The sequence below is a fragment of the Artemia sp. Qi Xiang Cuo genome, chromosome 20 (genome assembly GCF_049724085.1).
Source record: "Artemia sp. Qi Xiang Cuo chromosome 20, ASM4972408v1, whole genome shotgun sequence".
NCBI lineage: Eukaryota > Metazoa > Arthropoda > Branchiopoda > Anostraca > Artemiidae > Artemia > Artemia sp. Qi Xiang Cuo.
In genome coordinates this window covers 41,498,714-41,638,369 of record NC_142813.1, presented here as the reverse complement: position 1 = coordinate 41,638,369, position 139,656 = coordinate 41,498,714, and the positions used below count along the sequence as shown (strand labels likewise).

The 139,656-nt window shown below is 35.2% G+C and overlaps 2 protein-coding genes across 4 annotated transcripts; both read left to right on the top strand.

The window, feature by feature from the left end:
* The first annotated feature begins 20,641 nt into the window (after nucleotides 1-20,641).
* On the top strand, nucleotides 20,642-20,947 carry LOC148940215 (uncharacterized). Its single transcript, XM_089106097.1, has one exon. It carries the CDS (start codon nucleotides 20,642-20,644, stop codon nucleotides 20,945-20,947), a length of 306 nt encoding a protein of 101 aa, XP_088962223.1.
* Nucleotides 20,948-35,534: 14,587 nt separating this feature from the next.
* On the top strand, nucleotides 35,535-101,923 carry LOC148940214 (KICSTOR complex protein kaptin-like). 3 transcript variants are annotated; one of them, XM_089106184.1, is made up of 8 exons: nucleotides 35,535-35,646; nucleotides 39,389-39,562; nucleotides 68,729-68,898; nucleotides 71,691-71,869; nucleotides 73,552-73,639; nucleotides 85,886-86,021; nucleotides 90,358-90,516; nucleotides 100,581-101,921. In XM_089106184.1, the coding sequence occupies exons 1-8, from the start codon at nucleotides 35,605-35,607 to the stop codon at nucleotides 100,650-100,652; spliced, it is 1,020 nt and encodes a 339-aa protein (XP_088962310.1). In that variant the 5' UTR covers nucleotides 35,535-35,604; the 3' UTR covers nucleotides 100,653-101,921. The 3 variants fall into 3 exon arrangements, with proteins under 3 accessions (XP_088962310.1, XP_088962307.1, XP_088962309.1); XM_089106181.1 differs by having other exon boundaries at nucleotides 35,536-35,906; XM_089106183.1 differs by lacking the exon at nucleotides 90,358-90,516 and having other exon boundaries at nucleotides 35,536-35,906; nucleotides 100,581-101,923.
* The last annotated feature ends 37,733 nt before the right edge of the window (nucleotides 101,924-139,656 follow it).

Sequence of the window (139,656 nt, the reverse complement as noted above, 5' to 3'; positions counted from 1 at the left end):
ATAGCCTGCCTGCAGAAGAAGAAGAATTGGACCAACTCAATTTTGCGACTAAGTTTCTGGATCAACAAAACGAATCATTTCAACAGCAGCAACTTTATAAGAAATTTAAAATAAATCTTCTTGTGAAATTTTATCGCATTTAATCAGCAGGTGTACCGAACCAATCCTGCTCAATTCATCCTCAGGGCTATACTGTGGTGTTTCTCCTCCCAATAGTATAGTGCAGACGGTTTGATATCATTCTATATCCCTTCTTGTTTTAGTTTAAAGCTTTTTCCAATAGGCAATGATTAGAAGTCCTCCAAAAAAAAGTCCCCCCAGATCCCACCTCAAATGCCAATGAAAGTGATACCCATCTTGGCTGGTAAAGCACACTATCTCAAAGTTCAAATGATAGCTCCAATTCTGAGAATAGGACAATGATAAGTGTAGGGGCTAATGTCACCATAAATGATGATAATGGGTTTCAAGAGGTCCTTTCCAGAAGCTCTAAAAAAAGGACAAAAATCTCCCCAATAAAAAGCACTTCCCCACTACCTGCCCAGGATCCTCCCTCCAATAATTTACCTTCAAATTACTCCTACTACCCCCTTTGAAATAAAAAAGATTACTGCAATAAGGGTTGCAATTTTCAAATCGATAAAATCAATGTTCTCTGTTAATATTAACCATGATGGATCTCTGCTAATAGCTGTCCAAGATCAGAAATCAGCAGACGCAATAATTAACCTAAAATCCCTTCTGAATACCCCAATTAATGCATCTAAATGGAACCCAAAACAATTACATATTAATACCCATTATGACAATGATAATGAAAAAGCTAAGCTATTTGCAACTCTTTTTGTTAATAAGCTAACATCAAATAATCAAAGTAAAATGTCCCCAATTCCTATGAACCCAAGTTACCAACCACGCCCAGGATCCGAGTATATAAGTAGTCCATTTTCAATCCAGGAAATAAATAATGCAATACATCATATTAGGACCAAAACCAGCGGCAGCTATGACAATATACACCCTACATGGATAAAGAATCTCCTCCCTTCATGCAAACAAGAACTGCTAAATTGTTTTAATCATGCTTGGGCATCTTCTAAGTTTCCCAATATATGGAAGTGTTTGTCCCTACTATCAATCCTAAAGAAAAATAAACCCAAAGAGAACCCTGAGTCCTATAGGCCCATAATGATTACTCCTGTGATGGGGAAAATAATGGAGGAAATGATCTATCACAGACTCCTCTGGTTTGTTGAAAAAAACAATATGATCCCTCACACCCAAACTGGATTCAGAAAACACCACTCCTCAACAGATGCTTTCATTTTGCTAACAAATGCAATAAATGAATCATTCTCAAAAAATAATGTCCTAGTTGCAGCTTTCCTAGATTTTGAAGGGGCATATGACAATGTGAACCACCAAATACTTTTAAACAAACTTGCAAACCCTGGAGTACCCCCCAAGCTAGTATCCTTTATAAAATCCTTCATAGAAGTGCGAAGTTACATTGTTTGTGTTGGTTCAGCCTCTTCACCCCAAAAGACAACAACCAAAGGCCTACCTCAGGGAGCAGTCCTCAGTTGCCTCCTGTTTACCCTATATCTCTGGGACATGAACCTAGCCCACACGAATCTACAATATGCTGACGATCTGGTGCTATGGTCATCTGGCAACACCTTTGAGATAGCACAGTCAAATCTGCAAAAGCCACTTTTCCACTTCGAAAAATTCTCTCTACATTCAGATTTGCCCATTGCACCTACCAAGTCAAAAATAATCAAATTTCACCGGAAGCGAAACCACGTTAATTCAAAAATAACTCTAAATAAAACAACTATTCCAAAATATAATCATATTAATTACCTAGGTCTCATGCTTGACCAAAAACTTAATTTCCACCTCCACATTTCAAACACAATAAAAAAATGCTATAGAAAAACAAATATACTAAAAAGACTTCTTTCCACACCCGGTGGCTGTCAAGATATAACCTTATTCCAGTTTTACAAATCACAAATAAGACCCCGCATTGACTATGGGCTCATTGTCTATGGAGCATGTGCAAAGACCCAGATGCAAAAAAATTAAAGAGCACAAAATGTTAAAATATATCTCATATTTGGTCTTATGAAACCCACAAGCATCCACTTTCTGCTTATGGAAAGGAAATTAACGACAATAAGATTAAGATATAGCTTTCTCTTGACAAAACATCGTACAAAAATTGAATCAAATAGCTCACACACCCTACATAATTGGTTAAGAAATCCAGCCATGTATAGAGGCATTGCAGATGATTATGCCAACATTCAGAAGAAGTTCTACGTACCAGCAGAGTCTGTTGCACCCACTTTCCCCCAGTCCTCTCCATGGACTTGGTCAAATCCCATAATAAATACTGATTTATCAAAGTGGACTAAAGATTTAACCCCCATCGCTTTTGTCCAGAATTAATTTGCTGAACTTAATACAATTACCTATAAAAATCACTTCCAAATATTTGTTGATGGGGCAAAAATGAATGAGAAGGTAGCAAGTGGTGCTTTCCTTCCTCACCTGAAAATTGCAATGGGCGAGAGATTATATAATAATTTATCTATAATGTCTGCTGAGTTAAATGCCATAATCATGGCATTAGAACACATTAAGGAAAACCAACCTTTGATTGCAAATTCTAATAGTATTATTGTATATTCCGACTCTTTATCCAGCCTTGAGTTGCTGGCCTCAGCTCCTCAGCATAAGTTGGACATTGACACTTATCATTGTCTTAGTATTATAGATAATCCTGCTTGAAACGGCATAAGAGCGTATTTAATGTATTGTATGTGTCATTTTGTCGTGAGCAGTAATCATCAGGTTGATGATATGGCAAAAAATAGTGTGTACACTTGCAAGCCAAAAGGGAGACCAATCCCGATTAGAGATATTTACCGTTTGAGGCTCTTATATATTAATTTTATTAAGATTAATCCTATACTTTCCCCCTTTCCCAATAAATATCTTTCTAAAATTTATCATAGAATTCGTTCTGGAACAAATGGACTAAATTTCCTTGCATTCTCATATAAGTTTTCTAATTCAAGTGGTTCAATTCCCCTGTCCCCTCTTTGCAGGCATTGTAATATGAATAATGAAACAATTGACCATAGCATATTTGAATGTAATATGCTGACGTCTGCACAATATAGCTTGCTTTGCAAACTGTTAAAATGCTTCAAACACCACAAAATATCACTATCAGCCAAGAGCCTAGCCAACTATACCTACACACAGAGCATAGAAATCGACATCTATCAACTCATAATTGAAATCCTAGAGTCGAAAGGTCTACTGAAAGATATCTGAAAATATTTAATAATCATGAGGCAATGGAGCCAGTAGCTCTGTAGTCTACAGAGTGACGCAAAAGGGTAAGGGCTAAATAGTATCACTGAAAAAAAGCCTACCCTCTGTCAAATAGAAGAGAGAAGAGAGTTTGCTTGAAAGATGCAAATGCCAGATAACAGCAACCTTATAAGAAAATCGAAATATATTTTCTTGTGATTATTATCTCTTCTAATCAGCAGTTGTACTAAACCAATTCTGCTCAAGTCATCCTCAGGGCTATACTGTGGTGTTTATCCTCCCCATAGTATAGTGCAGACGGTGTGATATCATCTATTTTCCCTTCTTGTTTTAGTTTTGTGTTTAAAGCTTTTTCCAATAGGCAATGATTAGATGTCCTCCAAAAAAAAAGTCCCCCAGATCCCAAATCAAATTCCAGTGAAAGTGTCATAGTGAAAGATACCCATCCTGGCTGGTCAAGCACCCTATCTCAAAGTTCTAATGATAGCTCCAATTCGGAGAATATGACAATGATAAGTGTAGGGGCTAATGTAACCATAATCGATGATAATGGGTTTCAAGAGGTCCTCTCTAGAAGTTCTAAAAAAAGGACAAAAATCTCCCCAATTAAAAGCATTTCCGTTCTCCCTGCCCAAGATCCTCCCTCCAAAAACTTAGGAATTTACCTTAAAATTACTCCCACTACCCCCTTTGAAATAAAAATGATCACTGCAATAAGAGTTGCAATTTTTAAATTGCTAAAATCAATGTTCTCTCTTAACATTAACCGTGATGGATCTCTGCTAATAGCTGTAGAAGATCAGAAATCAGCAGATACAATTATTAACCTTAAATCCCTTCTGAATACCCCAATTATTGCATCTAATTGGAACCCAAAACAATCACCAACAAAAATAGTAGTTTATAATGTTCCCCCAGAGATATCTACTCAGGAGTTAAAAGAAGGCCTTTCAGATAGAGCTGGAAACACAATCCCAGTTGAGGATGTTACCCAACTTGGAAAACCCAACTCTAATGGCCTAAAAACTAGTAGATCCTTCTTATTCACACTGAAGGATAAAATTGATATCCCAGAAAAATTATTCCTATTTGGGCAAATCAAACCACACAAGGAATACAAACCTAAGCCTATTCAGTGTCAGAAGTGTTTCAAATTGGGACACACAAACAAATGCAATGAAATTCTCCAAGAGTGTAGTAATTGTAAATCTTTCCATCCTAAAGAGCTGACAACTTGCAACAACACTCAGCCTACATGCATCAATTGCAAAGGCCCACATGAATCTACAAATAAATCATTATGCCCTGCATACAAGAAAAGAGCTCTAAAACTCCAAATATCAACAGAGAAGGCCATCCCATACCCCTTTGCAGCAATGGAAGCAAATGCTGCCCAACAATACCAAATAAAGCCTGTAATGAAACCCACCAAAACCCCCAAGTCAAATGCCCCCAATGCATCAAGCACCCCAAATAAAACACCACCTTCTAAGCCCCCTAGCTCAAATCCCTATCAGAAGGAATCACCAAGCCAACAAGCCTCCCTGTCCGGTGAGATGAGGCCAGCCTGGCCCTCCCTCCCAAGAAGAAACAAACCAGAAAAACTACCAGGAATCAATCCCTTAACCAACAAACAGGATGCACTACCAAAAATGCAATCCCCAAATATATGCTTATTCATTCTAAACTGTAATGCAGTTCAGGCCATGAACATACATCAACTAAATAAAACAAAAATTATTGCAGAATTGGCAAAAATATACATCCCAGATGATATGCTCATTCAAGCAAAAAAAGATATTGCTTTACTCTTAACAAAGCTGAACATTGATACACAGTCATATGAAGAATAAATCAAAAACACAACATTTATCAATACTCTAATGGAATGTAAGATCACTCACAGAAAATAAGCTAAATGAACTAATATCATTTATTAATAATAATTCAATTAATATTGCTTGCCTCCAGGAAACTCATTTAACCCAAAATCAACAAATTAAGTCTCTGGGATATACTATCCTGAGAAAGGATACATCTTCAGAGAGAAAAGGAGGTGGTGTAGCTTTATTAGTTAATAATAATATAAAATTTTGTGGCATCAATTTTCCAGATTTTGAAAATGATGTTGATGTAATTGGTATAAGTGTTTGGCTGAATAATTTAAAAACCTACATAATAAGCTTTTATAACCCTAATGGCCAAACTACAGATGCCAAACTAGGAGGGACGAACATTTCCATATATTGGGGAACTTAGAAGATGCCCAAGCGTGATTATAACAATTTAGCAGTTCTTGTTTGTATGAAGGGGTGAGATTCTTTATCCATGTAGGGTGTATATTGTCATAGCTGCCGCTGGTTTTGGTCCTAATATGATGTATTGCATTATTTATTTCCTGGATTGAAAATGGACTACTTATATACTCGGATCCTGGGCGTGGTTGGTAACTTGGGTTCATAGGAATTGGGGACAGTTTGCTTTGATTATTTGATGTTAGCTTATTAACAAAAAGAGTTGCAAATAGCTTAGCTTTTTCATTATCATTGTCATAATGGGTATTAATATGTAATTGTTTTTAATGCCCAAGCGTGATTATAACAATTTAGCAGTTCTTGTTTGTATGAAGGGGTGAGATTCTTTATCCATGTAGGGTGTATATTGTCATAGCTGCCGCTGGTTTTGGTCCTAATATGATGTATTGCATTATTCATTTCCTGGGTTGAAAATGGACTAGTTATATTCTCGGATCCTGGGCGTGGTTGGTAACTTGGGTTCATAGGAATTGGGGACATTTTGCTTCGATTATTTGATGTTAGCTTATTAACAAAAAGAGTTGCAAATAGCTTAGCTTTTTCATTATCATTGTCATAATGGGTATTATTATGTATAAGCTCATACTGGAGTGGGTTGGGGGAAATCTTTTTCCCACAGATGTGGCTTATGACTTTATGTATGATTGGCTCATGTGTCTCTCTGGAGAGATTATTTCAAAATTATTCCAGTAATTATGTTTAGCATCTATTATAGTCCTTTTTAGATTAGATTCTGCTTGTAATTTTTTAAAATTTGTAGTAGGTGATGGTTTTTTTATGAATTCTGTCCTAGCTGCCTTTTTTATTCTCCATTTATTTTGGCACTCATTTGTCCACCAGGCTTTAGGAATGTGTTTAGGGTAGGTTTTCTTAGGTGTTGTTCTGGGGATAACATGATTAGCTGTATTTATTAGTAAAGATGTCAATACTTCAGCATGTGTGTCAACTATTGTGTTTGAAATGTATGAATTTTGGGTGAAACTTGTGATTTCATCATTTAGCTTATTTTGGAACATAGACCAATTTGCTTTAGTGTTTATATATTTGGAGGTATGTGGTAGAGTTTCAGCAGGTTCATTTAGGGAGCAAACTACAGGAAAGTGGTCATTACATAGACTATCAATTTTATTTATATAAATTTTATTCAAAATATTTAATGACACAATTTGTAGGTCAATTGTGGCGAATCTGTCACTTTTGGCGTTGAAATAAGTATTCAGGTTTGGAGGGGAAGCAACAGCTAATTCATTATTATTTGAGGTCATATACTCAATCAATTTACCAGCGTTATTTGCTGGTTTATTTCCCCGCAAAAGGCTGTGTGCATTGAAATCTCCACAAATAATGATATTTTTTAACATATTATAATTATTTATATGATTAAAGAAATCTATGGCATCTGTAGTTCGGCCATTAGGGTTATAAAATCTTATTATGTAGGTTTTTATATTATTAAGCCAAACGCTGATACCAATTGAATCCACATCATTAGCAAAATCTGGAAAATTGATACCACAGAATTTTATATTATTTTTAACTAATAGAGCTACACCACCTCCTTTTCCCTCTGATGATCTATTCTCTCTCAGGATAGTATATCCCAGAGACTTAATTTGTTGATTTTGGGTTAAATGAGTTTCCTCATTTAGCTTCAAAAGTTCATTTAGCTTATTTTCTGTGAGTGATCTTATGTTCCACTGGAGTATTGACATGTGTTGTGTTGTTGATTTATTTTTCATGTGACTGTGTATCAATGTTCAGCTTTGTTAAAAGTAAAGCAAGAACTTTTTTTGCTTGAATGAGCATATCATCGGGGATGTAGATTTTTGCCAATTCTGCAATGATTTTTGTTTTCTGTAGTTGATGTATGTTCATGGCCTGAACTGCATTACTGTTTAGAATGAATAAGCACGTATTTGGGGATTGCATGTTTGGTTGTGCATCCTGTTTGTCAGTCAAGGAAATAATTCCTGGTAGTGTTTCTGGTTTGTTTCTTCTTGGGAGGGGGGGCCAGGCTGACCTCATCTCACCAGACAAGGAGGCTTGTTGACTTGGTGATTCCTTCTGATAGGGATGTGAGCTAGGGGGCTTAGAAGATGGTGTTTTATACGGGGTACTGGATGCATTGGGGGTGTTTGACTTGGGGTTTTTGGTTGGTTTCATTACGGGCTTTATTTGGTATTGTTGGGCAGCATTTGCTTCCATTGCTTCAAAGGGGTATGGGTTGTTTTTCTCAATTACTATTTGGAGTGTTAGAGCTCTTTTTTACCTACAGGGCACAGTGAATTATTTCTAGAATTAACTGAGCGTGTGCAGTCGATACATGTAGGTTGAGTGTTGTTGCAACCTGCCAATTCACTGGAATGGAAGGCTTTACAATCACTACACCATAGGAAAGTTTCCTTTCATTTGTGTGCTGTGTGTCCCATTTTGTGACCCTAATGATACTGTATTGGCTTCGGTCTGTATTCCCTGTGTGTTTTGATTTGCCCAAATAGGAATAACTTTTCCGGGTTACTAATTTTTTCCTTCAGTGTGAATAAGAAGTATCTACTAGTTTTTACGCCATTAGAGTTAGGTTTGCCAAGTTGGGTAACATCTTCAACTGGGATTGAGTTGCCAGCCCTATCTGAGAGCCCTTCTTTTAACTCCTGAATGGATATCTCTGGGGGAATATTATAAACTACTATTTTTGTTGGTGATTGTTTTGGGTTCCATTTAGATGCATTAATTGGGTTATTCAGAAGGGATTTTAGGTTGATTATTCTGTCTGCTGATTTCTGATCTTGGACAGCTATTAACAGAGATCCATCACAGTTAATATTAAGAGAGAACATTGATTTTATCAATTTGAAAATTGCAACTCTTATTGCAGTAATCTTTTTTATTTCAAAGGGGGTAGTAGGAGTAATTTTAAGGTAAATTCCTAAGCTTTTGGAGGGAGGATCTTGGACAGGGAGAGGGGAAATGCTTTTGATTGGGGAGATTTTTTTTCTTTTTTAAAGCTTCTAGAAAGGACCTCTTGAAACCCATTATCACCATTTGTGGTGACACTAGCCCCTACACTTATCATTGCCCTATTCTCAGAATTGGAGCTATCATTTGAACTTTGAGATAGTGTGCTTTACCAGCCAAGATGGGTATCACTTTCACTGGCATTTGAGGTGGGATCTGGGGGGACTTTTTTTTGGAGGACTTCTAATCATTGCCTATTGGAAAAAGCTTTAAACTAAAACAAGAAGGGATATAGAATGATATCAAACCGTCTGCACTATACTATGGGGAGGAGAAACACCACAGTATAGCCCTGAGGATGAATTGAGCAGGATTGGTTCGGTACACCTGCTGATTAAATGCGATAAAATTTCACAAGAAGATTTATTTTAAATTTCTTATAAAGTTGCTGCTGTTGAAATGATTCGTTTTGTTGATCCAGAAACTTAGTCGCAAAATTGAGTTGGTCCAATTCTTCTTCTTCTGCAGGCGGGCTATTCAGTCAATACTATTCAGCCCTTTTCGTTTTGCTTCACTCTGTGGGCTAAACAGAGCTACTGGCTTGGTTGCCTGTTATTTATTAGATATCCTCAGATATCTTTCAGTAAATCTTTTGACTCAAGGAGTTCGAATTTAAAACGATAGATATCAACTTATGTGCTCTGTGTGCAGGTATAGTCTGTTATGCTCTTGGCTGATACTGAGATTTTGTGGTGATTGAATCACTTGAACATTTTACAATGCTATACTGTAAATGCTATAGCTCGATTATTGAAACGTCATCATATTATAGTTAAATAGGCAATTGTCAATCTTTTTATTATTCATAGTAAATTAACTGAACAGAGTGTACACGGGAACTGAAAGATTTGAACTCGGGACCTGATAAGAGAATTCCAGAAAATTTAGCCCGTTTGGTACAGAACGAATTCTATGATAAATTTTAGAAAAATCCATCTTGAGATAGGAAGAGAGTCTGGGATTATTATAATTAAACCTAGTATCTGATAGTCTCCATCGATAAAGATTTGTAAGGGGTATTTTCCTACATCGTTTATTTGCTCTAGACCTATATAGCAGTTCTACAACAGATGCCTGGTATGTAACTATTCGACCAGAGTTTATATAACAATTATTTATTAACTTTAGCAAAAATAAAGTTTAACTGTACTCACTAATACTAATAACATTATCATATCCTATATCCAACTGATAATGATGGGCTGAATACAGCACCTAAAGGCTTGACACGTAGACAGAAAAAACAATAATATTATGTTAAGTGCGTTTTTTTGGGACAGGTGTTATAAAGCCTTGTTTCCAACAACTTGGGAATTTACCAAATTTTGTGATGTGGTTGAAAATATTTGACAAAGTATCAGCAATTTTGTCTGAAAAGGCTTTAATTAAGTCAACTGGGATGTCCAAAGGACAAGTACTTGATTTTCTTAGCTTTAGGATTGTATTTATAACATCAGAGGGAGAAATAAAGGTGAAGGAGGTATTGGGAGGAAAAGTTGGACTTGAGCCAGTAAAAGGGGGGAAACTTTGAACTATGGAAGCAAGGTACAAGTTCAAATCGTTGGCAGTCTTATTAGGGGGTTCAGATGAAAATTAACTTCAGAAGGACTTTTTCCGCATATGTCTAGTTTTTCTGTACCATTGCTTGGGCTTGTTAGAATATAGATCTTTGACTTTACTGTTATAACAATCAGAAGCTGCTTTTCTTAATTTTTTTCTTTAGGAACTTCCTTAGACTATTAGCAAAGTGAATAAATTATTTCAAGAGAAGTGAATGATTATGATTACCTTTATGAAGAAATGTCATCTGAATTTTTTGCTATTGAGCTAGATCTAAATCTTTTGAAAGTGTTAGGTTTTGCCCTATATAGGCCACCAAGTTTGGCTGCTAAAAAATTTGTAGAAAAGTTTGAGAACTTAGCTTGTGGTGACCCAAAGAAAATGTAAATTAATGATGTTGGGTGACTTTAATATTGATATTAGTAATGTACATAGGGATGTGAATTAATGCTTTTGAATAATGTTGCCACTGACTTTGTAACAATTCGTATGTCCATGGGTTTGCTTCCAACATGCCAGATCCCAACAAGAATCTCAGAGTCATCAGCATTGTTAATTGACAATATGTTTTACAAATTTCGAGACACTGGGTTGTAACATTATAGTTGAAGACACTTCTGACCATTTTATGGTCTGGTGCAACCTTCAAACAGCCCCCCTAAACCCTCTTCTTTGAGGTCAAGAAGACTGGATGCTGCTCCAATTGATAAACTGAAAAGCTTACTGTCCCAATTCAACCGGTCTCCCTGCTTAGAATGTGATGATGTGGACAAAGCTACTGAGTACTTTGTCAGCCAGTTCAAAGTAGTACTCAAAATAGTAGTTTGAAATAGTAATCAGGCCAAATTTCGGCAGTACAGAAATTGTCTGACAAAGCTACTGCAACAAGCAAAGCAGTCATACTATCTTCATGAATTTTAAAATGCTGAAGAGTCCCAAAAAAGACTTGGTTGATTATTAATGAATGCCTTGGGAAAAAGAAAATGAAAAACCTTCCAGAAGAGATATTATCACCAAAAGACAAGAATATTGTTAAAGGAAAGCAAAATGTTCTTAGTGTCCTAAACGACTACTACTACTACTACTACTACTACTATTACTACTAACAACTCACCACATCACCAAGCCGCCTGAGGCCAACACAGCTACACATGCTCCTCCTCCATCCCAATATATTCAAAGCCTCCCTTTTTAAACCCTAGACGGATAATGCCTGATGTTACAGAATTTTTGGTTCATGTTATCAACTTATGTTTTTCAAGTGGATGTTTCCCAACTTCCTTAAAATCTGCACATGTTTTAGCCCTGAATAAGGGTGATGATGTGAAAGATCCAACAAACTACAGGCCAATCTCAATCCTATCTCCATTTGCAAAAGTAATTGAACAATGTCTTTACAGCCACATAGTGAAGTTTTTTGATAAGAGGTGATCTTTTAATGACCTTCAATTTGGGTTTAGGAAGGGTCATAGCTCTGAACATGCAATTCTGACACTCACACAGTTTTCACACAACACTTTGCATAAAAAAAAAATTCTGGCTACTGTCTTTATAGATATAAAAAAAGCATTTGATAATATTTGTCATGCAATTTTGCTTTGTAAACTGGAAAATTATTGTATACACGGACCTGCAAATTCTCTGATTAAATCATATTTAACTGGGCACAGTCAGTTTGTGGATGGTGGAAATGCTACCACTTCACTACTTGGTATCACTGGTCAAGTTGGCATTCCTCAAGGGTCCATACTTGGACCTCTACTCTTTCCTATTTATGTTAATGACATCAACAGGGCACTGGAAAATCTCAGGCTAAATTTGCTGACAATACAGCTTGCATAGTGTGCAGTGCTGATGAAATGTCATTTAACAAGAATATGCTGGCAGCTTTTGAGAGGATAGAAACTTGGTTTAGTGCAAATAAATTATCTGTTAATATGTCAAAAACCAAGTTCATGATTTTCTTTTGTACTGACCAGTCATTACCTGAACTTAGTAGACTACCCATTGATGAATCTAGTTATTTAGAGCGTGTATCTACTATGAGATATTTAGGTGTGCTAGTTGATCAGAATATGAGTTGGAAGGAATGTTGGAATATTGCGGCATTTGAAATTTATTCTACCTTTTCATGCAATGAGATTGGTATATTTCACCCTAGTCCATACCTTGCTCTTTATGCTAAAGTTTTATTTAGTACTTTCAAAAGAGCTATCTGTTCTAATTAAATGGCCTTTGTGATTCAAACAAAATTTGAACTTTATCATAAAGAGCAAGGGGGTGAACCCCCTCAAATACATAATAATTTCTGTTTGTTTTAAGTTTTAATGTTGCTCCTTACTTTCAGTTGAAAACTTGTTTTTTTTTTTTTTATTCACAGAACAGGGCAACAGGGCTGCAAGGAGAAAATAAAACTAGTGACTTGAACCAACTTTCATTCCATATAGCAGCATCAATTCAAGTCCACATTTAAGCTACAGCTTGAAAAGAGGAATTGCACCCTCCACATTTAACTGAGTTAGAAAACACCCTTCATCTGCATTCAGGACAGAATAGCCTAATCTTTGTCTAACCATTTTGTAAATAAAAAGGTTAATAAACAAATTATAGTCTAGTATGTCACAAGGTGTTAACAGGTAGAATGCTAGACAAAGACTGGTTTTCATAGTTGTCTTAAGTACTAATGTGGCACCATAAAAACAAGTTTTAGCCATGGTACAAAGTGGTTGCACTTGTATCCAGAATGTAGTTATGTCTGACATATAACTAATCATACAAATTAGGACATCAGATGAGGGAATAAATTTATGGACAAAATTTTGTCCACTGTCCTAACATTCCCTTGCAAAAAAAAAAATCCCAAGGCTTAGGAAATGAACCAAATTAAGTAGTTTTAAGCAGGAAAATAATAATAACAAATGGGCTGATATACTCAATATACTTAAGTAAAATATAAAGTAGGATAATACCAATAACATATAAAGCCTATAGGCCACTCATTATACTTTTAATAGATTGTTGCTGATAGTTGTGCAAAACTACATTTCTATTCTAACTATAATAACAGCTAAAAAGTAATAAAATTTTATTTCTTATTCAGCCTCATTTGCACCATATGAATGTAGGACATTATTAATAAACTAGCTTTCCCAAAAATTGGATGACTCTTTGCAAAAACATAGGTACCATACTAAGTCTTGTTTTGATGCATAAACTGAGCTTGTGATTTGGTTTAAGGATTATAACTAGTGGCATTGATAATACAGTAAAATTGGAAGTACTACACAAAAAAGCTTTCAAATACTGCTTGTATACATATTTCTCCACATCACTGCCTGATCAGGTTTTTTTTAGTTGTAAGTTATTTTTCCTTTTTTTGTTTGTTTATTTTTTGTTTTTCTCTCTTTTGTCAATCCATGTTTTTTAGTATTGTAAAGAGTGAGTAAAAATTAAACAATAGTAACAGTAAAGATAGCTTGAGTCTATATTTCTATGTCTCAGACATAACAACATTCTGGATACAAGTGCAAACACTTTTTAACATGGCTAGGCCTAAAACATTGTCTAAAACTTTGTTTTGGACAATAGCTGGACAAATTAAAGCAGAATCTAATTTCTACTTTGCTGCACCACTTTTATGTTTGCCTCATTCAGTTCTTTCAAAAATAATATGCATTTTTCATTCTGACATGTATCACTCTTGATTCAACCTGCATAGCCAGAAGTTAAATTAATGCTGACAAAATTAAGAAATAGAAAAACACATGGAAAATATATAGGCCTAATTCAGGTTATACACATGTATATTAGAGGGTTGGGGTAAAAAATAGTGGAAGTAACTTCAAAATGTGTCAACTAGGCCTAGGGTAGAACACCCAGTAGTCGGACACTTTAATCACTTTGAAAACTTTTTGACATTTAAACTACTCTAATTACTGTATTATATCACATAGAAACTTAATTTTTGTACCATTAAAATCCCTTTCTTCAAGGATTTGTGAACAAGTAGGTTATTAATTCAAATAGTTTCGCTTGTACAGCGCCGCCTATTTTTGAATTTACTAAAAAGTGACAAATCTGATAAAAGTCGGGACATAGGAACGGCTCATTGTAAATAGTTATGACGCAATATTGCTTATTTCCGTCCAGCGATCTGCCTATTGTCGGCCAGTAGCAACGAAACTGGTTTTCGCACAGCTGTTGCTATACGCTGCAATCTCGGCCGAGGTAATTTCAAAATAGCTTCTGGTTGTAAAATCACCATTTCGCAAATGAAACATTAAATTTTTAAACGTTTCTTACAAATTTGTTATTTAATAAATTTTATTTTCCGAGAAGATGATTATTCAGATTGGATTATTGAGGAACGGTATTATCCGTGTTATTCACTGAGGGCAGGTGGAGATCAAGGATTCTTTTGGTGGGGGGGGGGGGCAAAATAGGTTGATCGAATAAAAAAATTTAGAAGTGTAAAATAGATTGATCTGATAAACTTGCATCAGGAGTAATTTTAATTAACGAAAAATTATTTTTAATTAACAGCCTAAATCAGGTTGGGTTTTGGTAAAATTTACGGAGATCGCATCCCCCCCCCCAACCAAGTGAGTCTTGGGACGCCCCTGTGTACAGGGTAGATTGATATATTATTCAATAATAAATATTTTTCAGAAGTATCAAAACCACTTACAAGAACTAAATTCTGATTCTACAAAAAAAATATATCAAAGAAACAAGAAATGTATTGAAGATTCTCAAAAACTTTAATATATACCCCTCCCCGTTTTATAGCTAGTTTTGACCAAGATAATGTTTGGTGCCAACAATTCCTTAAAGCAATATTCCTATCACTCTGTTGTGTCAACTTTTAATTTGCTACTTCCAAAATAGACAAATGCTGTCAACTGCTTGAACCCGCTTAGTTAATTACAAAATCTTGAATGAAATTTTAGTCAATGTAGTTGAGAATCTAAAAAAAAACCATCTTTCTTGTGTCGTCTCTTTGTGCGTGTTGTCTCGGACAAAACTTGGTTTTAAATCAGTTTGAGAAGAAAAAGGAGCACGGAGTGTTTATAATTTCTAACGTTGAATTGATAGTGCTGTTCTAAAATCTAAGTAATCCGCCATAAGTGACGTTTGATTGAACCTAACGAAATATAACAAAATAACATTAAAATATGCTTTTTACGGTTTTGCAAACCAGTTAGTTAGGCAAAGGCAATTTTACGGAAAATATATTCTGCTTAAATTCGGGATAGCCAAGTAAATTTACAACTTCTAATGCTTAAACAATTAATAGCCCTGTATGAAGGCTAATTCGGAGATAATTTTTTTTTTTTTAAGAAAATGTGGTATAATTTATTTCTTCCTAAGAACTATCCCTAAATACAATCTTCTTACCATAAAAAATGCACAACTCCCTCCCCCTCCTGATGATACAAAATTTAGCTACAGACTATGTAAAAGGTCGAGGAAAAAAGGATTCAAACGAAAGTAACCCCAAAAATATTATCCATAAGAAAATTTACAATACAGCTTAAATTAAAAATTTGGGAATTAGGCTCATATTGTTTTCTTGTCAAGGTTTAAATATTTTTGGAGTTATGTATCACAAACAGTTGGTTAAGAAGGCCAAATAATGTTAGTGCGAAGTAAAAGAATTAGCCTAGTAAATTTTATGATTTGTAGCCAACAGCTATCATGTCCAGGCGATGGGCTGATATAAAAATGAGACTGCGATAAGTATTATATTTGGAATATGGATGGTCACAGGGTTGGTGGGAAGGTATAGGGTTGATCGGTTACTATATATTAATTATGAGGTATCCAAAAGAAAGAAAAGCATAGTAGAAACAAACAATGAAAAAAATGTATCTTGGAGGGGCTATTTTCCGCACGGGGGTGGGTATTTTCCAAAGGTATTTTTCGCGGGGGATATTTTCCGCGGGGGTACATCCCGTGGGGAGTATTTTCGGCAGAGGAGCATTTTCTGCGGGGTAATTTTTTGTGTGTGTGGCGGGGGGGGGGGAGATTTTCCGTTTTTTTCTGTGGGAGGATTTTTTTACGGGGGGGGGGGGTAAACACCTAAGTCCTTAGAATCAGCACGAAAAACCAATAATGTGTAAATTGTCATCAAAACTCCCTTTTTAGTTTAAGTTTGAATTTATTTTTTTAATTTAGTTCATGTTTGTCTTAAGTTTTAATTTTACCCCTTACTTATAGGTTGAACTTTGTCTATTTAATTTACCTATCTAGAAACGGCAAACAATATTTGTTTTTGTTTTTAAATATTGTAATGAATTTCTGAGATTAATGACTTAATAAAAAATTGCTACTTGTATTTACAGTTCACATGTGTTCACTATTTTTCTTTTTTTTTTTTAAACAATTTTGAAGTTTTTGCCGCAATATCAGCAAAAAGTGTTTTCAGCTATGGGTTCCAATCCCGTGCTTTGGCTCTGAAACCTACTCTGTTAAAGGCTTGATTTACTATGCCGATCCAAGCCCTACTTGAGCCTGAAACCGAAGCTAAAACCAATTTTGGCTCCCAAATTTTCGCAACGAAATTCTATTTTGTTTTTTCCCGAAAAATCCCCGAATCTTGAAGACTTGTCCCCGAAAACTCCATGAATTTTTAAGACTTGTCCCCGAATTTTAATTTTCGAGAGTGGAAGCCCTGTACAGTATACCCGCATGATGCGTAAACACCAAAATTTGTTTACCTACATTGTTGTTACATTTTTACAAGTCAGACAAACATTTCGTTTTTGGGAGGGTGGGGGGAAGGGGGTTCAACTCCCCCCTCCCCTGGGTACAGCTTTGCCCAAGGAAACAAATTTGCTATTGTACAAGTAAACCAGTACCGAGACACCTGTCGAATAGGCTATGTGAAAGAGACCGCCAGAGAAAAAAAACTGCACAGCTGTGGTTTATCATGGAGTTACACTATTTAACCGCGTTTGTTTTGGTGTTTAAGGGGGGGGGAAGGTACCTAGGTTAGGTTACGTATTTAAACTTTTTTATTTCTAAAAAAATAAAGTTGTGTGCCAGATTCAAACTTTATGCGTAAAGAGCGAGGCATTGAGGAGGGGACAGCCCCTTTCATATACAGAATAATTTCTGTTCGTTTTAAATTTTAATGATGGTCCTTACTCTTAGGTTTTATTTTTTTTAATCTCGTGTCTGAACATCTTCAATTTAATGCAACTTTGAGTTTGACCCACTGTATAACGATAGTTAAAAAAAAATTCCCACATTAAGTTTCATTTTATGGCTAAATTGCTTTCTCAAAATTCGTACCCGATGTAGCTTACTAATTAACTTACGTAACGAACTTCTATATTCGTATACTTTATTACGTATATTAGGGAGTTTGCCCCCTAGTCGATACCTTGCTCTTTACGCTAAAATTTGAACAAAGGCCTGTTAATTAAAATATATAGATCTTTTGAAACTATTAGAAAAATACTCTAGTGAAAAGGGCAGGGTATTGACTTGGGGGCAAACCCCCTCATATACGTAATAATTTCTGTCTGTTTTAGTTTTAATGTTGTTCCTTACTTTAAGTTGAACAAACTTTTGTTTTTATTAAATTTCTGATCGTTTTTTAAATAATGCTGTGAAATCCGGGGCTCCCTTCATAGAAATGTCCCTTCCCCAAAGGAAACATCCTCCATGGAACGATCCTCCCCTGCAACCCCCTCCTCCCACCTCCCACCCCTCAAAAAAGAATCCCTCCTGAAACGTCTTTATACTTACTAATAAACTAAACAAAGTTTGAACAATGGGCAAAGTTAATAACTTCCAGTCCATCCCTTGAGAATTAGGGGGGATTAAGTCATCCTCAAATATATATTTATTAGATTTTCGACTATGCTGAACCTCAACATTTTGATTGAGTTAATTTGCGGAAAAAATTAGCGTTTGAGGAGGCCAAGTTCCCCCCCAATTTTTGTGGTCACTTAAAAAGGGAACTAGAGCTTTTAATATTCGGTCGATTGAGCCCTCTCACGGTATTATAGTACTACCGGATTGATACAATCACCCCTGGGGAAAAAAAAAAAAAGAAAAAAGTTAAACACACATCCGTGATATTTATTCTGATCAAAAATACAAAATTTCACACTTTTGCAGATAGGAGCTTTAAACTTCCGCAGCAGGTTTTTCTGAGATGCTAAATGCGACGGTGTGATTCTTATTTCAGTCATATGGCGTTTGCGAGGTATTTCCCCCTTTTTTCGAAAATAAGGCAAATTTTCTCAGGCACGTAACTTTTGATGGGTTTGACTTTCTCACAACTCTATTTTTTTAAACAATAAAAAAACTTTAGCGTAAAGAGCGAGGCGTTGAGGAGGGTACAGCCCCCTTCATATACGGAATAATTTCTGTTCGTTTTAAGTTTTAACGTCGTTCCTTACTTTCAGTTAAAAAAAAACTTGTTTTTTTTATCTAATTTCGGGAAAGGCCATAAAATCCCTCAAAATGGCATTGGACCGTCATGTAAAGTGCACTTTTGCAGTCATCCTGTTAGAAGTTATTAATTCAAGAGACTTATAGCTCCCCCCCCCCCTGAACAACATTGATTTTTTTTGCAGGGGAAGCCTAAATGTAGGTCCGTTTTCCCTCTCCCTCCCCCCCAGGGGGATCGCATCGAACCAGGGGTCGCAGAATGTTGAGAAAGTGCTCATTTGAAAGGAAATTACCATATCAAAAGCCCTTATTAAGTTACAAAACATATCCTGGCATGATATTTGGAACTGAAGGCTCTTACAGCTAGCCAGATACAACAACCTATGCGTCACAAACACTCTTTGAGCACAAGAGACTCCACCTCGTTACATGGCGTTCGAACGACGGCGTAACAACAGCCCAGATCGACCACATCTTAGTCAGAAGAAGATGGAGGAGCTCCTGCACAGATGCCCGGGTATACAGAGGAGTAGACACAGGATCTTTAAATGGATCCGACCACTACCTCCTCACTTTCAAAGTCCGTCACCGCCTTAGTAGGCAGAAGCAACAGAAGGCAGGGAAGTGCTTCGATGTTTCGAAACTAAGATGCCCGGAAATCAAAGCCGACTTCGAGTTAAAGCTAAGCAACCGGTTCGAAGCCTTGAATCGTTTCTCACTCGTCGATGAAGAATGGGCACAGATAAAAATTGCAACACAGGACGTAGCTGAGGAGGTGCTTAGCCAAACAAAACGAAAACAGCGAGCCTGGATCTCTGACCACACCATAGAACTAGTTGAGAAGAAGCGACCCCTCGTGGGAGGTGCAAAAGAACCCTTAAAATTAGCCCGAAAAGCAGTTAAACAGTCACTGAAACTGGACAGACAACAGTACTGGTAAGATCTGGCTATTGAGTTGGAGCAAGCGTCCAAGAGCAATAACAGCAGTAAAACGTTCAAACTAGTTAAAGAAGCGACAGGAAAAGCTCCTGTAACGGTTGACACACTGAAAGATAAGTCTGGAGAACTCATCCGAACAGAAGAAGGACGCATGGAACGCTGGCGAGAGCATTTTTCTGAGCTACTGAACCCTGTCAAACCCCGTGCGATCTACCTGCCTTCTCGAGTGCTGCTAGAGAGCCCTACGCAGTGAACCTCGATCCGCCAAGTATTGCGGATGTACAAAAAGCGCTGAAGTGCATGAAAAACAATAAAACTCCTGGAGAGGATGGGATCCCTTCTGAAATGTTCAAGTCCTCACCAACTCTACTACGCCGCCTAACCGACCTTTTTGTCCAGGTGTGGACGACGATGACCATCCCAAAAGACTGGAAAGTATCAGTCCTCGTTCCGCTATACAAAAAGGAGATAAGGCCATTTGCGGAAACTATAGAGGCATCTCCCTGATCGACCATGCCATGAAGATCTTCTGCGTCATTCTTTTGAATCGATTCAAAGACGCACGTGACAAGTTAACCCGTCCTGAACAAGCAGGCTTCAGACCAGGCAGAGGCTGTCCAGAACAGATATTGACGATTCGCCTCATCCTTCAGCAATACAGCAGGTTTCATCTACCCCTTCTCATCGCCTGTATTGACTTTGCAGCTGCCTTCGACTCTGTCATCAGAGAGGAGCTATGGAGAACTATGGCTGAAGACGGTGCGTCACAGGAGATCATTGAGATACTCCAAAGTGCGTATAAGGACACCGAGACTTGCGTCCGTGTTTTCAGCAATTACACCCCTAAGTTTCCAGTTGAGTTTGGGATAAAGCAGGGATGCCCCCTTTCACCTATATTATTTAACCACGCGATAGACTGGATCATGAATAATGCAATGAGAAACCACAGCGGAATAGTCTACGGACAAATAGCTGGTTTCCTCCAGCCCCTGACAGATCTGGACTTCGCAGACAACATTGCTGAGTTCGGAACTACCCCAGACAGCCTACAAGGCATGATCAACGATACCTCTGATGTCTCAAAGCGCATCAAATTAGCCATCAGTAGCGCAAAGACTAAATTATTGGCTCTCAACAAACCTGCTCCTGGCCAAGTTACCCTTAATGGTGAACCAATAGAAAGCATTGAGGAATTCAAATATCTTGGGTCTATCATAACACCAGAGGTCGGAGCTGAAAGGGATATCTCTGCCAGCAGAACAAAAGCCTGGGGAGTCTTTACTAGTCTGAAAAAAGCATTATGGACCAGACAGGAGATCTCAGCCAAAACAAAAGTCAGAATCTATGGTGCAACTGTTTGAGCAGTACTACTGTATGCTTGCCAGACATGGCTGATCAAGACTGAAGATGTAAAAACTTTGGACGTGTTTGACCACTGCTGCCTTTGTTACATCTTCCGCATTAAGAGATGGGACAGGATTTCCAATAATGAAGTAAGGAGTCGCTGTGGCCAATCAGAAGAGCTATCGCTTATCATTAAAAAACATCGCCTGAAGATCCTTGGATACACATTGCGCCATCCCGAAGGCACGATAAGTCGAGACGTCCTTTTCTGCGAACCAGTCCCATCCTCGAAACGTAAATCAGGAGGACAAAAAAAGAACCTGTGGCAAAAATTCAAGGAGAACCTGAAACCATGGGGAGGATTCAGGAGACACGGTTGGAGATTGGACAAATAATGGCTGAAGATCGCCGGAGAAGCTGCAGCCGACAGGTCCAAGTGGTCGTCGGAAGTCATCCCAAGATCCTTTGGTGCTGGGCAGGACAGTTCATCATCTGGTTCCCGCCGAAAGTAAAAGTAAAGTAAGTAAGATATGAAATCTAACAAAAACAATCAGTTTTTCAGTGTAGTATATTTAGTCTGTAGTCCAATTGACCATATAGAACGTTTCTGCATGCGTTGGAAAATACCAAGACCATACGGATTTGCTTCTCCCAACAAGAACACTAGTAAAACATCGTACGCAATCCCCAAAACCGCTGCTGTTTTCCGCAAAACACAGCATGAAGAATGGGTTAAGATACAGAATGATTATTTCTTCGTATTGTATGCCCTGAGCCTGACACCAATCTTTTGAAATCAAACAAATTGCCAAAAAATGACAAAACGCTATACACACTCAATCTGGAATGCCTTGGGGTTTGAGCTAATCCCCTGAATAGGCTGACACAGGCCAAATATTTGGGAGGGGGGAAAATCATTTTCTCCAGAGTTTGGGGATGTGTGTTTTCAGGCTACTATTTTTGAAATTTTCCAAGGGGTCCGTTTGATAAATCTATGGAGAGGGTGGAGTAAACGCCTCCTTCTTATCCAAATGTACCCCTGGGCATGGTCAAAACAGAATGCCGTGTATGGACTTATGAGACACTTTGCATACTTCATTGGGTTCAAGGTAAGTGCACACTAACATATTTGTAAAATGAATAATATTGTTTCCTACACGATTTAATTTTTTTGAGTAGGAGGGCCACAAGATCAAGGGATATCTTATGAGCCTTATGGGTCATTTCCCTTGTATGTAAAATTTCGTGTGCTCCTCTTCCCTTGTCCTGTATTCCTACTGCTCGTCTTATCAAATGTTGGTTCTACTCTCTACTCTATTTAAAAGGGCTTAAGGGGCTATGTTCTCTCTCTGATGCTCAAGGATTGACAAGAAACTGTCTAGAAGCATTGATTTGGGCTACAGAGGGAAGAGCGATGATTCGTTTTAAAAAAAAATCATAGAAAAAGTGGCTAAAATTTTGAGAGTTTTTTCCAAAGACGAGTCTATAAAACTTTCATCTGCTCATTTTTTAGATTTTCCCTCCTTCATCACAGAATTTAAATCCTCTAGTGTAGCGGATTATAATGGTGTACGTTCAATAGTAGCAACTCGTAAAGTTAGCCAAATTTAGGAGCGACATTAGTGTGAATCGTCGTGAGTGCTGAGGGGACAAAAGTCCCCTTCTTATTAGAGAGACAATTTTTTTTATCTTTGATAATTATTCTTTGCTTTGAAAAGTTAATACATTAAATGAGCTTCTTTTCTCGATGTATTGCAGTAAAAAAGTTGTGTTTTGATTTAAAGAGTTGGATTTGAGTGGGAGGTAGCTCTCCTCACATTCTCCTCGGTTATTACAAACGAACTGAAATTAAATGAAAAAAAAATCAGATGAAACTAAAGAGGAAAATTAAAGTTAAAGCGAGCAGAGATTATTCCGTATGCGAGGAGGACTACCCCCGCCTCAGTCTGCCGCTCTTTACTTTAATGTTGTCTTTTTTTACTAATTTTTTAAAAAAGAATTCTGCTTAAAAACCAGGGCTGTTGAACCGTAATCAGTAGTATTTTTAACGCATTATAAAAATTTAGAGCAAAGATCGATGAGGAGAGGATGAGGTACCCCTCCCCCCTCATATATGCAATAGTTTCTTTTCGTTGAAATTTTTAATGTCGCTCTTTACTTTCATCTTGAAAAATAACTTATTTTTATTTAATTGTTATCAAGCTCAAGGCATGCAATGAACAAAAATAGGTAAGCTGGAAATAACGACTAATCAGTCTGTACTGATATGACGTATCTTGTTCATCTTTTGGCATAGCTTGTTCAGTGTATTTCATAAAGAACTAATTCAAATTGAAATTTTGAACTGGTGAAATACACAAATGAAATATTCACAAATAAAAAAATCTGCAAAACATCAAATAAAACAAACTTATCTCTTTCTTCCTAGTACATGACGATGTAAAATAAGAATTTTGTAAATAATTTCTGAGACCACACTGGCTAATCATGATAAAACAAAAAATCGCGAAGACAAACAAAAAATTCTTTTTTTCTTCGCGATTTTTGTTTTATAAGAATTTTGAAGATATAAAAGCACCAGAAAAATGTATACGTGTATATTCTATGTGCAGTGCCGTCAATTGGGGAGCAGGGGTATTTGCTTCTTTAAGTGTGTTTGCCCCCCTCCTATGTTTGGAAAAACATCCTTTTTGGTACTTTCATTTAGAAATGGCTTTTTCTTGGGATTTTCATCAAGAAGACTAAAAAAAAATTTTGTGCCCCTAGGTTTTAAAAATATTTTTCCCCCAAGCATTCCCCCTTCTAATATTTTTTGCCACCGCTCTCCCCACGCAGACTTTGAAAATTTTTTAATTTGGCATTTTCAATGAGAATAGTATTTTCTTGGTATTTTTATTAAGTTTTCGTGACTTTGACCTACATTTTCGTGAGTTGATACCACTACTTTCTTTTGGAAAGGAGCGCAAGTAATTATACACCTTTCAACATCTTCATCAAAACTCGGCCACCAAACATGGTTACGAACTAGAGCTACGTACACAATTACTGTTTGTTTGATAATTAGTAAACTTCTTGAAAGGGTTCTCTTCCCGCATCGACAATCAGTTTGGGTTCAGAAGTGACATTGGAGTTCAAAATGGACATGCTGTTTTCCCTGATTAATTTAAAAAAACGAAGTTTTTCCGAGGGAAGTAAAGAGCAAAGTTGAAGCTTAAAACAAACAAAAATTAGTACTTCACAGATTATCTAAAATATATCAATAAAACTAGTACAAATAAGCCAACTAATTATGTTTCCCTGTGCTTTTAGGATTTTACAACACTTATGCTCTACTGAAAATACAAAATAATATAGAAGTTTTCGTACAGTAAAAGAAAACCAAATAAGGACACTTTTTACAGAATAAAAATATTATCAATCCCTTTTAGGATCAATCCCTTTTAAGATAAAGTAACAATCCAGATTAGGATTTTGCTTCTTTTTTTTACATTTAATTTGGTATTACTTCTGCACAATGGCTCAGTTCAATGACTGGCTCTCGTTTTGGTTCTGAAAAGGACATATCATAATATTTTGTAAACAAGTTGAAGTAAAGCCATCTTGATAGAATTAGGACAATAGACTAGCTTTAGAGTTTGTATAGCAGCTTTGAAATTCACGGTTGTAGAGTGAGAAATATTTAGATTTCCAGAGTTTATATTTTGTCTTATTTGATCTTTATTTCAAGTAATACTAAAACATATTTCTTACAATTTAAGATAGTATATTACCCAGTATTGGCATTATAGCTGGCGAGACCAAAATGCTGCTTGATAAATCAATCCAATATTTCTGTATGCTGTTCAATTACTTTGTGGTTATTAAAATAATATTTAGTTTTACACTTATGTTTTTAAGATAATTTTAATTGTATACTGAAAGTTACTGATGTCACAACTGATGTGAGACTATGAAATGCCTTATCAATTCGTTTAGTGTTGTTAGGCTACATGCTCACTTTTGACTCTTAAATCAATAATCCTGTTTTTTATGCTTGACTTCTTTGTTTTCAGTAAAGCGTTGGTTCTCTGTAATCCTAGAAGCGTAGGAAAACATACTTAGTTGGTTTATTTGTACTAGTTTTATTGATATATGTTAGATAGGCTGTGAAGTAATAATTTTTGTTTGTTTTAAGTTTCAACTTTGCTCTTTACTTCCTTCAGAACAACTTTGTTTTTTTTTAAATTAATTTTTTTAAGAATACACTTTACTTGACCTTCAAGTAATGCATCAAGAATATGATATGCTACTTTAGACTTCGCTAGGGGGCACGCGCCCCCCTCACCACTGCCCAGATCTGCCACTGTTAGCTGTTATCCATTAGCTTATGGGTTTTGCAAAAGGGAGTGACAAATCTAGGGGGCAAGTCCCCAGCCCAAATTATATAGGACGAATGTAAAATAAAATAGGATGAGTGTATATTAATTTAGAAACAAACTTGGGCTATATATTTGCACATTAGGGGGGGGGGGAATCATACCATATATCAAATACGTAACCAAACCTAACCTATGTACCTTTTCCCCCCTTAAACCCCAAAAATCAATCATGTAAATATCGACACTCATTGAGAAATCACGGCTTTGCAGTCATTTATCTATAGCGATCTCTTGCAAATAGCGAATTTTACAGGTTTCGTGACTGGTATCTTCTTAAAATCGAAAATGTGTTCTCTGGGCCGAGGCAGTACCCAGGGGGGGGGGGGGTTATGGGGTTGACGGCGACCCCCCCACCCAAAAAAAATAATGGTCAGACTTGTAAATTATGCGGTGCCCGCATAATGTGTAAGTACCCAATTATGCTTTTTTTTAGTTTTTTTATTTAACCCACCTCCCTCCAGAAAAAAACAGAAATTCCATCCTTTATGGCAGTTTACCCACAAATAACTAGCCCCGTAGTACAAATTTGCTCCTGCAGAAAATTTTCCATTACTCGGTCATTAAAATCAAGTTCCCCACTATTAAAACAATATTTTTTGTCATTAAAATGACAACAATTCTGTTGAGCCGAAATATATAGCCCAAATTTGTGTAAATACTATTGCATATTCATCCTATTTTATTTTGTTTCATTAGCATGAACCAAACTGAATTTCTTCAGTGCCCACATAATGCACCAGGAACAATGTTTCTACAAGTTGATAAGACTATGCCCCTCTCCATAGAATCCTCAATATATTTAATAATACTTTCAAAGATGGCCATTTGTTGTTGTAGAAACTTTGGAAAGTGCTTCAAAAAGTGGGTTATGCAAATCCTTTGCACAAGAAGGGATTTCTTAATTGCTTTTGACAGCTGTTTTTGTTTGAGAAGTTGCATATCGATTCCTTTTTTTCTTTATTTTTGCCATTTAGTAAATTGATGTGAGACATGTCATGTATTGAAGTGACATGTTTGACCAATATTGATGGGGCATGTGCACTTAATTTCAATTGAATTCCGATAATAAGAATGAATTTAAGCTAAATTAATACATCAGGACAAAGGATTATTGAGTATTCTCTTCTATAAGGGGCTATATTTCAGTCACATATATACAAGATTGAAAGCAAAGAAATAATAAAAGGCACCTTTTCTTGGTAGAAAGCTCAATATTTGTCTTGAAGAATGCCAAAGAAAAAAAAACAAAGCAAAATAAGCATATTTTGGGTGCAGCTGCTGATGAGGAGGGGGATTAACGAATTTTTTATTGTTTAACGAAAATAAGAGTTGTGAGGAAGTCAAACTTTAGCGTAAAGAACGAGGCGTTGAGGAGGGGACAGCCCCTTTCATATACGGAATAATTTCTGTTCATTTTAAGCTTTAACGTCATTACTTACTTTCAGTTAAAAAAACTTGTTTTTTTATTTAATTTTTGAACATTTTTGAATTGATGCAGGTTTTGATTTTGGGTCACCGTACATGAATAATTAAAACAAAATTTGCATATTAATTTTACTTTTATTTGGTCAAATAGCTTTCTTGAAACTTATCTAATTTTATTTACGGACATATTTATTAGTAATAAAGATACATAACTTACGAATTAACTTACTTAACGAACTTCTACATTCATATATTTTTAATATGTATATTAGGGGGCTCGCCTACTAGTCAATACCTTGCTCTTTAAGCTAAAGTTCGAATTTTGTTCCAGTTCTTTATAAATGACCCCTTAATCACAAAGGCCATTATTTAGAACAAATAGCTCTTATGAAAGTATTAAAAAATCTTTGGCTTAAAGAGTGAGGTACTGACTAGGGGGTGAACCCAATCATACATGTAATATTTTCTGTTTGTATTAAGTTTTGATGTTACAAATTTTGGTGTTTATGTATCATGCGGGTATACTGTATGTGAAATGTCAAACAGAAAAGGCTACAGTCACCCAACAAAACCCGTCAAACGGCTCTTTGCAAGACCTACATTGATTGCACAGCGTTGTTTCTCATGGAGTTTCGATATTTAAACGATTATTTTTTGGGGCTTTGGGGTGGGGGAAAGGTACCTAGGTTGGGCTAAAATTTTAACATAAGTTATGCTTTACCCACGCCCCCCCCCCTAATGTGCAAAAATAGAGCCCAAATTTGTTTCTAAGCTATGATATAGGCTATTCATCATTCTTTATTTTATTTCTTTGGCATTAGCCAAACTTGACTTCTTTCGTGATGCCCGAATAAGGCATAAGTACCCAATTTTTAAATGCTTTTCTTTGTGTAAACCCTCCCCCCCACAAAAAAATCTAGAAATCCCATCCTCGATAGAAGTTTCCCCACAAATACACAGTCCCCTAGTACAAATTTGCTCCTGCCGAAAATTCCCACTAGAAAAATTATTCATTGGAAAACTCCCACGGCAAATTTCTCCAGTGAAAAATCTCCTTTCCGACAGAGTTAATCTAGACAATTTCAACGCAATAGAGATTTCCACCCAGACAATTCCCCTCATTATGGTTCAAGGGCGGATCCAGGAACTTTGTAGGGGGGGGCGCGCAAAATAGGTTGATCTGATAAAGTTGTGTTAGGAGCAAGTTTAATTAACACAAACTTGCATTAATCAAGTAAAATACACTACTTTAGACTACGCTAGGGGGCGTACGCCTCCCTCCCCCCCCCCCCCATGCTGGATCCACCACTGTCATGGTTGCAGAGGTAGGTGTAACCTAGTAAAGAACAAACAACAGCCCATAGTAACCAAAAGTTAAAAACATTTTGAAAAAAATTACTATTGAGAAAAAGTTGCCATGGGATATTGATTCAGGAATGGTAACTATTATTTTAGTTTGTTTTAAAAGTAAAAGTTTATTCCAAAAAGAAGTTTATGGTGATTTCTAAAAAAAAGCCTAAAACACATCAAAAATAGTGTCAGATCAATATGAAAAGTATACCATTGGAATCTTGCATAGTTGAAAACATTGTACAGGGGAATACCAGTTCCCCTCATTCAGTGGCAGATCCAGCAGGGAGGGGGCAAAGGGGTACAAACACCCCCCTAGTGTAGCCTAAAGTAGTATAATTTACTTAATTAACTCAAGTTTGTGTTAATTAAACTTACTCCTGATGCAAGTTTATTGGATCAGCCTATTTTGCACCCCAGAATTTTTTTTTATTGGATCCACCTATTTTGCCCCCCCCCCCCAAAAAAAAAATCCTTGATCCACACCTGCCCACATTGAATAACAAGGATAATCACTTTTCTCAATAATCCCAATCTGAATAATTATCTTCTCTGAAACAAGTTCTGCCTATAGCAACAGGTGGACAAAAACCCATTTTGTGACGGTCAATGAAAGCCAATAATAGAAAATCAATGAATGGAACAAAGCAATATTGCATAATAACTATGTACATGAGCAATTCCTATATGTCTGGCTATTAGCAGATTTGACACTTCTTTGTAAATTTTAAAATAGGAAGTGCTGTACAAGCAAAACTATTTGAATTAATAACCTACTTGTTCACAAAAGTGCAAGGAATTTAATGGTACAAAAATTAAGTTTCTAGGTGGTATAATACAGTAATTAGAGTAGGGTAAAGGCACCAATGATTCGACAGTGCAATTTCGGAACCACTGTCAAAATTTTCCTTCAAAATGGGATAGCTCAGCTTAGCCGTGACTTAGAGCGCCATCTCTTGGAGCCGTTGTTATATTTCGACGGTGCGAAACGTGGACACTATATCCGGTACACCCAGATAAGAAAAGAACATTCAATTCAGTCAGTTTCCTGTTTTCAACATGAAAGGAGCTCCCGACAATTTTTCAGGTATGTAATGTTCAAACTGTCATTACTTGGTTATTTATCGCAAGAAAAAGTTGGGATAAGCGCCAATGTGTTAAGATACATCTGATCTTCTCTGAAATGTAGCCACATTAGCTTTTTCTTGATAAAATTAAATGAAAATGGCGATGGAAATTGCATTGTTGAAACTAGGTTCCAAGTGTCAAAAATTCTTGTTCAATGTAGTGGAATACCAGGCGGACTAAAAATGTTCCTTCAGCCACATTCAAGTGTAAATATCAGCTTCTATCAAGGGATTTATTTCTTTGGTGAATATCTCATAGTAACCTTGTCAAAATTTTGGATGGACAGCAACAGGCCCTGTCGAAATATAGGTGACTGTTGAAACTTCACTGAACATGTAAAACAGATGAGAAATAATAGGTGTCAAAATTCCAGGATCCACTGACGAAACCATAGGCACCATAGCTGTCAAATTTACGGTTGCTTTCTGTGCAACAAGAAATTTTGATGATTATTTTTTCTAATACTATTTCAGATGAAAGAACATTTAAACAAAAGGGTTTTTTTTTAACTTTGAAGTTTTACTTACAGACACTGGATTTTTCCATCATCTGAGGAACTGACACTTGGCCTCATACCATGCAGGGGCGTAATTGCTATGGGGCAGGGGGGCAGTTGCCCCCCAGACCTTGCTTTGCCCCCCCAGACCTGATTTTGCCCCCCCCCCCAGATATTTTTAGATTATACCCTTATTTATCCTTCATCCAAATAAAAAATAAAAATTTTATCAAATACAAAATCTTATATGAAATGACACATAAACCTATGTTTTGGACGAAACTAAGAATCTGCATATGAAACTAAAATCCACTAAATCAAATAAACTTCTTAAATTTCTTGAAATCCACTCCCGTTTTCCTAGACCCTATCCCTTCAGAAATGCTAGTGAAACAATTTTGTTATACTAAAAACTATTTGTATTTAATAATGTATATTAAAATTTGTTGTACCGATTTTGTTATACCAAATACTACATACTTGAAACAATTTTGTTAGCTTTATTACTTCTACTTTTTGGATAGTTTTTTATACTTTTATACATTAAATGAAGATGAAGAAAAACAAAGAAACAAGAATATACGTGTCAAATACACCAGGTTCTGCCCACAAGTATTCCCCAAGTATTTAGATGGGTGTCAAATTGGGTTCCGACTTGCGTCAATAACAGGTAACTTTTTGTTGTGTCAAATTTGTACGTGAAAATGCTCTAATTTTGAAAAATTGGAGTTTTGTACCCTTTCCAGACAAAACTTCAAACTTTTCATCAAACAGTTAGATTCCTAGATGTTTTTCCTACATACTGAAACTCTTTTCAAACCGAAAGTCTTTAAATTAAGACTTCTAGAGTAGAAAAACTGGTTTTTTACAAAAACTGTTGAATCATTGGTACCTTTACCCTAGTTTAAATGTCAAAAAGTTTTTGAAGTGATTAATGCATCACAGGTGGCCAGAATTAGAGACATTTGGCCGGCAAAAGGACAATGATTCATTCCTATCAAAGATTCTGTCTGAGAATAGACAGGTGTCCGACTACTGGGTGTTTATTTTCTGTACATTATGATGCAAGAATTGTTTTCTTAATATATTTTCTTCTCAAGAGCCCCATTTGTAGGCTAGGCTAATTCCAAATTTTGATAGAATTCTAGTTCAGCTGCTTTTCACTATCTTGCAAAGGGGTTAGATTAGGAAAATGAAACTTTCAGTAATGTGTCAAGGGCCAAAAACATACTCTGAAAAGGTTTTGCCAAGCTTCTATTTTCACCCTTTCCTTATTTTAGAGTCTTAGATATTTGCCTAGCCTGCTTGAAAACCTATTGAAGTTTTGACAAAACCACATTTTACCTTAATTTTCATTTAGCCTATCAGTTTCTTTTTCTCTGATTTTAGTCCTGACAATGGCATTCCTGTTATTTGAGTATAGTTTTAAGCAATATCAATGGAGTTTTTTTTCTAAATTTAGGAAATGTATTTGCAGATCTTTGAAACCTCATAAATTGGGATTGTGCAAAGTTGTGCAGCTGTAAACTTTTTTTGAACTTCATTTAAGCAGAAGATCTGTTTTTCAAGGTTTGACTTTCATAGCACAAAGACTTCTAAAGGTCGTCAAATTCTACTGCCCTCTAGAGGGAGGAGTGGAGGTAGGTACTTCAAAACACCCTACCTTCCCCAGAGATACATTATTCTGTTGACCCATTTCTGTTTTCCAAGATAGAAAAAAAGTATCTAAAATGGAATTTTGCCCAAATTTTCATTGATAGGCTATATATAGGCCTAGGTTTAAAGTTCCTTATTTTTACCTTGAAATTAAAGCACTTCTAATAGGTAATTGAAAGGTGACGTGACACGTTTTTAAAATAAACGCGCAAAATTTAAGAGGAAAAAATCACTTCAAATCCCTTTTATCTGTAATGCGTTATCTAATGGTTAATGGTTATCTCCAAAGATTTTCTTTTCCGCTTACAATCTAAAATTGAGTTGGGCTGCGCTCAGATCTTGGGCCATTTCCGTCATTGATGCTTGGTATAGCTTGTTGTTGCTCATTTTTACATTTATTTATTAATGCTAAATGCAATGAACTTTACAAAGCTGGTCAGACTAGGCATTCAAACATTAAACAAGACAATAAAAGACAACACTAATTACACACTTTATAACACCGCACAAGTTATAGTATTGTAACAAAATTGTTCTCGAAACAGACCACAAAAGGCCTATAATGGAATTTTGAAGAGGGTAATCGACTTTTGAAAGACTAGACTATAGGCGCTTTTTTGCGTGCACCGATCGGTTTAACAGATGACAGAATTGGTTCTACCAGTTTAAATGTTTGTCGCAAAAATAGACTTGTTTGAAACCGCAAAAAATTGTTTGTGATCAAACGAAACATTCTCGCCAAAATACCGGTTGTTCTTAAAACAAATGATAGATGATAGAATGACAAATGAACAATGATAGATATGACAGATACAACTATTTCAGGCGGTAGTGTTCCAAGTCTTCCACAAACGGCTGGACAAAGGGTTTTAACATCTTTCCTGAAAGACATGGTGGGTATATTTTGTACTGTTGCGTACGGGTAGCATTATATTCTCTTAAAACTGAAGAAGTGAGTTGGAGTGGCATTACTAATATGATCCCAACAATGTGGTATGTAATTATTATGTCAGGTCGGAACTAAAAACTATGCAATTGCAGTCCCTGCATTCTCTGGTGGTATAGTAAATATTTTCAAGCAGGGTACAAGTTTAATGATCCTTTGTTGTACTAGTTCCATAAAATTTTCCACAAAAGATATTTTTTGAAAGAAAAGTAAAGAGCTACATTAGACCTAAAACGTACAAAAATAAAGACAAATAACAATTGAAGTGTAAAATGAATGAAAATCACCATCAATAAATACAGTGAAAAAACCACAGGAATTACAACAATTAATCAAGAAACTTAAAACAATAAGACACTTAACAGAAATCACTTCACCACCTGCATAAAAACAAATATCACAGTACAAAAATGTAGGGAGGGGTGGGGAGCAAATTGTCTTTTTGGACAACTAAGAGGGTGAGTTTTGTTGTTTTAAGATTTTCTTTTTCAACGAAAACACAGAAAAAATTACTTTTTTTTACAAAAATACCCAAAACAGGTGTTTTCAAAATCTACGGGATAACTCCTCCCTCCCCAATTGACGCTCCGTCTAGATAACAAGGATCGAAGCCCTGATCACGAAGAAAAACCAACCCTTATTCCTTGTAAAGGCCAGAACTTTATTTGCATTTTAATAAAAACAATTCTTATTTCGAGCTATGAGTTTTAAATCGTCACAGCGTCAACAAAATAAGAAAATTATTTTATTAACCAAGATTACTGAAAAGATAAAGGGAAATAACCTTTTGAAAATATTTAATGCGTATTGATATTCATTTTTGAAAGTCTCAGCAATTTATATTTGTTAGCGTTACAAAACACGAAATATTTAAAATAAATTTTGTTTTTGGTAAAGCGCAAATGACGTTGTGGTCTTTACAAGACATAGTTTGTGATACTTCGGTTTGTAATAATTTTTGCTCGTTCTAAGTATAGCACGATTATTTGATGTAATTTCGGTTCATTTTTGGTTTCACTTATTTACTGATAGTGATTTAAGTCCGTTTTACACTTGAATTACCATATGGGTTTTTTCCCCCATCATCTGTGCAATTTAGCTCTTTACTTTTCTTTCAAAACTTTATTTATAGCAAAGTTTTTAAGGTGACTTTCATTCGTTTTTAGTTAAATTACTTTTTTTATTGGTTAATAAAAGAAATATTTGTAAAACCTTTTTCGGTTTTTCTGCATAAAAATCAAGACTTTGGCTTACTGTTCATACATTGGGGAAAATTTTTTAACCGATTTTAGTAGTAATTTACTACAGACCCTCACGTTTTTTGCAACCTTCACGTTCTTTTTTATGAGAATCTATCCTTTACGTATCTTATTGCTCAAATTAAAACGAAGATATTGAGAAATCGTGAAATTCTCGAAAAAGCCGAGCACATTATCCTGGGTCGATTTTAAAAATTTTGCTTTATTATATTCTTTCATCTTATGCTTCTTATTATCTTACTATTTAGATCTTTACTTTTTTGTCCCTTATAATACCTCTCTCTATGGTATATGACAAAGCAAAGAACCTTATCCTTAAAATAAATAGTTCTGTTAGTCAGAAGTTGCCTGACCTGAGGTCACTTTACATTTTTTCATAAAGGTTTTTTCTTCAATTTAGGCTTTTTGTACATTAACACTTCATGTAGGTTTTTCTTTAATTTTATGGTAATGTTACTCTGGCCATCAGAAGTAGCCAATCCCTTGTTTTTGATCATTGTACATGTAATCTTCGTAATTCTGATAGGATTTGAATTTAAGTCAGTCCATCAGTCAGATCAAACTTAAATTTCCTGACTGGCTTTTATGTTTCTTGAAATACTCCACCATTTAGTGTATATGTTTTATTCATTATTTTTCCCTTTTCCCTAGTATTTCTGGCTATAGAAACTCGGAGACAGTGATACCAATTTACTAATGTGTAGGGAAAAGCTATTTTAAAAGTCTAGGGGGTGGATTTTTTTTTGTTTTTGGGATTTTTCTACGAAAATAACGAAAAAACAAGTGTCTTTCAAAATCTAGGGGTCAATAAGTGCCCCTACTTGCTGAGTAGCACGATGGTATGTCTTCTTTTATTGTTTACTTATTGTATATTAATAAATCTATTATTAATAGATTATTAGAGAGTATTATAGACACTCTCTTGTGTCTCTAAATTAAACCCAATTAGAAATGACTATCCTACGACAGAATCTACATTAGACTTTAAAGGAGGAAGATGAATTTAAACCTGTATGCTGTGGGATAAGGAAACGTCAACAATTTCAATTCTAAAACTGGGTTAACCTGCCTGAGACTCCAAACGCTGACATACGAGTATTTGTCCAATAAGAGAGTCTCAGCTACTACCGTCGTTTACCCGTGCCGTTCAATCAAACACTTGGAAAACTAAGTCTCCCTGTTCGCCTGCCAGTCAGGGGACTTTTCGGTGATGTGTAAATCCTAAAAAACGATGGTCAATCCAAGACTTTAAGCGGGTAAGCCTATTAGATTTGGGTCAGTTGTTCGCCTTTGAGTCCAAGTAAATCCCCCGTTTTGCATACAAGTCCAGTGGATATTGTCCGTCATGAGTCAACCCAAAAATCTAGATCATCCCTTAGTTTTATGACTATATACCTTAGTTCTGCCCTAGGATGGATGATAGACTATCTATCAACAAATGAAAATGACATCATTTTTATACAGTCCTGAAAAAGGCTGAAAGCCAGTCTCCATTTGGCAGATTCTGCCATTCTGCCATCTTGCAGAGAAAGCAACGTCAAAGGTTGAAGTATCTACAAACTGCCAATACGGAGCCGGAAAAGAAGTCTCCATTGAAATAAAATTTGCAGATTGGCGGTGCAGATTTACAGAATCTGCAAAATGGAGACTGCTTTTATGCTAGCTTTGCCTCTCCCTCAGACTATCTGTCTTGGCTTTATCTGCAATTAGCCATGGCATGATGGAAACTGGATTTTAATTCAAAGTCAATGGACTTGGTCTCGGCCGATCCCATTTAATGGGAAAATGGAAAGATAAAAAAAATAAATATTCGCGGGGCTCCCAATAATTTGGCTTATTGTTTGGGTTTAGTTTTCTTCGGTGGTCAAGCTGAGCCTCAACGTAATCGGCAACCTAGGTATAGCAGCGTGAGATTTCGAATTACTGGACGCTGAAATGGCATTACTATACGCGAATCTTAAAGAGTTGCATTCACTGAGCCTACCTAATCAATCAAATGTCTATTCGCTCGCAATCCTTGAGGAAGTTGAACAAAAAGGCGGTGATACCTCAGACGCTGCTTTGAATGAACTTGCCAACAATAGGGCAAAAATTGTTTTAGCAGCATTAAGGAAACCTGTTCACCTATTTAGTTTTTCAAACAGGGATGATGACAGAAATCAGCCCTTCCCCACAGACAAAGAAATACCTTTTACATACATTCCACACCAAGCTGAAATTATTGCAATTAATGGATTTTACAGACCTACCAATGATGGGGCTCAAAGTTCTCTCATTATAGGGATTGCCATTATCAAAGTAAGATATAGGGGTATTTTGGGTAACCATGCATTAACAATGCTCGAGAAAGAAATACAACAATAACAAAAGAGCAGCATCATTAGGCTATATCCCCCATCTAATGTTCTACTCTGTCCTTCTGTGGTGTGAATTGAGGGCCTAGATTTTTTTTACTTGAAAAAAATCTAGAAGCATCAAGAGCTAGTAAATTTTTACCAAATCATATTATTGACTTACAAATAAAGTGAATATAGGCTACCACTGGATGCCTTTTTTTATGCTCTTTCCAAATGTAATAGCCTAATCATTTTTGTTGAAAATGAATTTTACTCCCACCCCTATATACCAATTCAGGGTATATATTTGCACATTAGGGGGGGTGGGGGTAAAGTTTAAACTTACCTCCCATTTACATCAGAAATAAAATTTACCCCAGATTCCCCCCCCCCCCCTTAATGTGCAAATATATACCCTGAATTTGTATATATAGGTGTGGAGGTAAAAAAAAATTCTGATAAAAATGATTATTATATTTGGAAAGAGCATAAAAAAGGCATTGAGTGGTATATTCATTTTATTTGTAAGTCAATAATATGATTTGGTAAAAATTTACCCAAGAGCCAAGTATGCAAGAAGTAATTTAGACTGTATATTTACCCTTGGGGGGGGGGGGGAGAGGAATTAAAAAATTTATTATCTTTTCAGGTTTTTTCATTGAAAATGTCTTTTATAGTATTTGTGTTGTAAAGATTTAAAAAAGGACAAATTTGCCCCCCCCTTTAGATATTAAAAAACACATTTTGCCTCTTCTTTGAAGTTTCATGATTAGACACCACTGCTTTCTGCATATAATGTCTGCCACTGTGAAAATTTAAATTATAAAAATTGGAAGAATAAAAAGAGTAAAATAACAAGATGAATAAAAGAAGATAAAAACACTGACATGACAACCACTGAAACCTGTCATGACCATTTTGCCCCCCTCCCACCTTCTGATATACCACTACACCTAGGCTACGTACTTAACAGTAAGAAAACACTATGATAACATTCTTTCTTAATATGTTGAAAGTTTCTATAAATCAGATTTTCATTTTGTCTTCCAATATAATTAAGTTTTTACATTTTTTTTTGTTAATAATTAGTCTAATATATTTATCTAACTGTTCTGATAGTTTCATAATGACATGACAATATAGAGTAGTAAAAGTATAAAATGCCCATTTTACAGAGGTGTGATTGTTTTGGTGGTGAAAAACAATATATTGATATATTGTTTAGGGCTTTATCTGGCCCTATTTGGATTGGAGAGGGGGAGAGGATATACAATTACTATAGTAGTGACCATTCTATTCAAAAAGAAGATTGTGTAATAGGGAACATAATGGCATTATTTTTTAGTTATCAATCATAGTGATTCTTCCTCAGGAGGAACCTTCATTGATAATTACTATAAATTTTTTACTATAAGGCAGGATTAAAAAAAATAAATAAAAGCTAATGCTTGATTTTTATCCTGAAGAACACTGAGAAAATCTTTTCATTACAAGAGAAGAGAAGAACCATTCAATTTCCCCTTCAATACTAGTTTTATATTTGCTTATGGTTACTGTTGTGACAAATTTGTAACACACACCCACTTCCCTCCCATTGCCCCTGTATAGTGCTAGGCTACATATAAAACTTTTCTGATTGAATTATTTTTTGTTGTCATTTCTCATCAATGGGAGGTTCATATGAAGAAAATAATGCCAATTTTGAAAAAAGACCAAGTCTAAGGTCCAATGAAGGTTTAGGAGGTATAGTATTACTAGCTCAATATTAAAATTCAGTAATTAAGAAAATTAAAAATAATAAGATAACAAGATGAATAAAAGAAGATAAAAAATACTGATGTGACAGCAATTGAAACCTTGACTTATCAAAACATTTTTTAGTTGGTAAATACTGCCATAAGATCTAGGTGGCATGCATCATTATAATTAGTATAAATGTTGCTAGTGTACAAAGCTACTTTCCATGAAAACAAACCTGAATTGAAATGAATTTTAGAGACCAAGTAGGTTGAGTTTTTCTGTATTCTAAAACCATTAAATTGGCAGTCTATTCTAGCCCAGAGAAAGATAAGACATTCATATAATGTGTTCTGTTTTCTGTCAATAAGTAGATAGGCTTTCTATATAACTTACACAATTTCACTTAGACTAGCAAATAATAAGAGTTTATTGTTAACCTCTGTATATAGCAAAGATGTACTAAGAGGAGTATGAAAAAAAGAAAAGAAAAACAAAAAAGACACTGACAAAAATTGCATACAATTATTGACAATATTACTTTTAAGTGCTCACTTAACAAGGGTAAGATACTATGACACTTTGCAACTTGCAGTGCAAGGCACTTGATAGAAGACATATCAGTAGAAAATAAATAACTTTATTACAATGGTCAGCAAATCTTGTGACAGTTCATCTGTTTTTGACAAATATCAAAACACTATACTGTCAGGAAATGTTAGTATTACATGTCCAAATAGAGATACTAAGAAAACACTTGCAGAACCAAAAGACCAATGATTAGATTTGCTTTTTATGAGAGGCAGAGAAATGTTTCCAAGAAGGTGTAAGAAACAACACATGTGGTGTTAAAAATGCATTATATAGCTGACCAAGGGTTCACCAATCAAATTGGCCCTTTACCCTGTCAAGCAGATCATAAGAATTTCTGAGTTTTTCTTTCAAAGAATCAATTGGAAGCTGTCTTGTGGATCTAATTGCCATTCCAAATGGAAGGCATAATAAATACCTAAGTAAACTGGAAGATGGAATTGTAGCTGGACCAAATCGGATTGTATCATTGAAGGTGGTCTCTGGTCCATAAACAAGAAGCTCAGTTTTGGAAGTATCAACAGAAAGACCATTTTCATTCAGTCTAGAGAAAACAATATTAATTGCATTCTGAAGTGCATCTAGATTATCAGCTAAAAAAAAGAAAGTCTGTATATGACAAGTAACTTGCATTGATGAATGGCTCTATTAGGTATGGCAGAAAGTGTCAAGTGACTGCTCTGACAGTATTATTAAATATTATGGGACTTAAAACAGAACCTTGTTTAACACCTTGGTACACAAATATGATCTCTAACAGTACCTTATAAATGTATCCAGATTAAAGCTATCTTTACTAGGCTGCAGCTATGGCTGCAACTGTGACCATTGTAGCACTCTATGCTTGTCTGAGGTGTGCACATGGCTCTTTGCTTTTCTTTGAAAAACTCCTTTTTTGTAATAGTTTTTCAAATAAATTTTCTGGATAGCTTGGAAAGTGCATGTTGTAGATTTTAGCAGATGACAGCTGAAGTGGAAGGGGATGTTGTTAAATACAAAATAAGTGCTGTTTTGGCCATAATATCTTAGGGATAATCCTCCTCTCTGTTTTTATGTGGAAGTATGACTGTTTTGTTTTTGGCTCCAATTTGATGCATAATGATAATGTTCTTTTAGCCTGATGAAAGTGGTGGAACTAAGCAATATCTAAACATGTACTCAGAATATGATATCACTGAAAAGGATATGAAGTTAGAGTCTCTTGCCCTCAACTGCTTCTCAATAGAGCTTGGATTTATACCTTATCAGCTTTCTCATTGGATGTTATTTCAGGGAAACTTACAACCAGAGGTATTTTGGAGGTTTTTCTTCCTTTTTTTTACTGATGATGGTAGTTTTATTGTCTTTATACCTTGCACAAACATGGTGGGAGCTATACCTGAAAACCTCTGAGACTGTTGGCTATTGTTTAAATCTGCCTGTTACAAGGCATTCAGGGAGTGGAAACTCTCTAGGTCAAGGGTGCCAGCAGAAATTTTCCAGGAGGGGGGCCAAATGTCTAAGTATCAGTGGTGATTGGGTGACATGGAATATATTTCAGGAATTTTTTTTGTAGGAATAAGATTATTTTTAAATACTTTTAGGAAAGAACTCCCAAATAAAAAGAGCAACTAAATTGCCTGCAAAATGAAACAGCATACAGTAAATTTTAAACTACAAGGATTCCTGGCAAAAGGATCAATTTGTTTAATCAATTTGTATAATCAATAATATATATATATATAATAATATATAATCAATAATAATATATGATGGGCGTGGGGGAGGGGCTAGTTCCCCTCCAATCACTTTCGACTATTAAGAAGGGAACTAGCCCTTTTAATTTCCAATTAAATGAGCCTGTTTTGAAGTTTCTACAACAACACCTTCTTATAAAAACATTATATGCCCCCAGGGCATAACTTAAAACCCTTGCCCTGAGGGTTGTGGGAGAGTGTCCTCCTAAAAATCATATTTTCTCTCTGGAAATCAACTAGCCTACGCTAATCAAAATGGCTATCTCAAAATTCTGATTGGATGTGTTTGGGGGAATGATGTGCGTGGGGGGCTAGTTGCCCTCCAATCACTTTCAACTATTAAAAATGGCACTAGCCCTTTGAATTCCAAATCAAATGAGCCTGTTTTGGAGTTTCTACGACAATGCCTACTATAAAAACCTTATATGCCCCCAGGGTATAACTTAAAACCTTTGACCTGAGGGTTTTGGGGGAGTGTCCTCCTCAAAAACATATTTTCTATCTGGAAGTCAACTATGCTGAACAAAATGGCTATCTAAAAATTTTGATGGGATTTGTTTGGGGGAATGACGGGTGTGGGGGGGGGGGGTGCTAGATGACCTCCAATCACTTTTGACAATTAAAAAGGGCACTAGCCCTTTGAATTTCCAATAAAATGAGCCTGTTTTGAAGTTTCTACGACAGCGCCTTCTATAAAAACCTTATATGCCCTCAGGGCATAACTTAAAACCCTTGCCCTGAGGGCTGTGGGGGAGTGTCCTCCTCAATAACATATTATCTATTCCTAAATCAACTACGCTGAACAAAATGGCTATCTCAAAATTTTGATTGGATGTGTTTGGCGGAATGATGGGGGTGGGGGGGGGCTAGTTGCCCTCCAATCACTTTCGACTATTAAAAAGGGCGCTAGTCCTTTGAATTTCCAATCGAATTAGCCTGTTTTGAAGTTTCTACGACAACGCCTTCTATAAAAACCTTATATGAGAGAGATAAGAGATAAGATATTTATTTAAAAAAAATCTCTATCACAAGCCCACAAAGGGCCGAATTCGGACTTTGGAGTCGACAACAAATAAATGGTTACACTAAAAATGCAAAGAACAACAACGAAATAGAGAAAACCATAGTGAACATCATTTAAAAGTCAATAATTAAAACTGTATAAAAATCAATTAAAAAATTAAAAAAAAACAAAAATTGGTCAAACTAAACTTAGAGCGAGACATAAATGCATTAAATATGCCAGGTGCATAACTTAAAACCCTTGCCACGAGGGTTGTGGGGGAGTGTCCTCCTCAAAAAGATATTTTCTATCTGGAAATCAGCTACGCTGACCAAATTCCTATCTCAAAATTTTGATTGGATGTGTTTGGGGGAATGATGGGCGTGAAGGGGAGGGGGGTTAGTTGCCCTCCAATCAGTTTCAAATATTAAAAAGAGCACTAGCCCTTTGAATTTCCAATCGATTGAGCCTTTTTTTAAGTTTCTACGACAACTCCTTCTATGAAAAACCTTATATACCCCCAAGGCATAACTTAAAATCCTTGCCCTGAGGGTTGTGGGGGAGTGTCCTCCTCAAAAACTTATTTTCTATCTGGAAATCAACTACGTTGAAAAAAATGGTTAACTCACAGTTTTGATTGCATGTGTTTGGGGGGAAGATGGGCAAGGGTTAGGGGGGGGGCTAGTTGCCATCCAATCCCTTTGAACTATTAAAAAGGGAACTACCCCTTTGAATTCCCAATCGAATGAGCCTTTTTTGAAGTTTCTACAATGCCTTCTATAAAAACCTTATATGCCCCCAGGGCATAACTTAAAACCCTTTCCCTGAGGGTTGTGGGGGAGTCTCCTCCTCAAAAACACATTTTCTATCTTGAAATCAACTACGCTGAACAAAATGGCTATCTCTAAATTTTGATTGGATGTGTTTGGGGGAATGATTGGCGTGGGGGAAAGGGGGGCTAGGTGCGCTCCAATCACTTTCGACTATTAAAAAGGGCATAGAACTCGCGATTTCCAATCTAATGAGCCCCTTTTGAAGTCTTCACGACGACCCCTTCTGTATGAAGTGCCCTGCTTTTAAGAAAACAAAATAATAAACTGTACATTGTGTCAATTTTGATCTTATATGACCTCAGGGCATATCCTAAAACTCTTACCCTGTGGGTTTTTGGGGATTTTCCTTCTCAAAAAGGTATTTTATTTCATGAAATAAGATACTGCTAAAAAAATGGCTCTCTGAAAATTTTGATTGATCGGGTGTGGGGAAATGATGGGTGCGGGAGGAGGGGGCGAGGTGCACTACAATCATAACTTTCGACTATTAAAAAGGGCACTAGCCACTCCAATTTCCAATCGAATGGGCCCTTTTAAAAGTTTCTACGACAACTCTTTCGATACGAAGTGCCTGGGTATGGAGAAAAAAAGAAACACATTGTGCCCACATCATTCTTTACTTAGGCAGCGCTAGCGCGCTGCCTATGATAACAGATGTAGACTTGCCTTTGTACAATTTCCTACACCTTAGAGTAGTTTACACAAGGAGTAGAGATACTCGAAAATTAACCTGCCTGCATAGATACCATGTTTTGGTTTTATAACGGCCATGTAAAATATACCTCTTTCTTAACAGGACAATTCTTCCCCTCGAACTTAAATCCATTATATATTCCTACATTAAGAAAAAAAAAAATAGAATAGCAAAAGAAAAACGAAATTTAAACTTGCTATCCAGCTGTCAAATCGACCCTTTTTCTTTTTATTGTCCTATGCAACTAAAAAAAAAAAATTAACAAGTTCCCCAAAAAAATTTTCACCAGAGTATTTTATCAAATAGTTTGTGAAAAAAAAGCTGGAAGTAAAGACTGAATTGGACCAATATTCACCAAAACTAAAAATTTAATTCTTTTGACAATTGCTCCACCAGCAGTATTGGCTTTTTATGCTAATTCTGAATATTTTAAATTCTTTCAGTTTATTGTTACCCACCCCAAACCAAAAATCTGAGAAAGTTGGCCTGATTTTTGAAAAAAGGGACTCCCCCCCAAAAAAAAACAAGCAATCTTATTGAAAAGCTCTTTATTAGGTACATCATATCACAGAACCCTACTGTAGAGGTTTCAAGGTCCAATCTTCAAAATGTGGAATTTTGCATTTTTTTTTTCAGAAGAAACATTTTTGATGCATGTTTAATTGTTTTTTCTCAGGGGTGATTGTATCAAACCAAAGGTCCAAGAAAATCGGGAGGGAGCTCATTCAAACGTAAATTTAAAGCTCCTTTTTAAATGACCATACAGGCTCATTCAAACGTAATTTTACGTTTGAATGAGCTCCGGGAGGGAGCTCATTCAAACGTAAATTTAAAGCTCCTTTTTAAATGACCATACAGGCTCATTCAAACGTAATTTTACGTTTGAATGAGCTCCGGGAGGGAGCTCATTCAAACGTAAATTTAAAGCTCCTTTTTAAATGACCATACCAGGGGAAAGTCTTGTTTTCTTGCTATTTTAGGGCACAAAACTACAACTTTCCCCCCAAAGAGGATGAATTTTCAATCAATTAAAAATTCTGAGAAGCTAATTGATTTTAAAGTATGAATAACTATATTTTAGGCTTTCCAGTTGTAAAAGAAGCAATGCCACACGGTGGCAGTACTGGATTCAACCAAGTTGATTCGCTTTATTTGTAATGAAATTTAGGCCACGTTTGGCGATCTGTAATTGCGGATCAGCTATAATGAGGGGGGTCAGTCATTGTTTAGGTGGGGTTAGGGTAGATTCCTAAAAAGTAAATTTTAATATACAAACTGCTTACTCTTCACGAGGTTTCAGATAAATTTTGAAAGAGGTAGGGGGACTAGGAATTAATTAATTTGTTTTGCTATACAGCAAAAATGTTAATTCCCATTTCTACCAGCACAGAGGTGGAAAAGGCAAGTGGCAAAATGGAAAGAGGTCGGCAAATACTGCATGGAACTTAGTTTTCAGCAATTTTAAATGGTTTTATTTTCTATTTCTATGAAATACTACAATGTATTTAAACAGATCTATGTAATGTATTTACCAATAAGAAAATCCTGTTTTAGAGGTTGTGATGGCTTCAGTTATGTAGAAGATCAAAATTCTCACAGAATTTCCATCCACACAAACATTAATACTTCTGTTCTTCCAACCGAAATTACTTTGTAGTAATATTAACTAGGACTTCTTACCAAAATTATTATTCATTGCCAATTTTATATTATGTTTCAGAGGTAATTACTTGGTAAAAAAAAAAAAAAAAAAAAAAAAAAAAAAAAAAAAAAAAAAACTGTCGTCCTAATCCAGAAATTGAGACAAATCTGCACTTGAACGAGGCTTTCACCTTACCCATCTATCCAACTACCTAGGACCAAACAGTATATCTGAACCATCAGCCAAATAGAAATGTCCAAATCAATGCAAAGTCGTCATCAATAAATGTAAGTCGTTGTAAAGTTACAAGCAAAAGCACCTTAAATCTAGCAAAATATTTCCAAGTAGAACCTTCCATTTAGGGCTCATCAGAAGAAATATCACCTGCCTTAACGGGTTTCGAGGCTTTACTTTCTTTACCCGACACGGTGGAGCCTCTACCATAAGATCTATATGGTAACCCTATGTCAGGTAAAACTTGTGAAATACATACATACTAGTCAAGCTATTAAAAATTACATACAAAAAGTGTTTCAATGTTTCCTTAATAAAATCCCAGAGGTCACTGAGCAGAGACCATTCTGGAACAAATGAAGACTGTTCCAGATGTGTCTTTTATTGGTATCTGGAACCAATTAAAAATTTAAAGATCCTCAAGTTTGTTTGAAAACATCTACAAACTCAAAATTCCAAAAAAGAAAAGCGAAAGAGAAATTATATTAAAATATCATTCAGTATTTCTTTACAGTTTTTTGTATATTTACTTAAAAGTTCATGATACATAAATCAAAATTTTTTGAATTGCCAACTAATTTTTTTGGCAGAAAAACCTCTTGAGATCAGTTTTTCGCTCAGCTTTTTAAATCTATTTTTAAAATCTGTGTAATTACTGCATATTCGTGCATACCGAAATAATTGGGAATAATAAGCCGAATAAGTAATATTTGAATGCATATTACTTTCAAGGAATGGAAAATTAATTACTTCAAAATTAAAATCATCCGTTTTATTATATATTTTAAAAACTAATTTATTATTATTTGAAATATTAATATTTAAATCTAAGAAATGGTCGGAGTATCCCATCCCATAGCTAGGCTCAAGAATTAACTCTTGTGGATAAATATTTTTGAAATCTCAATAAACTCTGCACAATTTATTACTAAGAGATTGTCCAGATATCTTTTATTATTTGAAAGGTTATATTTTACATTGCTTGGGCTATTTTTATTAATCATATATTCGTATTCTAATTGACTTAAAACAGGTCTGCTATGAATGGACTCGCATTCCCACCCATAGGAATACCTACAGTTTGTTTATATAAATTCCCATTAAATCTTATAAATGTATTAAATAGAACAAATTCCAATAAATCACATACCATATCCAAGCTATAACATCTTGAATTAATAGTACTTCTATGTATATTCAAATTTTATCCAAAATTGAAATTGAAAATTTAAATGTAGGACGGTACTAATACACGTACAATTATGGATTTACACATTTTAAAAGCAATTAGCTAGGGATGTAAGGGATAGACACATCAAACAATTTCTAAGTTTGGCCTGGGTATGATTTGGAAAACAATCACAAGTTAAATAAAAAAAGAGCGATTCAACTGAAAGCAAGAAACAGAATGGAAACCTATTTGAAAAGACTATTCTTTACAGGAATCGGACTGTCTCCTCCTTACAACCTTACTTACCTCCTTAGCCCCTCCTTTGCCTTTTTTCCAAATTAATCAAAAAAACTTTTTGCACAAAATAAGTTTTTCAGGAAAAAGTAAAGAACTGCATTAAACTAAAAATGAACAAAAATAGAATCAAATAATCTACCAAGCATATAACTACCACAAACCAGTATCAATAAATAAATAAAAACCAAAACAAACATAAATTAAAATAAGTCAAACTCAAAACGAGCAGAAATTAATCTGAGTAGGGTTCTAAACCTATGCTTTCTAAAAGCCAGAATATAATTTGTCTTTACTGAAAAAAAATTCAAATGAGTTTACTGAAAAAATATGCATTGTCAGTTGAATGCACATATGCTGATATTTATTCCTTAAAATCTTAATTAATTTTTTATTTCTTAAAGTTATAAAAGTGAAAACATTTAAAAGAATTTTTTTTCAGTAAAGTACAAATTATATTCTGACTTTTAGGAAGCATAGGGTTTAGAACCCTATTGGCATTAGGCACTAGCCCTCTCAATTCTTAATTTAGTTGCCCTCCAATCACTTTCGACTATTAAAAAGGGCTCTAGCCCTTTCAATTTCCAATCGAATGAGCCCTTTTTGAAGTTTCTACAACAATTCCTTCTATAAAAACTTCATATGCCCCCAGGGCATAACTTACAACCCTTGCCTGAGGGCTCTAGGGGGGAGGAGGGTGTCATCCTCAAAGACCTAATTTCCAGAACTTTCAATTACGTTGAAAAAAAAATGGCTATCTCAAAATGTTGATTGCATGTGTTTGGGGAAATGGTGGGCATCAGAGGGGGGTTATTTGCGTTCCAGTTACTTTCTACTATTATAAAGGGCACTAGCCATTTCAATTTCCAATCGAATAAGCCCTTTTTGAAGTTTCTATGACAACGCTTTTTATAAAAAACCTTTGCCCCGAGGGCTGTGGGGGGGGGGGGTTGTCATCCTTAAAAACCTTATGTCCAAAAATTTCAACTACGTTGAACAAAATGGCTATCTAAAAATTTTGATTGTATGTGTTTGACGAAAAGGTGGGCGTTAGAGGGGGGCTAGTTGCCCTCCAATCACTTTAGACTATTAAAAAGAGCACTAGCCCTTTGAATTTCCAATTGAATGAGCCCTTTTTGAAGTTTCTACAAACAAAGCTTTCAATAAAAACCTTATATGTCTTCAGGGCATAACTTATAATCCTTGCCCTGAAGACTGTGGGGGGAGTGTTCTACTCAAAGACATAATTTCCAGAACTTTCAACAACATTGAACAAAATGGCTATCTCAAAATTTTGATTGGATGTGTTTGGGGAAATGGTGGGCGTGGAAGTGGTGTTAGTTGCCTTCCAATCATTTTCGACTATTAAAAAGGGCACTAGCCGTTTCAATTTCCAATCGAATGAGCCATTTTTGAAGCTTCTACGACAACGCTTTATATGAAAACCTTGTATGCTGCCAGGGCATAACTTATAACACTTCCCCTGAGGGCTGGGGGGGGGGGAGGGGGGAGTGTCATCCTCAAAGACCTAATTTTCAGAACTTTCAATTACGTTGAAAAAAAATGGCTATCTCAAAATGTTGATTGTATGTGTTTAGGGAAATGGGGGGCATAAGAGGGGGGTTAGTTGCCCTCCAATTACTTTCTACTATTATAAAGGGCACTAGCCATTTCAATTTCCAATCGAATAAGCCCTTTTTGAAGTTTCTACAACAACGCTTTCTATAAAAAACCTTATATGCCCCCAGGGCAAAACTTACAACCTTTGCCCCGAGGGCTCTGGGGGGGGGGTGTCATCCTTAAAGACATTATTTCCAAAACTTTCAACTACGTTGAACAAAATGGCTGTCTAAAATTTTGATTGGATGTGTTTGAGGAAAAGGTGGGTGTTAGAGGGGGGAGGGGTTAGTTGCCCTTCAATCACTTTCGACTATTAAAAAGAGCACTAGCTCTTTGAATTTCCAATCGAATGAGCCCTTTTTGAAGTTTCTACGACAAAGCTTTCAGTATAAACTTATATGCCCCCAGGGTATAACTTATAACCCTTACCCTGAAGACTGTGGAGGGAGTGTCCTGTTCAAAGACATAATTTCCAGATCTTTCAACTACATTGAACAAAATGGCTATCTAGAAATTTTGATTGGATGTGTTTGGAGGAATGGTGGGCATGGAAGGGGTGTTAGTTGCCTCCCAATCATTTTTGACTATTAAAAAGGGCACAATCCCTTTCAATTTCCAATCAAATGAGCCCTTTTTGAAGTTCCTACGACACCTCTTTCTCTGCAAACCTTATATACCCCCGGGGCAGACCATATACCCGTTGCCCTAAGGGCGGTGGGGGGGGGATTTCCATCCTCAAATACCTAATTTTCAGAACTTTCAACTAAGTTGAAAAAAAATGGCTATGACAAAATTTTGATTGGATGTGTTTGGGGAAAAGATGGGCGTGAGAGGGGGATTTGCTGCCTTCTAATAACTTACGACTATTAAAAATGGCACTAACCCTCTGAATCTACAATAGAACTAACCCTTTTTGATGCTTCTACTACAACACGTTTTATAAAAACCTAATGTGCCCCCAGGGCATAACCTATAACCCTTGCCATGAAGACTGTGGGGGAGTATCCTCCTCAAAAATATAATTTCTATTTGGAAATCAACTATGCTGAACAAAATGGCTGTCTCAAAATTTTGATTGGATGTGCTTGGGGAAATGGTGGGCGTGGAAGGGGTGTTAGTTGCCTTCCAGTCACTTTCGACTATTAAAAAGGGCCCAAGTCACTTCAATATCCAATCGAATGAGCCCTTTTCGAAGTTTATATGACAACTCCTTCGATACGCAGTGCCCTGGTCTAAAAAATAAATAAATAAATTGAATATTGTGCCAACATCGTTGTTTACTTAGGTAGCACTATTGCGCTGCTTATGATTTTAACGAAAATTTGCAATTGGAAAGATAAGATTTTTCAAAGCACTAAAAATACTTTTGTTTAATTTGCAAGGTGTTGAGAAAGGGGCAGTCCCGCTTATATACAAATTAATTTATATTTGCTGTAAGTTTTAAATTTGCTCCTTACTTTAGTATCGCCGGATCAAAATTTTGAGATAGCTTTTTTCTTCAGCATAGTTGAAAGGCCTAATAACTATGTCTTTTGAGATAAAATGGCCCCCGGGGAAAGGTTTTTAAGTTATAAAATTTACCCATTGTTTTGTTTATTATTGGGAATATGCACACATTTTTCGGGTGAGGAGGGAAGGAAAAATTTTCTGCTGGGAGGATTTTACACGGGGAGAATTTTCCATGGAGAGGGAAGTTTCCAGGGGATGAACTTTTCAGGGGAAATATTACACTCGGTGAATTTGCCAGAAATCCTTGCGAAATTTCTTTAATATGCCTTGCTTTTTCTTTACCGATTCAAATTTAGGTGTGGAGATGTTATGGGTAATTGTTGGGGGTAAATTTTCGCCAGGTTTGAATTACCCAGAGGATATTTGTGGGGGACGCGGGATTTGGACGTGGAGGGGGTGGGGGCAGGTATCCTGGCGTTAGAAAAAAAACAACAGAAATTCAATTAAAAAACAAGTTCTTTCAACTGAAAGTAAGGAGCAACATTAAAACTTTTTTTTTCGGATGTTTGGATTAAAAAGTTATATAAATATTAGTAGCTTACTATTTGGCTCTCAAAACTCAAAATATTTAATACTTCTTGACCCAATTGCTTGGGCGAAGTACCGTAAAACCGGCTCTGCTCTCTATGGGAGAAACCTTAAAACTATAAATTGAAAAATCAGATACAAAATTTAACTCCATATTTTAAATTTAATTTTGACTACCAAAAATCAATATATTTTTAATACCTTTATACTTCATAACTGTAAAAAATTAAATCTTTCTCAAAGCGACAACTAGACAAATACAATCACTCCTTGAAAAATAAATAAATCAAAACAAAACACAAAAAACGGATCCGTTTAGGGGGAAGATACAAAAGTTCACAGTATTCTGTTCAGGGAAAACATTTCTGATTATAGAGGCTTCATATATCAGCTCATGGGTGCTCTGGCAACGCAAGCAAAAGTGGACGGCATATTTTACCGAAATTGCCCTTATTAAGGGAGAACGGAATGGAAAAATTCCCGGCTATCTCTTCCATGTTAAATTTTTTTAGCTTGTCTGGCGACAAAAGATGGATAAATGCACCGATTTTGGTTTACATCTTCGCCTCTGAGCTAGCAACACATTCTGAGTTTGCTATTTTTTTATTTTTTTTTTCTAGGATATCTAAATTAGGCTGTTTTGTGCTAAATCCAGTTCAACTGCTCTAAAAGAACGGTACATACAATTTTAATAAAATTAACATAGACTTGTAGAGGATTTTGAAAGGAACAACTTGACTTATAATTTTGTTTTCATAATTAATTCAAAACAGACATTTTCATAAGTTTATTTGTTTCTACTAAAAGTTGTTACCTTCAGTTTTATATTAGAAACTCCTAAGCTGTTGCATATCTAGTTTCAATAGGCGGGCATATATACCGGTTTTCAGTTGAAAAACGGTCAGGGTTTCAACTTGTATCGGCTGGCATCATAAGTGAATGTTTCAACATATTATGCAAATAGGAATGCTCCGTCAAATTAGGTTGCAGTCCAAGATTTTGAAAGAAGCGAAAGACAATTAAAGAAGAACTTGGCCTAGTTAGATCACAAAAGTGCTTTTTGAAATACAAGGGCGCTGGCAGAAAATTTTCCCGGGGGGGGGGGGCAAACGCCAAAATATCAGTGATGGTTGGGTGACATGGAATATATTTGAGGAATTTTTTTGTCGTGGGAATAAGTTTATTTTTAAATACTTATAGAAATAAACGCTCAAATAAAAAGAGCAACTAAATTGCCTGCAAAATAAAACAAAATACAGCAGATTTTAAACCTCAAGGATTTCTGGTAAATGTATCACTTTGTTTCGTCAATAATATATTTAATTATTATGCATTTAATTTTAAAGGAAATCAAACTCAAACCAAAATTACAGATAGATTGCTTTCGTATATTATACGAGAGACTTGCCTTTATACAATTTCCTACGCCTTTAAGCTCTCTACACAAGGAGTAGAGATGTTCAAAAATCATCCTGCCAGCACAGATACCACGTTTTGATTTTATAACGGCCATGTAAAATATACCTCTTTCATAACAGGACAATTCTTCCCCTCAAACTTAAAACCGTTATATATTCATACATTAAGAAAAAAAATAGAATAGCGAAAGAAAAACAAGATTTAAACTTACTATCCAGCTGTCAAATTGACCCTCTTTCTTTTTATTGATCTATTCAACTAAAAAAATGAACAAGTTCAAAAAATTTTCGTCATAAGAGAATCTTATCAAATAGTTTGTGGAAAAAAACTGGAAGTAAAGAGTGACTTGGACCGATATTCACCAACACTAAAAATTTAATTCTCGTGACAATTGCTACACCGGCAGTATTGGCTTTTAATTCTGATTCTAAATATTTAGAATTCTTTCAGTTTATTGTTACCCACCCAAAACCAAAACCAAAGATCTGAGGAAATTGGCCTGATTTTTGAAAAAAGGGACCCCCCCCCAAAAAAAAAGCAAGCGATCTTATTGAAAATCTCTTCATTGGGTACATCATATCAGAGAAAATTCAAATTCTGAGAAGCTAATTGATTTTAAAGTATCAATAACTATATTTTGGGCTTTCCAGTTGTAAAAGAAGTAATGCCACACGGTGGCAGTACTGGATTTAACCAGGTTGATTCGCTTTATTTTTAATGAATATAGTCTACGTTTGGTAATCTGTAATTGCATATCAGCTATAATGAGGGGGGTCAGTCATAGTTTAGGTGGGGTTAAGGTAGATTCCTAAAAAGTAAATTTTAATAGACAAACTGCTTACTCTTCACGAGGTTTCAGATTAATTTTGAAAGAGGTAGGGGGAGTAGGAATTAATTAAATTTTTTCGCTACACAGCAAAAATGTTACATTCCCATTTCTACCAGCACAGAGGGGGATAGCAGGGCAGATAATCATCAGCTCCGCCAGGAAATTTCTTTGGGGTGGCAAATACTCCAAGGAACTTTTTTTCAGCAATTTTAAATGGTGTTGTTTTCTTTTTCTAGTTCTATGAAGTACTTCAATGTATTGAAACAAATCTGTAATGTGTTTACCGATAAGAAAATCTTATTTTAGAGGTTGTGATGGCTTCAGTAATGTAGAAGATCAAAATTCTCACAGAATTTCTATCCATACAAATAATAATACTTCTGCTCTCTCAACAGAAATTATTTTGTAGCAATATCAACAAGAACTTCTTACCGAAATTACTATTCATCGCCAATTTTTTAATTAGCCTATATTCAAGTTTTATCCAAAATCGGAATTAAAAATTTAAACGTAGGACGGTTCTAATACACGTACAATTATGGATTTACACATTTTAAAAGCAATTAACCAGGGATTTAAGGGATACATACCTTAAATTATATCTAGGTTAGGCCTGGGTATGATTTGGAAAACAATCCGAATTTAAATAAAAAAAGAGCTTTCCAACTGAAAGCAAGAAACAAATTTGAAACCTATTTGAAAAGATTATTATTTATATGAAGCGGGCTGTCTCCTCTTTAGCTCCTTACTCTTTAGTGTGAAGTTTGGCCTTTTCCCCAAATTTTAAAGAAAATTTGCAATTGGAAAGATAAGATTTTTCAAAGCACTAAAAATACTTTTTTTTTAATAAGCAAGGTGTTGAGAAGGGGGCAGTCCCGCTTATATACAAAGTAATTTATATTTACTTGAAGTTTTAAACTTGGTCCTTACTTTAGTTGATAATTCTTTCCTATTTGTTTAATTCCATTTCATGAAACTGTAAAGTTTATGAATACAGTACTTTTGGTAACGCAGAAAAAGCGATCAATATTTCAATGATCTATGTTTGGATTTTGATGAGTAATCAAACAGTTAATGGTAATGATCTATAAGTACGGAGCGAGCGTGCTCGATAGTAAATAAAACTCTAAAAAACGGAATTTTGATACCAATTGATGTCCCAAAAGAATTGGCTTAGAATACTGATTCCAAATATATAAGTTTCATTAAGTTTAGTTTGCCCTATCAAAAGCTACGAGCCTGGGAAAATTTGTTTGATTTTCAAAAAAGGGGGTAAGACCCCTTTGAAGTCATAAAATTTAATGACAATGACAACATCGTTTCCGTCAGATTTTTGAAGTTACTAAGATTTGTTTAGTTTTCAGCAGAGAAAATGCAATTCCAAACGAAAACAGACTTTATTAATCAGTATTGTTTGGATTTGTATGCTAGATCAAATTTTCTTGAATATCATATTGAATTTGACTAAGGTGACATTTAAAGTAGTAATCAAATCGAATCAAAGGTTGGAATTACGACACAAAAAGAAGCTAATTGTCTTTTTGAGTAAAAGAAAGAGTATAAAATTTGGGTTGATAGAGTTCAATAAAGTTTAATTTACGCGTCTACAAAATGCGTACGCAAAATTTGTCTAGAAATATTATATTTGCATAAGACTTTTATTGTCAAATTTGTTTCGTAATACATTTCTTTTGTGATTTTCCTTAGCTAGAAAATTTTTGAAGCTGCTACTCTATTCTTAAAAATACGAATGCTCAACATATGTGTTACCCTCTGTATCTAATGTTTTTCCAACTAATACCAATAACCCTTGTGTGATTTTTGTTGATAAACATAACAAACAATTTTTGGTAAATCTCAAACAATTTTTTTACAGTTTAGTGTATGTAAGCATTGCCTTTGTATCAGTTGAACATCCCCCTCATTATGCCCTGAAAGTTTCAACCTAAAAGCCTAATAGCCAAGTGAACTTCGTAGCAAACTTTGACATCTTAGTTTTTATTAAATAAAAAAAAACAATTTTTTTTAACTGAAAGTAAGGAACGACGTTAAAACTTAAATAGAATAGAAATTATTCCGTATATGAAAGGGGATGTCCCTTCCTCAACGCCTGGCTCATTGCGCAAAAGTTTTTTATTTTTCAAAAAAATAGAGTTGTGAGAAAGTCAAACTTTAGCGTAAAGAGAGAGGCATTGAGGAGGGGATAGCCCATTTCATATATGGAATAATTTCTGATCGTTTTAAATTTTGATGTTGCTCCTTACTTTCAGTTAAAAAAAATTGTCTTTTTTATTTAGTTTCTGAACGTTTTTGAATTAATGCAGGTTTTGATTTTGGCTCACCATACATGAATAATTAAAACAAAATTTGCATATTAATTTTATTTTTATTTGGTTAAATGGCTTTTTCGAGACTAGTTTAATTTTATTTACGAACGTTTTTATTAGTAATAAATATACGTAACTTACGAATTAACTTACGTAACGGACTTCTATATTCATAGATTTTTAATACGTATATTAGGGGTTCGCCCCCTAGTCAATACCTTGCGCTTTAAGATCAAGTTCGAATGTTGTTCCAATTCTTTAAAATGACCCCTTAATCACAAAGGCCGTTAATTAGAATAAATAGCTCTTATGAAAGTACTAAAAAATCTTTGGCTTAAAGAGAGAAGTATTGACTAGGGGTGAACCCAATCATATACGTAACATTTTCTGTTCGTTTTAAGTTTTGATGTTGCTCCTTACTTTCAGTTGAAAAACTTGTTTTGTTTTTTTATTTAATTTCTGATCTTTTTCTTTAATAATGCTGGGAAATCCGGCGCCCCCTTTGTAGCAATGTCCCTTCCCCTATGAAAGCTTCCTTCATGGAAATATCCTCCCATATAACCCCCGACTCACCCCCCCCCCACCTACCAGAAAAAATCCCACCTGAAAACGTCTGTATACTTTCCAATAATAAATACTATATGTTAACATTGGGTAAAGTTCATAACTTTCAGCCCTCCCCCCGGGAACTTCGGGGGATTTAGTCATCCTAAAAGACATAGTTATCATATTTTCGACCATGCTGAACAAAATGGCTATCTCAAAATTTTGGGAAAAAATGAGCGTGGGAGGGGGCCTAGTTGCCCTCCATTTTTTTGGTCACTTAAAAGGGGCACTAGAACTTTTAATTTCCGTTCCAATGAGCCCTCCCACGATTTTCTAGGACCACTGGGTCGATATGATCACCCCTGAAAAAAAAAACAACAAAAAAACAAATAAACACGCACCCGTGATCTTTCTTCTGGCAAAAAATGCAAAATTCCACATTTTTGTAGATAGGTGCTTGAAACTTATACACTAAGGTTCCCTAATACACTGAATATGATGGTGTGATTTTCATTAAGGTTCTATAAATTTTAGGGGGTATATCCCCTTTTTTCTAAAATCAGCCAAATTTTCTCAGGCGCGTAACTTTTGATAGGTAAGACTAAACTTGATGAAACTTATATATTTGAAATCAGCATTAAAATGTGATTCTTTTGATGTATCTATTGGTGTATTGGTGTATTATATTCTTTTTTTAGAGTTTCGATTACCATTGAGCCGGGTCACTCCTTACTTACAGTTCGTTATCACGAGCTGTTTGATTACCCTGATCCTTAGTATGAAAAGAAGATAAACATGATAGCTAGGTCCTGCTTGAGGACGTTTACAGAATTTTACCTCAGGAGACACTAACATCTCGTGAAAGGCAAAGATTTCAAGAAGGCCAAGAATGGAAAAAACTTGTGCCCTTGGAGAGGAACGATTCTTCTAATTCATCATCATTCATAAAGCATGTTTTTGCTGAATACTTATAGTTACACAAATGTTTTCCCAAAGCTAACTCTGTTGGGATGCTTTCAACAATAGAATGCTTGTGTACCCCTATTTTTCACATTTCTTTGGACAAAGTTAAATTGGAAGCAAGTCTAAAAATTTAATATATAAATTTTCAAAGGGTAATACGAATTTTGGTGGTAAAGTGTTTAGGTTAAATGTTTAGTGTAAGTTTTATATTTAGACCCTGACTATTTTGTGACACAACCAGGTTCGAACATTTTTCCCTTTCCTAATGACAAATCCTGTGTAAACAATTAAAAAATTGCACAGTCTATAAATTGTCAAATAATTGACCCTAAAGAATATGGGAACCGGCAGGGGGGCCATGCCCCCCCCCTCGGAAATTTGGCACTAAAAATTGATTATAAGGAAACTACAGGAAAGAGAGCAGAATAGAGGAACTATCGAAGTTCGTTCTCGATAAAGCAAAGACCTTGCGATCAACTCGCCGAAGTACAGCTCGTCAAGACTACCTTGAGAAGGGTACTCCCCGCCAAGAATATCTGAAAACGAGTTTCGCCCGGCGATCGGTTGTTACTTGGAATAGATTGCCGGCAGAGGTAATCACGAAAAATCCTTCCCTTGAAAAATCCAAGAGAAGGTATAACAAGTGCCTCAGTGTTAGAAAATGAGGTAACTACCAGGACTAGCGGCAAATCATCATTTGTGACGGAGCCGTGAAGCCTGTAAAAAAGAAAAAGAAAAAAAGAAAAACACATGGAAAAAATGTGTACTGCTCCATTGTTGGCTGCCTGCCAAAAGATTTTGACCCTTAATAAGGAAAACACTAGTTCTAATTTGTGACTGAGTGACCCTTTTATATTTTTCCATAAACATTTTTGCTATATTATATGGTTCAAGCAACAACAACAAAAAAAAATAATCAAAGTTTTCATAGTAACGAATGGTAAGTAAATAACGACCCTTGTCAATAACGAAAGTATAAGAGCCTAACTATTGATAACATTAAATCACAGAATGAACTTTTTATTGTGATCCTAAATATGTATTTGCTAATAAGTTGTTAGTGCAGTTATTAGTACACAAGAAAGTTTCTACGATGATAGTAAACAACTGAATAAGGGGTAACTTTGGTAAAAATGTGCCTTAAAATCTTGATTGCTTTGCAAGAGTACCCATGAGCTGATATATGGAGCCACTGTGATCAAAAATGTTCCCCTAAACGGTATGATGGGAATTTTTTCTCCCTGAACGGATACGTTTTTTTTTTTTTTCCAAGAGTGATTGTATTTACCTAATTGCCACTTTGAAAAAGATTTGATTTTCTACGGTTATGGAGTATAAAGGTGTCAAATATATTGGTTTTTGGTATTCAAAATTAAATGGAAAATATCTAATAAAAATTTTAATTTGATTTTCTTAATCTTAGTTTTAGCGTTTTACTTTGACCAAACTACTTTGTTAATGCGTTACTTTTATAAACATTGAGTAGTCTGAAGGTATTATATATTTTGGTGTTTGATAACCAAATTCAAAACTGTCGATATTGTCAAAAAATATCCGTCCAACGCTTCGACATTGCTCAACAGAACAGACATCTGGGAGTTTACATCATAGCTTTTGTAAGTTTTGTAGCTTTTGCTTTTTGTTAGCTTTTGTAGTTTTTGTGTTTTGCAATTGTCGTTTCTTTTCTCTCCACTGGCCGCAGTCTCGTTTTTTTTTTTTTTTCACTGGGATTTGTCTCTTTGTTTGTTTTTTTGACATTTTACATGGCCGGTATAAAATCAAGACGTGGTATCTGTGCAGGCCGGATGATTTTTGAGTATTTCTGTTCCTTGTGTAAACTGTTCTCAAGCATAGAAACTTGCATAAAGAAAAGTCCACATTTATTATAATCTACGTAAGCAATAAATCATTCTGTAATTTTGATTTGAGTTTGTTTTCCATCTAAAATTAAATGCATAATAATTACACATATTATTGATTAAATAAAGCGATCCCTTTTCAAGGAATCCTTGTTGTTTAAAATTTACTGTATTTTGTTTCATTTTGAATGTAATTTAACTGCTCTTTTTATTTGAGTTTTTCACTAAAAGTATTTATAAATAAACTTATTCCTACAAATATAAATATCCTGAAATATAGTCCTTGTCCCCCAACCACCAATGCTGTTTTGGCGTCTGCCCCCCGCCCCTCCTGGAAAATTTTCCGTCGATGCCCTTGCTAAATGAGTGTATTCTTTTCTGTCAATATATTATCAAACGTCCTTACGCTTTTCTTTAATTGATCCTTCTTCTTTTTTAAATGTCTAGTCTTTTCTAGTCTAGTCTAATGCTGAGAGGGAACCAAAATTCTACATATTTGTCCACTTTTTTCCTTTTTGTGATTTTGTCGTTTGAAATCAGGTGAGATCTTCAAACCCTGCAACTGAAATTTTGCAGAGTCAAGTTAAGGACCGCCTTCTTAACCCATTTGTATTCATCAAAAGATTACCGCCCCATTTTTGTACAGTAAAAACTCCTTTGCATAGCCAATATTCGGTTTTCATACCGTCCAGCCTTAAGTTGTTTTACTTGTGTTATTTTTAATTATACGAACTTTCTTTTGTACTAATAACTGCACTAATTACTAATAAACAAATATATAATTAGGATCACCATAAAAAGCTGATTCTTTGATTGAATATTATCAATAATAAGGCTCTTACACTTTAGTTATAGGGTCAAAACCTATTGGCAGGCAGTCAACAATGGGGTAACACACATATTTTCCATGGTTTTTCCATATTCTGCTTTTTTTCTTTTTGTTTCCTTATAATTACTTTATAGTTCCAAATTTCCAGGGGGGGGGGCATGGCTCCAACCCCCTTGCTCTAGGTAAGTAAAATTAAAAACTAGCAAAGATTCTAGCTGCTGTGTTGGCCTCTGACAGTTGTTGCTCCCCTGTTGAGTGAAGGAAGTTGGGTTGAGCCCTTTGGTTTCAGTAAATATTCTCATGCTAAGTTTAGCATCTTGTGTCAGATTTTCCGTTTTTGTTTGAAGTGAAATATTCGAATTCTTTTTTATTTATAGTTTTTTTGTGCTTTGTTCCACTGCTTTATTTAAGTTAAACCTCTTTTTTCTCTCTTAAATTTTTGTAAATGGAAAAGTAGTGTGGTTTAAAAAATCAATCGCGTATAGCCTACTTGGAGGCGCTTTCGCATAATCTTGCTGGATTCAATTTTGGGCCCAGCAGCGGGTTGCTGCGGCCGATTTTGAACTTGGGGTATATACTCCTAAAAAGGGCTTATCCCAGATTTGCCTCTCAGTCACTTGGACTATCTGTCTTGGCTTTTTCTGCAATTAGCCATGTGATTTTCAAAACACTGTGCCTGCAAAACACTTGATTTTCAATTCAAGTATTTGAATTGAAAATCAAGTATTTTGCAGGCATCAAGACATCACTAATTGTAGAAAAAGCCAAGACAGATAGTCCGAGCGATTTAGAGGCAAATCTGGGATAAGCCCTTTTTAGGATTGTATAAAAATGATGTTATTTCATTTGTTGATAGATAAGTCTATGAAGATTCCACTATTGCCAAGTAGAGATCAATCCCACCACACGACATAAAAAGCGTTTATTTCCTCTTTTCAAATTACCATTTAGTTTCGGATTTTTAGCTGAGTTTTTTTCACCTGGATTTTTATTTTGGATGTTGCTATCTTTTTTTCTTCTTGTATTTAAATATGAAAAATTATTGTATATTGTTGCTGTATTGTGTTGTACTGTATTAGGTTTATCAGCTTTTAATTTGATATTTTTTACTTTCCTTATATTTTTATAGTTTAGATTGTTGATGTATTGCTGAAATAGTTTTCATTATTTTGTTTTCTTTTTCAGATTTATTTTAGCTTTCCTGATAGTTTTTTTTTTAAATTTTGGAATTATGTGTAGTTAAAATTGCACATTTTAGATGATTTTGTTGAATAGTTAAATCACCGTCCAACATTAAAATACATCTGGTATTTAAGATAAGCTCATGCTACTGCTACTTCAAACTTTCGCCAAATAATGTTCACAAAACCAACTTTACGATAAAGAGCAGAGGTTAGGGGAGGGGATATTTGGCTTCACTCGTTATTTTTATTTGAAAAAAAGCTTGCCTTAGAATTTCAAATTTTTTTTTTAATGTAATATTAAAACTTATTTTAAACAATAGAAGCTGTATTTTCCCCTAACGCATCTTCTCATTATGCAAAATTTCATCCTTAATAAATATTTTGATTCTAAAAGAGCTCACTTGCATGCGTTTTCTCCAGACAATAACATAAGATCATCATAGATATAAGGGGATGTACCATCCGCTTATTGTTACTATTAATTAAAAAAACTTTTTCCACAAAATTAGTTTTTCAAAGAAAAGTAAAGAACTCCATTAAACAAAAAATTAGCAAAAATAAAATCAAATAATCTACCAAGCGTAAAACTACCACAAATCAGCATCGATAAATAAATGAAACCCAAAACGAACAGAAATTACATTAAATAACCGAGTCAAAATCAAAACAAGCAGAAATTAACATAAGTTGGGCGCAAAACCCCTATGCCTTCCCAAGGCCAGAACAAGATTTGTACTTTACTGAAAAAAATATAAATGTTTTTACTTTTGCAACTTTAATAAATCCATTAATATTATCATTTTGATTACTAAATATCATTATATGTATATTAAACTGAAAACGAACATTCATTTGTATTTTTTCAGAAAAGCGCTAATTTTTTTCTAACCTTAGGAGGTCATAGGGGTTTTGCGCCCAACTTTTGTTAATTTCTGCTCGTTTTGAGTTTGACTCGGTTATTTATTGTAATTTCTGTTCGTTTGGTTTTTATTATATTATATTATATTATATTTATTATATTGGGTTTTTATTTTATTATTTGATTTTATTTTTGCTAATTTTTGTGTTTAATGGAGTTCTTTACTTTTCTTTGAAAAACTTATTTTGTGGAAAAAGTTTTTTTTAAATTAATTTCTGTTCGTTTATATTTACATAGTCTTTTCAGGGAAAAAGAAAATAATACTTTAAAACATTTCGTTTTTTAAGACTTTTTAGTTTGGCCTGCTATTTGTATGATGGAGAAAAACTTTCAGCAATTTTTAACAAAATACACCCTTTTATAAATCTGGACACAAATAGTACTGTTTAATTTAGTTTCATACCTCCTCTAGTTGACCTGAAATAGAAAACTTGATGCCATTCGCAAAAAAATCTGCTTACTTTCTTTTGTAGCGTAGACACACATACGCTAATTAAACTTTTTTAAATTTCAAGAGCAGAAGCAGCTCCGAAAGTTCGAACAAACTACTCTCGGTCGTTTTTGGAATATTGCTGAGATGCCTTATTTGGAATTAGCATTAATACAGTGCATTTTGATTTAAGGCAACATTTAGTTTCTAAACATAATGGGCAAATGGGAGGGTGGGCGTGGGAGGGTGGGAATAGAAGGGGGATTAGTTGCCCTCAAATCACTTTCGACTATTAAAAAGGGCATCATCCCTTTCTATTTTCAATCGAATGAGCCCTTTTCGAAGTTCCCATGACAACTCCTTCGATACGAAGTGCACTGGTCTAAACAACAACAACAACAAAAAATGTCACTACTCACTTTCGACTATTAAAAAGGGTAATAGCCCTTTGAATTTCAAATCGAATGAGCCCTTTTTCAAGTTTCTAAGACAAAGATTTCGATAAAAACCTTATATGCCCCCAGGGCATAACTTATAATCCTTGCCCTGAAGGTTGTGAGGGATCGTCCTCCTATAAAACACATTTTCTATCTTGACATCAACAGCGATGAACAAAATGGCTATCTCAAAATTTTGATTGGATGTGTTTGGGGGAATGATGGGCGTGGGGGGGCTAGTCGCCCTCCAATCACTTTTGACTATTAAATAGGGCAATAGCCCTTTGAATTTCCATCGAATGAGCCTTTTATGAAGTTTCTACGACAACTCCTTCTGTAAAAACCTTATATGCCCCCAGGGCATAACTTACAATCCTTGCACTGAGGATTGTGGGGGAGTGTCCTCCTCAAAAATATATTTCTATCGGGAAATCTACTACGCTGAACAAAATGGCTATCTCAAAATTTTGATTGGATGTGTTTGGGGGAATGATGGGCCTGGGGGGGGGGGGGCTAGTTGCCCTCCAATCACTTTCGACTGTTACAAATAGCACTAGTCCTTTGAATTTCCAATCGAATGAGCTTTTTTTGAAGTTTCTACGACAAAGCCTTCTTTAAAAAACTTATATGCCCCCAGGGCATAAGTTAACACCCTTGTCCTGAGGGCTGTGGGGGAGTGTTCTCCTCAAAAACATACTTTCTATCTGAAAAACAACTACGCGAAACAAAATGGCTATCTCAAAATTTTGCTTGGATGTGTTTGGGGGAATGATGGGCGTGGGGGGGATCTAGTTGCCCTTCAATCACTTTCGACTATTAAAAAGGAACTAGCCCTTTGAATTTCCAATCGAATGCGCCTTTTTTGAATTTTCTACGACAACGCCTTCTATAAAAACCTTATATGCCCCCAGGGCATTACTTAATACCCTTGCCCTGAGGGTTGTGGGGGAGTGTCCTCCTCAAAAACATATTTTCTATCTGGAAATTAACTACGCTGAACGAAATGGCTGTCTCAAAATTTTGTTTGACTGTGTTGGGGGGACTGATGGGCGTGGGGGGGGCTAGATGCCCTACAATCACTTTCAACTATTGAAAAGAGCACTAGCCTTTCGAATTTCCAATCGAAAGAGCCCATTCTGAAGTTTCTACGACGACCCCTTCCATATGAAGTCCCCAGCTCTAAAGGAAAAAAAATAATACATAGTACATTTTGCCAACATCGTTCTTATATGCCCTCAGGGCATAGCTTAAAACCCTTGCCCCGAGGGTTGTGGGGGATTGTCCTTCTCAAAAACATATTTTCTATCTGGAAATCAACTACGCTGAACAAAATGGCTGTCTCAAAATTTTTGATTGGATGTGTTTGGGGAAAGACTGGGCGTGGGGGGGGGGCTAGGTGCCCGCCAATCACTTTTTACTATTAAAAAGGGCACTAGCCCTTTAAATTTCCAATCGAATGAGCCTATTTTGAATTTTCTACGACAACGCCTTCTATAAAAACCTTATATGCCCCCAGGGCATAACTTAAAACCCTTGTCCCGAGGGTTGTGGTGGAGTGTCCTTCTCAAAATCATTTTTTCTATCTGGAAATCCACAACGCTGAACAGAAGGGCTATCTCAAAATTTTTGATTGGATGTGTTTGGGGGAATGATGGGTGTGGGGGGGGGGCTAGCGACTAGGCTTTGAAGTCTCTACGACAACCCTTTCCATATGAAGTGCCCTGCTCTACAGTAAAAACACAATATATGGTACATTGTGCCAACATTGTTCTTATATGCCCTCAGGGCATAACTTAAAACCCTTGCCCTGAGGGTTGTGGGGGAGTGTCCTCCTCAAAATATATTTTCTATCTGGAAATCAACTACGCTGAACCTAAATGGCTGTCTCAAAATTTTGATTGGATGTCTTTGAGGGAATGATGGGCGTGGGGGGGGGGGCTAGTTGCCCTTCAATCACTTGTGACTATTAAAAAAATGTACGAGCCCTTCGAATTTCCAATCGAATGAGCCTGTTTTGAAGTTTTTACGACAACGCCTTCTATAAAAACCTTATATGCCCCCAGGGCATAACTTAAAACCCTTGCCCTGAGGATTTTGGGGGAGTGTTTTCCTCAAAAACATATTTTCTATGTTAAAATCAACTACGCTGAACAAAATGGCACTAGAACTTTCAATTTCCAATCGAATGAGCCCCTTTTGAAGTTTCTACGATGACCCTTTCCATATGAAGTGCCCAGCTCTAAAGGAAAAAAAAATAAATAGTACATTGTACCAACCTCGTTCTTACATGCCCGCAGGGCATAACTTAAAACCCGTGCCCCGAGGTTTTTGGGGGAGTGTCCTTCTCAAAAACATATTTTCTATCTGAACATCAGCCACACTGAACAAAATGGCTGTCTCAAAATTTTTTTGGATGTGTTTTGGGGAATGATGGGCGTGGGGGGGCTAGTTGCCCTCCAATCACTTTTTACTATTAAAAAGGGCACTAGCCCTTTTAATTTCCAATCTAATGAGCCTTTTTTGAAATGTTTACGACAACGCCTTATATAAAAACCTTATATGCTCCCAGGGCATATCTTGAAACCTTGCCCTGAGGGTTGTGGGGGAGTGTCCTCCTCAAAAACATGTTTTCTATCTGGAAATCAACTACGCTGAACAAAATGGTTATCTCAAAATTTTGATTGGATGTGTTTGGGGGAAGTATGGGCGTGGGGGGGGGCGAGTAGCCCCCCAATCAATTTTAACTATTAAAAATGGCACTATCCCTTTGATTTTACCATCAAATGATCCTTTTATTAATTTTCTATAGCAAAGTTTTCTATAAAAACCTAATATAACTCCAGGGCCATAACTTTAAACACTTGCCTTGAGGTCTTTAGAAGAGTCTACTCCTCAAAAATACATTTTCTATTTGGAAATCAACTACGCTGAGCGAAATGGCTATCTCGAAATTTTGATTGGATGTGTTTGGGGGTATGATGGGCGTGGGGGGGGGGGCTAGTCGCCCTCCAATCACTTTCGACTGTTAAAAAGGGCCCTAGAACTCTCGATTTCCAATCGGATGAGCCCGTTTTGAAGTCTCTACGACGACCCCTTCCGTATGAAGTGCCCTGCTCTAAAGTAAAAAAATAATATATGGTACATTGTACCAACATTGTTCTTATATGCCCTCAGGGTATAACCTAAAACCCTTGCCCGAGGGTTGTGTGGGAGTGTCCTCCTCAAAAAGATATTTTCTATCTGGAAATCAACTACGCTGAACAAAATGGCTATCTCAAAATTTTGATTGGATGTGTTTTAGGGAATGATGGGTGTGAGGGGGGGGGGGGCTAGTTGCCCTCCAATCACTTTCGAATATCAAAAAGAGCACTAGCCACCCCAATTTCCAATCGAATGAGCCCTTTTCGAAGTTTCTACGACAATTCCTTCGATACGAAGAGCCTGTCGAAGAAAAAAAAAACAACACATTGTGGTCACATCGTTCTTTACTTAGGCAGCGCTAGCGCGCTGCCTAGCGCGCTGGCTATCTCAAAATTTTTATTTGATGTGTTTGGGGGAATGATGGGTGTGAGGGGGGGGGCTAGTTGCCCTCCAATCACTTTCGACTATTAAAATGAGCACTAGCCCTTTGAATTTCCAATCTAATGAGCCTTTTTTGAAGTTTCTACGACAATGCTTTCTATAAAAACCTTACATGCCCCCAGGGCATAACTTAAAACCCTCCCTCTTAGGGCTGTGGGGGAGTGTACTCCTCAAAAACATATTTTCTATCTGGAAATCAACTACGCTAAACAAAATGGCTATCTCAAAATTTTGATTGGATGTGTTGCCCTGAATCACTTTCGACTATTAAAAAGGGCACTAGCCACTCCAATTTCCAATCGAATGAGCCCCTTTTGAAGTTTCTACGGCGACCCCTTCCATATGAAGTGCCCAGCTCTAAGGAAAAAAAAAATAATATATAGTACATTGTACCAACATCGTTCTTATATGCCCGCAGGGAATAACTTAAAACCCTTTCCCTGAGGGTATTGGGGGAGTGTCCTTCTCAAAAACATATTTTCTATCTGTAAATCAACTACACTGAACAAGCTGTCTGCCTCAAAATTTTGATTGGATGTATTTGGGGAAATGATGGGCGTGGGGGGGCTAGTTGCCCTCCAATCACTTTTTAGTATTAAAAAGGTCACTAGCCCTTTGAATTTCAAAACGAATAAGCCTTTTTTTAAATTTCTACGACAAAGCCTTCTATAAGAACCTTATAGGCCCCCAGGGCATAATTTAAAACGCTTGCCCTGTGGATTGTGGGGTAGTGTCCTTCTCAAAAACATGTTTTCTATCAACTCCACTGAACAAAATGGCTATCTCAATATTTTGATTGGTTGTGTTCGGGGTAATTATGGGCGTGGGGGGGGGGCTATTTGCCCTCTTAACAAGTTTGAATATCAAAAATGTCACTAGCGCTTCGAAGTTATAATAAAAAAAGTCAGGTTAGAGCTCTCTACAGCCACGCCTTCAAGAAGGCCATTATATGACCCCGGGGCATAACTTAAAACCCTTTCCCCGAGGATTCTGGGGTAGTGTCCCTCTCAAAACTATATATTCTATCTGGAAATTGACTACGCTGAGCGAAATGGCTATCTCGAAATTTTGATTGGATGTGTTTGGGGGTATGATGGGCGTGGGGGGGGGGGGGGGGGCTAGTGGCCCACCAATCACTTTCGACTATTAAAAAGGGCCCTAGAACTCTCGATTTCCAATCGGATGAGCCCGTTTTGAAGTCTCTACGACGACCCCTTCCATATGAAGGGCCCTGCTCTAAAGTAAAAAAATAATATATGGTACATTGTGCCAACATTGTTCTTATATGCCCTCAGGGTATAACTCAAAACCCTTGCCCGATGGTTTTGTGGGAGTGTCCTCCTTAAAAAGATATTTTCTATCTGGAAATCAACTACGCTGAACAAAATGGCTATCTCAAAATTTTGATTGGATGTGTTTGGGGGAATGATGGGTGTGAGGGGGGTGCTAGTTGTCCTCCAATCTCTTTCGACTATTAAAAAGGGCACTAGCCACCCCAATTTCCAATCGAATGAGCCCTTGTCGAAGTTTCTACGACAATTCCTTCGATACGAAGAGCCTGTCGAAGAAAAAAAAAACAACACATTGTGGTCACATCGTTCTTTACTTAGGCAGCGCTAGCGCGCTGCCTAGCGCGCTGGCTATCACAAAATTTTTATTTGATGTGTTTGGGGGAATGATGGGTGTGGGGGGGGGCTAGTTGCCCTTCAATCCCTTTTGACTATTAAAATGTGCGCTAGTCCTTTTAATTTCAAGACGAGTAAGATTTTTTTGAAGTTTTTAAGACAACACTTTCTATAAAAACCTTATATGCCCCCAGGGCATAACTTAAAACCCTTGCCCTGAGGGCTTTGGGGGAGTTTCCTCCTCAAAAATATATTTTCTATCTGGAAATCAACTACGCTGAACAAAATGGCTATCTCAAAATATTGATTAGATGTGTTTGGGGGAATGATGGGCGTGGGGGGGGGGGCTAGTTACCCTCCAATCACTTTCGACTATTAAAAACGGTACTAGCCCTTTGAATTTCCAATTGAATGAGCCTGCTTTGAAGTTTCTATGACAACGCCTTCTATAAAAACCTTATATGCCCCCAGGGCATAACTTAAAACCTTTGCCCTGAGGAATGTGGGGGAGTATCCTCCTCAAAAACATATTTTCTATCTGGAAATCAACTACGCTGAACAAAATGGCTATCTCAAATTTTTGATTGGATGTGTTTGGGGGAATGATGGGCGTTGGGGGGGGGGGCTAGTTGCCCTGAATCACTTTCGACTATTAAAAAGGGCACTAGCCACTCCAATTTCCAATCGAATGAGCCCTCTTCGAAGTTTATACGACCACTCCTTCGATAGGAAGTGCCCGGGTATGGAGAAAAAAAAAAACACATTGTGCCCACATCGTTCTTTACTTATGCAGCGCTAGCGCGCTGCCTATGATTATCATTATTATTTTTGGTCCATTGCTTCTGGCTATCCATCTGTCTTCCTGGTCTTTATTCAAATTTTAAGTAGTTCTCTGGGTAAGAGCGGATCTGAAAACTCCAAAAACGAATTTTCAGGCCATAGCTTTACATATGATCTTGTGAATGTAATCTTTTATAGTATTTACGAAACATTGCCTATATTAAACCTGTCATCCCTTAAGAATTGATATTCACTGATTAACTCAAATATCCTAAAATTATAGGGTTCTACAGGTTGAATCCCCACCAATCCATTTTTGTTTAGGACCTGTCACCAATGACCTGATGGGATAGATTATAAAATTAGGGTGCAAAAAGGCACTTTTTGTGCTTTTGACCCATCCCCTAATAACTTGTGCAAAGCCGCGTATGTGAATGAATGAGTGCTCATATGGATTTCCTCTGTCAAATGATTCTTGAACGAAATGTTGACGGTTCTGAAGCAGGGGCGCTCTGAAAGACAGAAGAAGATTTGTTAGATGTTTTCTAAAGCAATTGTCTGCAGATTGTTTTGGGTACCTGTCTGACTGACCATATTTTAAACAATAAGCTGTACAAGAAATGTGGTCCAATCCCACTATCTAGGACTGTAGTGAGAGAAAGCTTGAGATGGCTAGGACACGCTCTGCAGATGAAGAATGACAGATTGCCAAAGATTGTGCTTCTCTGCCAATCATCTAGGAGCATCTTATCCCCGAATGGGGTGGGAAGAGGTCGCAGGGAAAGATTTGAGGAAAATTGAAGCTTCTTATTAGAGCGTAAAGAGGGAGGCTTTGAATAGATTGAGATGGAGAAGGAGCGTGCCTAGCTTTATTGGCCTAAGGTTGCTTGGTATTGCAGTGAGTTGTTAGTAGTAGTAGTAGTATTGTGTATACAAACCATTCACTTTGTATGGACTGCACATGTGTTTAATGAGGAATGTAGTATGGCAGGATGACCTCTGAAGCTGGGGGCTTTAAAAGGAAATTTTGGTAGTTTTAGAAGATTGAGGTGTCATACTTTTTTGCTCCCTTCAGCTGACTTTCCCTCTCCCTGAAAGGCTGAAAATACATAAAAAATCCGGAATTCAGAAATATTTCAAACAAACAGGATATTATTGTGACCTATCTTTTTTTTAATCCTTTACTACCATTCGAAATTTTTATCACTCTTGCCCTGAAGTAAAGTCTACTGGTGTCCTCGGTTCATATAGTAGGTGGTCCAGGTCTATGGCGTGAATAAAACGTGGCAATGTTTGTAGAAAACAAAATGTTTACGAATTTGTTGGAGCCTAAAGCTAGCACAATTTCAATGACTGTAATAAAAAATGTGTAAAAAAAAATGTATGCAAAGTAAAAATTTATAAAATATGTAAAATTTGGATGACTAAAATTTCAATCTACAATTATTTTTTTTTAATTTCAGATGGTTTGGCTGATAAGTGGGAGTGATGAACGATTACATTTATTTAAAGAAAATAGAGATGACCACACATATGAAGAAGTGGACATTGGACCTTTTTTTCCTGAACTGAACAGGATTTTTCCAAGTATCGTTCTTTGGGTGGATATTATGTATGACCAACAGAAACACAGGTATTTCTAAGTCTTGGTAATCCTTATTAATTTGTCCTTTTTCTACGTTAGTTCGCACCTTTTGTGTAGCGATTTTTCTCTAAAAAGCCTAAAAAGTTGAAGGTCTAAAAAGTTGTAAAAAATAAATATAAATTGTTTTGTTAGAAAAAAACTAGCATTCTAAATGGACTAAAAAGTATGAAATAATCTTTTGTTTTTTTCTCGATAATCTGGGAATACAAGTGAAAATGAGGGGCGCAATATCTATTTTATGAAAAGCTCAATCCGTTCTGTGTCCCTCGTTTTTACTTGTATTCATAGATTCTAGAGAAAAAACTTTTTTCTTATTTTTAGACGTTTTTGAAAACAAGTCAAATTTTTTTTTATTTAGTTGTTTTTTCCATTCTTCTTTATTTTTTATGCCCAATGTTTGGCTGGTTTGAAAAAGCTTGAGAGCGTCTTTTCCAACCTAAAAGTTTTGGATTATATCTAGCTTTGATCTAGTAAAGAGCAATGTATCTACCACGGGTTAACACAGAATAGATCAGGGACCATGAAATCCCAGATTTTGGGATATCCTCTTTTTTTGGTTTGAAAAGCAATCTAAGGCCACTGAACTGCCTATTCAGCATCCTTTGTGCCCATGGGTGCCACTGCAACCCCTCATGACATTACATTACATTTCGAAGCATTCTTAAAAACGGTCAAATGTTGAAAAAATATATCTCATAGGGCTAAATTGTGCGTGCAGCCCCAGGGACATGGGCTTAAAATTGTGAAATTAGCCAGTTTTTGAATGGAACAACATAAGCAGATTTAATTAAAAAGCGGACAGGTCACGCCTTGTTACATTTCAAGCAAGTAATTTGTAAGAAAGAACTTATTCACGATTTATGGCACTTACTAAGGAGGCTGAGAGGAGGAGTATATAAGAGAGAGGATTCTAAACCTGAGGCTTAAGGTTTTCGATCGTACGATTAAGATGGTTTTCTTTTTATGCTTCTCAGCCTATACGCTCTGGAAATGGCAGGAAAATTACCATATGGCACTTTATGATGGCGTTATCAAGACGAATTTGTAAGAAGCACGGAGATGTGAAAATCAGCTTTCGGATGGGCACTTTAAAAGATGTCTATACTGTCCCAGTTACGAAAAATAAAGAAAGAAGAAAAAAAAAGTCGCATCAATTCTTCCCATGGAAGAAAGTGATTTTCTTTGTTGTTCAAGGTTGGGGACTGTTCTTCTCCTGCATAGAGTTTTCAACTTATGGGGATTGGCTTACTTTTCGTTTCAGTCTGACGCAATTTTCAAAGGGTTTTCGGCTCTTTTTTTAAATTCCCATAAATATTTTTCGCAATAAACTGTTACTAATAAGGTTAACCGAAATAACAGCTACCATTCCCGAATCAGCTCCAAATGGTAATATACCCTCACTAGATTTTTTTTCAAATTTTAACCTATCAGTTACTGTGGGTTTGGGTTTGCTCTTTACTAGGTTGCAGTAATTGGTGCAACCACAATGCCATATTGACTGCGGGTGTCAAAATTTTCTGTGTGATGTTGCTTCGCAGACTATGCAAGATCTATTCACCAAACTAGCTGCAATAAACTGACTCGTAATATTTTTCAGTATTTTCGAATGGCAAACATTGAGCACAGGGGCACGTTTGAACAAAGCCCCGTAAAACTCTTAAAACTACTTTAGAGCAGCATTAAATATCTCCTTGGTGGATAAATATACACATATCACGTCGAATGTATATTCATTCGTTTGTAAGGGCTAGGGGGGGGGGGTAGAGCAAAGGAATGAACTTTTAGGAATGAGATAAGCTGTTAATAATGTTTCAATGGCAATGTTGTGGATTAGATAGAGGCTTTTATGTCATTAGGCATATTTGTCTGATTTTGCATTAGCCTGATAGCCTTGACAGTATAAAAATTTGAAGTAAGTGAATGAGATGCAAGCTAGCTATGAAAGAAAGTGATTTAGGCTACCTTGTTTTTTTTTTTTTTTCATATTTCACATGAGGCTTAATTCCTTGTTGAAAGTTTTGGACCATGAAAAATACATCTGCAAAAAATATTGCTTTGATCAGGCTTGTTAAGATGGGCCCTCAAAATCTTTGGTTTCTAGCCTTTGCCCTTGAAAAACCTATTGGTTGTCCTAGAATTTGCATTCTCTGGCGTTTAAACCCTCTCTGGCCCAAAATTGATGTTTTACGCACTTTGCTGTGGCACGATCTGTTTTTTTTTGCTTCAAAAGTCACCATTTGCTGACTATTCATTAATAACCTTGGCAATCATGGCAGCAGTAATGTCGTTATCATTTGATGATTTATAAATAGATACAGAGTTCGTTGCTGCGCTCGCGTCATACTTAAGTCGTTTTTCATGGCAAGGGGAGTGGCCGCCGTGGAAAATGTGGGGTAGCATAGTAGCACTTCTACTTGACTGTTTTCATGGCCTAGTGAAATTTGTTGGCATATTTGGCAGCTTTTGGAATTCTGTCGAATTCTGCTACTGGCAACTTTTTAACTTTTTCCAGACCTAGGGAGGGGGCTAAAAACTCCCGTTTAGGGTTTGCTAAACAGGAGCTTTCTATATTGAAAGCTACTGGCATTACTAGGCGTATTTTAGAATAATTGAGCAAATGAAAGCTACTTGTAATAATTGAGAGCTACTTGTAGTGTGTCGGCGCCTAGTAAACTGTGGCTGTGAATTGTTGAAAGCTGCTCGTATTTTGAAATATTAGAACTAATTAAATGATTGAAAGCTACTTGTGCTTTACAACTGAAATCTATTTGCCTTTGTAGACGTCTAGTAGCCTGTGGCTGTGAATGTGGAAAATTGCTTTTCTTCGTCACCAATGTAGTTAATGACCTCCCAAATTTGGAAAATGAATACACAGAAGATTTTTCAAGTCCAATAACTTCTGTCAAATTTTTTGAAACTAATAAAGCACCTTTTCCAGCACCAGCCTTTCTGACTCAGAGTAAGTATTTCATTTCTTTTTTATATTTTTATTATATTATATGCACAACCCTTTTTCTATTACACTAGGGATGGTGGGAAGGGGTATGTTAGCTTTGTCATCTCAATCATTAAAACGTATAAAATTTAATGTGTTAAGAATCAAAAGAAAAATGAGCATCTTTTATTGGAGAAATATTCTTTGAAATATTTTTCATCAAAAGAGTGACGCAAATTGTGTTTGTATTTGTTGGGGGGGGGGGGGTATTCCCGCATCTTTTCTCCTCTTGACCTTTTAAGACTTTTGGGGGAGGGGGGGGGGGTTAATTTTGAAAGTGAAAAAGTCATTTTTTGTTATTTTCGTTGGAAAACAAAAAAATTGCCCCCCAGATCCTACAATACAGTCCCCCTCCCCCAACATTCCTGTGAACTGACGACACTGCATCAGAAATATTAAGCCTTTGCAGTATTTGTTTGGTTTGCTTTGAAATAGTAAATAGCAGCCTTAGAAGCTAGAATATTAAGATAAATTAAAAAACAATGTACTTTTAACGTAATAGCCTTATTTCAAATTAGTCTTCTTTCTCATTATATTTTATTAATCTTTTTATTGGCAATTCTTATGTTTACTATATATCCAGTTTTTTGTCTCTGTCATTTTCTATTATAGACACAATTTATCAGCTATTTTAAGAAAAAGCTTAGAAAATAAAGCTAAAAAGCTAAAGAATAAAAAGAAAAAGGTTTCACAAGTTCGTTAACTTATCAACAATAATATGAAACTTAGTAAGAATTAGATCTCTCGCTGATTTGTGAAAATCTCCAATAGGTAGACAAAGATAAAAGAGGCTCGACACAGATTAATATAGTGGATATTGAATTGAAAAATGGAGTCCAGTGTTGGTAGATCAGCGCATTTCCTACATTTTGTTCTATTTTTATTAATAAAAAAAAATCATTTACAAATAATGTTATTCATTTTTAAATGAATCGGTAGTGGTCTGATAGCTGATTTTTGTACTGCTATAATAACTCTTTAATAACCTCTTCAGCCGTTTAAAGCGAACCGCCCAAGTTTCTTAAGACAGAACAAGAAACCTTTCAGTCAAAATCTTACTGAGAGTAATTTACTGTAGTCGTGACAACACCGTTTAGATGCATTTGTAATTATTATTCAAACCAAAAGTCTACATACATTGTCATGACCTATAATTCTGGCAACAGTATAGTTATCATATCAATACAAACAGCCAAGTTGTTCAAACAGCTATGTAAATCGTTCAGTTTTCTTTCTTTCTACCTTTGATTTTAATTGGTCAAATTTATTTCTCGCTACAATAGCTGGTCGATAAAATAACCAACACAAATTTAGATTTAGAGTAAAGTAGATAAACTTTGAATTCCGTGGGGTATAGAAATCGAAATTAACTTTTTTCTTGCATTCAGCAGAAAATGTGATAATCTTTCGTGACTTTATGCACTTAATTGATGCACTTAAAATTTTAAACAATTTTAGTGTGAAACTTAGAGAGGAAATATTTTACTTGGCATAATAAAATTTTATTCAATAATTTTGCATATTAGATAAAGTGAAAATAAATTTTCTCTTGAAAAATGCCGCTCCATGAAATGCCATTCTTTTCCTAGCAATTGCTTGATATTCATATTTTGCAAAAACAATTAATATCGTTCATTTTTTTTAAGCGAACATCAATAATGAAGTAGAGGAGCCATTAGAAGCCTCAGTCAATGTAATTGTTACTCCAAGTGGGTCATCATCCGTAGTATTTAGGTAACTTTTTTCACGTATAATTACCTGTTGCTCTTGTACTTTTCTGTCAGGCAGATGTTATGCATATAAATTGGGGTCCCTTAGCCTAAGGAAAGAAGAAAATAAGTTCATGGGCCATTAGAAAATAACGTGTTTTTTTTGCCTTTCTTTCACACAATTGTTTTTGGAGTCTAGGGATCGTGCCCTGGTCTGGAAATGAGGAAGTGTCTCTTTAATCACTTTTGTCTCTTAAAAATGACACTGAAACTTTTAGTTTCGAATTGAGTAAGCCCCCTTCCTAATTAACAAAACGTAATGTTAAAATTAAATCCCTTTTTGACAAAAAAAACTGCATTTTCGTATAGAAGATGGTGAATATCAACTATAATCGTAGGTTACATACATAAATGACGTTATCGTAAAACTCTATGATGACGCCAGTTGCAACTGGGGTTCGTTCTTTACTAATTTCAGCTAAGAAAAAACTAAACCGAAGGGTTTTTCCTGTGTGTGCAGGGGCGTCGTTTGGGGAGGGGGGCAATGGGGGGGGGGAGTTGCCCCCACAATAATGTGGAGAAAAATTATTGTATATCCTATGCCCCTTGACTATGTACCCCTCTTGCCCCCCCCTCCAATGAAAATGCTGGAGATTCGCCCCTGTGTGTTTGATATATAATCATGGCTGCAATTGTCGAATTCCCTACACAGGATACTTGCAGTCCTCTAGCTTGAACAACAAGGAAAATAGCTTTTTTGCATGAGTAGCACTGACGTGTCCTCTTTTTTTCTTTTTTTTCCTTCTTTACTGCTAGCGGGGCACTGGAATATCATAGAGAGCTTTCGAAGCCTCATTTGAAAGGAAATTGCTATATCTAATGCCTTTTCTTTAGTAGCACTGATATGTACTCTATGTACCGATATGTACTCTTTAGTAGCACTTATATGTACCGATAAGTACAACAAGAAAAATAGCTTTTTTGCAAGGGTGGCACTGACTTTTCCTCTTCTTTTTCATTATTCTTCCACTGCTAGAGGGGCACTAGAACATCATAGAGAGCTGTTTAATGGTATATTTTAAAGGAAATTAATATGTTTAAATGCTTTTGTAATTAACAAAACATAATCTTACAATTAAACCTATTTTTGACAAGGAACTGCATTTTCATATAGAAGATGGTGAATATTAACTATAATCGTAGGTTACAATCATAAATAACGTTATTGTAAAACTATAGGATGACGTCAGTTACAACCGGGGTTTGTTCTTTACTAATTTCAGCTAAGAAAAAAAAAACGAAGGGTTTTTCCTGTGTGTGCAGGGGTGTCGTTTGGGGAGGGGCACAAGAAAGGTAGTTGCCCCCACAATAATGTGGAGAAAAAATTATTATGTATCCTATGCTCCTTGACCATCCGGATATGCACCCCTCTTGCCCCCCTCCACCCCCAATAAAAATGCTGGAGATTCGGCCCTGTGTGTGTGATATATAATCGTGGTTGTAGTGGTAGCTGCAACCTTGTACAGGACGAACCACGGCCCCTAGTTAGTGTTGTAAAATTACCGTAAATAAAAACTCGGTAAGTAAAATTGGTAAAATAAGGTACTCCCTAGGAAGTAAAGGGTGAAATTGATGTTTTAGTTTACGGCCCTGTAGTGCCCGTAAACAGGGCATTAGTGCCCTGTAGCTGCAAGACCATTTCTTTTTAAGCATTACTTTCTACAATCGCACAATAATTTCTATACAATCCTATAAAGGCCTATCCCAGATTTGCCTCTCAATCACTCGGACTATCTGTCTTGGCTTTTTCTACAATTAGCCATGCCTTGATGCTAATCTTTCATTCCTTAATTCTATGACTATTTACCTCACTTCTGCCCTAGGAATGGCATATGGACTTATCTGTTAACAAATGAAATGACATCATTTTTATACAATCCTAAAAAGGGCCTATCCCAGATTTGCCACTCAATCACTCGGACTATCTGTCTTGGCTTTTTCTATAATTAGCCATGTCTTGATGCCTGCAAAATACTTGATTTTAATTCATAATCAATCAATTTTTAATGATTCCGATTTTTCTGGGCTTAAAAATGGTAATGGCTCTTGATCTAGAGTTTCATCAATTTAATTAACTGTATAGTTTATCTCTTTTGTAATCTTGTGCCTAGGGTGATACCTCAGCAATTGGGCAGTGCCTGATTTCGGACATTCATTTTGTATAAGAAACAAACACTCAAAAAAAAAAAAAAACAAACAAAAAAATCTCAAATCTCAGATGTCAAATCTCAGATTAAATCTCAGAAATGCTACCCTAAAAGCCTTGCATATTTAAATAGCCGTATTCAGAAACATTCCTCACATCATATACATGTTATTTTTCATTTATTTATAGAAGTACCGAATTCGATTAAAAAAGAGGCTTGTAACACTTTGATGACTTTGATTAACTTAGCACAGAATTGTGAGAGCGGAATATTCAGTCACTTTTACAGTCATTAAGACTGTCTTCAAGAGGATTTGCTTGCAAATCTAGCTCCTCTCCTTCAGATTTTGATTCTGATTCAGGTGACTGTGCCTGTTCCGAAGCCCCACCCCCTGACCCTTCTTAACGCCTTCTTTAAAAACCTTATATGCCCCCAGGACATAACTTAAAACCCTTGCCCTAAGGGCTGTGGGGGAGTATCTTCCTCAAAAACATAATTTCTATCTGGAAATCAACTACGCTGAACAAAATGGCCATCTCAAAATTTTGATTGGATGTGTTTGGGGAAATGATGGGCATGGGGGGGAGGCTAGTTGCCCTCTAATCACTTTCGACTATTAAAAAGGGCAATAGCCCTTTGAATTTTCAATCGAATGAGCCTTTTTTGAAGATTCTACGGCAACGCCTTCTATAAAACCTTATATGACCCCAGGGCATAACTTATAACCCTTGCCCCGAGGGTTGTGGGGGAGTGTCCTCCTCAAAAACCTATTTTCTATCTGGAAATCAACTACGCTAAACAAAATGGGTGTCTCAAAACTTTGATTGGATGTGTTTGGGGGAATGATGGGCGGGGGGGGGGGGGCTAGTTGCCCTCCAATCACTTTCGACTATTAAAAAGGGCACTAGCCCTTTGAATTTCCAATCGAATGAGCATTTTTTGAAGTTTCTACAACAACGCCTTCTATAAAAACCTTATATGCCCCCAGGGCATAACTTAAAACCCTTGCCCCGAGGGTTGTGGGGGAGTGTTCCTCAAAAACATATTTTCTGTCTGGAAATCAACTACGCTGAACAAAATGGCTATCTCAAAATTTTGATTGGATGTGTTGGGGGTATGATGGGCGTGAGGGGGGGGGGGTGCTAGTTACCCTCCAATCACTTTCGACTATTGACAAGGGTACTAGCTCTTCGAATTTCCAATCGAATGAGCCTGTTTTGCAGTTTCTACGACAACGCCTTCTGTAAAAACCCTATATGCCTGCAGGGCATAACTTAAGACCCTTGCCCCGAGGGTTGTGGGGGAGTGTCCTCCTCAAAAACATAATATCTTTCTGGAAATCAACTACGCTAAAGAAAATGGCCATCTCAAAATTTTGATTGGATGTGTTGGGGGAATGATGGGCGTGGAGGGGGGGGGCTAGTTGCCCTCCAATCACTTTCGATTATTAAAAAGGGTACTAGCCCTTCGAATTTCCAGTCGAATGAACCTGTTTTGAAGTTTCTACGACAGCGCCTTCTATAAAAACCTTATATGCCCCCAGGGCATAACTTAAAACCCTTGCCCTGAGGGTTATGGGGGAGTGTCCTCCTCAAAAACATATTTTCTATCTGAAAATTCACTACGCTGAACAAAATGACTATCTCAAAATTCTGATTGGATGTGTTTGGGGGAATGATGGGCGTGGGGGGAGCTAGTTGCCCTTCAATTACTTTCGACTATTAAAAAGGGCACCAGAACTTTCAATTTCCAATTGAATGAGCCCCTTTTGAAGTTTCTACGACGACCCCTTCTATAAACACCTTATATGCCCCCTAGGCATAACTTAAAACATTTGCCCTGAGGGTTTGGGGAGTGTCCTCCTCAAAAACATATTTTCTATCTGGAAATCAAGTACGCTGAACAAAATGGCTATCTCAAAATTCTGATTGGATGTGTTTGGGGGAATGATGAGTGTGGGGGGGGGGGCCAAATTGCGCTCCAATCACTTTCGACTATTAAAAAGGGCACTAGCCCTTTGAATTTTCCATCGACTGAGCCTTTTTTGAAGTTTCATTGAGAACGCCTTCTATAAAAGCCTAATATGCCCCCAGGGCATAACTTTAAACCCTTGCCCTGAGGGTTGAGGGGGAGTGTCCTCCTCAAAAACATATTATCCATCTAGAAATCAACCACGTAGAAAAACATGCCTGAATAAAAATATTGATTGAATGTTGTAATGAAGGATGGGCGTGGGGGGGGGGGCGAGTTGTCCTCCTAACAATGATGACATTGGCGGAAGATCCAATACTTTTTAATTTCCGATCAAATGAACATGTTCTTAAGTTTCTACTACAACGTCGATACGAAGTGCCCGGCTGAAGAAAAAAAAATAACACATTGTGCCCACACCGTTCTTTACTTAGGCAGCGCTAGCGCGCTGCCTATGATAAGAATTTCCTTTAGACACCGTAGTCTGTAACAAATCGTAGCAATTCGTTGAAAAGCAGAACAAATTTTTGAAAAGGGCATTGGAACCTTTGATTTCCAATTGACTGGGCCCCCTTCAAAGCTTATTCGACCACCGCTTCCACATGAAGTGCCTTTGGGAAAAAAGAAATGAATAAATTTCAATACATTGAACCCTTATGGGTCTTTACCTTTACTATAGGTAATGCAATACGATTGCCCCTGACTTAAACAGGAGAGTAGAAATTTCAATTTCCCTTCTAATAATAATCCTGGAATTATCCAAGGGTAAAATAGGGGGCAATTTTTCGCGGGGGTATTTTCCAAGGGGTGGAAGGTAAACGCCGGCTCGCGAGGAAAAGATGGCATAAATACTAGATTTCTCTGAGATATGAAATTTAAAATAAAAATGAAGATATTGATTCTGCTTCGGCCTTCCACATTGTTGGATCAGATCATGTAATTCTTTTGATGAGGCAAGTTTAATATTTGAAGCAAATGGCTTGCCACATTCTTTTAGGAGGCAATTGAAATTTAAAAAAGATCCATACACCTTGCTTTAAATAGAGATACTGGATATATTCTTATAAACCCAATTTATAATAACTTAAAATTAAAAGATTCAAATAAAGTTTTTCTTCCGTTTAAATTAAGATAATCTGTCCACACTTTGAATGAAAAATAGGTCAGCTGGAGATTCAGAAAACCAGTTTCAGTTTAAAATTAGATTAAAAAAGCTGTTGTTGGGTGGGAATTAAGTATATTTGATTGTTGGTTTTTTATATATATATATATTTTTTTTTGGTTTGTTTTGTGGGTCTTTTTTTTTATTCGGGAGGGTTGAATAGTATTGAATGGTAAGAAAAGAGTAGGAAGAGTCTATGAGTTTGGTTTATGATGAAATATTTTGTGACGCTGCTCAAGCCACAATAGTGGCTTAATAAAGCGTCACACGTTCTTACCATTTACTACGTTTGGTTGATAATGTAATTCAAAAAATATGATAAGTGCCAGTTAAGTATGATGAAATTATTAGTTGAAAATAAAACTCATCTCATCTCTACCTCAAAAGTAAATAGGGGGGTAATTACCAGGGCTAGCGGCGTATCATCACTTGTGATGGAGCGGTGAAGCCTGTAATAAAAAGAGATATAATTCAATGCTATTAAGTTACAGCCTTAAATATCCACGTTTTTTTGCAAACTTTTTGTTTTTGAATAATGGTTTGTAGGCTAACCTAACTGAAGCCTTTCTCAAATAGGTATGATCATGATTACATAAGATTAGTGTTGAATTGTGAGTTGTACTACCATTTTGCTATTATAGTATGAATTGCACTACCTTTTTACTATTATAGTATTTAGTAAAGTCTTAGTTTAGTTACTCTTGGATAAGACATTTATTTTTGAAACGTCTATTCCCTTTCAAGTGTCGATTTCTAATGATCAGTTCGCCTAAAACGTTAAAGTTAAAGAAGCAAAAATAATGGAAATATACTTTTTGACGAGAAGTTCGAGCTTTCTGCACCATTGCGGCTGAAAAATTGCTTGAGGTTTCAAAAATATTTATCCACAAGAGTTAATTCTGGAGGACAGGACACTCTGACCATTTCTTAGGTTTAAATATTAATATTTCAGATAGGCCTAATAATAAATTAGTTTTTAAAATATATAATAAAACGGATGATTTTAATTTTGAAGTAATTAATTTTTTATTCCTTGAAAGTAATATACATTCAAATATTACTTATTCAGCTTATTATTCCCAATTATTTAGGTATGCAAAAATTTGCAGTAATTACACAGATTTTAAAAACTAGATGTGAAAAGCTCAGCCAAAAACTGATCTTAAGAGGTTGTTCTGCCCAAAAAATTTGTTGGCAATTTAAAAAATTTAGTTTTATGTATTATGAACTTTTAGGTAAATATATAAAAAATTATAAAGAAATACTGAATGATATTTTAATATAATTTCTCTTTCGCTTTTCTTTTTTGGAATTTTGAATTTGTACATTGTTTTCAAACCAGCTTGAAGACCTTTAAATCTGTAATTCGTTCCGGATACCAATAAAACACTTTCTTTTGTAACTCACATCTGGACCAGTCTTTATTTGTTCCAGAATGGTCTTTGCTCAGTGACCTCTGGGATTTTACTAAGGAATGAATGAAACTGATTTTGTATGTAATTTTGAATAGTTTTACTAGTATGCATGTATTTCACAAGTTTTACCTAACATAGGGATACCATAAAGATCTTATGGTAGAGGCTCCACTGTGCCAGGTAAAGAAAGTAAAGCCTCGAAACCCGTTAAGGCAGGTGGTATTTCTTCTGATGAGCCCTAATGAAAGGTACTACTTGGAAATATTTCGATATATTTAAGATGCTTTTGCTTGTAAATTTAAAACGACTTACATTTATTGATGACGACTTTGCATGGATTTGGACATTTCGATTTGGTCGATGGTTCGGCTATACTTTTTGGTCCTAGGTTGTTGGATAGATGAGTAAGGTCAAAACTTACTTTAAGTGCACATTTATCTCAATTGCTGGATTAGGATGACAGTCTTTTTTTCTTCTCTCTCTCTATCATTTTTTTTTCTTGCCAAGTAATTACCTCTAAAACATTATATATATATTTATATATATATATATATATATATATATATATATATATATATATATATATATATATATATATATATATATATATATATATATATATATATATATATATATATATATATATATATATATATATATATATATATATATATATATATATATATATATATATATATATATATATATATATATATATATATATATATATATATATTTTATATAAGTTAATATTTCTGAGATAATTTAATTGTTTATTTTGTTTATTTATAGCTCCTCAAAGATGTCAAGGGTAATATACACGATGGACTCTTTTGTGATAAATCTCAGATTTTTTTAACGATAAAGTTTAAGAGAGATGCAAAGTTAAACCTATATCTAATGCCCTATTTTAGAAAAAACTTATGTTGATTTCTTTAGTTTTTCCTGCGTAAGTCAGAAAAAGATTTTTATAAGGTTTATTGTCTTTATTTTTAATACCATGAAACGCACAAAGGTTAATTAAAAAAGAAAATAAGTTCTTCTGATGAAAGTAATAGCAAAGTTCTCATTTTGAACAAACCAAAAGTAGGGCTTCTCGACTTAAACGACATTTTTTTGAAAAACTTTTTCAAATAAACTGGCTCGTGATATTTCCCAATATTATTAGAATTCTGAAAAATTAACGCTTTACTGAAAACACAAAATCTTGCAGTATAACAGGATTGGAAGAAGAAAAATCCTTAAGTTGCCTTTTGGAAATAAAATAATAATTCATTAAACTCTCAATAGTCTTTTATCGACCGTGAAATCAATCAATTTTTCAACACGATTAAATCTTAATAAATTTTACTGCACGATAACTCTCTAAAATCTCAAGAAGGCTTAGTTTTCAGTAAAGCGCTAGTTTTTAGAATTCCAAAAATATAGGAAAATAGCCAGTACATTTGAAACAGTTTTGCAAAAATTTCTTGCATAAACCGTGAAGCAGTAGCTTTGTTTCGTTTTAATTTTCAACTTCACTCTTTACTTTTGTTATAAAAACTTTCTTTTCTAAATGAATCTTGTCAAAAAATACGTTTGTTACATCATCTTTTATATGAAGCTGCAGTTTTATCAATAATTGTATTTTAAATTAATTTTACCTTTTGTTACTTACAAAAAGCACGTAGATTTAAAAATCTACGTTCAGTGCCCCACTAGCGGCAAAAAACAAAACAAAAAAGGAGTACGTAAATAATTTCTTAGAACTGCTTTTCCATTTACGAAAAATTAAGAGAGAAAACGTGTTTAATTTAAATAAAGCATTGGAACAAAAACGAAATAAATAAAAAATAACAACTAAACTTTAATTGATAAAAAAAAAGGAATATTTTGGATCCACATCAGGGAGCCTTTCCCAACGGAAAAAAATTCTAAGGAAGAAGAAACAGTTTTTTAAAATAAAACTATCTAAAAAACGACAACTAACACGCAAGAGAAGACAAAAACTCACTGACAAGACAAAAGTGAATGTCTATAGCAGGGCCGGTTTTTGTGAGATTTTCGGGGAAGCCCCCGAAAATTTGGGGGTAGTCGAAGCACTGAACAGAACGCAACTGATGAGCCAAAAGTAATGATAGAGAGGTAATACCGAACTCTGCTGCCATTCTTGGGAGAAATCTGACAGATAAATACGTGGCCACGGAATTCCTGTGTTGTTTTAAAATCAATTTTCTTCGAATAGGCTGCATGGCAGCGGACTGCACCTGGCACTTTGACGATAAATAACATTGGTCAAGTTTTTGTTAAGAAAAAAAAAATACCTCAGTGATAACTTATTGCGCCCTTGCATTTTGCGTCCCTAGGCCTGGGCCTAGTGGGTCTATTGGTAAATCCAGGCCTGGTCTATAGTATACAAAAGGTAATTCACCTCTTTACAGTCAGATGGATAAATGGGATATTCTAAACACTTCCAGAACTGCTTTTAAATTTTTGGTTCCTAAGGGCTTGATTTCGTTCTACACAGGAGATTCAGGGGAATGCCTTTTTTATCTTGAAGCTTTGGCTTAAGATTTTCAATGGTGTCTGATGGCTGAGGTATGAATACTAAAGTATTCCAGCATGGGTTCTAACAAAATTTTCCATGACGGTAGCTGAAGGACAGTGAATCCAAGACCTCAAACGAAGGACTAGGTATATTGTTGATTCTCTCTTGATTTTATTGTCAGACAGAGTGTGTCTATTTTCAAGGTTTTTGGCAGACGCTGCTCACCTGGCGGAATGCCCACTATCTATTGAATCTGCCTTGAATTTTTCAATGATATCTTATAACTCAACTTACAATACTAAACCCTTTTCCTCTAAGCTCTTAACCAAAAAGTGGGTACATATCAGTGCTACTTAAAAAAAGGCACTAGATATAGCAATTTCCTTTAGAATGAACCTTCAACAGCTCTCTATGATATTCCAGTGCCCCGCTAGCAGTAAAGAAGGAAAAAAGAGGACACGTCAGTGCTACTCATGTAAGAAAGTGACTTTCCTTGTTGTTCAAACCAGGGGACTGTAAGTTTCCTGTATAGGATTTTCAGCCATGGCTGTTCCAATGGTGCGTTTTTTGCTTCGATTTGACGTCTTTTATAGGGGGTTTCAGGCTATTTTCATAATTTTCATAAACTTGTTTTCGAAATAAATTTTTTTTATTTAGACTATTCGAGATAGTAATCACCATTTGTAAATTAGCGGCAATTCTTTCTCACTAGCCAGTTCTTTTTTGTAACTCGAATTGAACTATTATTTACTATAGACTGTGGTTCGTTATTTACTAGGTTGAAGCTACTGCTGCTACCGTGATTTGCGTACCATCTTCAATATTATAAAAAAAATTTCTTACTTTGCCAAGAAGGCCCCATATTACGAGGATTGCGATCAAGAACTCTTTCAAATTTGTGACTCATCTTAAGGATTTGTTGATGATATACAGGATTATTCAAGCCGAATAAGTTTTGCCAGTTTTATTACAGCTTTTTCACTTTATTGATAAATTATATCAATATAATTATTATTATAATTATAATAATAAAATTTTTATTATATTGATAATTATATTTCAATTTGGTCTCCTGGCTTGAGAGAGAAATCTGACTTTAAGAATTTTAGCTTCTCTCTCTGTTTTCTTATTTGAAATATAACACCTCATCTGTGCAGCTGGTTTTTAATATCTATTGTGTCATGTTTGTTACAGTTAAATAATTAAGGCTCAATAGCAGCAGCACAAATCTATTTACAATCAAAAGTGAATTCCAAATTAACGCGTCATGCGTCATATGAGCTGGCTTTGCTGGTTCTCTTTTGTATTTTCGTCATTCATGTCATTTGTATTTCGGCTCGTAAAAAACGAAAAATAGTCTTGGCTAGCTTAAAAAAAAGTTTAAATAAGGGAGGCTACCCCTTCCTCAACCTTCGGTCTTTGCGCTAAAGTTTGACTTTTTGTCAACATTCTTTAAGAAAGACTACTCAGACAGAAGAAGCGATGGATTTGAATGAGAAGTATTTTGAAGATTTTTAAAACTTTAGCGTAAAGAGCTAGGGTTGAGGAAGGAAAAACTCCCCTCATATATCAAACTCTTTTTTTTAATATTTGAATTCTCTTATGTTAATAACTTTTAAAGGAAACTCTTTTACTATAGGCACAGGTTGCCCTATACTTACATCTTGTAATCATAGATTATTTTGTAATTATGTATGCTTAGATTTTGTTAGTGTGAGTATCACCGAGTGCAAATTTGAAGATGCCAGTAACGTTGCAAGAATGTAAGTTTAGTTTTTTTTGTTTTTTTTTGGCGTTTTTTTGCTTAAATAAGTATTATAATTATTTAAAACTTTAATATATACTAGCATTTCTCCGGTTGAAATTTAAAGATTTCAGTAATGTTCTAAAGATTACAAGTTTAAATTTTTTAGTTTTTTTTTTTTTTAGCAGCAAGTTTGGATATAAAACTAACTTCTTCGTTTTTTAATGGTAATTTGAATACCATTTCCTGTGTTCTATGATAAAGGTTCAAAGTACTACATTCATCTAGCCTATGTTTTATGAATTAGGTGATGGCAACGCCGATAAAAAGCTTATTTCTTCAAAAACTAATTATATTTTAATGCGCTTCTTAGACTAATTTTTAGCCTACTTTTAAGATAAAACCAAATAATTTCTTATAGTACCAATTGATTGAACCTTTAGCGTATTAAAAAATCAATGCCGAACCGTTAGGGTTGAACATCAAATTTAAAATTTTGTTCAATAACACAAAGAGAAAATAAGAGATTACTGTGTTACTACTACTTACGTCCTATTACTTATTGTGCTACTTACCACTTTTATTTCTACTTGCATCAGGACTAGGTGTTTCCCCCTCACATGCCATCTGAAATTCAGATCTTACGCGGTAAAAGCTCCAAAGATTCACGGCCAGGGTTGCCACACGGCGGGAAAATCACTAGATTTTTGGGCTTTTTGGTTTATTTGATGATTCTCTTCAATAATCTTGGGATTTAAGTGCTGATTTAGTGATTTTTTTGCTTAGGCAATATAAAAAATCATTATAGATAGTGATAAATCACAAAGGATGGCAACCCTGCGCATGGCGACTGAACTAGCAGTCACTGAGATAAAAAGCATGCTTTACCATTTTGTGATGATTTAATTTTGTGACATATTTTCCGGAGGCTATCACATTATTCTTCAAGCGTATATGTAATAAATAATCACAACCTTTTTCCTCATTATTCCTATGTCAAATTCTTTTGGCAGATTTTTCTATAGAAAATTTCAAACCAATAAAAGGGGCGGAACGATTTTGAGTCAGAACATTTATACCGGAAAGCTCTCTTTTTTTCTCTGCTAAAATTATTCTTTGACAATAATAATCATGACAAAAACAGTTGCTTTACAGTTCTTTGATGTTTTGTTTCTTACCTTAAAGGAACACCCTAAAAGGAATGCAGTTCCCTTACCTTATACTTATCTTGTACTTACCTTAAAGGAATATACTCCATAATGGATTGAATACACGTCAGAAGCTACCATCAAGTGAAACCTTTGATGTTGTGACATGTTGTACCGTTGGGGACGTTACTATGGATGGCATCGATGAAATTATTCTTGGAACTTACGGACAAGTATTACTTTATTAATTTTTTAACTTATTTATTTATTTTTATTCCTATGTTAACCGCGCCAGGTACTTAAAGGTAGCTGATATGCCGCTGTTTGGAAACCTTGCGGTTTTAAATGTCTGTTGAACCTTCTTTTGAAGGAGTCAATTGAGGGGTTTGCAGGAACAACATCCCCAGGAAGATCATTCCAGATTGAAGTGCAACGACAGATGAAGCTGTTCCTAAAGGCAACATTTGCACGCTACTACTACTATTACCCCCACTACCACTAATACTTCTGCTTCTGTAGTTAGTACTACCAAGGCTGAGGATATTCAAATATACATCTGAGGAGATGTTGAGGGGAAAGTTAAATTAAATCAAAACATACTATGTTTATACAGATTATTAAAAGAACGTATCAGCAATATTTTTGGAACGGCTTACCGTATCGAGATGAATTGCGGGGCATCATGAGGGAATGTTTAACTGAACAAAAGGCAACTTGTTCTTGTTACTACTGCTATTAATACTGCTGTTACTACTGTTACTACTACTACTAATACAGCAGTTTTACTGCTACTACTGCTACTAATACCACCACTACTACTATGATACTAGTACTATTAAGGCTAAGTGTATGAAGGTGAAAATTGAGAGAATTTTGAGGGGTAATTTCAGCTAAATAAAAACACATTATGTGCATGCAAATTGTCAAAAAGGAGTATTTCATGAACGCATTAGGGAATTGATTTGGTAATTTCATGAAATGCTTAAAGGGGAAGATCAATTGACCAAAAGGCAATATGTGCACCTTATTACTTATACTACTACCTCTGTTTCTTCCACTTCTACTACTGCTCCTACTACTTATTGCAACTACTTGGAAGGCTAAGAGTATTAAGGTGGAGATTTCAGGAAGTATATGATTATACAGGTTATCAAAAGGGCATATCGGCAATATCATAGTAACGGCTAATTGTATTAAGTTGAAAAACCCAGGACTTGATGAGAGGGATGTTCAACTGACCAAAAGACAATATGTTAATGCTACTGCTGCTACTAGTATTAGTGCTAATACTGTTAATACTACTAGCAATACTAATACTACTACTCTGACCACTATTACAACTATGTCTAAGGGTATGAAGGTGAATTTTCAGGGAATATTTTTAGAAGATGAACTGAATCACAACACGCTGTCTGTATGCAGGTTGTAAGATGGGCGTATCAGCAATATTGTAGGAACGATTTGGTGTTTCAAGTGAAGATTACAGGGTTCGTGGGGAATGTTGAATTTAACCAAGGACAATATTTACATCCTAATGCGATGGCTTCTACTCATACTATTACTACTGCTACTGCTGCTACTACTGCAACTAAAGCTAAGGCTACTACTATTAATTTTACTGCTACTACTATTACTAATGGTAATAGTACTACTGCTACTAAAGCTAAAGGTATTAAGACGAAAAAGTTGAGCATTATTGAAACGGAACTAAAGCGGAACACACTATGCGCATACAGGTTATCAAAAGGACGTATTAGCAATTTTTCAGGAACCATTAATGGTATTAAATTGAAACTTTCAGTGTGTGTTGAGGGGAAGGTTGAAGAAAACAAAAGGTGCTATGTGCCTACCGCTACTAATTCTATTATTGCTACTACAGCTATTGCTACTTCGCAAGCTAAGGGTATAAAGGTGAAGCTTTCAAGGAATATTAAGGCGGATGGTGAACTAAATCAACATGAACTGTGAGCATCTAGATTGTAAAAAGTGTAATACAGCAGTATCTCAGGATCGGCTTACATTATTAAGTTGGACCTTTCAGGGTGAGTCGTGGTGGATTTTGAACTAGCCAGAAGGCACTATGTGTATTCTGTTGATAATGCTACCACGATTGCCGTAACTAATGACGCTAAAGTATGAAGGTGAAACTTTTAGGAAACGTTTAGGGTGAGTTTGAGTTAAACGAAAAAATTATATGCCTGCAGGTTACAAAAGGGCATATAAGCAACATCATAGGCAGCACAGCGCTATCATAGATAGTATTATCATAGAAACTGTTAAAGGATCGAATTCGATTGGAGAATCGAATATTGAGAGCAAAAGTTCAGATTATACTTATTACCGGAGAAAAAAGAAACGAGACAAAAAGGGAGAGGAAAAACACACCGAAATCAGAATTTCAGCTTGAGTTTGCTACTGGAGACTTCAAAAACAGGAGATACAGAGAAAACATAGAAAACGATTAGCATTTCAAGTTTTTCTTTGGAGAGTAGAAAAATGTTTGGGCTATAGATAGTTTTGTAGAACTACAGCTCGAAGTAGATGTTCACGGGCCATAGGTCTAAAATGCTAGAATATTGCATTTTAAAGGCATATTACACCCTAATATGGGTCTTAAGACTTAAGGCAAAGGTACTCAAAGTGTGGGGCGTGACCTTCCACAGGGGAAGGGGCACATGAAAATTGAAATTTGAGTGTGAGGAAATTCCTCAAGAACTAGCAATAAGTTGTTTAAATTCTATGTTAATTTTAAAAGAAAATTATTAAATAAAAAAATAAAATAAAATAAGAATGCTTTTAGAAAGACCTGTAACCATTTCTTCGGCTAAAACAGCCATATCAACCCCTGAAGGAAATGAGTTCGTTGAGTTTAGCAGACAAGAACTGCTTATTGATCTCAATGCAGTGGCTTTTTGAAAGCTACAATTTAACAAGACAACTTATTAACAATATTCTGGGTGAGTGTAAAAGAAGAGTACCCGATTTTGCTTGAAAAAATCAGAGAATACTTGTCCCATTTACAACTACTTGTTTATGCGAAACAGGATTTTCTGCCCTAGTATCAATCAAGTCTTTAGTACAGTGGAAAATTAGATATCAGCAAAGAATTGAGAATAGCTTTATTAAATATTTTTTCTCGTTTCACCAAACTTTATGGTGAAAAGAACGAACCCAACCATCACAACAAAACCTTAAACCTTTGGTACCTTGTAGAATAAATACATCTTGTTTTGAAATAAATTTGCATATGTGATGATTAATATTAGCCTGTATTTGTTGTTTGTTTTTAACGTATTGTACTCTAAACATGACTATTATTATTATTTTTATGAAAGAGGCACTTGTCTGGGGTTGGCCAAAGTGTGGGAAAGGGGGGGGGGTTAAAGTTTGAGAACCTATAACCTAAGGATTTAACCCTAAATACGTTACTTCAGTATAGTGTGCAGATGTAAAACACGGTATAGCCAAATTTTGTGTTGCAAAATGACGTTTGACATTATGTAAGAACTTCGGTATTTTTAAATGCTACAAAAAGTACTTTGTAACCCCACTTTGTAACCCTAACTTGTAACTGTGTACTTTGTAACCCTAACTTGGTTGTTCCAGTTGTTCCCAGTTAGCTTCGGGAGTGGGTCTATCAGGTTTGTATCAAGAAGGAGTAAGCCCTCTCTCCGCCCTGTTTACAGATTTGACTTGAATGGTCTCTAGTTAAAAAAGAATAGCATGACAGCAAAATTTCATTTTTATCTAATTCTTAAACTTAAATTAGGTACTTTTTGAGGCAAAAAGCCCCGTCTCAGTTAGTGTTTTTCTGCTTTTACATATATTAAAATTTACTAACTTATATTTTATCCAGTAGGCATATTTACATACATATCACAATTGACAGTGTTTCTTTTTTCTATTTTTGATGTTTTATTTTATTTTGGCTACTTTATTTACTTGTTTATTCTTCTCTTATTTATTTTTTTATTTTTATTTATTTACTTGTTTATTTTTTGTTTATTCTTCTCTACTTTATTTACTTGTCTGTGAAAACAAGTAAAATGCAGATATTTCTGCTGAGGCCTTGCTCAACTATCCGCAAAGCAAGAAAAAGAATAAAAATTATAAAGAGAGAGAAAAGGGATAAAGGAAAAAGAGAGAAAAAGTATATAAAAGTCCATGGGCCAATGTAAAAAGACACACCATGTAAAAACATAAAAAGAAGAAACTGTTTTGACGGAATAGTGAAAAGATAACAGTTGCTTTTTCACCATTATTTTATACCTTTTAAATACTTAAACCTTTTGAAAGGTTGAATACCTTTTAAGTACTTAAGCTTATACCCCGCTGAGATACTAAATTCCTAAAATCACCTTGTAAATGCGACCTCATTGCCTCAGCTACTGCAATTTTCCTTCTATGAATAAATACTTATTCATCCTTTATTTTTATGTTTATCCATTAGGCTATTTTTCACCCCTATTACGCTTACAGTTCAAAGAGTTCCACGTATATCTGTGTTTAGCTCCATGTAGACCATTACTATTAATACTAAAAATAGCCTAAAAGATTTATTTATTTAAGGTAATTCTTTGTTATAAATGCAACAGAGAAGGTGGATGGGAGTTGCTTTGGAAGAAAATCTGGTCAGGACCTGTGCTCCAGCTTCATTACTGTGATTTGACTGGTGATGGTGTCAAAGAGCTTGTTGTTTTGACTACGAATGGGATGCAGATTTTACAGGTAAAAGAACCTAACCAGTTCTTTTGCTTTCAGGGGCAGGAGACATGCTCCCGCAGCCTTAGAAGTCAATTAAATATTCGTAAAAGAGTAGGCAGAAAATTTGTTGTTTGTTGTCTTAGCTCCAAGACTGCGGATATTTAATTTTTTTTTATAATTTTCAAGGAGATTAATCGATCAGAATCCTTAAATGTGTAATCCTTACGTTATTTTTGTAATTCTATGTCCGTACTAGCATTTGGTTTTGAAAGACAGGCAAAATCTGTTTTACTCTTGTAAGATACCTGGTCGACTGGTCGTATCTCAGAAAGTATAGCAGATACAGAAATTCTGATTTACCTATTGACCTCACTGTTTCAAGAATAGGGTGGAGAAAGGGGTTTGGCCGTAAGTCAAAATCGAGTTTGTGGATGCTAGGCTTTGGCAGAGAGCAGCTGAGACGAGGGACACTTTCTTGCTATCACTATTATTCACATTGAAGTGAATGTTATTATTCACTTCACACTTCACTTCACATGAAGTGAAGTGAATATTATTCACTTTTAATGAAAATCGAAATTCACTCTTTGCTTCTTATTTTTGTTTTGTTTTAAATTTCATTAGAAGACTTTTCTTCTGTGGTGTTGTAACCAATGATAGACATCTGAATTTCTCATTTACACACTGTTTAAGTTGAAGGGAATTTGCTTTTAGACTATCAATCAATCAATCATTTATTACCCACAACTAACAAAAAGTAGTACAAGTGGAGTAAATAATAATAATAAAAAAAAAAAAAAAAAAAAAACTCAACAAACACTAGCAATTAAATTAAACTACGAAAAGAACTGTAAAAGACCGTGGTCAGGGCCAAATTTACAAAATGCATCTGCAGAAAGCTTTTTATGTAGGTCACCGAGCTTTTGAGTTACATCCGTAACATAAAAACCGATTTATGTTACGATTACCGATTTCTAGTCCAAGGCGGCAGAGAAAGAAGAAATTTGCAAAATTTGAAATAAGTAACTTTAATCTTTTTAAATCCTTTAGCTTAAGAACAGAATGAACACCCGAAAAATAAAGCACAGAATGATCAGAAAAAGTCGAGAATAAGCGCCCAAGAGCTCTTCTGTTATATTTTCCACGGTTTGCTACAATTTTTGAATAACTGAACTGAAGTTTTCTTACTGAATCAGCAACAATCTGTTTACGAAAGAGAGCTAGAGAATTAGAAACAGTAATACCAAGCCACCGAAAGGAAGAGACAGAAAATTCATTACATACCAGAGGAGTAGACGAAGACAGATTATAAGATAAGAATTCACACTTGTCAAGATTCAGGGATAGACCAATATTTAGGAAAGACTGAGAAACTATGGAAACCATCGCAGAAAGAGCAGACTTAGTACGACTAATCAACAGAATGTCATCAGCATAGGCAATGTAAGAAACATCAGTAGAACCGGAAAAATAAGTGCCTGAGATCTTTTCCAGAACAGTAAAAATACAAATTTTGAACAGGGTTGGTGATAAAACACCTCCCTGCCTAACACCACGAAGCACTTTAATAGTCGTTTCTGGAGAAGATTTCAGGCGGAGGTAAGAATTAGAACACCAAAACCGTAGAAGGTAAATAACCGAAAAATTAACACCAGAAAAAGCCAAAGAAAAGAAAAGCTGGTTATGAACAACATAATCCAAAGCCTTTGAAAGATCAAGTGTACAGAGATATACGCCTTTACCCTTAGAAGAATTAGAAAGTAGAATAGAAGAAAGGACACGATGAGCATGTTGGCACCCCACACCAGGTCTGAAACCAAGTTGAATTTCACCACAGAAAGAAATATTTCGAGTTAAATTAGGTAAAAGAATATACTCGAAGACCTTGCTAATATTGCAAGAAACAGAAACTGGACGGTAAGAAGAGCAATCTGTTGGCGGTTTACCTCTTTTTAAAATTGAAGTCACGCTGCCTCACAAAAAGCTTTCCGGAACGACAGAAGATGCCAAGCACATTTGAAACAAAAGCGCAAGATGTGACACAAGTTCAGCCCATTGGGGAGTTAGATGCATTTTAGAGATACCATCAGCATCAATAGATTTCGACTTAAGATGATTCAAAGCATTCAAAACTTCACAACGCGATATAGGCAAAACAAAGTGCTGACTTAGAAATCTAGGGACAATTTTAACAAACGCTTCACCAAACTATTTATGAACGGAATAATTCAAAACGGAGAAAATCTTCGAATAATATGCATGCCAAGAACTTGGTGGAATATCAATACTACTTACATCAGAATCGTCTGTTTTACTTGAATTAATTACATTCCTCCAATCCTTAGGCGAAGATGGAAAATCAAGCCCTCGGTATCGGACACTTTTTAGATACTTCTTAAATTCTAATTTAGTTTTCTGTTTAATAAAAAAAACATTACCGGACCTGGGGCGACCACTATCTGTCCAAATTTTTAGCCAAAATTTAGCTTTATTTTTACAGGCCTTAAGGTTAGGGTCAAGTGACCAAAGAGGCTTTTGAGTATTTTTTCGGATTCGCTTTACTGGGACAGAAATTTTTTCAGCTTCTTTCATAGCAGAGAGGATAGAATGATAATATCGGTCTATTTCATATTTAGCGTAAATAAAATTCTGACTACACTGCAAAAGCTGATAAGGAACATAAATCGTACTTAAAAGTGAAGCCAAAGTTATAAGATAAACAGAAAAATTCGCATCATTCCAATCAGGCTTATAAAACCATTTAGAACGTACACCACGACTCTTAGACATACTCCCAGACCAAACAACAGACTTTGATAAACAAAAAGACAGCGGAAGGTGATCAAGATCATTCTCGTCAAAATGAACCGTAACTGGCGAGCAGACAAGAGCTGCAGAACAAATAGCGTGATCAATGTCTGATTTACTACCTGAATGGTGAATATACGTATAATCATGGGACTTCCGAACAATTTTATAAGCCGGGAGAGAATCAAAAAGCTGACTATTCCTTATATTATCAGAAGCAAGATCAGTATTAAAATCACCAGCAATAACAAAATGCAACCCGTTATCCGATATCTTTTGAATTAAAGTTTTAAGACCATTACAAGCACAAGATAAATTCTGAAGTGAACGAATTGAACGATCATTATATGGCAGATACATATTAATTATTACAACATTACCAAGACGCACCGCAAGAAAAGTGTCATCTGATTGGAAAAGCAGAGTACTTGCACCAAAAATATTTTTCTTAAAAACGCGTGCTAAGCCGCCAGAAGGGTAGCCACAAGTAACTTTAGCTGGACGCACAAAAACAACGTGATCACTGCTTCGTCTCAGAAAATTTTCGCTAAAGGCAGTCAGTAAATGTTCTTGGAGACAAACAACGTCGTAATTAACATAGATATCATCAATCAAAAAGGCCCTATCGCTCGTTCCAATAAAATTATATAAGAATCTACTTATGTCCAGATTTAATTCTGAGAATAGACCTTATCATTGATCTTTTTCTTCACAGGACATTGTAGGCTATCAGAAGGATGAGATCCCTCATAACAGACACATTTCGGAGATTTCGTACAGCGATCACTGTTCGTAGATAAATGAGGTCCAGCACAACGAGTGCACTTGGGAGTGCTACTAGTACATGCACTTTCCAAGTGTCCAGGGGAATGACACTTGAAGCAACACTTTGGCAAGTGCTTGACCTCATAAGCACGGAAGTTTTCATACCCAATCTTCAAACCGTTTTGCAGAAATGATCTTTTCGTAATCGTGTCTATAAATTCAAGTTTAACCGATTTGCTTTTTCCAAACAGACTGGCCCCGATTATACCAAAATGGATCTGTAGCATTTCAAGGTTAAAATCACACGGGACTTCTCGAATAACACCAGTGTGTTTTTTAGATAAAACTTTCACACTAGAACCAGGTAGAGCTTCCTTTGCTGATTTGCAAAAATCTTTAGCTGCAGATTTCTCAATATTCACCGTCCACCGCTTTTTAGTCGCTTGCACTCTAGACACCAGCTGATGTCCAGAAATTGAGTCTATTACTATTTTTGCTTGAGCGGGTCACCAAGCTCAGCCGAGGGATTGGAGGTCGAAATTGTAGTATGTGTATCAAACGCAGCAGGTTGGTTAGTCACAGGCATTTGAGGACAGTTCAGATTGCACGAATCAATCTTAGCAGATATTAGCAAAATCGCTTGCTCAAGGCTCGTAAGCTTGGCTGTGACGTGTGTAAACGCTGTAGCAGAGATAACAGGGACTTCTGTTGGCCTTTTGATGACAAAACAAGGGAGCTGTTTTCCATCGGCATCACATTTCTTCATAAAGTCTATAATATCTTGCAGGTGATTAAGAATTGCATTAGTGCCCCTTCTGAGAGGGGGATCATTTTCATTCACACAACTCCATAGCTTTGGTTTCTCTGACTTAACGGTTTCCAAATCTTTAAAAAAGTCCACTTCTTTCCGTAAAATAACGGCTTCATCAACACCACTTAAAGTTTCCTGAACAAAGTTCAACAGCGGTGAATACAAAAGCTCGGAAACGCTCATCTCATTATAAATTCACTTCAAAAATAATTTAAACCAACACACGCGAAGTACACGTGATGGTCAGGCGACGAGCGCTGAATAATAGTAAATTAAGTTCATTAAAGCTAAACTTGCCACACAGGTTTGTTTATAATCCAGGAGAAAGCTATTTTTTCGTTTTCATTGATATAATCCTTTGCAATAGGTTTGAATCCAAAACAGGTCTTTTCACCATGAACTCTGAATGAACACTATGTTTCTTCGTTTAAACATTTTGCTCGCACAGAGTTCTTTCTTAAGAAAAATATAAGTTTACAGGCTTACCTCAAAATCTTACATACATAAGATGTATATATTCTTGAAAACGACAATGATTTTCTGGTTTTGAAAAAACGATCTAAATAGGACTTTGGGAGATTTCGTCCTCCCCCCCCCCCCAGTGCTCTTAATGTATCAATCCTCCGTTTTGCCTTCAAGTCCAGTTGACATTTTCCGTCATGAGTCAACCCAAAAATCTTGGTCATTTCCATTGCACTTCTAGTAGGGAAAACTCGTATAATATGAACAATCTTAGTTGCCTAATTGCCCGCAAGTTCTCTGGACATGGCCAGTCATAAATCTTTGAAAACCTTTTATTTGGGGTCTCCAATTGCCTTAAAATGGTTCACAGAACTGATAAACTATTTGAACCATCCGTACTCTATGCCTATCTACCTTAGTTCTGACCTAGGATGAATGATAGACTATCTAACAACAAGTGAAATGAATCATTTTTGTACAATTCTGATAGTTATGCTAGCGTTACCTTTCACAGAGACTGTCTGCATCGGCTTTACTCTAATTAGCTATGGCTCTCAATTTTTTCATCATTTCCATAAAGTTGATGGCGTCGGTGTCGCCAGTGACACCGACGATAGGCTAAAGAGTCCCATATGTTTTGCTATTATTACACATGTTCCTGATGAAGTCTTGCCAAGTTATTTGTCTTCCCTGGCTCGGCAACGTATAATAACAAGGAAAATCTGACAAATTTGCTCATACAAGTTTGTTTTGAAAAGCATGGATAATTTATAAGCGGTAATGAGTGACCCTATGACCCTGGGCTAAGAGCCCCGTTTTCCGTATAGATGCACATCAATACTTGCCTATGAGGTGTTTTCAGTGCCAAGAGGACAGGCATGCTGCTAAGAATTGTTTATACTCGGTGTTCTAGTTGTTCTGGTAAACATTCGAACACAAAAGTCAAAGCCTATAATGCTGCACTGATATGTACTCTCTGTAAGCAATTGGACCACCCGTACGACAGTATTAAGTGTCCCGTGCCCGGAAAGCTAATGATGAAACCATGACTAAGCGGAGCTAAAAGTGATTTTGTGCAACATGATCGGTATTAAATGCCCCGTGGCCAGAAAGCTAATGATGAAACCATGACTGCTTGGAGCTAAAAGTAATTTTGTGCTACATGATCGGTATTAAATGCCCCGTATGTACTGTGCATACAAGAGTATTTCTTGTCAGCTGAGTCTTCATCCCTAGTAAAAGTCAAAGATAAAACCAAAGTTTTCACTGCCAGCCAAACGTTTGAATAGAGGCAGACCTTCTGGTGGGCTTTGTTTGCCAATCAGTTCCCACCTCTCGACATCCGTCTTTGTCGAGAACGAGTCTTTCCTTGTAATAAAAGTTTCAAATCTAGTGATATATTTCTGTTACTTACCGACTGATTATACAGGGGCCTTACTTCCAAAGAAAATTTCTTTTGGGCTGCAGCAAAACTTGCTAAATCTTTGCAGCAGTGTGCCCTTGCATCTCATCACGTTATCCTTGCTGGGGACGCCAACTGCGATGTCACTGGCAGATCAGTCAAGAGATCAAATATATTTATCTGTTAATCTGACTCTTCCCCAAAATTACCATTCTTACACGTATATCCGCTGCTCAGAAGCTATTATCTCCCATGATTTCATGCTCTGTTCGAGTGGTATGACTGGAAAAGGTTCAAGCTACGTTGGCTTTAGTGTTTCAGGATCGGATCATTTGCAAATCTCAAACTGTTTCGGTACTAATTGTGTTCCCTTTGCAAATGAAAAAAAGAAACAGAAGTGGTTTTTAAATGCGATTGGAAGAAAATTGATGTGACTGGATATATGGCAGAGCTGAATACTATACTCAGCAAAATTAAGGTCCTCTTGCTACTGCTGCAACAATCCGGAATCGGAAAAGCTCATCGGAGGAAAAAGGCCTGAAGGATTGCCTCAGAGCTACAAAGTGAGAATAACTTTATCAATTTTTTCATAAGCAAATTTTCTCCCCCCCCCCCTCCCCGCCTCGATTCTTTGTTAGAGTATCATTACAAATCTCTACTAGCGCACAGTCTGGTCATCGTTGATTCGGATATCGGTTTTTCGGTGTCGACCTCTGACATTTACCGTGGTATCATTCGCCTTCAAAAAAATTCTGTCGTGGAAATGACCACTTATGCGGTTTAAATTTACTATATGCAAGTGTCAAGCTTGTGCGGCATCTAAAGCTATTGTGGCAATTCTTTTTTAACTCTGGTATTGTTGCCGAATCTGTCTGTATCGGTACATTGACTCCTGTTATGAGAAAAAGGTGAAGATAGCCGACAGGGCTGGTCGTACAGGCCTATAATAATTTTTTCTGTTCTTTGTAAGCTGCTGAAGTTATTAGTGATAAAGGACATAAATAAGGCTTGATCTACCCCAGACATCAGTCTAGTTTTAAGGAAGGTTACAGTTAGGAGCTACAGTATATACTGTAACAGTTAGGTTACAGTATACAGTTATTATCTGCTTGGCAATGTTCTGGTTGATACGGAGAGTAATGGCGAGTTCCCCGTTCTTGCAGCTCACGATGTTTCTCGTACTTTCGTCTCTGGTCTGCATTCTCAGTGATTGTATAGCGCGCAGCAGTGTAGTCTTGATCACTCAGTTGTGCAAGTGTTTGAAAATATGTATGCTAGGTTATGTGTGGTCTTGAAAGTTCCTGTCCATGACGATGTTATTTTTAAGGCTAAAATAACAGTTTAGAAAAGAATCCGCCTGTTTGGTAACTTTTTCCTTCTTGTGTAATAATAGTGTAATTCAACCCCTCCAAAAATATTAAAATTAGTTTCATTTTTCAAGGATTGGATCTTTTGGATTGGAACACGCTCAATTACGCTTATGATATTTTAAATTTAAGTAAAACTGTATCATCTATTGAAGAGAATTTTTATAAGCTCAGTCGGGAATATACCAAAATTGGTCTAAAAATTTAACGCGTCGAAGAGTGAGGCTTTCGGTAAACCTACAGGTAATATTGACTGTATAAAAGTAGGAAATCGGGATATTTGATTATCCACTTGCGTTAAACACCATGGTCTTCCAATAAAAGATAGTGTGAAATCAACCAGGGCATTCCTTATCACACATCTAAATGAGAAACATAGAAATGCGTTTTGCATTCTAGTCCGCTGTAAAGCCTGCTTAAGGTTATATGTCGTTACACTGTAATATATTATTGTAGGTATACCATAATGATTAGAGTATATCTACTATTTATATGCAAATAATTTAGGTTTAAAAATAAAACGCTGTATGTATATTTTTACGAAATTAATTGTCGTCAATACAATCAATGAGATGTTTAACGCTGCATTTGACTTGCAATTTTTTTTACATTAGCTTGCATTTTGTTTAGAGACACGTAGTTTAGAGACACGTAGTATATTGCATCTAAATATAAATCCGATAACCGAGAATAGTGATTGTTTTTTCGATAATTCAGAATTGAAAAAGTTTGCTCAAAAATATATTTCCTACCAAACATAATAATTAATTGCTCAGCAAACCTTTTTAAATCCTTGTAGTATTCAGAGGGCAAAGTACCATAGAAATCTGTCAAATTTAGTAGATTTTGTTATCAAGTTTTGATAGAAATCTATAAAGTTTAAAAATCTACCCACAAGAATAGATTTAGTTCTGTAATCAAATCAGTTAAAAACCCAAGATCTCAGGCTTATGTATATCTAAAAGTTTTTACGGAGCCTACCAGCCAGTCTATCCCTGCCTCTTTGGAACTGCTCCAGTTCAGAGGGATTGGCTTGTTGTTTACTATAGCAAAACAGTTTATGCAGTGAAAGTCACATGCACTAGCTATTGTAGTTACAAGCAGTTGAGGTTTCAATCGCAATCTGTCACAGTCACAAGTATTTACAGTTTCAAGTAGTCACAAATTCAAAAGTAGTCACAACTTGAAAAAGTCCCAATAACAGTAGTACTAATTGCATAAGTAGTATTTATAGTAGCCCTTAAAGGTTCAATTTATTGCTTTTAGCTGTTCCTCAGATATTGTTCATCTGCCCTTTTGACAACCTGCATACATAGAGTGCATTTTGATTTTGTCCAATATACACTCGAATATCGCCTAATAGTCTTACCTTCAAGCCCTTAGCCATGCCAGATATATTGCAGATAGGTCATTTTAACATCCACATTTGGTTATAAAACCCCTTCAACAGGTCTTGAAATTTCAACTTAAAACCTTTATCCGTTCCTAAGATGTTGTAATATTCCTTATGACATGCATGGATGAACATAGTTTCTTTTGATTTAATTTAACATCCCCAATGATAGTTTGCTCTGGAATTTCTAATGTACCCCCTCCCCCTTTTTCCTGGGAAATTGAACATACACCCTTTTCTTAATCTGGATATGTATTGTACCCCCTTTGACAGCCTGGATGTATTTAAGCCCTTTTGATAAAAATTACCTATTGAATAAAAAATGCCCTCAATTTTGTAGATGGGTGTCTTCTTGTACATACTGGGATATGTCCCAGTGTGTACCATTGTTTCTGTCCCTCTATATACCAGATGACACCGATCGCGCTATTTTTTGCATTCTGAATATTTTGCCCCAAGATGGCCACATAACATGAACATATAATTCGGCTTTCATTTGCTACCATAAGCACTCAATTTTACTAAAGTAAAAAAGAAATAAACAAAGAAAATCTAAAAATGAAATGTTATTGGTGGTGTTTCCCCAACTTTGAGATAAGTTTAATCAAAAACAAACATGGTAACATAGCGAAATAATGGGTCTGAACAAATGAAGATCAAAGTAATTATGCTAGGTGGTGTTTATGGATTTTTTTTTCGAATATGCTAGATTGCGCCCCCTTTCACTCCGTTGTGTATTGGTATGGTGTGTAATATGGTCTGCCAGGTGCGTTGTGGCGAGGATCTAAAGAACCGTACCAAGATGCCTCGTGGGCCTTGCGTAAGATGGATAATGTCGAATAGTCGAATATGCCAGTAGATTAATTGCTTATTATTATTTGTATCTTACCTTTTGTCTTTTTATATCTTTTATTATCCATATTATCTTTTATGTTACGTTATTCAAGATAGCATATTTACTTTGTGCGTGTGTTCTTTTTTTGTTCTTTCTTTCTGTTCATTTTTTAAAATCAATTTGTAAACCCTTTGTGTTCTTTTGGGCAATAAAGATATTGACTAAAAATTGTTTTGTATTTACAGCATAATCCCGAAGCTGTAAGCCGAATTTTTAGTGAACGATTGGTCCAGATTTTGAAGTACTCGCAGGAGTAGACAATCTTTTGGAAGAGAAAATTTGCAATTTTTGATCAGCAAGTGAAAAAGATATATACATCCTACCCAGTCTTTCAAAATATCAGTAAAACTCGAGTCAGTTGTTTGGACCTCGTTTCGTGCTTCTTTAATTGTGAAGCTGGTGCAGCAGCTTGCTCATTTCGGCATCAAAGTAACTTTAAAGGTATCTGAAAGAGGCTTATGCTGATGGCTAGTGTTTGTCCTAAGGAGAATCGGTTAAATAATTAACATGGTATGGTAGTGCCTCACTATGTACATTTAACAATTGGGGTCGTTGCTTGCTGAAATCGTCAGGCTAGATAAATATAGGTTAATAAGACAAAATAGGCCTAAGAATTTATGCTTTAAAATAAACGCAAACATACTCCATCCCACCCCTCAAGAACTGAAAAAGGAAAGTTTAAAGCCAAATTTTTTTTAGCTATGACTATCGATGGTTGCGTCACCTTATGAACAGGGATATATTATCCCCCGGTTAAATTTTAACAACCCAAAATAATTATGGCGACAGTGGAGTTTTTAGCCTATTCGAAACTGAAAACTACCATAACCAAATTCCTACCCATTACATCCATAAACGTTCTGTCTATTATTTTTATAGAGTCCCTTCCATTTTTTATCTACATCCCATTCCACTCCTATTTCCATACCTTGATGTTGCCTTCGGCAACATCAAGTTTGTTAATTTTGAAATTTAATATTAAATATGCTAATTTAATATTTGAAAGTTTGCTAATTTTTGGTTTGCATTTTTCGCTCTTATTTCTAATCAATTGGTTTGTAATGACTATTGACAAAAACAACTAATTTTTAAATAACCTTTAGGCTCTAGGCCAATTATTTTACTGTTGCAATTAAATTACTGCTATCATAATCTGAACTAAAAGTTTACAGTGTAGAGAAGACGCGCCGTCAACAATTTTGGAAGATTGCGAAAACAGCAAAGACCCAATTTTGCATCGTTTTAAATAAACTTTTCAATTTTATACATACATTTTGCAGATATTTAAGACTTAAGCAGGAATATCTTACGCACTCCTGTGAGAAGTTTTTCATTTATGCTTTATTCAACGCATTCGTGGAAAGTCAAATTTTGTGTCAATAGGCTTTTTTTAGTTTTTATGCTTGTTTCATCTTTTATTTATTATTTAGTTAGATTTTATTTATATTATTATCATTTGTTTATATTATTATTTTATAGTAATTTGCAATAGTGGCATATGTTATGTTTAAATATGTTATATTGTTAACTCATCAACTAATTATACATAATTGTTGTTCAAACTTAAACATTTTAATTTTTAAAGGAGATATTAGGATACAAAGGGATACAACATTACAATACGATATTAGCGTTAAATCTTTATTTTGCCATGCTGAAAAGTGAAAAATGATATCTAGGATTTCTTTTTTTGGGCTGACTATCCAGAAAAACAAACGAATGCAGAAATTCCTGGAGGCGAAGCTCTAGCTTAACTGTTTCCCCCATTCCAGGTTCCCGCTGCAGTTATTTTTGGACAATCTAGAGCGAAAAAAGTTTTTATGGGTATTTAGGAAAGCGAGAGGGGTAAATTAATCAGGATTAGTTGAAAAAGACTAAATTAGACTTTTTGTGAGGTGGGGAGGTGGGGAGGTCCTTAGTAAGTATTTCCCTCCTCTTGATAGCGTAAATACTTTTTAAATTGTGTAAAAAATAGAGATGGAAAAGTAGGGGCATATTTTTCATTACGGCTTTTTGGATTGATGAGGTATAATTATTGTTTAAAAACAGAACTGAAAAGACAAAGAAAATAATCAGTGGAGTTTAAATATTATTCAAAAATAGGCTCAAAAAAGATAAGATTCCTCTGGACCCGTGTGTTTATGTGTCTGGGGGGAGATGTAAAATATCATTACTATTTACAATTATAGTTGAAAACTAAGAATATATTCAGCTTGTTTAGAGGGAAATTGGGGGTTAGTTTTCGTTATCATTTAAGTGAAATCAGACTCGAAAGAAAGATAGAACCAGACTCGAAAGAAAATAACATTGAAAAAGGAGGGATTATATCAGCGTCAGGGGTTCTTGGATTGATGAGGTGTAATTATTAAAAAAAAAAGAGAGATAAAAAGAAAAAGAAAATAATCAGCTATTTTGAGAGGGGGAGAAGAGTATAGCGTATGGTTTCACCTTAAAGTATCAACAACACCAAAATAATGGTATTTTTGTCACATTGCTGAAAAGAGCAGTTTCTAAGATTTTGGCCATGGCCTTGGGGAGGGGGCATGTAAGATGCTGGTAAAGCTACTAAACTGTCTTTACCAAGCCAAGGTGTATCAAAGGGGAGTAACCAAAGTATGCTGACTGTGTGCTTGCCCGAGACGAAGGAAACCAGGTCAGCTATTCCTAAGATGAAGTATTACTTTTAGGATTAAAAAGATAATATTTGTTTGGGGGAGCTTTTACGTAAGTATAATTATTAGCTAAAATTATCATAGGCAGCGCGCTAAGTAAAGAACGATGTGGGCACAATATGTTTTTTTTTCTTCTTCGGTCGGGTACTTCGTATCGAACGAGTTGTCGTAGAAACTTCGAAAAGGGCTCATTCGATTGGAAATTGGAGTGGCTAGTGCTTTTTTAATAGTCGAAAGTGATTAGAGGGCAACTAGCCCCCCCCCCCCTTGCCCATCATTCCCCCAAATACATCCAATCAAAATTTTGAGATAGCCATTTTGTTCAGCGTTGTTGCTTTTCAGATATAAAATTTGTGTTTGGACTGGACCCTCCCCCACAACCCTTGGTGCCATACGCTTCAGTTATGCTCTAAGGGTAATCGATCACAATGTATCCACAATATCCTATGTATTATTTTTTTTTCTTTAGAAAAGGTCACTTTATATGGAAAGGTTCGTCGTAAAAAGTTTATAAGGGGCTCATTCCATTCGAAATTGAGAGTTCTAGTGCCTTTTTTAATAGTCGAAAGTGATTGGAGGGCAACTAGCCCCCCCCCCCCCACCACGCCCATCATTCCCCAAAACACATCCAATCAAAATTTTGAGATAACCATTTTGTTCAGCGTAGTTGATTTCCAGATAGAAAATATGTTTTTGAGGAGGACACTCCCCCACAACTCTCAGGGCAAGGGTTTTAAGTTATGCCCTGGGGGACATATAAGGTTTTTATAGAAGATGTTGTCGTAGAAACTTCAAAACATGCTCATTCGGTTGGAAAATCTGAAGGGCTAGTACCCTTTTTAATAGTCGAAAGGGATTGGAGGGCAACTAGCCCCCCCCCACACCCCTTATTCCTCCCAAAACATCCAATAAAAATTTTGAGATAGCCATTTTGTTCAGCATAGTTGATTTCCAGATAAAAATATGTTTTTGAGGAGAAAATTCCCCCACAACCCTCAGGGCAAGTGTTTTAAGTTATGCCCTGGGGGCATGTAAGGTTTTTATAGAAGGTGTTGTTGTAGAAACTTCAAAAAAGGCTCATTTGATTGGAAATTGAAAGGGCAAGTGCCCTTTGTAATAGTCCAAAGTGGTTGGAGGGCAACTAGCCCCCCCCCCCATCATTCCCCAAACATATCCAATCAAACTTTTGAGATAGCCATTTTGTTCAGCGTAAATGATTTCCTGATAGAAAATATGTTTTTGAGGAGGACACTCCACCACAACCCTTGGGGCAAGGGTTTTCAGTTATGCCCTGAGGGCATATAAGAACAATGTTGGCACAATGTACTATTTATAATTTTTTTCCTTTAGAGCAGGGCACTTCATATGGAAGGGGTCGTCGTAGGAACTTCAAAAGGGGCTCATTCGTTTGGAAATTGAGAGTTCTAGTGCCCTTTTATACAGTCAAAAGTGATTGTATGGAAACTAGCCCCCCCCCCACGCCCATCATTACCCGAAACACCTCCAATCAAAATTTTAAGATAGGCATTTTGTTCAGCAAAGTTGAGTTTCAGATAGAAAAAATGTTTTTGAAGAGGACACGCCCCCACAACACTCAGGGCAAGGGTTTTAATTTATGCCCTGGAGGCATATAAGGTTTTTATAGAAGGCGTTGTCGTAGAAACTTCAAAACAGGCTAATTTGATTGGAAATTCGAAGGGCTAGTACCCTTTTTAATAGTCGAAAGTGATTGGAGGGCAGCAGCCCCTCCCCCCCACGCCTATCATTCCCCCAAACACATCCAATCAAAATTTTGATATAGCCATTTTGTTCAGCGTAGTTGATTTCCTGATAGAAAATATGCTTTTGAGGAGGACACTCCCCCACAAACCTCAGGGCAAGGGTGTTAAGTTATGCCCTGGGGGCATATAAGGTTTTTAAAGAAGGCCTTGTCGTAGAAACTTAAAAAAAAGCTCATTCGGCTCAAACGGCTAGTGCCCTTTTTAATGGTCGAAAGTGATTGGAGGGCAATAAAAACCTTATATGCCCTGGGGGCATATAAGGTTTCTATCGAAATCTTTGTCGTAGAAACTTGAAAAAGGGCTCTTTCGATTTGAAATTCAAAGGAATAGTACCCTTTTTAATAGTCGAAAGTGATTTGAGGGCAACTACCCCTCCTCTCACGCCCACCTGTTCCCCAAACACATCCAATCACAATTTTTAGATAGCCATTTTATTCAATGTAGTTGAAAGTTTTGGAAATTAGGTCTTTGAGGATGACAACCCCTCCCCCCACAGCCCTCAGGGCAAGGGTTGTTAGTTATGCCCTGGGGCATATAAAGTTTTTATTGAAAGCTTTGTCGTAGAAACTTCAAAAGGGCTCATTCAATTGGAAATTGAAAGGGCTAGCGCCTTTTTTAAAAAATGAAAGTGATTGAATAGCGACTAACGCCTCTCTCACGCCCACCATTTCCCAAAACACATCCAATCAAAATTTTGAGATATCCATTTTGTTCAACGTAGTTGAAATTTCTGGAAATTAGGTCTTTTTAAGATGATAACCCCCCTCAGAGCCCTCAGTGCAAGGGTTGTAAGTTATGCCCTGGGGGCATATAAAGTTTATATAGAAAGTTGTTGCATAAATCATAGGTAGCAGGATCGCGCTGCCTAAGTAAAGAACGGGGACACTCGAGAACGAAACAAGAAATGGGGACCAATTAAAGAGGAGGACACTCCCCCACAACCCTCAGGGCAAGGGTTTTAAGTTATGCCCTGGGGGCATATAAGAACGATGTTGGCACAATGTACTATTTATTAATTTTTTCCTTTAGAGCAGGGCACTTCGTATCGAAAAAGTTGTCGTAGAAACTTCGAAAAGCGCTCATTGAATTGAAAATAGGAGTGGCTTGTGACCTTTTTAATAGTCGAAAGTGTTTGGAAGGCGACTAACACCCCTCTCACGCCCACCATTTCCCCAAACACATCCAATCAAAATTTTGAGATAGCCATGTTGCTTAACGTAGTTGAAAGTTCCGGAAATTCGGTTTTAGAGAATAACAACCACTCTAACAAACCTTAGGGAAAGGGTTGCAATTTATGCCCTGGGGGCATATAGGGTGATTATAGAAAGCATTGTCATTTCCAAAAGGGCTCATTTGATTGGAAATCGAAAGGCCTAGTGCCCTTTTTAATAGTCGAAAGTGATTTGAGGGCAACTAATCCCCCTTCCACTCCCATCTTCCCTTGGCCACCCTCCCACGCCAACCCTCCCATTTCTGCTCTTAAAGTTTAACCAAATCAAAATAGCGTAAGTGTATCAAAGAAATTGATAGCTAGTAATTGATTGATAGAATAATATAACTAGCATAAATAAACCAACTAATTATGTCTCCCTATGCTTTTAGGATTATACAAAACTAGCGCTTTACTGAAAACACAAAAGTCAAGTATAAAAAACAGGATTATTGATTTAAGAGTCAAAAATGGATTTGTAGCCTGACAACACTAAGCGAATCTATAAAGCTTTTCATAGTCTTACACCAGTTTCGACATTAGTAACTTTCAGTATATAATTTTCCTCTCACCAGCTATAATACCAATAGTGGGTAATATACAGTCTTAAATTGTAAGAAATATGCTTTAGTATCAATTGAAATGCAGATCAAATAAGACATAATATGAACTCTGAAAATCCGATTATTTCTCTCTTTACAAGAGTGAATTTTAAGCTATGATACAAATTCTAAAGCTAGTCTATAGTCCTAATACTATCAAGATGGCCTTACTTCAAACTTGTGTACAAACTAATCATGACATGTCCTTTTAAGAACCAAAAACGAGAGCCAGTCATTGGACTGGCCCATTGTGCAGAAGTGACACCAAATTAAATGTAAAAAAAATAAAGAAAATCCTAAAATGGATTTTTGCTTTATCTTAAAAGAGATTGATCCTAAAAGGGATTAATAACATTTTGATTCTATAAAAAGTGTTCTTAATTGGTTTGCTTTTACTGTACCAAAACTCCTATATTATTTTGTGTTTTCAGTAAAGCACTAGTTTTGTATAATCCTAAAAGCATAGGGAAACATAATTAGTTGGTTTATTTATGCTAGTTATATTAATATATATTAAATAGGTTGTGAAGTAATAATTCTTGTCCGTTTTAAGTTTCAACTTCGCTAATGAAACTCAGAGAGGAAAGAAAATAACAAAATGAAAAATAGAATCAAAAATGGGGAAAACTCGAGGATTTTGTCAGCCAGTGGTGAACCATGAAGAAGAAGAAATAAGCAAATATTTCGACAAGGACCTCTGCCAAGTCGTCCTCAGTGCTAAACAAAAAAGAAAGAAAAAGAAACCAACGAAAATTAAACCTTTCGAAGTTTACTTTACAACAACAGAATAAAAACTAAATAAGAACCAGGTTGGAATAAACGAAAAAGAAGTTTTCAAAAATGATTGAGCGAAAGTCTTCTGTTTTGCTATAGCTTTAGCTGGCCTACAAATTCGTTCATCATTTGATGTGCAAATAGGTTCTTTCAAGTTATGCCGGGCGAAAATCAAGTTATACGACTGGCTGAAAAAATCCTCGTTTTTCACCTTTTTTTGATTTTATTTTGCATTTTGTTATTTTATTTCCTCTCTGAGTTTCATTTGTCATGTATAGCCAGTCTGGTCTTAGAATGTATTTACGTTGAACTTCACTCTTTACTTCCCTCGGAAAAACTTTGTTTTTTAAAATTAATCTTTGTTCGTTTTGATTAAAATTTAATGCAGAAACAACGCTGCCATGATCTTTTCTATTTATACGGAATAATGTATGCTCGTTTTAAGTTTTAATGTCACTTCTTAGTTTCAGTTGAAAATACTCACAAATATGACCTATGATTCAAGTGAACATACCACTCGATGTCTATTTTTTAGGTTTCTTCTGAGTATAATAATTGTTTGTGGCGCGAATTCAATTTTAAAGCCTTATGAACAGAAGCTGTAACCAGCTTGCATCCTATGTAACATCCTACCTTTTTTATTGTTTTTTTTTTTTTATATAAATAGTTTTTCTATTTTTCTTTCCCTACTCAGCTTATCAAAAACTTGCATTTTCCCCTTAAATCAAAGAACAGTATATTTCCGCTATTCGCCGAAACCCAAAAATCTCGGTCATCCCCTTTGCAATTCCAGTGGGCTTTCCCAGTAGGCAAAACTCGTATAAAACGAACAGTCTCAGTTGTCCTAAGGACTGAGCATAGAGTTATGAATTTTAGAAAACTTTTTATTTCGGGTTTCCAATCGCCTTCAAATGGCTCACAGAACTTATATAGTATTTGAATTACCCTTACTCCATGCTTATCAACCTTAGTTATGCCCCAGGATGGATGGATGATGGACTATCTATCAATAAGTGTAATTACATCATTTTTATACAATTCTGAAAAAGGCTAATGCCGGCTTTGCTTGTCACTCACAGTATCTGTATTGGCTTTTTTAATAATTAGCCATGGCTCTCAACTTTTTCATCACAGTCCACCAAGTTGATTTTAATTCACTGGACGTTTTGGCTAAGGAAATTGAAAATAAAGTAAGCATATATGCTATGAACTGTACGAAGAAATCGTTTGTAATTTCAACCCCATTCTCAGGTATGAACACAGGGATATGGATCTTTGAATCCAAGTTCCTTTCTCTAGTCCTACATCTCTGGTCCTAATTTAAGATGACAAAAATAGCGACGAAGACCACACTGCCTTTCCATAACAAACAACAAAAGTACGAAGAACAATAGGGAAATATTTTTGCAAGACAGTGGAGATAATTTGAATGAATATTTCGGCCCTATGTCCAAGGACCGTCCTCAGCAAGACAAAAATATATGAAAGAAAAAAGACTCACAACAACATGCAACCAATAAAACCAAAAATTAAATTTTTTTTCAAAGCAGTCCTAGCATCCTTACTTCAGCACAGTTCAACCAGGACTGATTAAAAGTAAGGTAGAACAAGGCGATTCAATGAGATGAAAGAAAAATAATTTAAAACACGTTCTTATTGCTAATCCAGCTTTTTTGGCAGCTAACCTCAAAGGTCTTTTTGTGACCGGTTCTGTGTTAATATCTATCGGTTTTTTAAAATAATTTGTAAGATCATTTTTAATTAAATTTGTGTATAGAGCATTTAGTGTATATTTCCCCAAGTCCCTATTTAAGGAAATATTATTATTAATCCTAAGTCTTATTTCAATTGATTCTCAGACTACCTGCTATATGCCTAGGTCATTGCTAATAAGGGCAGATTCATCAATAAGTATATTGTGGCTAGGATTTTCAAAAATATGGCTGCCTAATGCAGAATCATATGAAACAACGGAGATACTAGAATTTAGAGCTTTGACAATATCATCTTTATGCTATTGTATACGTTTCTCCAAATTGTGTTGAGTTCTACCTACATAATATTTGCCACAATCACATGGTATTTGATAGACCCCTCTTTGGCGAGTAACTGGGGTTTTATCTTAACCAGAATTTAGAAAATTTATGATTCGAAAATTATTTGTGAATACTACATACAGATTATTTTTTGTGCAAACTTTTTTAAGATTTGTAGTGATTTTTGGGATGTAGGGGAGGTAAATTATGTTTAAGGGCTTGTCAGAAATATCACATGGTAAACTATCATTAATTTTACGGGAATGTCTCTTCAGTATACAATTAATTACACTATTAATAAATAAAATAGGATACCTATTTCCAAAAAGTATGTCCTTGATAAAGTTTAATTCTGCTGTTATGTGGAAATCAGAACAAATGTTTAGGGCCTGATCGACGAGGGATATAACGACTGCTCTCTTAACTTGTGGGGGGTGGTTTGATTTAAAATGCAAATATCTATTATTTTGTGTTGTTTTTCTATAAATAGTAAAATTGAGTTTATCGAAGCTACGAATAACTAACACATCTAGGAATGGGATTTATTTACAGTTTACTTTAGAAATCGAAATCGCAAATTTTGAGGATGAGGCTTTTTTTTCCAAATTTCGCAAATTTGGAGTTTGACGCTTTTTCTAAATGAGCATAAATTTCTTTTCGCAATAAACTTTTACTTTTAATACGAACCAAAATAATAGTTAACATTCCTGAGTCAGTGTTAGATGGGATTTTTTTTCACCAGGCAGTTTTTTTCAAAACGCGTTTTTAAACATTTGGTTACTATGGGCTGTGGTTTGCTCTTTACTAGGTTGTAGCTACTGCTGCAACCATAATACCTTCCGGGATATGCTTTAAAAAATGAGCCTAGAAAATGACTGAAAAAAACAACAGCGGATACCGATACGGATATTCCCGATACGATACATGCGATACCAATACGCCCAATACCGATACGAACGATATCGACACGCTCGATACCACATACAGCCCTTCCCCAGGGACTATGGAAGGCCATGTCATCATCAAAACCATATATATTGAACCTTTGAGCTATGTTAAACAAAATGGCTATCTCAAAATTTTTATAAGACTAGTTGGGGCGAGGGGGCCTGTAGGGAGGGGGGATTTTTGCCCTCCATTCTTTTTGGTCACTTAAAAAGGGCACTTACAAATTTAATTCTCTTTCGAATGAGCTATTACCACCTCTCTATGATACTCTGGCCACCCCCTAGCCCTGCTAGAAAAAAAAGAAAAAAGAAAAGAAAAAGGGAGACAGATCAGTGCAGATCAGTGCATGCAAAAAGTCATTTTCCTTGGTGATCAAGGTGGGGGACTTTAAGTAGTGTCCATTCTGGTTGTCAAAAGGACGTATCTTCAATATCCTCGGAACTTCTAAGGGTATTGCATTTAAAATTAATGGATTTGATAAAGTTCCCGAATATTTTGAGACCGGATTGCCTTTACGATGTTTCATTCTCTTTTCTTGTGTAGTTTGCCTATTTCTATTTAGAAATGGGGATCTTTTCGATGATAGGCAGGGGCGTAATTTGCTATGGGTCAGGGGAGGCAATTGCCCCTCCGAGACCTCGGTGTGCCCCCCTTTCCTCCAGACTCGAGTTCTCCCCCCTCCCCCACCAGCTGAAATGTAGTTTCTTCAAAAATATTGTCAAAACTAAGATAAACCTGCATAATTTATGCATCAACAGAAACAGATCAGTTTTCTTTAGTATATATTTACCTTTATAGTGGCACCAAATGCCTCATTTTTTAGTTTTTACAGTCATTTTCGCTTGCTTTGGGAAAATTCGAACCAGCTTTATTCCCCCAGGATTTTGACGAAATTACGTCAATGATGCTAGGGTCCTTTCTATTTTGAAATGCATTTTGATCAAGTCAATTAAGCTTTCAGGAATGAATCCAGGGCCACAAATATACACCGTATTTAAATATACACTTCTATTCTTTCCTTAGTTCTAGGGCTAAGATCAAACAGATGACAGGTTCTATATAAATTATTACTAAAAAGACGTTTTAACTTAATTTTTTGTTTTTAGTCTTCTTTGGCTTTAAATCTTGAAAAAGTAATTCCTATCTCATGACCTTTTTCCTCCAAATTTAAGAAATAGTTTTATAAACCATTGAAACTTTATAAGATCTGGATTAAGAAAAGTTATGATGCTATTAACAACTTTTTTTTAATAAATAGACTCTATAATATTAAAAAATATACAAAATCCATGTCTAATACACATTTTTAATGAAGTATCACCAACCCATCATCAGGAAAAGGAAGAGGAAACGAGGAAGAAGTTAAATCCAGGATATCTCAGTAAGGACCAAATACCTTAGGATAAAAGAAACAAAAGAAGGAGAATATAAAATATGTATTAGAAAAGGATTTTGTATATTTTTAATATTATAGGCTATTTTTGAAAAAGATATATATTTTTAAGTTCTTCTTCTTCTCTTTCTTTTATCGTAAAATCTTTGGTACTTACTGAAGTATTCTGGGTGTAACTCCTTTCCTTGTTTCCTTTTAATTTCTAGAAAATAAATTTGTTGCCTTCATATATTTTTCACACAGTTTTCCTACATTTCCTTTCACTATCCCAACTTTTCTAACCTTTAACTACTCATACAAAATACCAATTAAAAAAACCTTCCTACCGCTATCAAATGCACTATCTGTGCGTTCCATGGCCACTATAATCAACTATTTCTACTCATCTACTATAACTTCTAGGTCGTTGAAGGTCCACCACTTGTAGGGATAAGGTTATGTAGGGATAAGGTCCACCACTTGTAGGGATAAGGTCCATTATATTATAGGTCCATTTTATTATAGGTCCATTTATCCTTATTATAGGTTTATTATAAGGTCCATTTTATTATAGAAACTCTTGATCGATTCTTCGAAGTTTCATTTACCCAAATCACCTACTTTCCAACATAACAAAAAGCCCGTTATATAGAATCGTATTATCTTTTATTCAGGTCTTAAAACTTAGGCCACCTTCAATGAAAGTTAAGCCACCCCTCTTCCTTGAAAAATATTAGTTAATTAGTACACATTTAAAAGCAACCAGCAAAGTTATGTTTGCAATATTTTTCTACTCATTTCTGATAAATAATTCCTCAGAACAACAAAACCAGCCAAATGTTGTTTATATCCAAAGACTATATACGAGCATTTTCTCTTTATTTTTTTGGAGGGAGGGGGAGGTATGCAGTTCGGCCGGAAATGCTTCTGAATTGCCAATAAAAGACAAATGTGTGGCAAGAAGTTTTCCGAATTTATTAGTAGCATATTGTTTCCTTCGGAGGGAGGGGTGGAACTACAATCTCGTCCCAAGTATTAATGCATCACCTATCTTACGACCTCTAATTAAAAAGATGCCTTTCAGTAATATGTTCCAAGCTTTTTTATCATTAATTTACTCTTTTTTACTTCAGCTTATTCCTTTCTTGTGTGATTATGTGACTGAGCAATGTAGTTCAAAATTATTTGTGAAAAAAATATATTTATGGAAAACGAGAAACTTTTTATTTTTTAAAATAAAAACGTACAAAGACACAACGTTTTTAGAACCACAACGTCAATAGTAACTTTTTATTCAAAACATAACAAAAATGTTACAAACGGAACGTGAGTGGAGGTTATTTTTGGCCAGCTTGCCACACTATATTCCAAAGAAAAGAAAAACATGGCAGGCTTAGTGTTGTCAGCATTTTACGCTTCAAGGGGCTCGAGGCTGTCCTTGTTAAGAGTAGTTCTTCACCTCTTGGATTTTCCATAATCTTAGATTCCAGCTTCTTTCAATGCTGATGGCAAGATTCAGGAAAGTATTGAAGGTTAAGACTCAAACTTAGCGATAATTTTCCTGAGTGCATCTGGACTAATTACAATTAATGTGGCAATCCAGCAGTAAGTTTTTAAAGACGGTTTAATTATTGAGGTTTCTGGCACAGACAAATTTATTATACTCCAACAAGTCAAAATTTAATAGCTAGAATCGCAATTGAGCCTGAAAGCTACTTTACAACAAAAAATTATCTGTATAAAGACTAATTGGAGCTTGAAACCACAATAATTATTCTAAGATACTGAAAGCTCAATTATTGAAGAGCTTCTGAGACATCCTTCAATAATCAAAAACAGTTCCTCCGACGCTGATATCCAACAGAGAATACAGAAAGCGCAGACAGTCTTTGCCTCCCTTCGGAAACCCTTATGGAATCGCCGCGAAGTCAGTGTCCGAACGAAAGTTCGAATCTACATGGCACTAGTCCGCACCGTTCTCCTTTACGGATGCGAAACATGGTCGGTAAAACTACAGCATGAGAATACGCTGAAGTTGTTTGAGCATACCTGTCTGCGAAGAATTCTCAGAATACAGCTGCGTGACCGTATCTCCAGCACGGATCTACGTCGAATGTGCAATATTCAGAGAGATGTTGCGCTCACTATTAAAGAACGCCGTTTGAAATGGCTGGGCCATGTTTTACGGAAGCCGCCAGAATACTTGCCTCGCCAAATACTTCTAGTCGAGCCTATTAGCTCCTGGAAGAGACGCCAAGGAGGACAGAGGAAAAACTGGTGGAACCTGGCCAAATCAGACCTTGAACCTATCGGGGGATTCAGAAAGTTCGGACACAGATGGTCAACTCCGTGGCTTACTTTTGCAGAGCAGCTGGCAGAAGATCGCTCAACATGGTCCAAGAAGGTCTCCAAGATCATCAATGCCGGGCGAGGTGGAGACGCCTGATTCCCGCCACAAGTAAAGTAAGCAAGTAAGTAATCAAAAACAGTTGAAATGGGTTAAAAAAAACAGTGAGAACTTGATATCCAGCCATTTTCCATGATGCAAAGATGTAAAAGCACTGGTCAGCTATTTCTTTTTCTTTTTCAATCTTAGATTTACAGTGTTATGTGAAGGTGGCAGTAATATTTTTATTTCTTTTTCAGGAAAGAACTTTTTCAGGAAAGAAAAGGAAGTACAAAAAGTATTTTCAGGGCAGGTGGGAAAAATGATGTTTTCTGGAAAGTCAATTTTATCTTTTAATGTTCCATATTCAACGAGAAGTAAACACTAGATCTAAAATGTCGCAATAACTAAGGCTAGGTGGAGGGTTTGGGTACATACAGGCTGCACCTCTTTCGACACGTGATACTTCAAGAATCGTTTTGGGAACAGCCTTAAATGATCAACTGACCCTCATAAATTGAAACACGGCAAATAAACTATTCTCCAATGGTGTTTGATTATGCGTCTGATTGAAACACTGAAGCATTTTCTCGTCTGTACATTTTTTGGTATGTATAACTGGAGTGTCTAAAGCAGGGCCACGGGGCCCAAGCTTCATCACACCCAATCTCATTAGCATAGACATTTTGCATATCTTTGAATCATGCTCAGGGATCATTTAGTGAGTGTCATCGGAGGCCCAAAGCGGGACCTTGAGTTCAAGTACCCTAACCCCTCCCTCTAACCCAGCGTTTTCCAAACTGGGAGGCACGGACTATTCCAAGGGGAGGCACGAATATTAGCCAGGATTGGCAGTAAATCAAATAAAATTAGAACTAAGCAGTCACGCAAAATATCTTAACCCTTTCGCGATTGATGGGATTCGGAGGCGCAGGCGCCATTACAGCTAGGTTCCCCATCTCATGGTAAAACTAGTGAGATTTTATTATGCTGCTGGATGCTACATTCGTGAACGATCAACTATACGATCGTTAGAGACTATCTTTGCGATCAATTAGTTCTCAGATGAGCACCACAGAATTCGCCTTACAAGTAGAAGAAGGAACTGATGAAGCTAAAACCGCATGTTTCATTGGATATCTTCGATGTGTTGAAGAGAATAATATAACTTAAATATAACTTACATCTTACATAATATAACTTAAATTTGTCTGCAAACTCATTCTTAAAAAGCCACGTCCAGTAAATATTGCCAATTTTAATAAAATTGGAATATTGCCAATTTTAATATTTTTATTTCTTTTTCAGGAAAGAACTTTTTCAGGAAAGAAAAGGAAGTACAAAAAGTATTTTCAGGGCAGGTGGGAAAAATGATGTTTTCTGGAAAGTCAATTTTATCTTTTAATGTTCCATATTCAACGAGAAGTAAACACTAGATCTAAAATGTCGCAATAACTAAGGCTAGGTGGAGGGTTTGGGTACATACAGGCTGCACCTCTTTCGACACGTGATACTTCAAGAATCGTTTTGGGAACAGCCTTAAATGATCAACTGACCCTCATAAATTGAAACACGGCAAATAAACTATTCTCCAATGGTGTTTGATTATGCGTCTGATTGAAACACTGAAGCATTTTCTCGTCTGTACATTTTTTGGTATGTATAACTGGAGTGTCTAAAGCAGGGCCACGGGGCCCAAGCTTCTTCACACCCAATCTCATTAGCATAGACATTTTGCATATCTTTGAATCATGCTCAGGGATCATTTAGTGAGTGTCATCGGAGGCCCAAAGCGGGACCTTGAGTTCAAGTACCCTAACCCCTCCCTCTAACCCAGCGTTTTCCAAACTGGGAGGCACGGACTATTGGGAGGCACGACTGAGAGTATTATGTTAATACTTTTTGAGCTAATACTATTACTACTTCTGCTCTTACAATTTAAATAAATAAAAAGAGTGAGTGTATCCAAGTTGTCAAAAAGCATAGCATAGTAAATTTAAAGCATAGAATCTTTTGGGAATGATATTGTTTTATTTTTCAGGTCAACTTCAAAAGTTATAAAATTAAATTAAGAAATACTGTTTGTGTCAGGATTAAAAATTGTTGAAAATGTTTCTCCAACTTATAAATACCCACCCAAACTATGGATTCTTATAAAAAAAAACTGAAAAGATATCAAATATTGTTTTTTCCATGAAAAAGACTATTTCAGTATAAAACAAACAGAAATTAATTTAAAATACTTTTTTCACAAAATATGTTTTTCAAAAAAAGTAAATCTCCCAGCGTAAAACTACCAAAAATCACTATGAATAAATAAATGAAACTCAAAACGAACAGAAATTACAATAAATAGCCGAGCCAAACTCAAAACGAGCAAAATTTAACATTAGTACGGCTGATAACCCCCATAACTTTTCAAGACCAGAACACAATTTGCGCTTTACTGAAAACAAAACACGTTTTAAAGGTTTTCACTTTTACTTCTTTCATAAATAAAAAATCATTTAATTTTTAAAGAATAAATATCAGTATATGTCAATTAAACTGACAATCTACGGTCATTCGTTTTTTTTTCTTTTTTCTGTAAAGCGCAAATAAATTTAGATAAATTTATATACAACAAAACGTCATATATCAAGTAAAAAAAGAAAAGTAAAACTTAATTTTTACATGAAAATTATAAAGCAAGTTGACTTAAAATGAGTACAAATTGGATTAAATAAGACATCAAACTTTAAAGGAACTGAGATTCCAGTGAAAGAAGAAATAAAATTCCAAAAGAGCAGAAATGACAATGGACAATGAAGGTTAACCTAAAAAGAGGAGAAACTAGGATAAATAGAGGGTAGATCCCCATCTCTCTCAAAAATCTGAAAAGGCTAGGATTCCATTAGCACTTAAAGAAAACGAAAAAGGTAAGAAATCTAGATACTACCTTAATCAAGTTTCCACGAAAAATTCCTCTATATGAAAACATGTGTGACAATTAATTATGTGCCATACTTTTTTTTTCAAAATATACTCTTTATTTATTTCAATGTTCTCTCCTTCTCAATCCGCTCCTTGGAAATGTATAGCACAATCAATCGGCCAAAATTTAAACAATCTCTTTATTTTTTAGTTCAGCATAAACGACATTCTAGCCTTTTTTTGGGGGGGGGGGTCACATAGAAGGGATACACAAATGTATCTAGCAATATCTTAACTGCTAAGTTAAGAAAGTTATATTAACTTAGCAAGATCTTACTGTTTATATAATGTAATAGGATACTACATTTTGGAAAGCTGCGTACAATTATTTCTTGGACCGAAAAGGGACATTTTTTGATTGTCCTTGAGCTAGACAGCCTCCTAACCTGAGATTTTACAATCTATATCGGGGAGGACTATCTGAGCCTGTTCCACCAAACTTTCGTTTTTTCAAGCTATGTTTTGATTTTCAAGCTGAAAGTTTGGTTCTAGCAGTAACAGCTAGCTTACTGCAAAAAAGATGGAGCTTACCTTTTGCTCCTTTCCTTGCAGTAGTATTTGAAAACTGACCCATAGCAAAAAATTAAGTTTATAAGAGATGCGAGGTATGCATATATTTTTTAAATGCTGGTCAATAATCCTTGATGATCAGACCGGAATTTTTGACATCTATTTTTGCTAAAAAATGTCTTCATGAGAGGCATCTGTTAAAAAAAAGTCAGATAATTACTGCAAAAACCAGCTCTTGCATGAGTTTCTAATTCAATGTAAAAAATGAGGTAAGTTTTGACTCGGTGCAAAAGCGACCTAAGTCTTCATTTTGAAAAACAAGTTCACGCTGGAGGGGGTGCTACACAGAGTACAAACTCTTAGGCAAAAAGGTGGACAGGTAGCATCTTGTTTAATTATAAACGCGTAATCATTTTCTATCTCTATAATTTGAGAAACAAAGCGGTCTGTCCCCTCCCCCCCCCAAAAAATTCCCACAAGTTTTTAGAAAAAATATAGGGTAGTTACGCTTCGTTCAAATGAAAAATAAAGCAACTATTATCCATTTGGATTCATTGGAGGTTTAAAGTGGGTCTGTGACTGCTCCAGTTCTTCTCGCCTCCTCCCACTGCCAGCTTTTTAACAGAATTAACATGAAATGAACTGAAATGACAATTAAGTGAAACTTAACAGTAACAGATACTACCACAAGCTGGAGTAAGGTTATCGCGCCCTAAACCTGGACATTAATAAAAATTACGTTAAACTTAACAATAGCAAAAACTACCACAAGCAGGAGTAGGGTTACCGCACCCTAAAACTTTTAAAAGGCCCGAACGTCACTGTTGCGTTACTGTAAACGTTTTTTGTTTCTGGCAGCGTGTTTTTTATTTGTCAACAACAAAACAACAAGAAATAATTTTCTTCTTGCATTTTGACCGTCTAGGTCAAAATGCTCCAGTTCTCCTTGCCTCCTCCCACTGCTAGCTTTTTAACAGAAATACAGGCATTTTCCGTCTTGGTTGAGCCAGAATCATGACAGGTTTTTGAATTTTATGATTGTAGAACCACCAAAGTGGGTCAGTAGCCCTTTGCCCCTACCCCTGCCTCTCCCACTTGTAATTTTTGGAGAGAGATCGATAAGTGGTATATTGTTTAAGCGGAATAAGGCAAGAATTTTCAATTTGTACGATAGCAGGACCAAAGCAGGCCCTTTGCTCCTTAGCTACAAAATGCAGCCAAATATTTGTTCCTACAAAGGATGCTCATTTTTTCAATTGGATAGCTCTGTCTGGTCGTGCCAGCATTAAATAGTATCTTTAAATCCCTTACTAAAAAATACTTTCTGCATTACTCAAAGCAGCTATTTTGGCTAAGCTACTACAGCTATTAGAGAAACTAAGCTTTACAAAAACTGTATAGCATATTTATATTTACTACCTATTAGTAGAACATGGCTCATCTAAATAGTTTTCTGTAAGACCACACATTATTTTTGTAAAAAGAGGGACATGTTTTGCAAAAAGAACCTAAGGTCATGAAGAATGGACACATTGAAAGACGAATCTTATGTTGTGCTTTTTTTTCATAGGCAGCGCGCTAGCGGTGCCTAAGTAAAGAACGATGTGGGCACAATGTGTTGTTTTTTTGTTTGTTTTTTCTCCATACCCGGGCACTTCGTATCGAAGGAGTCGTTGTAGAAACTTCGAAAAGGGCTCATTCGATTGGAAATTAGAGTGGCTAGTGCCCTTTTTAATAGTCGAAAGTGATTGAAGAGCAACTAGCCCCCCCACGCCCATCATTCCCCCAAATACGTCCAATCAAAATTTTGAGAAAGGCCATTTTGTTCAGCGTAGTTGATTTCCAGATAGAAAACATCTTTTTGAGGAGGACACTCCCCCACAACCCTCGGGGCAAGGGTTTTAAGTTATGCCCTGAGGGCATATAAGGTTTTTATAGAAGGCGTTGTCGTAGAAATTTCAAAACAGGCTCATTCGATTGGAAATTCAAAGCGCTAGTACCCTTTTTAATAGTCGAAAGTGATTGGAGGGCAACTAGCCCCCTCCCCAACGCCCATCATTCCCCCAAACACATCCAATCAAAATTTTGAGATATCCATTTTGTTCAGCTTAGTTGATTTCCAGATAGAAAATTTGTTTTTGAGGAGGACACTCCCCCACAATCCTCAGGGTAAGGGTTTTAAGTTATTCCCTGGGGGCATATATGGTTTTTATAGAAGGTGTTGTCGCATATACTTCAAAACAGGCTCACTCGATTGGAAATTCAAAGGGCTAGTACCCTTTTTAATTGTCGAAAGTGATTGGAGTGCAATTAGCCCCCCCCCCCTCAGTAGTAACTATCTATGGAATTTGCCAACGCCCCCGTACCAAACAGGTTTCTGGTAGGTATAATCTGGTTTGGTAGGTACAATCTGGTTAGGTGGGTATAATCTGGTTTGGTTCAAGTTCTTCTGACACGGAATTACACAATAAATGTAGGTCATGAGTTCACATACACATTCTTAAAACTACACGTGATTAAACACGTTATAAAACTATGTGCTATTTGCAAAGAAAAACCAGTGTTGTTTTTTTTTTTTTTTTTTTTTTTTTTTTTAAACAACTTGGCGACGTATGATGTAGCATCTATTACTACAGACAATACATGAGTTACCAGACGGGTTTCTAAGGTATGCAATCAGACTGGTTTCGTTTCATGGGTTCATTAATAGAACGACTAATGTTTTTGAAAAGGGTAATTACTTCTAAGTTCAATAACCAAATTGAACTTCCGATGGTTAAGAAAGCGTAACGGGTAATTAAAGTATGATGAATGGGATGTTATAATTAGAACGGTTTTAAGTTGAAAATTGTGACATAAAAATAACTCTATTTGCGAATTTTTTGCGAAAAGGTATTTGCGTAAAGGTATTGCGTTGGTTAAGAATGCCTCAAGAATGAGGAATGGGATGCTTGCATCAACAATACAAAGAATATGCTCAGATACTTAATAGATTTGACGCCTACAAGAGACATTGGTAAAGGTATTCAATAGCTTAATTGAAAAGTAACGATAGAATGACATTGTGACTTGACCTAGCTTTACCTCTCCGATGTGGTCTGTATAATACACAAGTAACGTTTGAAAAGTATTGTCAATTTAAAAAGAAATGGCTGAAAAGGGTTTTGAGGGGGATGGGTTGCATGGAGGGTTGAGTTGCACGAGGGTTCAGTTAAAGGGGGTACAGTTACACGGGGGGTTAGTTAAATTGGGTTGAGTTGCACGAGGGTTCAGTTAAAGGGGGTATAGTTACACAGGGGTTTAGTTAATTTGGGTAGAGTTGCACGAGGGTTCAGTAGCATGGGGATTCAGTTGTACAGGGTTTCGGTTATACAGGGGTTCAGTTATTGCGCTGTGTGTGTCTCTTTGGGGTGTTTGTGTCTCTTTGGGCTGTGTGTGTCTCTTTAGACTGTTTGAGTCTTTTTTGGTCTGTGTTTGTCTCTTTGGGTTGTGTTTCTCTTTGGACTGTGTGTGTCTCTTTGAGGGCTGTGTGTGTCTCTTTGGGATGTGTGTCTCTTTGGGTTGTTTGAGTCTTTTTTGTCTGTTTGTGTCCCTTTAGATTGTTTGAGTCTTTTTGGTCTGTGTTTGTCTCTTCGGGCTGTGTGTGTCTCTTTAGCCTGTGTGTGTCTCTTTGGGATGTGTGTGTCTCTCTGTTGGATGTCTGCGTCTCTTTGGGGCCGTGTACGTCTCTTTGGGCTGTATGTGTCTCTTTGGGCTGTGGGTGTCTCTTTGTGATGTGTGTGTGTCTCTTTAGGCTGTGTGTGTCTCTTTGGACTGTGTGTCTTTTTTTTTTGGGGGGTGTTTGAGTCTTTTTGGTCCGTATGTGTCTCTTTGGGATATGTGTTTTCTCTTTGGGCTGATAGTATAGTCCTAGGTACTAGTTTGCTTGCCTTATGTTCCTTCCGGTTTTTCTGTCCTAGGTACTAGTTTGCTTGCCTTATGTTCCTTCCGGTTTTTCTGGTAGGTAAACAGGTCATTACACCTTTGCAGAGAGGAAAGAGTGCAACTTGAGTTATTATTGTGATTTGAATAAAAGTAATAGTTTTATTTACAATTCATATTATCAAGATAATTTAATTCAAATAGAATAGTTTATTTTTATGTATATTTGTGGAGAAAAAAAAAATTAGAGGTAAATTTACACTATTTTATATTAATTACTGAAACGACAGCAGCAACGATATACGAGTACGCAATGTAGCTGTGGAAATAACTGCTGGCTGTAGACTATGTCTTGAATGTTTGAGAGACTCAGGTGCCTAATTCCGGGTGGTTTTTCTTCACTTGGTGGTCATTAAAAACGAAAATTGTGTGTTAAATAAGTAGTTTTTCTATATTTTAAAAGAGCCTTAATGGGGTTGCGAGACTCAGTTGCCTAATTAACTGTGATTTTTAATTACTTGATGGTCATTAAAAAAGAAATTTTAGTGTTATATTATTAGTTTTTGTATCTTTTAATAGAGCTTTAACGGGTTTGAGAGACTCAGTTGCCTGATTCTGTGTGGTTTTTCTTCACTTGGTGGTCATTAAAAACGAAATTTTGTGTTAAATAAGTAGTTTTTGTATCTTTTAAAAGAGCTTTACGGGGATTGAGAGACTCAGTTGCCTAATTCCATGTGATTTTACTTTACTTGATGGTCATTAAAAACGAAATTTTTGTGTTAAATAAGTAGTTTTTTTATCTTTTAAAAGAGTTTTACTTGGTTTGAGAGACTCAGTTGCCTTATTCCGTGTGGTTTTTCTTCACTTGTTGGTCATTAAAAAATAAATTTCTTTTGTTAAAACAGTAGTTTTTTTATCTTGTAAAAGAGCTTTACTGGGTTTGAGAGACTCAGATGACTTAGACCGCGTGGTTGTTCTTCAGTAGGCTTTCATTAATAACGAAAATATTGTGTTAATAAATTAGTTTTTTTGTATATTTTAATAGTGATTTAAAGGGTTTGAGAGCCTCTGGCTTCTTACTCCGGGTGGTTGTTCTTCACTAGGTGGTCATTAATAACGAAATTTTTTTGTTAAATAAGTAGTTTTTGTATCTTTTAAAAAAGCTTTACAGGGTTTGAGAGACTCAGTTGCCTGATTGAGTGTGGTTTTTATTCACTTGCTGGTCATTAAAAAGGAATTTTTTGGTTTAATTAAGAAGTATTTGTATCTTTAAAAAGAGCGGTAGAGGGTTTGAGAGACTCTGTTGCCTAATTCCAGGTGGTTTTTCTTCACTTGGCGGTCATTAAAAACGAAATTGTTGTGTTAAATAAGTAGTTTTTGTATCTTTTAAAAGATCTTTACAGTGTTTGAGAGACTCAGATGCCTTAGTACGTGTGGTTTTTATTCACTTGGTGGTCATTAAAAAAGAAATTTTTTTGTTAAATAATTATTTTTTGTATCTTTTAAAAGAGCTTTACAGGGTTTTAGAGACTCAGTTGCCTTATTCCGTGTGGTTTTTCTTCACTTGATGGTCATTAAAATCGAAATTTCTGTGTTAAATAATTAGTTTTTTTATCTTTTAAAAGAGCTTTACAGGGTTTGAGAGACTCAGTTGCCTAATTCCATGTGGTTTTTCTTCACTTGATGGTCATTAAAGACGAAATATTTGTGTTAAATAAGTAGCTTTTGTATCTTTTAAAAGATCTCTACAGGGTTTGAGAGACTCAGTTGCCTAATTCTGTGTGGTTTTTCTTCACTTCGTTGTCATTAAAAACGAAATTTTTGTGTTAAATCAGTAGTTTTTGTATCTTTTAAAAGAGCTTTACAGGGTTTGAGAGACTCAGTTGCCTAATTCCGTGTGGTTTTTCTTCACTTGATGGTCATTAAAAACGAAATTTTTGTGTTAAAAAAGTAGAGTTATTAACTTATAAAAGAGCTTTACAGGGTTTGAGAGACTCAGTAGCCTAATTCCTTGTGATTTTTCTTTACTTGTTGGTCATTAAAAACGAAATTTGAGTGTTAAATAAGTAGCTTTTATATCTTTTAAAAGAGCTTTAAGGGGATTGAGAGACTCAGTTGCCTGATTCCGTGTGGTTTTTCTTCACTTGTTGGTCATTAAAAATGAAATTTTTTTGTTATATAAGTAGTTTTTGTATATTTTAAAAGTGCTTTACGGGGATTGAGAGACTCAGTTGCCTAAGTCCGTTTTATTTTCATTTACTTGATTGTCATTTAAACTAAATTTTTCTGTTAAATAAGTAGTTTTTGTATCTTTTAAAAGAGCTTTACGGGGATTGAGAGACTCAGTTGCATAATTCCGTGTGATTTTTCTTTACTTGTTGGTAATTAAAATCGAATTTTTATTGTTTAATAAGTAGTTTTTGTATCTTTTAAAAGAGCTTTACAGGGATGGAGAGACTCAGATGCCTAATTCCGTTTGGTTTTTCTTTACTTGGTGATCATTAAAAACGAAATTTTTGTGTTAAATAAGTAGTCTTTGTATCTTTTAAAAGAGCTTTACAGGGTTTTAGAGACTCAGTTGCCTAATTCAATGTGGTTTTTCATCACTTGGTGGTCATTAAAAACGAAATTTTTGAGTTAAATAAGTAGTTTTTGTATCTTTTAAAATAGCTTAAGAGGGTTTGAGAGACTCAATTGCCTTATTCCGTGTGGTTTTTATTCACTTGGTGGTCATTAAAACCGAAATTTTTGTGTTAAATAAGTAGTTTTTGTATCTTTTAAAATAGCATTACAGGGTTTGAGAGACTCAGTTCCCTAATTCCGTGTGGTTTTTCTTAACTTGGTGGTCATTAAAAATGAAATTTTTGTGTTAAATAAGTATTTTTTGTATCTTTTAAAAGAGCTTTACAGGGTTTGAGTGACTCAGTTGACTAATTCCGTGGGTTTTTTTTTAACTTGGTTGTCATTAAAAACGAATATTGTGTGATAAATAATTAGTTTTTTTATCTTTTAAAAGAGATTAACAGGGTTTGAGAGACTCAGTTGCCTAATTCCGTTTGGTTTTACTTTACTTGGTGGTCATTAAAAAAGAAATTTTTGTGTTAAATCAGTAGTTTTTGTATCTATTTAATGAGCTTTACTGGGTTTGAGAGACTCAGTTGCCTAATTCCGTGTGATTTTCCTTTACTTGGCGGTCATTAAAAATGAAATTTTTGTGTTAAATAAGTAGTTTTGGTATCTTTTAAAAGAGCTTTAAGGGGTTTGAGAGATTCTGTTGCCTTATTCCGTTTATTTTTTTTTCTTTTCAGTAAATACATTCGATATCCTAAAAGTGCTTAATTCAAACTTTTTTAAAACTTTGAAATTTTTCAACTTTATTTATTTTTCTCTTTTTGTAAATAACTTAAAATGTCAAAATATGCTTACAGTTCTAACAATTGCGCTCTCTGATTGGTCAGAGACACGATGTGACTTTCCCACTGGTATTCTATGACCGGTTATTGACACTACCTAATCTATTGCATGTATTAAATCAGTATTTTTTACGCAGTGGAACGAGAAACACATGGTAGAACATCAGAATGTCATTTTTTAAGGTTCATTTAGACGAGGTTACGTGCGCGCACGTAACCTCGTCTAAATGAACCTTAAAAAAATGAAATAAAGCTATTACGACTTTGCATATCTCTCCTGATTGGTCCCTAAAAAACCAGTCTGGTTGAAAAAGTGGAGGTTTTGTACTGCTCACTTTTTTGCGATGTGTAGAAACCAGTGGGGAATCCCCGCTCGTTTGGAAAGGTGCCAAGGAAAGACATACAAATAGCATGTAGTTTCAAAACTTGTTTAATCACCTTTATTGAATGAAGTATCTGTACTGTATATTCAAGAGGTGAAATCAATAAAGAGCTTGTTACTTACTTACAAATATTTTTTTTAATTTCTTGACTAAAGTTTCCGTATTGTGTGTATCCAAGAGTTGACTTCAAGAAAGAGATTGTTACTTACTGAGAATTTTTTCATAATTTCTTGAATTAAATTTCTACATCGTGTAGCTACGTGAAAATTGTTTGTGATAAAGAGAAAAAAAGCTACTTACTTTCGATTTTTTCATAATTGATTTAATGAAGTATCTGTACTTCAGATCCCAGAGTTGAAAACAATAAATAGCGTTGTAAGTAATTAAAAATTTTTCAACAAGTTCTTGATTTAAATTTCCCGTATTGTGTATACAAGAGTTAACTTAATGAAGGAAATGGTTGCTTAATGAGATATTTTTAATAATTTCATGAATTTAATTTATAAATCGTATATCTAACTCTTGAAAACAATAAAGTTTGTTACTTATTTAGAATTTTGTCATAATTTCTTGAACGAAATGTCTTTTTGTTTTTTTTGTTTATCCAACAGGTGAATTCAAGAAAGAATTTGCTACTTAGACTGAGAATTTTTTCATAATTTCTTGAATTTAATTTCTACGTCGTATATCTAACTCGTTAAAACAATAAGGTTTGTTACTTACATAGAATTTTGTCATAATTTATTTAAAGAAATGTTTTTTTGTTTATCCAACAGGTGAATATCAAGATAGAATTTGCTACTTAGACTGAGAATTTTTTTATATTTTCTTGAATTAAATTTCTACGTCGTATATCTAACTCGTGAAAACAATAAAGAGTTTGTTACTTACTTAGAATTTTGTCATAATTTCTTGAACAAAATGTCTTTTTTGTTTGTCCAACAGGTAAATTCAAGAAAGAATCTGCTACTTATTTACAATTTTTTCATAATTTCTTGAATGAAATTTCCGTATTGCGTATCCAAGAGTTGACTTCAAGAAAGAAATTGTTGCTTACTGAGAATTTTTCAATAGTTTATTGAATTAAAATTCTACATCATTTAGCTAAGTTAAAATTGTATGTGATAAAGAGAAAAAAAAGTTGCTTACTTGCAATTTTTTCATAATTTCTTGAATGAAGTATCTGTACTGTATATCCAAGAGGTGAAATCAATAAAGAGTTTGTTACTTACTTACAAATATTTTCATAATTTCTTGAATGAAATTTCCGTATTGTGTATCCAAGAGATGAGTTCAAGAAAGAAATTGTTACTTACTGAGAATTTTTTCATAATTTCTTGAATTAAATTTCTACATCGTGTATCTAAGTCATGAAATTCTTGAATGAAATTTCCGTATTGTGTATCTATGAGTTGACTTCAAGAAAGAAATTGTTACTTACTGAGTATTTTTTCCTAATTTCTTGAATTATATTTATACATCGTGTAGCTAAGTGAAAATTGTTTTTGATAAAGATAAAAAAAAGTAACTTACTTGCGGTTTTTTCATAATTTCTTGAATGAAGTATCTGTACTGTATATCCAGGATGTTAAAACGAAAAGAGTTTGTTACTTACTTACAAATATTTTAATAATTTCTAGAATGAAATTTCCGTATTGTGTATCCAAGAATTGACTTCAAGAAAGAATTTGTTTTTTTTCATAATTTCCTAAATAAAATTTCCGTATTGTGTATCCAAGAGTTGACTTCACGAACGAAATTGTTACTTACTGAGAATTTTTTCATAATTTTTTGAATTAAATTTCTACATCGTGTATCTAAGTCATGAAAACAATAAAGATTTTGTTACTTACTTGGAATTTTGTAATAATTTTTTTAACGAAATGTCTTTTTGTTTATCAAACATGTGAATTCAAGAAAGAATTTGATACTTACTTACAATTTTTCATAATTTCTTTAATGAACTGTCTTTTTTATTTACCCAGGAGGCGAATTCAAGAAAGAATTTGCTACTTACTTAAAATTTTTGATAATTTCTTAAATGAAATTTCTGCATTGTGTATCCATGAGGTAACATGAGTGTGTTACCTATTTACAATTCCTTCATAATTTCTTGAATGAAATTTCAGTATTATGTATCCAATAGGTGAAAACAATAAAGACTTTATTACTTACTTGCGATTTTATTATGACTTCTTGAATTAAATATCTGTATTGTGTCCAGGAAGCGAATTCAAGAAAGCTATTGTTACTTACTTACAATTTCTTCATAACTTAATGAAATGAATAAAACTATTCTAAAGAATAAAGACGGGTTAAGCTTAAAGATATTTATTGCTTAAACGTATTTACATATTTTTGAAAGAATTTGCTACTTACTTACAATTTTTGATAATTTCTTAAATGAAATTTCTGCATTGTGTATCCATGAGGTAACTTCAAGAAAGAGTTTGTTGCTTACTTAGAGTTTCGTCATAATTTCTTGAATGAAATGTCTTTTTTTTATTTATCCAGGAGGCGAATTCAAGAAAGAATTTGTTCCCATGTGTCTGAAAATAGATGTATGCAAATTCCTTCTCTTACATCTCCGATGTTTTATTAGACATTCTAAACGTTTGATATGCTAGCATACTTTAAAAATAATGAACGCATAACAATATAATTCATAGTATATTTTTAATGGAATAATGCTATGTAGAATATTAATACAAAAAATTTATTACGATACACTATTAACATCAACGTTTATCTTTGTAAATTTTTAATCCATTCCATAGAATATTCAACAATGTTCTCTCTTGATCTTACAGATATTTTTTTATTTTAGCTAGTACTCAGTATAATAATCGTTATTCAATTTTGAGTCATAAACAGTTTTTAATGGTGTCTCATCAAAAGGCTCAATATGCTTTTCGTCTTTGGTATTATTTGGTTCAATGACTGTTTGACCAATGGCAGTAACGTTTGCTGGTGCTTTGTTTTTCATCGATTCATCTTTATATTCCATCGTGATATTTTCTGACAATGCCCTTTTTATTTTTCTGGCAATTTCACTGATAATTATCACATTATTTTTACACAGGTAACAGTTTCGGCACGTAGACAAGATATGGTTTACGATATTAGTAGAAGAGTAGGCCTTTCTTTTATTGATCTTCCGTTGAATGCTAATCCCTGAAATGTGACGATTTGATGTATCAGTAGTTAATGTGTTACCTGCAGCAACAACAAGGAGTTGTCCTCTATCATCACCGATTATTTTTATATTGGCATTCTCTTTGAGCGCAATCTTCTCTGGAGATCTCAATCTCGCATAACCCCCAGCATAAGAGTTGAATTTTTTCGGTATTCCAAAGAAATTTAATTCCTTACTGTCATGACAATGCATGCATACATTTCCAATAGTGCTACCACCTGTACTTGTTTCAAAGTTTAAATACTTCTCTTTGTTGGCATTCAATGCTACAATAACCTTGTTATGTAAACACACTTTATTAAAATGATCCATCTTCACTTTTTTTTTTAGGATATGACTTATGTGTTTATCGTTCCACTGCGTAAAAAATACTGATTTAATACATGCAATAGATTCGGTAGTGACAATAACCAGTCATAAGATACCAGTGTGAAAGTCAAATCTTGTCTCTGAGCAATCACAGAGCGCAATTGATAGAACTGTAATCATATTTTGACATTTTAAGTTATGTACAAAAAGAAAAAAATAAATAAAGTTGAAAAAATTTGAATTTTTTTAAAATTTTGAATTAAACAATTTTATTATATATAGTTTCTTTAATGAACATAAGAAAAATTAAACGGAATTAGGCAACAGAGTCTCTCAAACCCCTTAAAGCTCTTTTTAAAGATAGAAAAACTGCTTATTTAACACAAAAATTTCATTTTTTAATGACCGCCAAGTAAAGGAAAACCACACGGAATTAGGCAACTGAGTCTCTTAAACCCTGTAAAGCTCTTTTAAAAGATACAAAAAACTACTTATTTAACACAAAAATTTCGTTTTTAATGACCACCCAGTGAAAAAAAAACACACGGAATTAGGCAACTGAGTCTCTCAAACCCTGTAAAGCTCTTTTAAAGGATACAAAAACTACTTATTTAACACACAAAGTTCGTTGTTAATGACCACCAAGTAAAGGAAAGCCACACGGAATTAGGCAACTGAGTCTCTCAATCCCAGTAAAGCTCTTTTAATATATACAAAAACTAATTATTTAAAAAAAAAATTTCGTTTTTAATTACCAACAAGTAAAGAAAAATCACACTGAATCATTCAACTTAGTATCTAAAACAACTTAAAGATCATTTAAAAGATACAAAAAAACTACTTAATAAAAAAGAAAAATTCTTTTTTAACTAACACCACGTAAAGAAAAATACCACGGAATTATGCAAATGACTCTATAAATCCCCATAAAGGTCTTTTAAAAGATACAAAAACTACTTATTTAACAAAAAAATTTCGTTTTTAATGACCACCAAGTGAAGAAAAACCACACGTACTTAGGCAAATGAGTCTCTCAATCCATGTAAAGATCTTTTAAAAGATACAAAAACTACTTATTTAACGCAGCAATTTTTATTTTAATAACAACCAAGTGAAGAAAAAACCCACGGAATTAGTCAACTGAGTCTTTCAAACCATGTAAAGCTATTTTAAAAGATACAAAAACTACTTATTTAACACAAAAATTTCGTTTTTAAGGACCAGCACTTGAATAAACAACCAACGTAATTCGGCAACTTTGCATAACAACTAATCTTCATATAATTTAAAATATACAAAAAAACTACAGTTTTCGAACAAAATTTTCGGTATTAATGACTAGCAAGTGAAGAAAAACCACGCTGCCTTAGGAACATGAGTCACACAAACCCTGTAAAGCTCTTTTAAAAGGTACAAAAACTAATTATTTAACACAAAAATTTCGTTTTTAATGACCACCAAGTGAAGAAAAACCACACGGAATCAGGCAACTGAGTCTCTCAAACCCTGTAAAGCTCTTTTAAAAGATACAAAAACTAGTTATTTAACACTAAACTTTCGATTTTAATGACCATCAAGTAAATAAAAATCACACGGAATTAGGCAACTGAGTCTCTCAATCCCCGTAATGATCTTTTAAAAGATACAAAAACTACTTATTTAACAAAAAAATTTATATTTTAATGACAAACAAGTAACTAAAAATAACACGGACTTAGGCAACTGAGTCTCTCATTCCCCGTAAAGCTCTGTTAAAATATACAAAAACTACTTATTTAACACAAAAAGTACGTTTTTAATTACCACCAAGAGAAGAAAAACCACATGGAAACAGGCAACTGAGTCTCTCAAACCCATTAAAGCTCTTTTAAAAGATACAAAAACTACTTATTTAACACTAAAATTTAGGTTTTAATGAACAACAAGTAAAGAAAAAACGCAGGGAATTAGGCAACTGAGTCTCTCAATCCCAGTAAGGTTCTTTTAAAAGATACAAACACTACTTATTTAACACACAAATTTCGTTTTTAATTACCACCAAGTGAAGAAAAAACCACCTGCACTTAGGCAACTGAGTATCTCGAACCCTGTAAAGCTCTTTTAAAAGATAAAAAAACTACATATTTAACACAAAAATTTCGTTTTTAATGACCACCAACTGAAGAAAAAACACACGGAATAAGGCAACTGAGTATCTCAACCCCTGTAAAGCTCTTTTAAAAGATACAAAAAATAATTATTTAACACAAAAAATTTGTTTTTAATGACCACCAATTGAAGAAAAACCACAAGGAATTAGGCAACTGAGTCTCTCAAACCCTGTTAAGCTCTTTTAAAGGATACAAAAAATATTTATTTAACAAAAAAACTTCGTTTTTAATTACCACCAAGTGAAGAACAACCCCCCCGAGTAAGGCAACCGACCCTCTCAAATCATGTAAAGCTTTTTTAAAAGATACAAAAACTAATTTTTTAGAAAAGAATTTTAGTTTTTATTGACCACCAAGTGAAGAAAAAAACCACACGGAATTAGGCAACTGAGTCTCTCAAACCCAGTAAAGATCTTTTAAAAGATACAAAAAATACTTATTTAACAGAAAAATTTCTATTTTAATGACCATCTAGTAAATAAAAATCAAACGGAATTAGGCAATTGAGTCTCTCATGCCCCGTAAAGCTCTTTTAAAATATACAAAAACTACTTATTTAACACACAAATTTCGTTTTTAATGACCACCAAGTGAAGAAAAACCACACGGAATCAGGCAACTGAGTCTCTCAAACCCCTTGAAGCTCTATTAAAAGATACAAAAACTACTTATTTAACACACAAATTTCTTTTTTAATGACCGTCAAGTAAAGAAAAATCCCACGGAATTAGGCAACTGAGTCTCTCAATACCGGAACTTCTCTTTTAAAAGATACAAAAACTACTTATTTAACACAAAAATTTCGTTTTTAATGACCACCAAGTGAAGAAAAACCACACGGAATTAGGCAACTGAGTCTCTCAAACATTCAAGACATAGTCTACAGCCAGCAGTTATTTCCACAGCTACATTAGGTACTCGTATATCGTTGCTGCTGCTTTTGTCGGTTCCATCATTAATCTCCAATAGTGTAAATGCACCACTCATTTTTTTTTTCTCCACTAATATCCCTGAAAAAAAAAAATATTATCTTTGAATTCAATTATCTTACTAATATCAATTGTAAAAAAAAATATTCCTTTTATTCAAATACTAATCACCAATCAAGTTACACTCGTTCCTCTTGGAAAGGGTGTAATGACCTGTTTACCTACCAGAAAAACCGGAAGGAACATAAGGCAAGCAAACTAGTACCTAGGACAGAAAAACCGGAAGGAACATAAGGCAAGCAAACTAGTACCTAGGACTATACTGCTGATTGAGTCTTTTTTGGTCTGTGTTTTTGTCTCTTTGGGTTGTGTTTCTCTTTGGGCTGTGTATGTCTCTTTGGGCTGTTTTTGTGTCTCTTAGGGCTATGTGTGTGTGTCTCTTTTGGGATGTGTGTCTCTTTGGGTTGTTTGAGCCTTTTTAGTCTGTTTTTGTGTCTCTTTGGGCTGTTTGAGTCTTTTTTTTGGGGTCTTTGGGTATCTTTAGGTTGTTTGTGTCTCTGTGGGCTGTGTGTGTGTCTTTTGGATATTTGTGTATCTTTTGGCCTGTTTGTGTCTTTTTTGGGCTGGTTGTGTCTCTTTGGGCTGTTTGAGTCTTTTTGTCATGTTTTTTTCTGTTTTGGATGCTTGAGTCTCTTTGGGCTGTTTGATTTTTTTTTTTTTGGTCTGTGTTTGTCTCTTTGGGCTGTGTGTGTGTGTCTCTTTGGGGGGGGGGGGTTTGAGGGACTCTGTTGTTTTATTCCGTGTGATTTTTTCTTTACATGGTGTTCGTTCAAAAAGCGATGATTTCTGTTAAATAAATAATTGTTATACCTTTTAAAAGAGATTTACGGGGTTTGAGAGACTCTGTTGTTTTATTCCGTGTGATTTTTTCATTACCTAGCGTTCGTTTAATTGAAAGCGAGGATTTCTGTTAAATAAATAATTCTGATATTTTTTCCGTTCAATAGAAAGTGAAGATTTCTGTTAAATAAATAATTGTTATACCTTTTAAAATAGCTTTACGGGGTTTGAAGGGCTCTGTCGTTTTATTCCGTGTGATTTTTTCTTTACATGGTGTTCGTTCAAAAAGCGAGGATTTCTGTTAAATAAATAATTGTTATACCTTTCAAAATAGCTTTACGGAGTTTGAGGGACTCTGTTGTTTTATTCCTTCTGATTTTTTCTTTACATGGTATTCGTTCAAAAAGCTAGGATTTCTGTTATATAAATAATTCTTATATTTTTTCCGTTCAATTGAAAGCGAGGATTTCTTTTAAATAAATAATTGTTATACCTTTTAAAATAGCTTTACGGGGTTTGAGGGACTCTGTTGTTTTATTCCGTGTAATTTTTTCTTTACATGGTGTTCGTTCAAAAAGCAAGGATTTCTGTTAAATAAATAATTCTTATATTTTTTCCGTTCAATTGAAAGAGAGGATTTCTTTTATATGAATAATTTTTATACATTTTAAAATAGCTTTACGGGATTTGAGGGACTCTGTTGTTTTATTCCGATTGAATTTTTCTTTACTTTGTGTTCGTTCAAAAAGCTAGGATTTCTTTTAAATACATAATTCTTATACATTTTAAAATATATTTAAGGAGTTTGTGGGACTTTCTTGTTTTATTCCTTCTGATTTTTTCTTTACATTGTATTTGTTCAAAAAGCGAGGATTTCTGTTGAATAAATAATTCTTATATTTTTTCCGTTCAATTGAAAGCGAGGATTTCTGTTAAATAAATAATTGTTATACCTTTTAAAATAGCTTTACGGGGTTTGAGGGACTCTGTCGCTTTTTTCCGTGTGATTTTTTCTTTATATGGTGTTCGTTCAAAAAGCGAGTATTTCTGTTAAATAAATAATTCTTATATTTTTCCGTTCAATTGAAAGCGAGGAATTCTGTTAAATAAATAATTGTTATACCTTTTAAAATAGCTTTACGGGGTTTGAGGGAGTCTGTTGTTTTATTCCGTTTGATTTTTTCTTTACATGGTGTTCGTTCAAAAATGAGAGTATTTATGTTAATTTAATAATTTTTATACATTTTAAAATAGCTTTAAGGGTTTTGAGGGAGTCTGTTGTTTTATTCCGTGTGATTTTTTCTTTACATGGTGTTCGTTCAAAAAGCGAGGATTTATGTTCAATAAATTATTGTTTTACCTTTTAAAATAGCTTTACGGGGTTTGAGGGAATCTGTTGTTTTATTCTGTGTGATTTTTTCTTTGCATGATGTTCGTTCAAAAAGCGAGGATTTCTGTTAAATAAATAATTGTTATACCTTTTAAAATAGCTTTACAGGGTTTGAGGGACTGTTGTTTTATTCCCTATGAATTTTTCTTTACATGGTTTTCTTTACAGGTTGTTCGTTCAGAAAGAGGGATTTCTGTTAAATTAGTAATTAATATACCTTTTAAAATAGCTTTACGGGGTTTGAGGGACTCTGTTATTTTATTACGTGTGATTTTTTCTTTACATGGTGTTCGTTCAAAAAGCGAGGATTTCTGTTAAATAAATAATTGTTATACCTTTTAAAATAGCTTTACGGGGTTTGAGGGACTCTATTGTTTTATTCCGTGTGATTTTTTCTTTAAATGGGGTTGGTACAAAAAGCGAGGATTTCTGTTAAATAAATAATTGTTATACCTTTTAAAATAGCTTTACGGGGTTTGAGGGACTCTGTTGTTTTATTCCGTGTGATTTTTTCTTGCTAGGGAAAAACCCATGTGGATGAGTTGAAATACATTTTTTTTTACAAGAAATGACAGAAAAGTGTTTGATTGGCAGAAGGATGTATTAGCGAAGTTATAGTGGAGGGCGAGTTGCTAGCGAAAAACCCCGTGTGGATGAGTTGAAATAAATTTTTTGCTTTCTTGAATTCGCTTCCTGGACACAATACAGATATTTAATTCGATAAATCATGATAAAATCGCAAGTAAGTAATAAACTCTTTATTGTTTTGATATTTAATTTCGAGAAATCCCATGAGTTGACTTCAAGAAATATTTTGCTACTTACGATACTTTGATTTTGTCAATGCTATTCCAAGTATCTGTCAATAGATATTGATAGAGCATTTATTCATTCTTATACTTAGATTTTCTCTATGTTAACTTATCTATCCAATATATGATGTATGTAAATTCCTTTTCTTACATCTCCAATGTTTTAATAGACATTCTAAATGTCCTATATGCTAGCTTACTTTAAAAATGGTGAACACATAACAACATAAGGCATAATATATTTTTAGTGAAATAATGTTATGTAGAATATTAATGTAGTAAATACATGTTATTATACATTATTAATATCAATGAACAACTTTGTACATTTTGAATCTGTTCCATAAAATGGTTCACCAAGTTCTCTTTTGATACTATAGCTATGGTGTTCTCTTAGTTCGTAATCAGTAGAATAATCATCATTCTATTTTGACTCATACACAATTTTTATAGGTGTGTCATCGCAGGGTCAATATGCTTTTCGTCTTTGGTATTATTTGATTCATTGACTGTTTGATCAATGGCAGTAACGTTTGCTGGTACTATGTTTTTCATCGATTCATCTTTATATTACTTAATGATATTTTCTGCCAATTCCTTTTTTATTTTTCTAGCAATTTCAATGTCTATTATTACACTATTTTTACACAGGTAACAGTTCCGGCTCGTAGACAGGATATTGTTTATGATATTAGTAGAAGAGTAGGCCTTTATTTTCGTCTTTGCTTTCGTTTGAATGCTAATACCCGAAAGTTGACGATAGGGTTTAACACTGGATAAAATGTTACCACAAGCACTATCAAGAGGATTCACCTATTTATCAACTATTATTTTTATGTTGGCATTCTCTTTGAGTGCAATCATCTCCGGAGATCTCAATCTCGCATGTCTATCATCACAAAAGTTTAATTTGTTGGTACTCCCAAGAAGCTTAATTCCTCACTGTCATGACAATGCAAGCACACGTTTCCGATAGTACTACCACTTGTACTTATTTCATAGTTTAAATACTTCTCCTTGTCAGCAATCAATGCTAAAATAGCACTATCATGTGAACAAACGTTCTTAAAATGCTTCATCTTCACTTTTTTAGAGATATTAGTTATGTGTTTATCGTTCCACTGTGTAAAAAATACTGATTTAATACATGCAATAGACTAGGTAGTGTCCATAACCGGCCATAGAGCAATAGTGGGAAAGCCACATCGTGTGTCTGGACAAGCATAGAGTACAATTGTCAGAGCCAATCTTTAAGCTTAACCGGTCTCTATTCTTCAGAATTTCTTGAAGCATTTCATTAAATTATTAAGAAATTGCAAGTTAGTAACACTAGCTTTGTTCTATTTGCGTTCTAAACACAATATAGATATTAAATTCAATAAAGAATAATAATATCACTATTAATTAATACACTCTTTATTGTTTTCACCTATTGGATACACGATACTGAAAGTTCATTCAAGAAATTATGAAAGAATTGTAAATAGGTAACACACTCATTCTTGAAGTCATATGAAAATATTTGTAAGTAAGTAACAAACTCTTTATTGATTTCACCTCTTGGATATACAGTACAGATACTTCATTCAAGAAATTATGAAAAAAATTGCAAGTAAGTAACTTTTTTTTCTCTTTATCACAAACAATTTTCACTTAGCTACACGACGTAGAAATTTAATTCAAGAAATTATGAAAAAATTCTCAGTAAGTAACAATTTCTTTCTTGAAATCAACTCTTTGAAACTACACGCTATTTGCTTGCCTTTCCTTGGCACCTTTCCAAACGAGTGGAGATTCCCCCACTGGTTCCTACACATTGCAAAAGACACACAAACAGAATCATAGTGAGAGAGATATCCAAAAAGTTGGGTTGATCTAGGTTCACTTAGAGTGGCGCCCCACTCTAAGTGAACCTAGATCAACCCAACTTTTCATAATTTTTCATAATTTCAACAACTTTTTCATAATTTCTTGAATGAAGTATCTGTAATGTATATCCAAGAGGTGAAATCAATAAAGAGTTTGTTGAGATATCCAAAAAATTGGGTTGATCTAGGTTCACTTAGAGTGGCGCGCCACTCTAAGTGAACCTAGATCAACCCAACTTTTTGGATATCTCTCTCACTATGATTCTGTTTGTGTGTCTTTTGCAATGTGTAGGAACCAGTGGGGGAATCCCCACTCGTTTGGAAAGCTGCCAAGGAAAGGCAAGCAAATAGCATGTAGTTTCAAAGAGTTGACTTCAAGAAAGAAATTGTTACTTACTGAGAATTTTTTTCATAATTTCTTGAATTAAATTTCTAAATCGTGTAGGTAAGTGAAAATTGTTTGTGATAAAGAGAAAAAAAAAGTTACTTACTTGCAATTTTTTTCATAATTTCTTGAATGAAGTATCTGTACTGTATATCCAAGAAGTGAAATCAATAAAGAGTTTGTTGAACCTAGATCAACCCAACTTTTTGGATATCTCACTCACTATGATTCTGTTTGTGTGTCTTTTGCAATGTGTAGGAACCAGTGGGGGAATCTCCACTCGTTTGGAAAGGTGCCAAGGAAAGGCAAGCAAATAGCATATAGTTTCAATGAGTTGACTTCAAGAAAGAAATTGTTACTTACTGAGATTTTTTGTCCTTATTTCTTGAATTAAATTTATACGTAGTTTATCTAAGTGTAAATTGTTTGTGATAAAGAGAAAAAAAAAAGTTAATTACGTGCGATTTTTTCTTACTTTATTTTATTTATTTTAATTACTGTATATAAAAGAAGTAAAATCAATAAAGAGTTTGTTAAACCTAGATCAACCCAACTTTTTGGATATCTCTCTCACTATGATTCTGTTTGTGTGTCTTTTAGAATGTGTAGGAACCAGTGGGGGAATCCCCACTCGTTTGGAAAGGTGCCAAGGAAAGGCAAGCAAATAGCATATAGTTTCAAAGAGTTGACTTCAAGAAAGAAATTGTTACTTACTGAGAATTTTTTTCATAATTTCTTGAATTAAATTTCTACGTCGTGTAGCTAAGTGAAAATTGTTTGTGATAAAGAGAAAAAAAAAGTTACTTACTTACAATTTTTTTCATAATTTCTTGAATGAAGTATCTGTACTGTATATCCAAGTGGTGAAATCAATAAAGAGTTTGTTACTTACTTACAAATATTTTCATATGACTTCAAGAATGAGTGTGTTACCTATATACAATTCTTTCATAATTTTTTGAATGAAATTTCAGTATTGTGTATCCAATAGGTGAAAACCATAAAGACTTTATTACTTACTTGCGATTTTATTATGATTTCTTTAATTAAATATATGTATTGTGTGCAGGAAGCGAGTTGAAGAAAGCTATTGTTACTTACTTACAATTTCTCCATAATTTAATGAAATGAATAAAACTATTCTAAAGAATAAAGACCGGTTAAGCTTAAAGATTGGCTCTGACAATTGTACTCTATGCTTGTTCAGACACACGATATGGCTTTCTCGCTAGTACTCTATGGCTGGTTATGGAAACTACCTACTCTATTGCATGTATTAAATCAGTATTTTTTACATACTGGAATGATAAACACATAACTAATATCTATAAAAAAGTGAAAATGGAGCATTTTAAGAAAGTGTGTTCACATGATAGTGTTATTGTAGCATTGAATGCTGACAAGGAGAAGTATTTAAACTATGAAATAAGTACAAGTGGTAGTACTATCGGAAACGTATGCGTGCATTGTCATGACAGTAAGGAATTGAATTTCTTTGGAGTACCAAAAAATTCAACTCTTATGATGGTGGATATGCGAGATTGAGATCTCCGGAGATTATTGCACTCAAAGAGAATGCCAACATAAAAATAATAGTTGATAAAGAGGGGTATCTTCTTGCTAGTGCTTGTGGTAACATGTTACCCAGTGTTAAACCATATCGTCAGCTTTCGGGTATTAGCATTCAAATGAAAGCAAAGAGGAAAAGAAAGGCATACTCTTCTACTAATATCATAAACTATACCCTGTCTACGTGCCGGATCTGTTACTTGTGTAAAAACAGTGTGATAATAGACAGTGAAATTGCCATAACAATAAAAAGGTCATTGTCAGAAAATATCACTAAGGAATATAAAGATGAATCGATGAAAAACAAAGTACCAGCGAACGTTGCTGCCATTGATCAAACAGTCAATGAATCAAATAATACCAAAGACGAAAAGCATATTGACCCTGTCGATGACATACCTATAAAAATTGTGTATGAGTCAAAATGGAATAATGATTATTCTAGTGATTACGAACTAAGAGAAGACAATAGCTATAGTATCAAGAGAGAACTTGGTGAACCATTTTATGGAACAGATTCAAAATGTCCAAACTTATTCATTGATATTAATAATGTATAATAACAGATATTTTTTGTACTAATATTTTACATGACATAATTTCATTAAAAATATATTATGCCTTACATTGTTATTTGTTCACTATTTTTAGAGTACGCTAGCATATAGGACATTTAGAATGTCTAGTAAAACATTTGAGATGTAAGAAAAGGAATTTACATACATCATATATTGGATAGATAAGTTAATATAGAGAAAATCTAAGCATAAGAATGGAAAAATTCTCTATCAATATCTATTGACAGATACTTGGGATAGCATTGACAAAATCA

What these genes read in the sequence shown, in the direction of transcription:
- LOC148940215 (XM_089106097.1), top strand. Translation starts at nt 20,642, where the DNA reads ATGATCAACGATACCTCTGATGTCTCAAAGCGCATCAAATTAGCCATC.
- LOC148940214 (XM_089106181.1), top strand. Translation starts at nt 35,544, where the DNA reads ATGGCATTACTATACGCGAATCTTAAAGAGTTGCATTCACTGAGCCTA. An exon ending in TAGGGATTGCCATTATCAAA is followed by an intron (nt 35,907 to 39,388) that starts GTAAGATATAGG and finishes ATGTTCTTTTAG; the next exon opens with CCTGATGAAAGTGGTGGAAC. An exon ending in TTCTTGGAACTTACGGACAA is followed by an intron (nt 86,022 to 90,357) that starts GTATTACTTTAT and finishes TATTTATTTAAG; the next exon opens with GTAATTCTTTGTTATAAATG.